The sequence below is a fragment of the Haemaphysalis longicornis genome, unplaced genomic scaffold, assembly GCF_048455015.1.
Source record: "Haemaphysalis longicornis isolate Haplotype H1 unplaced genomic scaffold, Haemaphysalis longicornis Haplotype H1 scaffold_647, whole genome shotgun sequence".
In the NCBI taxonomy this organism is placed as follows: domain Eukaryota; kingdom Metazoa; phylum Arthropoda; class Arachnida; order Ixodida; family Ixodidae; genus Haemaphysalis; species Haemaphysalis longicornis.
The window spans coordinates 1-101,000 of NW_027526416.1; the positions used below are offsets into that span (position 1 = coordinate 1).

At 49.0% G+C, this 101,000-nt stretch overlaps 2 protein-coding genes, 2 non-coding genes and 1 pseudogene across 6 annotated transcripts; 2 read left to right on the forward strand and 3 right to left on the reverse strand.

Moving 5' to 3' along the window:
* Positions 1 to 3,550: 3,550 nt before the first annotated feature.
* Positions 3,551 to 3,623, reverse strand: Trnaf-gaa (transfer RNA phenylalanine (anticodon GAA)). Its single transcript has one exon. It is a non-coding gene; the product is annotated as a tRNA-Phe (tRNA).
* Positions 3,624 to 4,133: 510 nt separating this feature from the next.
* On the reverse strand, positions 4,134 to 4,295 carry LOC144144189 (U1 spliceosomal RNA). The gene has a single exon (XR_013317189.1). It is a non-coding gene; the product is annotated as a U1 spliceosomal RNA (small nuclear RNA).
* A 6,782-nt stretch (positions 4,296 to 11,077) lies between these two features.
* LOC144144187 (aspartate--tRNA ligase, mitochondrial-like) lies at positions 11,078 to 73,253 on the reverse strand. Of its 2 annotated transcripts, none has more exons than XM_077675552.1 (18): positions 72,908 to 73,253; positions 70,587 to 70,786; positions 67,247 to 67,345; positions 64,769 to 64,867; positions 56,516 to 56,639; positions 54,593 to 54,639; positions 52,676 to 52,747; positions 52,034 to 52,138; positions 51,106 to 51,327; positions 46,440 to 46,556; positions 28,865 to 28,930; positions 25,530 to 25,685; positions 22,790 to 22,925; positions 21,043 to 21,122; positions 17,849 to 17,959; positions 16,850 to 16,925; positions 13,777 to 14,034; positions 11,078 to 11,388 (listed from the first exon to the last, which is right to left on the reverse strand). In XM_077675552.1, exons 1-17 carry the CDS (start codon positions 73,020 to 73,022, stop codon positions 13,811 to 13,813), a joined length of 2,049 nt encoding a protein of 682 aa, XP_077531678.1. In that variant the 5' UTR covers positions 73,023 to 73,253; the 3' UTR covers positions 11,078 to 11,388; positions 13,777 to 13,810. The 2 variants fall into 2 exon arrangements, with proteins under 2 accessions (XP_077531678.1, XP_077531677.1); XM_077675551.1 differs by having other exon boundaries at positions 11,078 to 11,391.
* A 417-nt stretch (positions 73,254 to 73,670) lies between these two features.
* LOC144144188 (THAP domain-containing protein 6-like) lies at positions 73,671 to 78,318 on the forward strand (annotated as a pseudogene). Its single transcript, XR_013317188.1, has 4 exons — positions 73,671 to 73,794; positions 73,891 to 74,086; positions 74,658 to 74,765; positions 75,448 to 78,318. The product of XR_013317188.1 is annotated as a THAP domain-containing protein 6-like (transcript).
* Positions 78,319 to 91,794: 13,476 nt separating this feature from the next.
* On the forward strand, positions 91,795 to 94,232 carry LOC144144186 (uncharacterized). Its single transcript, XM_077675550.1, has 3 exons — positions 91,795 to 92,162; positions 92,389 to 92,573; positions 93,311 to 94,232. Exons 1-3 carry the CDS (start codon positions 91,973 to 91,975, stop codon positions 93,641 to 93,643), a joined length of 708 nt encoding a protein of 235 aa, XP_077531676.1. The 5' UTR covers positions 91,795 to 91,972; the 3' UTR covers positions 93,644 to 94,232.
* Positions 94,233 to 101,000: the final 6,768 nt, after the last annotated feature.

The window sequence follows — 101,000 nt, forward strand, 5'->3', positions numbered from 1 at the left end:
TTTCCGAGGCATACGATGACGACAACTAGCATTATGGAAAAATTATGCACCCCTCCGTCTAACGACGACAATGGTTTAACGCGAAGCTTTCTCGTGATGGATTCTTTGGTTGGCCAATCCCACACTGCAAGTGGCCACTTTTCTAGAATATCTATAGCAACTCTAGGGTGTGCACTCCGTAGGCCTAACGTTTGGGTTTGGGGAGTACAGCGCGAATCGAATTACCTGGCATTCGCTTCGACCAAATTAAGGAGCAGTCGAATAGGCGTCGGCTTCATAAGGCCAGGGACGCCAGTTCGATACCGGCCACGGAAAGCGTTTTTAATTCATTCATTCATTCATTCATTCATTCATTCATTCATCATCGTCAGAGAAAGTTGGCTTTCCTGCAGGGCGTACTGGCGTACAACGCCAGGAGTGTCAGGACACTAAAGCTTCGCTTTAATGAACAATGAAACATAACTATGTGTCCGTCAATGCTGAACTGCGGCTTCACCATTCAAGTCTTGCGCGTGAGTACGTGAGCGAGCTCCTTGCCTACAGGCTCCTTGCCTAGAACTTAGAAGTGCGTATGGCGCCGCCGCCGTATGCCGCCGCTTTGCCCTGCGTTCGAGTTCGCTCGCTTGTTGGCAAGGGCGTCCGCAGAGAAGGAGGAGGAGGAATAACTTTATTTTACGCTGGTTAGGAAAGGGTGTAGTTTGCTTGAGGAGGGGAGGTGCCCCTATTCCAGGGCCCCTGTAACTCTGGCTGCACTCATGGCCCGTCGTACCAGCTGTCGCTGATCTTCCGGGTCCGAGCTGAGCAACGCAGCTTTCCACTGCTCAAGGGTTGGGTTGGGTATTCCGGGAATGCTTGGAATGTCGGGGCAGGCACACGTAATGTGTAAAGGGAGGCATACTGTGTTGTGCAAGAAGGGCATTTGTGCGAAGGGTAAATTGTAGGATACATGGCGTAGAGCCTTCCTAGGTGAGGGGAGGTGTTTATTTGTAGTTGACGCCAGAATGTCGCTTCTTCTCTCGTTAAGGATTTGTGCGGAGGAGGAAAGGCTTGTCGGGTGAGTCGCTGGTGCTGTAGAATTGTGTGGAGAATCTCGTGCAGTTTCGATTGGAGCTTCATCATGGCTATATTAAATAGGGTTGGAGAAAGTACGGCGCCTTGTGGCGTGCCTTTGTTCGGGGTTCTTATGGTTTCTGTGCGGAGATCTCCGATTCCTATTGTGGCCGTTCGGTTCGTCAGAAAGGATCGGATGAAGTTGTACGTTCGTACGCCACAGTTTGTTTCCATTAGATTTTCGAGGATAGTATTATGGGCTCCATTGTCAAAGGCTCCTTTCAGATGTAACGCCAAAATTGCCCTGACGCCGTGTGGAGAGGCCTGCTGGATAACTTCCTCCTTTAGTTGTAGCAGAATGTCTTGGGTTGATAGTTTCGGTCTGAAACCAAACATCGCTTCAGGAAAAAATTCGCGATCTTCCAAGTATGGCTGTAGACGGTTCAGAATTACGTGCTCGAGGAGTTTTCCGAGGCACGACGTGAGAGATATCGGTCTCAAGTTGTCTAGGGTAGGAGGCTTCGGGATGAGTACTATGTGGGCGTGTTTCCGCAGAACTTTTTGCAAGGGGGGGCATCCATTACCGGGGGGGGGGGGGGGTACGGTTGGATAGCACGAAAAATGCGCTACTAGTGGTTACAATAATTGCAAAAAGCGAATTAGAACCAGACTTGGAGAATATACATTGGATTTTATTACCGAACAAAAAAATAAAGTTAATAAAGAAAATGCGAAAATTTACTGTCACTTTGTAAAGCAGAGTGGTGAGTCTCGCTGCGTGAGGTTTCTCGACTCACGCCAACTGATCACCAGCACACAGCACAATACGTTCACATACGTACAACTGCACTCCGTCAGTCTTTCTTGAATAGCAGCTGCAGACGCATCGGGTTTTTCTGGGCAAATTGCGAGATGACATGTGTGATGAAGTCTGTTGAAATGGCTCACAGAATAATGATAGTACTGGACTCCCTGACTTTCAATGCACTACAGGCGTACAAGCGTTTTGAGGGGCTCATTTATAGGTTTTGTTTCGGGGCCTGGGTGGTGCCGACATTTCGAAATTTCGAAGGAAAGGGTGTACAAGGTGATGCGACGGCACGGGAGGATGTTGCACTCTTCCTTCTAAGTGTAGCGGTGAAGATTTTAGCTGCAAATTTGTCCGAAAATTGATGTTCTTGCGGCAAGACTGCATACATCTAGAGTTTAGGAGAAAAAAAAAAAACGTCCAAACCTTTCACAATTGTTCGCTATCTTCAATAGCCAGCACAGGCAGTCTGTTTTACTGCCTTCACATGACCGGCAACGTTAGTCAGTGGGGCTCTTCGATTTACAGTCTCGGACTCACCGCGGAGAGTCCGCGGGTAGTCCTAGAATTCCCCGAAGCCATAGGTATACATGGGAAAATCGAATGCCGGACTTCTTCTCGGGGAGTCCGTGGCGAGTCCGAAACTGTAAACCTAAGAGCCCCACTGACTAAAGTGCAATGTTTACCGCAGTCCTGAAGGGCGTTCCATACTAAGTGTGCTAATCATTTGAGTGGCGTGGATTGTTGGGCTAGTTGGTTCACGTACATAATTTAAAATACTTTGCGCTAAAGGACGGGACAAAGGAGAGAACGTCGGTGTCATTCTCTCCTCTCTTCCGCCCTTCAGGGTAAGGTATTTTAATTACGGGCCAAACAAGCTGTGCAGCTTTTTTGTAGTGCATACAAATATCCCAATCTCCAACGAGGGGGGGGGGGGGGGCAGTTCCCCCCCCTCCTTGGAGATTGGGATATTTTGGCATAGGCTGAATTCCGAAAAGGGCATGCATTTGCAACGCCAGGAACGCCTGTGCCCATGTATTCCATCTATTCCGCATATCCACTAAGATTGCATTGAAAACACCAGTGACATAACTAGAATAAATAAGATAACCTTTATTAGTGACGGGACTTCACCCGCGGCAAGAGGATGATCGTGTTTCAAAGACCTTCTATAAAAACCCACATAATCAAAAAAGGGAATCTAAAGTACCCTACAAAGAAACAAAAAAAACAAGTAATGGCAAGCTGGTGCAAAGAATGAAATCAATTGCGTGCAGGATAAGTATTCCCTGAAATAGGTACTAATCAAAAACATGAAAAGGCACAAATTCTAAATGCAAACTTTCGAAACACGGCAAATATTCGATCAATACAGTAAATAATAATCTACAACATATGATCTGCGCAATCGAAATAGCCCATACTTCTTTAAAACAAACAAACGCCAAGTCCGTTCATCAAAAAGAACTGGTATGTCTTACAACGGGATGTCATGGATCCGACAGCCGTTAGGCCTGACGGATGGGGTATGCGATGAACGTGCCACTCTGCCGACACTTATCAGATATACTTGCCACTCTGCAGATACTACTGGTTTTTGCGGACATTGTTTCTGGTCATATTTATGGGGCTATGAGAAGCAAAACAAGAGACGGTGGAGGACAAAGACAAAAAAAGAAAATAAAAGAAGCTTGCCGAAACCCGGGATCGAACCAGGGACCTTTAGATCTTCAGTCTAACGCTCTCCCAACTGAGCTATTTCGGCGGGGCGAGAGCGCAACGTTACATACCCTGCCGGGCGTCGCTCGTGAGTTGCGTAATTTGCACAGATAACGAAAGCATTCTTCCAGACGTTATAAGTCGCAGTCGCCTGAGCCTGCTCTGTAAAAGTTTTGCAGCGGGCTGTACGCCTAGGCTGTACGAGTGCGTACAAAGAGTCAGTGAGCTACGAGCCACGGTGTATTGCACGGGCGAGTGTTTGAAGTGACAATTATAATATTGTTATTATGACAATATAATTGCTACAATGACATATACTAAGTAAGACCAACATCAATAATTTAACTATGTGGCCATACCACATCACTTCAAAATGGAATCTGACAGGTGGGGATATGAAAAGGCATTTACCTAGTAGGCCCTTTCATAAACCTGAATTTCAACGAAGTTTCATCGGTACGGGTTCTCACGATTACCATCATACAGAGGGAAAGTATAGCAAATGCAATGGGACTCAATGTTCTGATCAATGTTCTGATTTTGGATTTCTTTAGGAAGGGGGATAGCGCGAACGCAGTCCCCCACTACCAAATTGCATGCCCCATCTGCCCCAGTTTGGGGTAGTGGCAGGGGTCAACGCGAGCGCAGTGCAATGCCCGCGCCTCGCCCTGGGAGCTCCGCCTCGAGGATCACGGATACTCCGGCACCAGGTAAGTATGCTCAGGCAACGTCGCGCTTCGCTACCCCACCCAGGGCAACATGGCGTGTGATACCGGGGGCTGAAGGCTAGCACATAAAAATATGGCTGCAATGTTGACAATGTCACAATAATTTTTACACTTGTATAAACCAATAAACTAATTACTAAATAACTTTTAGTCTGTCCTGCCGTTTGCCGTAATATGTGGGTGACCAAATTTAAAGAAGGTACAGGAAAATAAACGCAAGCAACCCTGGTTGACATTTCTGGGACACTTTGCAACTGAAGATGAGAGCACGTGGCGCCGCATCGCCCTCATAATGGCAGGAAAACCTGCTATTGTAACATTTCACAGCTGCAAGCTTATGTGCGTGTAACGTTTCGGACGCGGCTGACATCCACGCGTGTGAGCCAAATCTATTAGACGCAGGTGCACGTTTGTAGGCTTCCTTTGAGATAAAAATATGTTCCATGCTCAATAAGTTACCGCGACTGCTTTTAAAGGTAAACAGAAGTGCACAAAATGGACACCTACTATAGCAGAGAAAAGCTACTGACTGCGCCGTTGAAAATATTATGTATGCTAAAAACAGAGCCATCATGAGAGAAAAAAAACATTGGAACAACGCAAGAAAATAAAACCGATTTAAAGATGTGTGACAGGCGTGAAAAAACCTTAAATAGACCTCAATGAAGGTTACTACAATTACGGCAACCCCCGTGAAAGTCGAAAGAGCATTCCGAGCATAAAATCATAATTTATAGCTTCATTTTTGACTGGATTAGTAGATTCTAGCTGCAATCAACAGCTTCTGACTAGAAAAATTCTTAGTCTAGAGGATTATTTCCAGCTTACAGGTTTTTTTTCTCCCAGCTGGAGGGACAAACGCTAGCTGGAAGTAGTACCTGCCAGCTGGAACAACACCTCATTCCAGCTAGAAATGTCCTAGAAACTAAATTTGTAGCTAGAAATTCTGCCTATTTCTAGTTAGAAGAAATTGCTGGTTCAATATCCAGCCAGAAAAAAATATCATTTTCACCTGCGAAGCTTCGTCGGCCGGAAATCAAACCCAGGCTACAGGCAGGTAAGTACTAGTCAAGATCTACCACCGCATCACCAAATCTGGCATTTACTAACAGCATGCATCCCTCACACGCTGCCGAGTTTCTCTTCGGTGTGCTGCGCGCCACAAGAGTGCTCATTTTAAAATCTCCTGCGACCGTTTGGTCGAAATGTAAACTTTTCAGTTTGCGTTGCTATTTTCATATTTTAAAATATTTTTTATTCAGCCTACATTCATATTTAATTTGTGAGCGAGACTGTTTCCGCTTCATCTGAGTTGTTGGGTTCCATCGGTCCAGCAAGTGATCGGCAAAGCATTTGCGAGTGTTTATGAGACTTGCGCACGCTTTTTTTTTTTTAAATGCAGAGCATTTCAGTAACTCACGATGTCACCCGTGTTGACGTCCGTAGTCGTAGTCCGCACCGTCGTTGTCCACACCCCTTTCCCTACACTATATAAAAAAAAATACTATCCGGCGCCTGGTTTCAATCCCTCGACCCTGCGGGCGGAACGCAATGTACATGATGCTCTACCCACTGCGCCACAAAGCCGACACAGAATGGGAGGCTACGAACGCGCCTTATATCCTTGACCCATTCAAATTACTGCTGACGAGCGCTCTCTCGTCAGCAGTTGCCACAAGTGCAACAACATTAACGTAACGCAAACTACTTAACGTTGTGCGCCCCCGGAAATGCTCTGCATTTGATCGTGCCCCTCACGAGGGGGTGTTTCACTGCGTCGCCATGCGAACAGTTTGCCATTATATTTTCCGCCCTCTCCGGTCGGTGTCGCCACGGTTCAAACCACGGCAGGGGAGCTGCGCGGGCGTTCGTTGATTGGCGCGTGCGTTCCGGCGTGGTGGTTTGATTTTTTTTTTTTTACGCCCGCGTGTGCGATTGCACGCCGCCGCCGGCTTCTGCGACTCGTGCCGCACGGAGCAGTGGTAGGAGCCAGACGACTTTCGCCAATAAGGAGGCGCGCACTGTATGACTGGCGTTGACGATTACGCTTACCACCGCAGAAGATATTAGGGGCAAAGCCCCTTAGGGGCTCGGGCTATTGGTGTCTCATGTCGTCGTCGTAACTGTCGTCTAATTTAGTCACTGTACTAAAAAGAAACACCGGGACACTCATTTATGCCTCCCGCTAGAGAGCTTCATGCTTCAAAGACACCCGACTTTTACAGCAAAGCGCTGTATACCTCTACCCCGGAACGGTTTCATCTCCGTTGGCAAAAATACCAAGGCGCCAAGAATACACTTATACACTGCATGCTTCGCCCCTCCCCAAATTAGTGGAGATGACCCGGGATTTTAGTACACATTTTTTCCCATGGAGATAAAACGTTCCAGTGCGAGGCGGTGGAAAACTAGTATCCCGGTGTGCTCTTCTTGTTTCAGTCTGCCTTGCTTCTTTTGCTTACCTTGGCTGTCTGATTCTCCACTGTTCTTTTCATATTTCACCTTTAGCCTTCTAGTCTTCCTTAGCCGCTGCGTGTTCACGCTTTCCATATGTACCTGTCTCTAAACACTTTAAACTGTCCACCTGCATTGATTCATTGCTCTCAACCTCCCCTCAAAACATATTTTACTCCGAGCTTCTCAAACTTCCAACGACGCCCAGCCAATATCTCCCTGCACTGCTTCGTTAGTTGCTTAACCATGTGCCCCTAAGGTCACATGGCCTACAGTTCTCTAGTTCACTTCTCTGGTTAGATTGGGTCCTGAAATTAGGACGTCACTCTGCTAATTTATTTTTCACAAATACTACATTCACGGTTCATCCTCTCTCTCTCTCTCTCTCTCGCTCTGCTAGAGAACGGGTTGCTTCCACTGTCGAGCTTTGGGAGAGCGCCTTGGCGAGCACCAGCCTGGACGACCAGCTTCGGCTGGCTCAAAGGGCTGTCGATGCTGCCCGCGCTCAAGGCATCCTGGACTGAGGACGCCTCCTTCAAGCTTCAGTACAATCCCCCCTGTTGATTTAAATAAACGTTTATTCTCTCTCTCTCTCTCAAACTTGGTGGAACAAAAGTTGGTGTTGCTCCTGTGGCCCATACCACGAGGGGGATTGGCCAGGAATCGAGAGCTTCGAGGCGCACTGATGACCGCTTCCCAAAATTCACAAAACTGTGAACTGCAAATGTAAAATTGGATACAAAAAGACGTAACTCGCGCCATTAGGTGGAGAAATGAAAGCGCAGAAAACGGTTTGAATGATTAATTGATTTTGGGGTTTAAAGCGCCGAAGCTATGAGGCGCGCTGCAGTGGATGGCTCCGGATTAATTTTGACCTCCGGGGGATCTTTAACGTGCTTTGAAATCTCGACACGGGCGTTTTCGTTTTTCGCCGCCATCAGGAAAGCAGCCACCGCAACTGGGATCGATCCCACGTCCTTGGGCTCAGCAGAGGGAAGAAAGACGCAAACACGGTGTAGTAGAGAAGAAGCCGCTCGAAGTAATTTGGGCCACAAGACGAAGAAACAAATGCAAAGAGACATACGCAAATACGATATGCAGCCGTAAAGGAGTTGCTAATAAGTAACGCCAGGCTTTTGCCATCATTAAGTGCCTCAAGGGTTTTGTTTTTAGTTTCAACCGTTCCATACAAATTAGAATGGTACTGATCGTCTACAGTTGCACAATTCAAACTATTAATTGGCTTAGCTTTGCCAATTACGCATCTTTGCTCATATAAAAGGCCGTACATTTTTCGGTTGTGCACTCAGAAATTTTTATTGTCTGGGCAGAGTAGAAGTGTAAAAAGGGTAAAGTGATGACTCCTACTTAACACTTACCACATGGAAATATATGCTAGAACAACCATTGGTAATGCAACTGACGCGCTGATCAGCGTTCGCGAGCGAGGTATGTACCTCTGGAAGCAGAGTTTAGCCGATGACATCGCATTGGGCAATGGATGATCACCGCAGTCACGTGGTATCTCGCTTGTTTGCGAAATAGGCTTTAGATAGGTGTTTCACAATCTTGCAATTTAAATGTAATTTCTGTAACAACTGTGATGTTGTATATGTTTTCTTGGCATGTATTATTGTTTCACGTAATAATTAAATCCTTACTTGCAACAGGTCACCTTCCAGAACACAATTTATTTCAGACCAGAAGTAGCGACTAAAATTTTGTGCCTCACTGGACGAAACTGTCACAACGAAATGCGGGTCGAGAGGCCGTGACGGGCACAGTCAGCGTGGTACGCGTGCATTGTTATTTCAGTTCTTTTACGGTGATGTGTAAATGGTGAGGTGATACATGTGTCGGTGCTTTTCTCCTTACCTGCGCACAACTAAGTGATTATAAGGTCATCTAGGCTGTTCATTATTGAATGGGGTGGATTTTTGTCCCGCGTGAAAAAGGCGCTGTATACACTTTGTAACTTCGAGGTGCTTCTTCCCAAGCGTACATTTGTAGTTCCCGCAGCCCAATTTTTTCGATGGGCGCTTTCCTAAGCGGCGCGTATAACGTTTTACAGTGCACTTTTCGCCCACTTCATCAGCTTTCTTCCAGCATTTGTTTGCCCCTCGTGTAGCGTTTCAGGGAGCGGTTTGAAGTGCTCGCTGGAGCTACCTGAATCGCGCAGTGGTCTCCGTGGCTGTGTCAGCTCGCCTGTGGCTCACGAGGCGTGTTTTTGCTTGCAGAAAATGCCCCATGCGGTTGACGCTGATGCCCACGTAGACAATTAAGCTCTGACAAACAAAAACAGTGTACGCGCCACGTTTTAGTTCGCAGGACTGCTTCAAATGGCTAACACTTCATTTTAACTACGAATTTCAATGTAATGAAGTAAATTACGAGTTTTACCGACTTCGTTACACCGCGGTTCAACTGTATTGGTCAAATCTGCAGAGCGAATAGCCTCCAGAGCACTTCTGAGCCGGCACAAGTGTTGTTCAAATGAACTAGAGAAAACAACCTTGTCGTCTAAGTATACAAGACAAGCTGCCATTTCAGCCCATTTGATTGATTGATTGATTGATTGTGGGGTTTAACGCGCCGACGCAACGCAGGCGATGAGGCGCGCCGTAGTGGAGGGCTCCGGATTAATTTTGACCACCTGGGGATCTTTATCGTGCGCCGAAATCTCGTACACATGGGCGTTTTTGCTTTTCGCCTCCATCAGAAAAGCGGCCGCCGCGGCCGGGAATCGAACCCGCGACCTTGTGCTCAGCAGCGCAACGCCTTAGCCACTGAGCCACCGCGGCGGGTCCATTTCAGCCCAGCGAGGATGGTATTCATCATGCGCTGGAATGTAGCTGGCGCAGAGCATAGGCCGAAGGGGAGGATCGTGAATCCTGGAGGCCATCTGGTGTCACGAATTCCATCTTCTCGCGGTCACACTCGCCAAATTCAATCTGCCAATATATGGACTTCAAGCCCGGGGATAAGAAGGATTTGGCATCGCGCAACCGGTCCAACAAGTCATCAATCCTTTGAAACAGTTAAACATCGCGTTTCATCATACTGCTTAGTCGGCGGTAATCAACGCAGAAGCGAACCGCGTTGTCTTTTTCCCGGACAAGTACGACGGGCGAGGCCCACACGCTATTCGATGGCTGAATTATATATATACATCACTTGTGATACCGTCGCTGACAATGATGTGCAAAGCCGTGCCTTGCTGGTGTTCAATGTGTCTCTCTATGGCTCACTTTGAGCTAAACCTGACTGTTGATTTCTGCAAATCAGTAACTGCAACATTTGCTCGTAGAAAGTCCATACCAAGAAATAGGTCTTTCAAACATTTGGGCAGCCCAACGAAGGTGCTGATGTGTGTGAACCGCTTGATTTTAATCCATGCCATGCACCTACCCACAGGACTAACCAGGTGGCCTTCAGCAGGCCAGTCCAAAGTGTCGGTGTCTTCTTCAGTGCCAAGGCGAAAGTCCTACTTATTACAGAATGGTCTGCAGCAGCGTCGGTCAACTCAGTCATTTTGTGGCCATCGATTTGCCCAAACACGTCGCATGTTACATGTTGGGTGGTGCAGCTACCGGTCTCCATCTGGTCCCTTGCAGCATCTCACCGTTGTCATCGTCGCAGTGGAGGCTTTTCATAAATGTTGACACACACGGCCTCACCTCCTGCGGCCGCTGAGTTCAGTTTCTTCGGCTTACAGGGCTACGCGATTGACGGTTGGTGGAACTTGAGGTGAAGCGTGGACTCGAGGATCCGCGTTGCATGGGCGATGGTGGATGAGACTCTGGGAGTTGCGGTGCGAAGACATCGCAGCATTCGGCGAGGTAGTCGCCGATCTTTTCCAGGCGCTCCCCATTTCTTCGACATGTAGCATTTGTTGTGAATCCTCACAAGCTGACATGACAATAAAGGCATCCGCGGTAGACATGCCCTGCTCCTCCGCAATTTAAACACAGTGGAGTGTGGTCAAGCGTGCGCCACAGGTCACTTTTCCGGGGTTGTGTTTCCGCCGGACATGACAGGCTGCTAAGGGGCCTGGGGTTGAGTGGCGGATGATTCCACGCGCCGTGTGCCATCATCTGCTGCAAAAATACAACAAAAGAAAGTGTGGCTCCCTCGTGGCTCCGTGAGTGCACGTTCCTCGTGGCTCCATCCGAAGTACTTTATGGGGAATAGCAGAGGCAAAAATAATGGGTGTAGCAGGCAGGGAAACATATGGGCTTTGTACCTTCCAGAGGTCATGTTGGGGGCTCTTCTGATAAAAAGTTTTACCAGAGACAAAATTTCACCACTCTCTGCGCTCACGGTGCATGACACCAGGTAATTTTATTTACAAGCTTAGACGTTCAACTGAGTTGAAAATGGCCCCTACATTAGCTGTCCACTGCCCCAAAAGTAAAATGTAAACAAGCATTACAACCGAAATGATGTTCAGGCTTCCCAAGACTCTTGTTTTCCTTAATTGAGATATTCTTAGGAATGGGGCAAATACATCAGACTAGTGGGACAAGGCTTCCACTTGAAGGGCAGATTTTTTTGCCTCTCTGGTGTTCGGGAGAAAGGCTGTTCTGTCCTGCAACCTTTCCTTGAGCAGGCCAATCTTCCATTCAAGCTCTGCTGGAAATAAGAGAGAGAGAAGAAGTTGAGTTTGACAGTGATTTATGCAACATTGATGTAAAAACAATGATGAGACATGCAAAAAGGAAGAATACAAAAATATAAGACAATTTAATGATACAGCAGCCTTTGTATCAATGCTGGAGTATCAGATCACATACTTCATGTAATGTGCTCGCAAGCACTGAAGAACATATACAAAAAAATTAATGTTGATGTAATCTATTAGAGCAGGCATGTTGATGTAATCTATTAGAGCAGGCAGACATCAGGCTTTCACTGCCCAGTCATTAATTCTTGCTAAAAAAAAGCACTGCGTAAGTAGGCATCAAAATAGGCATGCAGCATATTGATCCCTGCTCAATTTTTGCAAAGATAGATGCACTGGCAGTTAAACAGCAGAACTAGAAATGTCTGCATTCAGGTAGTATGTTTTGGCTGTCCACCTCTCAAGACCAACATAAATGAAACCTTGATGTGTATAATAGTGTAGTTAAAACAGCACTTTTCTATAAACTCGCATTTGGGGAATTGCGCACTGGGTGTTTTATAATGCCACTATCATTCTGTCTTCACTCAAGGTCTCTTGGATTCCACAACTGCAGCTTGCATTCACCACGCAACGTGCTTCCACTTACACTGGTGCTACGTATTCCCACTTTAATCCCATAGCTTTCTACTTCGTGAATGTCTGGGCAAATATCAGTGCTAAAATAAATAAAGACATGGCCACAAAATTTAACAAAGTTTGAAGCCCCTTTCACCACATACAGTGATACTATTGGAGCCTTTTTGGAGCTACATTGGATGGGCATCACGCCATTATGTTTTTTTGGATCCATACAGCATCACTTTGCTTTGCTTTGGACTTGCATCGCGTTCCTTCGCACCACTTTAAACTCGTTGTTTTCAAACAATGCTGTGCTTATTGCCGCACAGAATCAATGTCCCACAAAGAGCGCGTTGGTGCAGGATAAGGGAAAATAAAACAGCACTAAAAATGATGAGAGTCAGCAATAGCAACACAGTACAGTGCTGTTATCCCTCCGTCTCGTCACTGCCTCTTGGGCTGTTTCACTCTGCCTCATCAGTACATCCCCTGTACAGATGGCGAATGAAAGCCACACAGTGCCATAAATTCCTATGGCAACCTGGGTACAGCTAACCGTGGGCTAGCCCCACAGACGCAAGTGACATTGATGCCCGCAGAGGTGCCTGCATACAGACGCAAAGACCCAGTTTAAGCAGACACCCAGCCTCCGTAGTGCGCTATCCCATGGTGCTCGCGACTGCATTGCACGTGGTCCATAAGCTCCCTCACATGCCATGCCGCTGTGATTGAAGCAGTTGTGTGTGTCACGAAAGCGCTGTAACCTTCAGCTTCTGGCCGCGAAGATCCCCACCCTCTCATCAGCCAGGCAACCCTGTCCTCATAACTGGACGGAGTCATGCTGGTGGAACGGCCTGTAACGATTTTCAACCTCTCCCAGAGTACCTACGTGGTTGTATTATGACTATTTCGGATGCCACAAAAAATTTCTGTAGAAGAAAACCTAGCAAATTTTCAGTGCCACCGCCAATTGGGGACAGTTAGATGTAGTTGGAGCAAGCATACTTGTAAGATTTGAAATCTTAGTAGAGGCGAGATTTATGCACGCTTGGTTTTCCCCGGTTCATGTGTAAGTGGCGTTTTAGTTGCGCAGCACACACTCATTACTTGGAAGTTCCCCAAACTGCTATATTCCCTCTTTTCACAATTTTAAAAGCTCAAACGATGAAAGGTGTGGTCTACAAACAGAGGTTGTGGAGCATAAAGTTTGTGACACAAGATGCACTTGGCATGGGAGGCGAGCATGCAATGATGGCACGTACTCAGGTTGCATAATCAGCATTTCATCTTGGAATGTGGGATGAGGCAAAGGGGGCCTCAAATGCAGTTAAAGCCTCCATTGCTTTCACCCTATCTTCTTGATTAAACCTCTTCACGCGTAAGCGCCTGGCCCCAGGGCGTGTGGAGTACTTTCCCATTGGAGACACTACTGCATTACAATCTCTTTACCCTACGCCAGAAGTGCAGTGGAAAACTCTCCTGTTCAGCCATCATAGCAAAGCCTACCTGTCAAACCTGCTTCAGTGACACTATTTTGTAGCCACAGACCCTTCCTGAGGGAAAATTAACCACGCGCAACCACAAATACAGGGAGGCACTATCGCCGATAATGTTCAGACAGGCCAGACCAAGCAAAGCGTGTAACCAGGTGAGTGCTTTTTGTTAGGCACTACTTAGGCAGTGCTTTTGTTAGGCAGTGCTGTCATAAATGCTAACAGTACAAGCAGGCCTAACCATCTGATGACATTACTGCAGCTACACCAGGCTGAACTAACCTGCATCACTAAGGCCACAGAGATCCACGTGGGATCACTTTTGCTGCTGCTGCTGCTGATCTTGCTGGGGTGGTGATGACCCCTCTTCCGCCTCCCCCTCCGCCTTAGGCAGAGGCAGGTGGTAGAGCCTCCTCTCGCGGTCCCCGATGGGCGCTGGTGCGCCGCCCAGCAGGTCGCGACCCTCGGCCGACTTGGGGAAGGCAATCACGTCCCGGATGCTCGGGGCCCCACAGGCTATGCACACCAACCGGTCCACGCCTGGAAGCAGCACCCAAGAAGAGGGGAACACAAGGCCACTACGATAAGAACGAGACTTGGGGGGAGTTCAAAAAGGGCGGAACTTGAGCGAACTTTCTATTTGAACGGCACCTGTGTATCGTGCTCAGTGGTTGATAGGCCTATGAGAGGTGTCTGTCCCTTGGTGTAGAGTGCGTGACAGAGATTAAGATGCAATCAGGCAATCCGGGTAGCTAAGCGCCAATGCTTGACGTGTTCAAGGCAGATAGCCAAAGGCAAGGTCCTGTACATGCAAGGACTGGCAATGAATAACTATGAGCGGGACATGACATTGTTCGAGAGCAACAAAGTGAGGTGCTGGAATGTTGCAGTTAGCACTGCATACTTTATTGTTAGCCTTTCGCTCGTTGCAAAGTGTACGGCGCTGGTCAGTGGCAGGTACATATGAGTTCCTCTTAAACATAAAATGATCACACATTTGTGTTGTTTACAGGCAATGCACTCAAAGGAGAAAAATTACAGGATAACCCACCAAAAATATAACATATGTATAAAGCTGTACTAATTTTACATAATATTACATGATAAAAGTGCTTTAAAAGCTGCCATTCTGCTTGTGGCCTCCTTCATGCCAACTTCATTACATCGCGTGTGATGACACACTGGCATCATCTATAAAACCAAACTTATATAAGGCGTCTAACCGCAGTCTAACTTACTTAAGCTGTGCATGAAAAAAACAATTGATACCAATTTAAAACTAAGAGGCAAACAAAAATTTAAAGACTGAAACACTTTCAAAGCCCCCTGCAAACCAGTACAATGTATCTGAGTTAGTTTATCAAATACTTTCAAAGCCCCCTGCAAACCAGTACAATGTCTCTGAGTTAGTTTATCAAGGCAACCACAGCTGGCATGCGTTGTTTCTTCTATTTATGGCCTTAACAAATAAAGGCTCAAAATTTTCATGAAATAAAGGGTTATGGGAGGTGAACTTCGCAGCACAGGCAAAAAATAGATTGATAAATTTTCTCAGTGTCCCTTATCACAGGTTTAGTGAAACCTTTGGGAGGAAGTGAAGTTTTTGTTCAGCCCTAACCGTTCGAAAAGCCGTGCCAACGCACCAGTGCTTAGCTTGCACGGGACGTGCGAAAAATTTTGTTGAGGTGAAAATTCATGGTGACGAAATCTCCCCAACACTTGTTCACTCCCAACACCGCAAAAGAGCAAGAAAAATACACCCGTATATTTTTGGCATCATTGACCACATAATGCAATCTTTAGAAAAAGGAGTGACGCACGTTTATTTGGGTAACAAAGGTACCAACGGTTATCAAACTGTTTCCTACTCATACGTGAAGAGTGTGTTACAGGGGAAAGAAATCCAATCGCAACCAAGCTGATTACTTGCAGATAGCTGCTAGGTCGTTGGAAGCCGCCCTCTTGCTTATGGCAGGAGAGTGCCTGTTATCTTATCCTCTGACTGGGCACGGCCGCATCTAGCTTATTTAGTGGATCTAGCAGCATCTGACCTTCAAACACAAGTGGACGCTGGCGCGCTTGCGATAAAGATAGGATAACGTCGGTTCAAGACCGAACAGGAAAACATTATTTTCACTTTTGACTTTGAACAACGGTAGAAGGAAAACTGCAATGACAACTGCTCGCAATGCATACACTGCGGTGCAGCGCCAGCAGCGCACATTCGTGTCATGATTTCAACTGGATAGGATTGGCTGTAGCACCGGCTTGGCAAACTGGGCCTGCGCCTCATGGAAAGATGGCCAGCCACATCGTTATCGCCACCAAGCAATGGTGTCCATCTGTGAGTGTTTATGGCATGGCGCATGGATGACAGAAAAGCTTCTTCCTCCATGCTATGGAAGAAGAACACAGTTAGAAGATGGCATAACGTCACGCAGCCAGCCATTGTAAACCCACCTCCGTGAACGCCGCTTACTCAGCTGTTTCCCTTTCCAGAGCCGCTGGAGCCAGCCCAGCCCATGACTCACAGTTGTTTGGCTGGACGTAGCTTTTAGCAGGCCTCCCCATATTCGTCTGCTCAGTGCTCTCTTCTACGTGCGTGTATGCATGCATGTGTATGTGCAATTAGCGATATATTTTACATAGTTCATAAAATAGGATAGAGAAGAAATGATTACTGGCCAATGTGGTTCAGGATTAGGCATTTTGTCTCAGAAACTAGCATGCACATTCAGCCGTAGCAATGTGTCAGCAGCGCGTGGCGGCCAATACACCCTACTGTGCGCTGTCACATGGCAGGGTCACGTGGCATAGTGATGTCCCAGCAGGATTTCATTTTACTGCTTATGACTAGGCTTCCCACTTCGGCGCCATGTCCGAACTTTTCTTCCTCCACAGTTTATGGATTGTGGTGTGGGTGCACGTTTTCAGTGAAACAAAGCGTTTTGGATATATAAAATGCTACAAACGGCTGGTGCTAAGCTTATTGCATCGTAAAATAAGTGTTCCAAGCCCAGCTCCACTGAGTGAAAATTTCGTTGAGGCGAAAACAAGCCTCACAATAGTTCGTTGTGGACTTTGTTACATGGACTTCTACGGGTAGGTGATGAGTAATTGGAAATATTTCAAGCAGAGTTCATTATGGTGGGGTTCGACAGTGCAACTATTCAGCTTCCTCCGACTTTGCAGCTGTCACTGCATACCGCCGTTTAAGTGATCCTGAGCAGTCGCACCATACATAACACGTAAAACTAAAGTTACGAGAGTTAGTTTTTTATGACAGCCCAAGACATTTTAGTAGGAGCCTTGCAAGAGGGCTATAAAAGCATGCTCATTAGGAGAGAAAACTGACCGAGAGCTATGCCTCCGTGTGGGGGTGCACCAGACTCGAGGGCTTCAAGCAGGTGACTCAGCTCTCCTAGGTCCTCCTGCATCACAAAGCAGCGATTAACACATTATTCATGTGTCTGCCCGTTACACCTCATGGTGACTAGATGTCAGCCCAGTGGCTAAAGCATAGAAACTTAGAAAGCAATGAGCTGTGAAAAGCACACATACACTTCTAGTGGGGTAAAGTGGTACCCACAGGGAGAGAAAAGTGAAAGCAAGCATCACTTGCAAGTCTGCGCCTAAGTGATGACAAGCAAACAGCATCGATCCCACACACACAAGCTGAAAGGCTGCCCTTTAATTTTTCCCCAACAGCAGAAACTGCACGAACAGAGAATTATTTGCCCTACCCCTAACAAACTTTATCTGTCTGCTCCCTCCCTATCCCGTCACTCCCTCCCCAGCGGTTCCAAATTTTCATGCCCTGCTCTCCCCTTTTGCTTTCCTTGGACATTTTTCTGTTCCTTCAACCTGCAGTTCTAAATTCTCATCCATTTGGTTACTCCATCTTTGCTCCAATTCCTTCCTTACACTTCTTACGCCACCACTCCAGCCACCTCTCTGTCACCTCTATGGCCCTGAAGTTCAGGCTCCCCACAAAGCCTCCATTAAAGTTGTGCCCTCATTGTCATGGTGGCGCAGTCGTATATCTGTGCAGTCTGTGGCAATACGCCCTACGGTTTCCTAATTCCCACACCAGCATACACAGGTTTCATCCTGTTGCCTGTGGCTCTCCACGTATGGTATGTCCGTGTACTCAGGCCCCCCACATGTGCTTCAAAGAGCGATGCGACGCCCTGCATGCTGCCACAGACACCTTCCCTTCCGATTTCCAGTTTCTCTGGCCTGTAGGCCTCCAGGGTTCATTTTAGTTTCCAATCTCTCTGCCTAAATCATTGCCTCTGCTGCCTTTACCTGCTTTTTAACCGTTGCGTGTCGGAGGAGGCTCTTCTTCCCTCACCTGCAGTATGTGGGTGAGCACGTGCCTTTGGGTGGGGGCATGGTGGATGCGTATGGAGCCCCCCGCCACCTCCCAGCCGTTGAGCACCAGGTCGTAGTGCTGACCCCGCACCTGCACAACATACGGAACACACTGCAACAACGTTCTTTCACCAACCCCTGGACAACCTCTTCAGTGCAACGTCTCAGGTCAGGTATGTTTGTGTGTTGCTGCCGCCGGCCGCGCCGCGCGCAGCATGCGGGTGGTTCTGCGGCAGCGTTCAGAGCGCCTGTGGCGTGCGCGGCGCGTTTTCGCGAGAAGAAAACGCTCCATGCCAAGAAGGCTACGATATTGTACGACAACGTTCTGAATGTGGCTTAGCTTGTCTTGGCTCCACATGTAGTCAAGATGCAGGCCTGATGTCAATGGCACTGCGATTTGCCCAACGAAACCGGAACTTGAACGCAGTTTTGATATTCGTTCACCCCGAATACTTCAAAATATGGGAAATATTAAATTCGAGTCGAAGCGAATTCGAATACTGTAATATTCGTTCGAATATTCGAAGCCCCCGAATATTCGCACAAGCCTACTACAGGCACTGTAGATGCCCCCCAAAAAATAAAAGGCTATCTAGATCCCATACACGCCTTATATAAAATATGTTTTGCCAGCACTGTAGCTGACACACACCCCTGCCACAATATATTTGTAAACTTTCACCACCACATGTGCCCCTTTACTTTGATGAAAATCCAACTAGGTGGTCAAAGCCCATACAGATTCCAAGGATCGAAAAGCCAAAAGGAAGTCTGCAGGGCCTCCTCGAGGCTACTTACCGTATTTACTCGCATAATTTGCGCACCCTTAAGCATTTTTCCAAGTTTAGAGAAAAAAAATTTTACTTGCATATTTTGCGCTCCCTGTCTCGCCCAAGAGAACCCATTGGCACGTGCGCACAAACAAGCACGCTTTGGACGGCGGCATGGCGCATGGGAGAGCAGTGATACACGATGCTGCGCGTCAATAGTCCCTTCATTCTTTTCTCACTTCTTCCCTTCTCCGTGTTTGGGTGCGCCTCCACTCCGGCTTTCCGTGATGGAGCGCAGGCGAGGAGGAACATCCAGGCATCCTACCCGGCTACATTCCCCTGCTCTGCCCTTCCCGACACATGCACACCCTTCCTCTCATCCTTTCCGCTGGGAGTCGGAACTGCTCGAGCGTGTGCCTTCCTCCTCCTTTCCTTTCTTTTGCACCGAGAGAACTCGCACACAACACACACAAAGGCAGACGCGGAGTCGGAAGCACTAATTTCTGCATCGGAGGTGTGAGAGGGCGTATCAGCCCTGCCGCGGTGTCGCCTTGCTGCCTCTTCTTTCCTGCATTCGTGCTGCGAGAGAATCCTCTGCCTCTTTCCTGCGTACGCACTGCGACGGAATCCTCCCTTTGTGTTCACGTTTTGCCGTCGCCGTCAGTAGCGATAGGCTACAGTAGCGATAGGCTACTAAAGTAGCGATAGGCTACAATAAGTATACGGCGAAATTCAAACTCAGTGTCATTGAGTTTGCAGAGAAAAAGGGAACCGTGCCGCCGCAAAGCACTTCAACGTGAACGAGAGCCACGTGCGGTATTGGAAGAAGCAGAAGAGTTCCCTCCAGAATACCAAACCTGGAAGGAGGGCGTTTCGGGGACCAAAGCAAGGAAAGTTTCCTGCCGTCGGAGAAGAGCTGTTGAAGTATGTTCGACAGATGAGGTCGTCCTGTCTTGCCGTGTCGTGCGAGATGCTACAATTTGAAGCACGGAAGATTGCGCAAGAGAAAGGGATCCCTGCTGCGGCATTCAAGGCGAGCAGAGGCTGGGTGACGTGCTTCATGAGATCCCACCAATTGTCTCTCAGACGGAGAACGACCCTTTGCCAGCGGTTACCGCAGGACTACGAGAAGAAAATTGTGTTGTTTCACCGCTTTGTGATTGGATTACGCCGAATGGGGAACTTCATGTCCAAGATTTGGAACGCTGACGAAATGCCACTGACGTTCGCCTAACACCACAGTGAGCGAGAAAGGCGTCTCGTCTGTGCCCATCAAGACCACTGGCTGTGAAAAACAACGCTGCACAGTGATGCTTGCCGTGACAGCGGATGGCCGCAAACTCCCGCCCTTCATCATCTTCAAGAGGAAGAGAGTGCCCAAAATGAAGCTGGTGGCCCGCATTCACATCCGTGCTCAAGAAAACGGGTGGATGAATGAGGAGCTGATGCAGGACTGGATCGACACTGTCTGGGGCAAGAGACCGGGGGCTTTGCTGCGACTGCCATCGCTGTTGGTGCTCGACAGCTTCAAAGAGCATCTTGTGGGGAGTGTGAAGGAGAAGTTGTGCGACATGCGGACCCACCTGGCCGTTATTCCGGGTGGCCTAACATCTGTCCTGCAGCCCTTGGATGTGTCGGTCAACAAACCCTTCAAGGACTACGTGCGCAAGATGTATGTCGAGTGGATGGCCAGCGGAGAGCACGGGCTCACTCCCACTGGGAGGATAAAGCGACCGCCACTGGAGACGGTCTGCGAGTGGATCGTGGCAGTGTGGGACATGGTCTCACCCAGCATCGTGGAGCACAGCTTCAAAAAGACGGGGCTGTCGAATGCACTCGACGGAACTGAGGACGATGCGCTTTGGGAGGGCAGTGATGGCGGCCGTGACGACGACTCGGAGTCGGATTTCTCGACGAGCGATTCCGACCAGACCCCAACTAGACTGGACTTTTGTAGGTACTTTTGACTGTGCACTTTCAACTACTTTTCTGTGTACTTTTGACTGTGTACGCGTTTAAATAAACGAATATCGTTCGCTTTTGCTATCATACTCGATTTTCTCCTATTTGTATGTCCGCGTTAGGACCGTTTACACATTATTTTGGACTTTTCGCAATATACCCACGTAATTTGCGCACCCCCTTTTTGAGGCCCTAAATTCGGGAAAAAAAGTGCGCAAATTACGCGAGTAAATACGGTATCTAATTTATAATGACTTGGACGCCCATGCGTTCTGTTCTGCTACCAGCAAGCCAATGGCTATCATCGACGCAATGAAACCGCAACACAAATCTTGGCATCACCCCTCCTATAAAATGTAAGTATACAACCACGGGCCCAGCCTGTTTCTGTTCCAAGGTGGGGCAGACTGAGGAACCGGCCAGCCAAACGGTCCCCACTCACCTTGAGGGGATCGGTGTGCAGGAGGTGGGCGTCGTCAGGGTGGGGTGCAGTGAATGGGTGGTGGCTGGACTTCACGGACCCTATGGGGATAATACAAACACCGGTGGCATAAGCCACAGGATGGCCACCACAAAATTTTGATTTCGTGGACTTTCGCATGCACCTGTTGCATCCAATCAGAAAGAAGGAGCCAAAGATCACAGACACACGCAGACTGTTCACTCACAGACATTAAAATGTCATCACTTAATGACCGCCCCAACTTGTACCTTTCGGACTTTATGCCAAAGGGCATACTATCGCAATTAAAAAAAAAAAAACTGCCCCGCTGTCTTATAAAAACTACTTCCCTGTTCTATTTGGCAAGGTGCGTCATAAAGTCGCCACAGACACAATCACACTGCGTGGAATGTTGCCTGACCACAGAGTAGTAAAAGTGAACTAGCCAACAAAAATGACATAACTCTGCAAGTAAACAGCATAAGGTGGCGAAAACGAGAATGTTGGCCCACTCTTTGAGCAGGTTGTAATGCACGGTAAAGTCCCTGATGGTGCCTTTCTTTGTGGCTTTAAAATAAGACACACGGCAGATTCTGCAAGAAAAAAAAAAAAGAAACTTAACCACAATACCACAGGGTCCATATCCAATATAAAAGGACAACAAAAAGATGGTAAGAGGAAACAAGAACTATTCTGCCGATATTGTGAAAACAAAGCCCGGGAACAAACCAAGCTTTCTTGCCGTGAGGAGCTAATGCCAGTTCTGAGTTACAGAACAGTATCCCATGGCTTATTGTGGATGCCATGGTGTTTATGGTTGCCAGGGACCAACCACACTGTGCTACCCCTTGTCCTCATGTTGGAATATTAAAAAAATTCATGTTTAACGCAGAAGAGCTTCAGTTGAAAAATTTTTATGAGCAATCCTGAAGACAATCGCATTTTCAAGAAAACTTTTTTTTCAAGAAAAAGAACAGAGGTTTCTGTATTCTTGTGGTAGTACCAAAGTAGTTGCGTGTGTTAGCCAGGAGTGCAACAAATAAGACGGTAACGATGATGAGCTCATCATCACTGTACGTGCTCACCTTCTCTTTCTAAACCTCCTGGGGTGTTAGCTTGAGTATAGCATGGGCGGTGGCTCAGTGGCTAAGGCGTTGCGCACGAGGTCGCGGGTTCGATTCCTGGCTGCGGCGGCCGCTTTTCTGATGGGGGTGAAACGCAAAAACGCCCGTGTGTACGAGATTTCGGCGCACATTAAAGATCCCCAGGTGGTCAAAATTAATCCAGAGCCCTCCACTACGGTGCACCTTATCGCCTGCGTTGCGTCGGCGCGTTAAACCCTACAATCAATCGACATGCATGGAAAGAAATCGCGCTATTTGCATGTTCTCATTCATATTTTCGTGTTCGCGTTTCATTTGCCGTGTGTTGTACATTGCCTCTTGTTACTAAAAGTTACCCATGCCCCAACTGTGTGCACTTCTTTTGTGCCTGCACTTGGCTGCACAGGTTTGGTGTCGCACAAAGTTCCCACCTTATAACCTTATAAGTTCCCACCCCAAAAGTTAGATAAATGGATGCGAGAGAGAGGGAGGCAAATGAATTTCACTGCATTCCACTGTCAAAACCTCTGCCCTAGTGCATGTCGTAGGCACAGTTAACATTAAACTGAAGCTCCTAATGTCCAGGTTGGTGGGTGCAGCCTACAAGCAGGCGTGGTACACGCGCGGAAGCCCTGGCCCCTCACCCTCCTCATCAAGGCAGAAGAGGGGGAAGTCGGTGACCCAGAGGAACCGGAAGTCATCGGGGCACAGCCTCTCGGCCAGGCCGCTTTCGCACAGCACCTCGTGCACTTCAGAGCGCAGACGGCCCAGCACTTGCCTCTGCGTGAGAGGGGGAAGGGGGGAGGCACAGGGCTCGCTCATCCACACTTAGAAAAAACAAAGAAATCTGCAAATACTGGGTAAAGCTCACTCTGCCATGCGTTATCAGTGATCTCTTTGACTGGACCTCCATTCACCAAATGGTGACAGGCTCCTAGCAGAGGAGGACTTGTACGAGAGACGTTCTACTTTAAGACTACTAGGAACAACGTGTACATGACCGCTCCCCATTCTTATGCAACCTCCGGTTGTTTTTTTTTTTTTTAATGTGTGGCAACGAACGAACCTCACACATTTGCCGATGGGGAAGACGGCAAGCACAGGTTATTGGACAACACAGTTTCATCCTAATATATACCAGAGGTAAATCTGTCGCTGCAACCGTGTGCTGCCAAGGGCACCACCATTGCACCTAACAACATTCCTCTGCTACTTGGCTTGGCCAGTCGCATGGCTTCTTTCCATTCCTAAAGCCAAAATCAACACAAAAGGATAACATTTTTTTCTTGTTCGTCTCGCATGAAGCTTGTAAGGAATCCATGACAAATAAATCTTTCGGTGCTCCATTTTTATATTACAAAACGACCTTACAATAATGCGGCTGTTTTAGGGGCGAAGCTCCTTAAGTCATGGGTCAGTCCATCCCTTGTGTCTCGTGGTACGTGACCGCCGCATGCTTTCGGAGATGTCGCAAAGTGGGCCGCGTTGCACGCGCAAGAACCGGCTGCAACCGGCAGCGCAAACTCGGCACCGGGAGCGCGAGCTTGTCTGTGTTCGCCTACGGAGGCGCGAGCGCACGTGCACTGCGAGGGGGAGATCACGCAAGAGATCACGCCACGAACGCAGGCAGTCGTTCTCGGAGATCGAACGAGACGCAAGGACCTTTGCTCGTTTCCTCTCGTCTTGTTCGGGCACAAGTTCGCCCTAAATAAAAGTTCTTTCTTTACCGTTGTGTCCCATCCTACGTGACAAATTGTGGTGGAGGTGCGGGGTAGTCCTCGATGGCGCGGGGTCTTTCACCAGGTCTGGGCCTGGGAGCATTGACTCCGAAAATAAAAGTTGATTTGTACAATATACGCACACAGTCTTACGTCTTTCTTAATGATGTAATGGGCGAACTTTCACGGGAGAGTTACGGTTACCGATGATCTCCCCCTCTCGAGCTTCGCCCCACTTACCATCATTCATTCCGTGGATATGGCGCGATTTTTTTTTTTTAATCATAGGCAACTTTCAAGTTTGTTGGTGAGCCATGCCAAGGAAAAGTGGAACATTCCTACCCTGTACATGAGGGCACTGAAAAATGGTGTTAATGTGGGCTTGTTGGTACATACTTGAAGTTTGATAACAGCGCTAAGACAGGACAAAGAGGTTAGCTTGTTCAAAGAACTTTGAAGGAGAGCCGCTCCGCACACCTTCTTGGATGATATCAGTCTTCCTATAGGAACTTGGATCACCAGGAGAGACAGTTTGCGCCCGATCCTGGGGTGATTAAAGGACACATGCCTCAATGACTCCCGATGATTTCCCGCGCATAGCGGCAAGAAGGGGCTGGTCGGAGGAGCAATTGCCGGCATACCACGCGGGGCTAGGTCCATCCATTAATAAACGTCATCACCACCACCACCAGGAAAGAGAGAAGGCCATACAAGACTCGGCGCTGTGGCTTGCTCGCTGAAGCGCACCTTACCTAGACACTAGCGCAACATTTTGCTTTAGTACATATTAAAATGAAACTCTATGTTGGACTACAAGCAGAGGGGAAAAGTGACAGTCCCAACAAAATACTATGTATTCAGTGCGAAACATCAAATTTGGCTGCTATGCCTAAGTGCTGGGTCTGCTGGTCTCACACTGGGAAGGGTACTAACAATGGCATACGGGGACTGGGCAAATACCATTTAAAACAGGCCTACAGCATGAGCCCGTAAAAGCAGTACCAGTGCAACTAGTCAGCCCACTGTCCTGGTCTTATCAGAAAAGATGAAAGGCATTTTTGACCACAGGCATTGCATTCAATTTCAGGTCACTTACAAAGCAGATGGGTACTGAAGGTGTGGGGTTAGCAGCAAGATACCCACCCACTCGTAAAGGAGCAGCAGCAGCAGCGAAAATGCATCACCGACCATGTGGTACGTTGGTTCTTCTGAGGACTTGTACACTCTGCTCACAATAAACTCAAAGCCAGCATTGGCGACACTTTACAGTACTTTGCGGCTTCAGTATAATACCAAACATTTTTGGAAAATGCTTGCGAGAAAAGGTTTCCAGAATGCACTGTGTTATCAAAGACATTTGGAAGTTCCATTGGAACCTGCATAAGGGCCGCTTCAAATTTTTGTTGTTTCCACTCCGTCCTGCCGAAACCTCGAGTGGCGGTAGTAGCTGGATGAACCAAGAAAACACCGCTCGGGCGGGTCTACATAAAGAGAATCTTTCAGTGCAACACAGCGCTGATAAAAACAAGAGTTTGCTAAAACAATATGAGCATCAAGACTCCCGCTCCCCACGCCCTCACATCGTTACGAATTCCGCAACTTGTCCTTCACAAATCTCAGTATAGGCACCTTAAAAGCCAATTTTCTTTGACAAGGTCTAACTCACCGCCGATTCAGTGGGGCCAGCGCATAGAAGGAGCGAGTCCCCAGGTTGAGCCTCCAGCATGGCCGACAGCTGTCTTTGCGCCTCGAAGGAGAGGAGCTTCTTGCCACCTGATGGCGACTCTTGTTGCGCAGACAGCGGTACCTCTGCCAGTACTCCCTGTGTAACGTTTCACCCTATTAGCATGGTACGTACTCTTTTATCCTTTATCGCAACTCCTTTATCGCAAGGCACTGCTGGAATTGGTAGCGAAAAAAGATGCAATGTGCATTTCAACTAGTCTGGGGACATATTTGTTCACTGGTGTAGCACGGGGTTAAACTGTCTATTATTCAGTTCTGAGTGAGAATGAGAATGAAATTGGAGCAATTTAGTGATCGGTTCAGGAAAACAATGTTCAGTGGAAGACTAGAAGATCTTAATTATGTCCCCGCTTGCATGAAAAAGGCAAAAAAAGAACTTTTGGGGCTATGCACATGCACTGCAATTGACTACTTGCTATGAGAGAGTGCAAGGCACGTTACTACGCAGAAGCTGCAAACGCTGCAGCCTGCTACTACACTGCAACTCCATGAAGGACACATTCAGCGTTTTCTTTTTATTTTCCCCAAGGTAAGAGACGAGGTGGCTTCACAAAACTGGAACTGGATTCATTTAGCAGCACCAGGTCAGCAAAAGGGCATCACATCCTAAACAGGACCTCCTACCGCCATTTCCCACTGTTGCCACCAACTGCACAAACGGGTGCTAATGCACCAAAGCTACACCTATGCAGCTCACCGTAATCAATTTCTTACATCACAATCAGTGACATCATCTGTAGTGCCTCTTCCTGTAATGTTTTGTGCTGTTTGCATACTTTTCTCATGACCAATCGGGAGGTCAGTCATCTAAGCAAGGGCAGCAAAAAAGTGGCGAGTGTCCACACGAGTGTCCACACGAGTGTCCACACGAGTGTCCACACGAGTGTCCACACGAGTGTCAAAAAACAGAGTGTCCGCCGACAATGTAAGCAGGCTAGATACTCTGTGGATCGAAGGAACGGTCAGAAGCAGCTCGCTAATTCGGTAAGTTTGTTGTACTTGCATGTGTCTTTGCCTCAACAAATTTTGCTGTTTGTTCATTCAGTAAGGCTGTCGTCGAAACTAAGGCGATGTGTCACTGTCAGCTCTTGCCACGTGAACTTCCGAGCCGAAAGTTCCCCCTATGAAAGGTTCAAGACATTGAGCGCACGCACCACACACTCCATAACCAGTTGATCCAACTACCACACCGTAATGCCGCATTTTAATATGTTCATGTTTCTCGATAGCCCAGTGCATGCCACTCTTGTTTCATCAGAGCTAACAAGTTTTGTGCTGCACATGGGCGTCTGGAATGGGGGGCAAGGGAGGGCAACTGCCCCTGCCCCTGCCCCCCCCCCCCCCCCCCCTCCCTGGAGATTCGAATATTTTTATGCACTACAAAAAAGCTGCACAGCTTGGTTGGCCCATAATTAAAATACCTTACCCTGAAGGGCGGAAGAGAGGAGAGAATGACACCGACGTTCTCTCCTTTGTCTCATCCTTTAGCGCAAAGTTTTTTAAAATTATTTATGTGAACCAACTAGCCCGCAATCCACGCTACTCGAATGATTAGCACACTCAGGTCCTGCATATCCATATGGAACGTACTCCACGACTGTGGTCAACATTGCACTTTAGACACTGACTGACATTGCCAGTCATGTGACGACCGTGAAACAAACTGCCTGTGCTGGCTATTGAAGATAGCGAACAATTGGGAAAGGTTTGACTTTTTTTGTGTTTTTCTTTATGCAGTCTTTATGCAGTCTTGCCGCAAGAACTTCAGTTTTCGGACAAATTTGCAGCTATATCTAGCAAAAAATCTTCACAGCTACACTTAGTACGGAGAGTGTAACATCCTCCCGTGCCGTCCCATCACCCTGTACACCCTTTCCTTCTAAATTGCAAAATGTCGGCACCACCCAAGCCCCGAAACAAAACCTATAAATCAGCCCCTCAAAATGCTTGTACGCCTGTACTGCATTGAATGTTGGGGAGGCCAGTATAGTATCTTTATTGTGTGAGCCATTTCAACAGACTTCATCACACGTCATCTCGGAATTTGCCCAGAAAAACCCGAGGCGTCTGCAGCTGCTATTCAAGTAAGATTGACAGAGTGCAGTTGCATGTATGTGAATGTATTGTGCTGTGTGCTGGTGATCAGTTTGCGCGAGTCGATAACCCTCACGCAGCGAGACTGACCACTCTTCTTTACAAAGTGACAGTAACTTTTCGCATTTTCTTTATTAACTTTATTTCTTTGTTCGGTAATAAAATTCAATTCGCTGTTTGTAATTTTTGTAACCACAAATAGCGCGCGTACCCCCCCCCCAATTGCTAATAGATGCCCACCCTTGGTCCTGCAGCATGTTTTAGATGCGACTGCATCTCATTCACTCGCCTTGTCTCTCCAAATGGCGTTGTTGTTGTCCGTCCACACCCCTCCCCCATTCTCCTCGCCGCACGAGCTGCGCTCTCCACCGCTCACCCCCTCTCCTCTCCGATAGCGAACACTCTCTCGCGAGGGGCATTGGATTGGATTCGATTGGGTTGGCTTGGCTTGGCTTGGATTGGATTAAAGTGGATTGTGTTGGATTCTGTTGCGTCATAGCCGCGCCACGTTGCATCATAGCCGCGGTCGTTCCAGCACCGGCGTTCCGATTTCGGGCACAAGCATAGACTTGATCTTCGCTGCAAATTGCACGGTGGTCCCGTTACTTCACCATCCACCACCCGTACACTTCAGCGACCACAAGGCCGTCATCGTTAACGTTACGCCGTGTGTTAAATAAAGAATACATCATACGTGTTCCTCACACGTTTCACGCAATTAGAGAATCAACCCAACGGAAACACCAAGTGAACCCCTGAGATGCGTCGCATCTCCACAGGGTTACCCTCGCGGGAAGGTGGGGTAATTTTTTAGTGCTAGAGTTATCTACACTGGCAACTACGGTGCCTCCCATAGTTTCCTGACATCTACCAAAAATTTGAAGAACAAAGGCAAATTTTTGTTTAGCACGAACCTGTAGCCACTTCAGCACCTATAGCCAGCCAAGCAAGTATTGTTAAAGGTTACCGTCAGGCTCCAACCAAGCACGTAACAACCGTTTCCCCCACAAGAGTGGCACGCACAGTGGGAAGACTAGCTCGGGCAGGAGGACAACTTAGATGTTTCCCCTTGCAAGGAACTAGGGTTGCGGTTCTTTGCATGGCTGCAGGGCGAGTGCAATGACGCTCACATATTGCCGGACAACACTGGTGTACACTGACCTGGAACTGGAGCTGCTGCCTCGCCAGCTTCTTGAACGCTTCCAGGTGCCGCCTCCGAAGCACACCCTGCAGTCGTTACCAAGTGTTGCAATAGAGAAACCCACCAGATGCCAGCCAGGGTGGCGAGTGTTGCCACTTTGCAGCTTTCACTTCACAGTTGTTCAGGGGACACGTTTCCCATTTTAGCTCACAGATAACACGAAGCAAAGAGCAAAGACAAGGTGTACTGTCAGGCGAGTTGGTAATTCATTTCAAAAATAGCTACAGTGAGAATATATACAAGCTCGTCCCGCCTTCTTTCTGTGTCCTTGTTTATATTCGCACTATTTTTAAAAAGAACAGAGACAGGGCCATAATACAATGTCTTTTAAAAAAGCTTAGTTTAGGGGGGATGCTGGTCTTCAGAATATTCTTGTTCTTTCTTACCCTATGCACTTGAGATTCACCTATTTAGTGCACTTTAACACACGAAGCACAAATATGCAGTCCGTTTCACCTATGTTGCCTAATTTCAGAGTCGGCAGCATTAGCAGAATTCCTTGGAAACTCTGGTTCTCTCTTTACCATCAAAACCTTGCTCCATATACTGGATAGAATCCAGTGTAGCATTAAACACTGGGAAAAAGACAAATGCAGTTAATATTTTGCTAACAGGCTAAACCGGCCACATAGCGTGTATCCTGAACAGAATGCCCCAGTGTTGGGCCAGGGTAGCAGCCCAATTTTTAATGCAGGGCCTCTTGTAACCAGCAAACGAACAGTGCCAAAAAATACCAATTTTGTACCATAGCGCATCCAGAATCTTAAAAAAAATTTTCACTTCTTCGCACTCACAGCCCAAAGAACTGAACAGTGAAAACCGTACAACGCACGAACGTCATCGTTTTCTCGGTAAAGTGCCCCCTCCTCATAGAGTTCTCGCTGTAACTGTATACCTGAAATTAAGCTCGCACTAACCGCTGCTTGTAGCTACGTGGGGAACATAATTTGGAGTAGCGGCTCTCAGAGCCTTCACCAGTGTAATTCTGTGGAATGTTAACAAAAACCTTCATGACCTGTAAAGAGCCACCCCTGCGAAGGGTGCACCACCTCACACGCACTGATATGGCAGTGAAGCAAAATTTCAACATGTGGCAATTAGGAATTTATGGTCAATTCCAACGGCAGATCCAAAGTGGTGGCCGAGTTCCACCGCAGAGCATGCTGCTCCCTCAAACAGCAGGCACTGCGAAACTGCCCTTGGAACCAGGGCGTCTAGCAAATTGCCTAATTCAATTTCCCCGACTTTTCCAGGTTTTCCATGCCCATTTTAGTTGAAATTCCCTGACCTATGCAACAAGCGCCATTTTGTAGGAATTTGTAGAAGCTTATAAAAAGCGTAGAGAAAACACATTCTATAGTAGGGAAAAAGACATTTGCTGCAACTGCCCTCATTCTCAAAATGCACTTTGATTAACTTCAGTTTGTTTGTTCAGTTTGAGGTTTGCTTCCCTCCATTTGAATACTATAGACACGATTATCCGCAAGGCAACGAAACAGGCCCTAGGCATACCTATTCATTCGTCAACCAACCGGTTGCAAGCCATGGGCTTACATAACACGGTCGATGAGTTGACAGAGGCCCATCTCTCTAGTCAGCGCGTCCGACTAAACCAAACGGCCCACGGACACGTAATACTCACCAAAATAGGATGGCGCATAGAGCCAATGCCTGCAACAACGCCCCTGACCGAGAAATGGAAAGAGGTCATACACACAAAGCCCCTTCCCCGTAACATGACCCCTGGGAAGGACGATGGCAGGAGGGAAGCAAGATCACTAACCGTTTCCAAGCAACTAGACGGACACCCAGGAGTCCTCTACACCGACGCCTCACTACAGAAAGGCAGAGACCGCGCGGCAGCAGTCGTGACTGACAGGGAGCGGCTTGCTACCAGCGCCGCAATTAAGACCAAAGACCCAACGACGGCGGAGGAAGTGGCCATAGCCCTAGCACTCGTTCAACCGGGGGCAGAGGTAGTGGTCACAGACTCCAAAAGAGCGTACGGCAACTACCGGAGGGGGACGATCTCCTCAGTGGCGGCTGCAATCATCTCCAAAAAACGAGCACCGGGGAGAGCCATAGAGCTCACGTGGGTGCCCGCCCACTCAAAGGTAGCCGGCAACACCATCGCCGACTACCACGCCCGAGCAATGACCCTCCGGGCAGGGCACGACACAGACACCCCAACCCCAGTGCTCACGTACAGAGATATAACGAGATCATATCGAGAAGAGCGGTGCACCCTCCCTGAGCCACACCGCACCCTGACGAGAAACCAGCAAACAATACTCAGGAGACTACAGGCAGGGTCGCTCACGCACCCCGTCCTGTTACATAGAATGTATCCCGAGAAAGCAGGGTGTCGAACCGGAACCGAACCGAACCGAAAACCGGAACCGAACCGGTATTTTTTCCGGAACTGAACCCGAACCCGAACCGTTATATTGTTATCGCGATGAACCCGAACCGGAACTGAACCGGAAAAAAAATAACGGTTACCGGCTCATGTCAAAATGGTTCGGCCACGCGCTGTTGACAATGAATGTGCTATCAATGCTATTTGTTTTTAAGTGCCTTCAACTGACACACACCTCGCTTACATATTTTTCTTCTCCACTCAGTCTTAGAAATATAAACGCTGCATCCATGAATCTTGACATAGGAACCAGTATTGCGCTGGTCGCGGATTGCACGGAAGAAAGAGAATTGGAAGGCTGTGCAAAAAAAAAAAAAATATCGCGTCACGGGATTTCATTTTCCTACAATCTCGTAAATCCTAAATGCTGCGGTGTGCTCATTTCATAACACGTTTCTAGAACGCGCGAGTTCTTGAAGCTTGCTTCCATCGGAATGAGAAAAGAAAAGGCTGTGGAGTTTGATAATGTTTGAGGGACAGAAAGAAATTTTATTTACAGTTGAAATGAGCGTTCATGAATTATATCTGCTCTTCGCTGCCCCAGCCACCGGTCAGAGTATATCGAGCTATGAAGTGTCAAGATTTACATGCCGTATGTTTTCGTACCGGAAACTCGATAAATGCGGGGAAAAAAATCGGGATACAAACCCTAGTCGCTCGCGGAGAAGCGAAGCTGCGCGTACTTTCGAATTTGACAAAGGATCTGCCGAGCTTCTGTTGCTTCCGTCGCCTGCCCAGCGTAGCCATGGGACTCAAGCGGGCGCGTGCGCTCAAACCAAAGCTCAGCCGACGCTGGAGTTAGCTCCCGTGACAGACAGCCCTGTCATCAGGCAGTCGTTGTTTGCCGCTTGCATTCGCTACAGGCTTTTATAAACGTTATGCACTACTAGTTTCGACTACTTTTCATTTGTTTTCATCGGTGTCCGTATTATACATGAATAAACGCGCCAGAGCGAATCGAATTCTATGTACGCTTGCCGTGACCCGTACACCTTTGGGGTGTGCACCCTCCTCTTTTTTTTTCTCTCTCACAAACACACCGTCTGTCTGTACTTATTTCGCGCTGGCTTTCCGACTCCCCGTGCCCGACACCGCTCGTCCCCGGGAATACGGCGCCTTGCAGTCCCGCCGCACTGGAGCCGAGGCAGAGAGAGGGTTGCCTACGGGCAGAAGCACAGGCGCTTGTAGCACTTGTAGCGCTGTGTGGATCTGCTTCCGTGCGCCGGCTCCGGTAGAGTCAGGCTGTCAACGAGTGTGTTGCCCCAACCCGAGGTTAGTCAAGGTGTTCCATTTTGGTTTTTTGAACGACGTTTTCTTCTTGAACTCCGCATTCACGCGTGCAAATGCTAAAATATGGTAGTTACTGCCTTTGTGAAATCGTTTAAAGTTATGCAACGGCTTTGTTTCGTAGTCTAGAGAAAGGCGGCAAATTGAATGCCTTCGTTTTTTGAAGGATTCTGTGTTCATTTCCATTTATAGGGAAGATTCATTTCGATATTTGAAGGTATGTGGCCATTGAGGAAGCAGCGTATAGTGGATGCCAGCCCTGTTTCGTTGTCTTTAATTGTGACATAATGGACCGCGATGTAAGTCCAAGTTGTTCAAGGGAACCGAAACTTCGATGAGCCTTCGATGGCTTACAACAGCTACCAATGAACTACTAGCAATTCAAGAGGCATAAAGGTTTATCATGATAATTTGGCTTCAGAGTGGTTGCTGTCATGCAGAATAGTCAGTTTAATTTTCCTTAGTCTTTCACGCCGTTGCAAAGGGAAGAAAGACCGCGGCCGTTCACTACATTTCTCGTCCAGTATAATTTTCGCGATTTCAAAGAAAAATTTAAATTCTCCTGTGTTAACGTTTTGGGGCCGATGAAAATTTGGGGCGTTTTGGTACCGCGGCACAGCTCCATGAGGTCGGTTATTACCCCATATAGGAGTTTATCCAGAATAGTTTTCGGAAAGCATTTGTAGCTATTGAGAGCCAGTACATGTTTCAAGTACAGAGCTTGCAAATAGGATCATAAATTTACCAGAATAATTTTCATATTACAGCACACAGCGGCATGGGCAGAAGAAGAAAAAACACAGCGAGGAAGTACTTCTCGTATGATGATGTAACCGAGATGTCAAAATGCGGTGTTGGAAGTTGTTCTGCGCAAATTAAGGGCAACCATGCTGCTAATCTCCAACGACACCTGCAGAGGTACCATTACGAGATCTACAGGAAGGTCGTTGCGGACTCCTCCATGGCCCCTACAGGTGCAGAAGCAAGCTCGGCAAAACGACCACGTTCATCTGGGCAACAGAAGCTCACTGCTATGCTACCAACTGGCACGGCTAGAGTGTCTATAAGTGATCAAATAATTGTTAGCGCTTGTGTAGAGCTGTGCACTGTGAATGGCAGACCGTTTGCGCTGATGGAAGACTCCGGTTTCCGAAAAATTCTTGATCCCCTGCTCGATGGTCTTAGCACAAAGACTGTCATAAACGCCGAAAACATTCGGACAAGAGTATCTCTTTTGGCCGATGAAATGCGCGAAGAAATCCGGCAGCAAGTGAAGGGAAGACTGATATCGCTTAAAGTTGATTGTGTCACCCGTATGGACAGATCAATGCTTGGTGTCAACCTGCAGTTCGTTTCCGATGGAAAAATTGTCCTCCGGACGCTCGCGATCAAAGAATTGAAGGAGGGGCACACAGCTGGCTATTTGCAGAGTATCCTGCTTGAGGTACTGACGGCGTACAATGTCGAGCTATGCCAAGTGTACAGCATCACTACAGACAACGGCACCAACCTAGTGAAGTCAGTCAAGTCGCTCATGGAAGATCAGCAGCAGCAGTCGGGAAGTGATGACGAAGGGGAGGTCACTGGGGATCAGAATCAGCAGCAGCAGTCGGGAAGTGATGACGAAGGGGAGGTCACTGGGGATCAGAATGCCGAGCTGCTGTTGACAAGTGATGACCCGTTCGACGACACGGGACCGTGGCCTGGTGTACTGAGGGGAGTGCGATGCGCAGCGCATACTTTGCAGCTAGCAGTTGACGACGCGATGAAGAAGGCCTCCGTCAAGGCCACTGTTGCGAAAGCAAGAGAAGTTTGCAAGAAACTTCGGTGCCCAAATGTAATGATGATGATAAAAAAACTAAACTTAAGGAAGCCCATCCTGAACTGCCCAACTCGCTGGCACTCCACCCATGATATGTTGGAACGTTTGCTCGAACTTCGGGGGTTTTGTGTGGAGATGTCTGCCACAAATCGTGACTTGTTCCTTTCCGGTGACGAATGGAGTAGAATAGAGGGCATTGTACGAGCTCTCCACCCGGCAAAGAAGACAACGCTCACCCTGCAGTCACAACAGTTGACAGTCGGTGATTTCTACGGCGCTTGGATGAAATGCGTTATAGACACAGGGAAAGTGGATTCCACATTTGCACGCTCTGTTGTTGATGCACTCAAGGCAAGGGAGACTTTGCTTCTTCAGAATGACGCGTTCAGGGCGGCGGTCTTTCTTGATCCCAGGTACAACATTCTGCTGTCTGAAGACGACAAGCAACAAGCTCGCGTTCACTTGAGCAACACGTGGGCTAGCATTGTACGCCTCAGCCGTGACGCCAACGACTGCCGAGAAAGTCCGACATCCTCTCTAGGCAGTGATGATGAACTAGACGCTCTTCTGAAGGAAAAGGAAAAGTCACAAGTGGCTGAAAATTACGAAAAAAGAAGAGCACTGAAGTCGATAGCGGCAGCATTGAGCGACTTCGAAAGAGAAAAGAGACTGAAGAAGGATGAAAACGTCCTTGCCTATTGGGAGACGCAACGACTGGAACGCCCCGAGCTTCATGAACTGGCTAAAGTTGTGCTGGCGTGCCCGGCAACTCAAGTGAGCGTAGAGAGGACTTTTTCTAGCTTAAAGTTCATACTTTTGCCTCAACGCGTTCACTTGTCAGAGAATACTCTTGACAATATTTTGCTGATCCGTGCTAACTGGGGAGAAAAAAAAGTAAAATAGCAACAGTTCTGCTTCTGCATTTTTGTTGATTGATGTAACAACAAAAAAATTGTTTGTCGTCGTTTTTTTTTTTTTGTCTGTGTTAGTGGGAGTGGTGCTATGCCTTAAATGTGCATTCAGGATGTTTTCTCCTATTTTTTTAAATGGCAGCTGAGTATAATGCTTCCAGATGCTTATTCGGCCGTGTTCTGTCCGCCGAGTCGTGCAGTGCAGCCTATTTGTGCCGTAGAGTGACGGGTTCGAGGTTTGTAGTCATCGTCACACAATTTCCTTGCTGTGTGAGTACTTTTTTCGAAAGTGCCAATTTTATATGGCTGCACAATAACAATGTTAAAATTTCCTATTGTTTGACGGTAAAGGTTTCTTAACACCAGTAGAGCCGTCACCACGGGATCTGTAGCAGCCCTCTTAAGCTACATCGTAACAATTGTGATGATCCACGACTGATGATGTTACACCTGACCCTGCGGGCCGTTTTGGTAACCAAGTTGAAACTGTATAATTATATGTAATTGTGGATATCTTTAAAGCTCGGTAGCACTGTAACGAACTTAATACCAAGTTTGGTTTTTACCAATATTGCGTTATTGTATAACTAATGTTTTGCCAGTCAGATGTACGTTGGCTATAACGGATTGAAAGGGATATTTCATTGCGATATGATCCTTTCGTGGTTAACGATTTGAGTGAATAAATACACAACTTCGTTTCGAACTTCCGTTTCTGTCGTAATCTTTCCAGGAGGCCGTTTGTTTTGTACCGTTTTCAGAGTGCCCTCCGGAATTTGGGATTTATTCTCCTGCGCATTCCGTGCGTTTCTAATTTTACGACTTTGCCTAAACTGCAAATTTGTTGCGCAGTAGAGAACAAAAGCGGGAAATGGAAAATTTCCCGGGTCGTCCTACGCTTTGTGGTATCCTTAACCTTTTTGTAGTTGCAGACTAGTGCTTAGTTTGATTGCTGCAGAAGCTGTTGAAGGGGCCATGAAAACAAAAACTAGCTGGAATTTAAAAGAAAACTGCTTTATACCAATAACAATGATACCAATGTTAACGCCACTTAAATACAATTATGTATTTATTTTTGAAAAAAGATCAACCAGTGGCAATTAATTTTTTTTGCGAGAAAATAACCTGCGTCATAAAGCAGCACCTCATAGTAACCACATGGTCACTGGAACAGAAGTGATTACCTTCTCCCGCATCCCTTTAGACGTCCAGGTAATATAGTGTGCGGTGTAGTTAGCTTTGTGCGAGTGGCGGCCGCTGACGAAAGCCAGCACCACGATGCATCCGGTTTTGTATAGGCACTTGGAAGCTAACATATTTGTGAGACAGCGAACTCTTCTTTTTTAACATTTATCCTATTACGTCCTTCTGGCGTTGCGTTCGGTGAAGTGTTTTTCATATTCCGTATCTTGTTTAATGAAAAGTTCTTTAAGGGTCTAATTTGAGTTACCGAAGGCTAGTTCAAATAAAGAAAGCTGTATTTTCTCCCCACGGTTCCTTCAATTGCTTACACGCCAAGGTGGCGGGATAGTTAGCGAGTTCTACTTGTAAGTGGGTTTTTAAGGAGGTCGCGGATTTTACAGCCACTGCGTTGGACCCAATTAGATGAAGTCCGAATGCGAAAACGTCGGTGAGGTAACCTTTGAGTGCACATAAAAAGACCATTCCTGGTAGAAATCTCTGAGCCTTCCACTACGATGTATCCCGTTTCGTATGTGCTGATTTCAGATGTTTTATTTGTAATTTATTTTGATGTTGCAATTTGTCATTTATAATTTCCGAACCGGTTCGCGAACCGGTTCAGCCCCCCGAACCGGTTCGCGAACCGGTTCGCGGATCAAATTAATCGAACCGGAACTGAACCGGAACAAAATAAATTTACCTGAACCTGAACCGTAACCGAACCCGTATTTTTTTCGGTTCGACACACTGCGAGAAAGAAGAGGACACGTGTCCATTCTGCAACAACAGCACTGGCACTCTTGCACACATAATCGCAGAGTGCACTAAACCCCAGGCACCCCTACCCCCCACCCCCCTCCCCAACCCCCCACCCCCACTCCACGAGCGATGGGAGACCTTGCTGGCCAGCCCCGCCCTGCAGACTCAACTTGTGCTAGCGGCCAGGGGCCAGGAGCTGCTGGCCACATACGGGTCCCGTGAACAGGGAACCGCCCCGTCCGGCACTTAAAGGTGCCACCGTCTTTTCGGGCTCCAATAAAGTCTACTACTACTACTACTCCCTCCAGTTACGGCTTGAGAGAATTTATTTCCTCTTGCAGAACAGAAGCTTCACGTTGTGCTTCAGCGAGCACCTTTTGCTTTTTTTTTTCTTGCTTCTTTTCTTGATTGTCCTGGCTCGATCTGCAACGTGACCCTAAGGCATGTCTAAGGCATGGTGATGCCTAAACCATATATCATATTCCTTTTTGATTATGTAATTCTGGCTCCTGATGTCATAAGAAAGAAGTGCTTTCAAGATTAGCTCCCAAAAAGCAGTGCCTTTTAAAATTCGCTGAAAAACAAGGCGCATTGTGCATGCAATTTGGGCACCATCTACATCATCCCTCTGCGCAAGTGCACCCAGCAGCCTAAGCCAGCTGCGAGCTGCATGAACTGCACGGCGAGTTTTTGCACGCGATTCGTGCGCGGTATTTTAACGGTCCCGTCGACGATTTCGTGCCTGCGGTGGCTCCTTTCCTGCACAAGCGAGTGCCTTTGTGCCTTGAGTAGCAATTCGAAGAGCGGTTAGAAGCGGTCATTGGAGGTACCGCAATATCCGCGGCCGGTGCCGCCTCCATGTTGCCGGCGCCTGCCGCATGGCACAACCCGTGCGGGTGGTTTCCGCGGTGGCATCAGTGGGCCTCTGACATGCGCAGCACGTTTTCGCTTGCAGAAGAACTAGAAAATGTTTCATGTGGTTCAAGCTTTCATCGCGCGCGAACGTGTTGCGTTCGGTAACTTCTTGGGGGCCTCCAACACTGGTTTCCCCTATTCTAAAACTGTGTGAGCAGGCCGCTAAGTGGTTTTCCCTGACTGGTACTACTAGATTGAAAAATTCCCTGACAATTTCCTGACTCTTCCCGGTGGCTCAAATTCCCTGACTTTTCCCTGTTTTCCTGATCGCTAGACACCCTGGGAACGCAACCACTCCTCCCGCAGGAGCAAATGCCAAAGCACGACAGGAACAGGAATTTCCTAGCAGCCTTTATGACGGGTGTTTCCAACAGCATCTGCTTCCTTGCAAGCATCGCCTTCTTTCCCAGACTCAGCTAAAGTCCTCCCATCAGCTTGCCGGCGAAGAGACTTTAGTCTCTATTAGGGATGGGCGAATATAGATTTTGAGGTTCGAAGCGAATTCGAAGCGAATAGTGATTTGGTCGAATAATTTCGAATCGAATAGTTCGAATAGTGCAGATTGCAAATCACAAAGACAAATGAGCAACTTGTGACCTGACTAATGTACACATTTTTTTCTAATAATTAGAACTCGCGTAGGCACAGCATTGTGTAAAACTATTACCAGTTGAACATTTATTGCGAAATCTTACACACAGCTTTCCTTTGCTGTATTCACAAGTTTTCATGAAGAAATTCCTGTTGCGCCACATGCTCTAGGTGCAGCAGTTTCCGCCGGCTGCTCATTCACAAGTTTAAGCGCCGCCTAGAAACTCGCAGAGTTAAGCGCCGCCTAGAAGTAAGGGGGCACAAGGGTCTTTGATCAAAAACTTTATTTTTGCAGTTATGATGATGAAAATTGGGGGGGGGGGGGCACATGTAGTTTCTCATTCTAATTGTAGATATCAAATTTGTTTTTGAGTAAAATGATTATGTTCAAATTTATTTGGATTTTTATATTCAATTTTTTGACAGCCTTTGTAAAAGAACTGCTGGAGGGATGCAGCTAAACAGGGAACCAGTAAACTGTGCACAAATCAAAGAGTGCAATAAGACTAACATTATCATTATATCTGGTCTGTAGCAGAAGTTACGACCACTTGAAGTTTGGGCCTGGAAGGCAAAACCGGTTTTTCTGGTTGCCATCTTTCAGGCCCAAACTTCAAATGGTCGTAACTTCTGCTACAGACCAGATAGAATGATAATGTTAGTCTTATTGCACTCTTTGATTTGTGCGCAGTTCACTGGTTCCCTGTTTAGCTGCATCCCTCCAGCAGTTTTTTTACAAAGGCTGTCATAAAATTGAATATAAAAATCCAAATAAATTTGAATATAATCATTTTACTCAAAAACAAGCTTGATATCTACAATCAGAATGAGAAACTACATGTGCCCCCCAATTTTCATCATCATAACTGCAAAAATAAACTTTTTTGGTTTAAGGCCAGTGAGCCCCCTTAAAAAAAGAAGTATTGTAGCCACTAGTATCCTCGGCCGTAGCCAAGCAAAGCGCAAGTGGCTGGCCGCCATTTTGAATAGGCTCGCTTAGTGCGGCTAGAGTGAACTAGAATCTAGTTCACTCTAGTGCGGCGTACTGCCGCGCTGTGCGAGCCTATTCAAAATGGCGGCATGCCTATTCAAAATGGCGGCCTGTACAAGTTTGCTGGCTTGGTGCCGCGATGTTCGGAGCGGTGTCGTTTCAGTGCCGCCTTTTTTTTTTTTTAACCTAAAGTGTGCTGGCGGCCGAGAGCTTCGTCGAACCTCTAGGCAAGGCAGCAACTCGGCAGTGCCGGCACTGATAATAGAAATGTCCGCGTCGGTGGGTCTTGAGCCAAGCCTGGGGTAACTCTCGGAAAGCTTGACCAAAAAGCTTGGCTTTCAGCTGCCTATTCGGGAGCATCGAATAATTCGAAAATATCGAATACCTGCATTCGGATCGAAGCGAATAACGAATAGAGAGCTATTCGATCGAATATTCGACAATACCGAATATTCGCCCATCCCTAGTCTCTATGGTGTCCAACGTCGCCCATGATAAAAGTTCCATCGGCCTTTTTACACGCAGGTGAGAAAAAAGAGAAAGGCCAAAGGCGGGTTTACACGCCATGTCCATGCAGTTGTCATTCGAGCTGGGCTCCTTGCCACTTGACTCTCAGTTTGAGTAGCTATTTGAGTCGCACTCAGTTTCCTTAATTAATTAAGTAGCAAGCATGAACACGATACGCCGTGCAGCATCTACTTTCCCCTTGTGGCTCTGGCCATTTAAGCAAATTTGCTGAGGCAGGCGCCATGACGGTTTGAAACGAGTGATGAAGCAGAAGCAGATGACAACGACAACATCACTAGAGAAGAGAAGGCACGTTTTAGACTGCTCCGCCGATTTCAGTGTGGCAACTTTTTTGCTTCACGGAGCGACCTTGGCTGCGACTAAGTGCTCGATCTGCCATTGAAAAGAATTCGGTTTTGGAAAGTGTTTGCTTCAAATGGGGCAAAAATGTTGCTCTGAAAATGTTCCGGATCTGCCACTGGAATTCACCAATAGTCAGGAAAACCCCATTCCATGCCAACAGAAAACTCGCGTGACTTGCAACGTCACCGCAGCTGCCAGGCAAGCCTAAACTCACTGCCCATTCTGTGCCAAAGGTGTTATCTCCTGCTACCCACTGGCTCCACATTGCATAAGTACATTGATGTGACTGTTATTTTCATCACCCTAATATGTCATAACTCCACCACCACCACATAATGGACAAAACTTCCATGGTTCGGACTTGAACAAAAAAAAAAGTTCCCGCGTCTTTGCAGCCGCCCCTTTCCATAGGGGCGATTTCCCGTACAAGCCGGGTGAACTTCCCAAGCATTGTAGTCCCACAGAAGGGCCGAGCCCCAGGCCGGGCAGTCGCTTGTACCTAATTTACCGGTAGGTGCCCGGAGCCACCAAAGGAGACGAATGCACATGGTGCTTTTTACAGCCACGGTGGACGCTGAACTTGTAACCGCCTGTGGCAGGACATGCCGCCAGACTCTTTCACCCCCGGCAATGGCGCTACGTGGCATGATGGCCGGGGGCCCCGCCAGACGGACAAGGGTCAGGGGCCCCTCGCAAGGGTAAAGGCAGCTTTCCAGGCGTGAAATCCCCTTTCAAGGGTCTGCACTCGACCAGGGACGCCTGTACCCATTAAAGAAACCGGTGGGTGCCCCGCGGTACCAGGATTCGAGTCCAGTACCTACCGCATATGAGGCGAGTGCTGTACCTCTGAGCCATCGCTCCCTTCCTCCCACCCACCCATTATCCCACTCACTCACAACAATGGCAAGACTGTGGTAAGTACACACACTGCCTGAACAACACAAATGCTCAGAATGCTGATGCAATAAAGTCGTAAAATTCAGTGGAATGATAATGATGCTGGTGTTTAAGGGCTACTTGGCCAAACAGTGCCAAGAGTAGTGCAGTGTGTGCAGGTTAGAGGCTCTTGTCTAAAAATTGGTGTATAGGGACAATGGTTAGTGATGAAAAGTGGATATAAAAACAGTTTGGGGCACATCAGTACATGAGGCCTGTTGAATCTCCCACCGGCTATGCGCCAGTCACCATCATAATCACCATCATCGTGTAGATTTTCCCGTGCCAGTAAAGTGATGAGCCCCGCTAAGGGCAACCATGGCCCAGGTCTCGATTGCGTCGTTCTTCCGCTACATTTTTTGGTGCCGTTAAACCCGGGAAGACGACCGCACACGACGAAGGAGACCATCGACGTCCCCTCCGGCTTGAGGTTCTCAGAAACCCTCTCCTTTGACTGTTGTTGACGCTGCTCAGCCCCGCCCTCAGCCGGAGGTCGGCATGGCTGGCCCTGACCGCCTAGTGACGACTGACCGAATGCGTGCGATTGATAAGCTGCGCCGGCAGCAGCGTATCCTTCGCGGCGCTGGTACCCGACTGCTCAAGGCAGCGACGGATCTTCTGGAAGCCGCCTCACCGCATCCGCATGAACTTCAAGCAGCCATTGATCTGCTCGAGAGAAATGACGCGGCACTGTACGAGACCGAAAAGAAAATAATCGAGCTTCTGGACCAAGATGAAGTTGAGCGAGATTATTTCGACGCCTTGGCGTATCGAGGAAGCATATGTAATGTCCTAAACCACCTGCGCTCGGCCTTGAACTCTCGGAAGGCGCCTGGCAGGAGAGTCCCTACCAACGGCACTGCAGGCAAGCCAAATTATCCTCGACCCTTGACCGTCGTGTACAACGGTGTTCGCCCAGCCACCCATGCAGACCATCCTTACTGCGGCTCAAACCCATCAACCTCGGAAGTGGTCCTGCCGAAGTCGCAAGCTTCAACATTCAACGGTGAGCAACGTGGGTGCAAGGGGTTTCTGTGCTGTGTTGAGACGACGGACCACAGCCACTCGAACTTTTCCGATATTGTCAACGTGGGAGCCAGCTCCGATGTAGCGTCGAGCGTCCCAATGGAGGAAGGGGGTGCGGAACACGAGGGTACGCCTGCTGCAGGCAACGACCACTCATCTGCTTCCGCCCAACCAGACGACAAAAAAGGCAAGGTAAATGACGTGAAAGAAAGCATAAAGCCACCACAGTACACCTTCGACTATATCTTCGTTACAGGCTTCATGAATCAGGAAGCCTTACCACTTCCTAAAATCCGGCTACCAGCCATCGTCATGTTAGAGCGGGACGCTGCTCCCAGGTTTGAGTCTGGTTCATTCTGCCTCCCTGAGGTTAGAAAGACTGAGCCACTATTGGTAACCATCTTGGGTCAATGTACCGAAACGCTGAAGCCTTGTCAAGAAGCGGCAGTAACGCATATTGAGCTGACACCTTGCACAAAAGCAAGTCCGCCAGAATCGGAAACAGAAATTACAGAAAAGCAAACCCCAGGGAAGCGCAAGACTGATTTGGAAACAACGCTCGACTAGCTGTACCACAGCTACTGCAGCAGCGAGAACCTCAGAATTGGCTGGCAACTCCGTCACTACAATTTGTATAACCATACGGGACTCGCAACATTTCATCGAGCTTGGAGCATAGTTCTGTGGTCGAAAGCATCAGCTTGGCGCCGCTCGGCTGTCGTGAAAGCGGCGAGGCGGCGGATCCACCGGTGGAAGCAGAAGAGGTGTCCGCATTTCAGGGCAGCTTTCAAAGGAATGACCTTATGAAAAGAAAGACACTAAACTATGATTGCGGAATAATTCTTTAACCCTACAAGGATTTTCTCGCGGGTGCAAGGGGAATAGGACGAATCGTGTCGACCTGATGAAATTCAGCGTCCTGTGGAGCAACCGAGCCATAGCCACCCGTTAATGCGCACCGAAAGAAGAAGCATTAGTTGTTCCCAGCTGCTGACCGCAACAGAAGAAGGCGTCGCCATACACAGCGACGGTCGGGGCAAGCTGCGAGATACGCTAAAAGTCGAGCAGTCTGTCACTTGCTTCGCCACCATTCAGCTTCGTTCGCCATACCAGGCAGCAGAGGCGTGGCGCCGCAGCGCAAACCTTGCAGTGCCGTGAGGCGCCAAAGATCAAGCCCTCCCTAATTGAAGACGGCATGCATCTGATACGCACGTTTAACTTGTGCCGCAGCTCAGAGGTGTCCCAGACATGGCAAAGCGGCGCCTCCATGCATACTGCAACGAGAAGCCCACCTGCCTGCTGCTCAAGAGTTTGGATGGACTGCGGGACTCACTGAGCGAGAATCATCACGAGGCGAACTCACTGAAGCAGCGCTACGAGAGACTGCATCGCAAGAACGTGCTTGAGACACAGCGCCAGCTGGTGAAGCTGTTGAACAGATAGAACATTCGGTGTGTGGTAAAGCGTTTATGCTTAAGGACGGATACGAATGTTGTGGGCCGGGAGGATGTTGAATCTCCCACTGGCTATGCGCCAGTCATCATCATAATCACCATCATCGTGTAGATTTTCCCGTGCCAGTAAAGTGATGAGCCCCGCTAAGGGCAGCCATGGCCCAGATCTCGATTGCGTCATTCTTCCGCTACAGGGCCTTCAAAACACGGTGCTTCGAGGTGAACGGTTTGCAAGTCAAAAAGGCGACACCCCTGAGCATCCCAAAGAAAGCCTTCACCACTGTCCTGATCACTGAGGAGCAGGCTGCGGTTACACACAGTATAAAATGTACTTTACAAAATCACTGCCTGCAAGCTGAGCTCACACTCTTGTGACATTAACTATTGCTTCATCCAATAGAAAGTGTGCTACGTGTTGTATGTGTTTTGAGTATAGGTCAGTGAAATGCCTGCATCATTCTGTTTCGAGTTCTATACATTCAATTAGCACAGGGGTTCTCAGGCATTTTGGTCCCAGGGAACCCTGCTAAGTTCCGTTAAGTGCCAAGGAACCCGCCCCCCCCCTTTTCCCGCCATTTTTCATTCCGTTCACGCTACATTCACGTAAAATAAATTCAAAAGGAAGCAAGCTTGCTTGCTATTGAATATAATGCAACTGAATGTCGACTTTACGCGAATGCGTACGCTAGCGGCACCTATCTCCAAACAGGAGAAATGCGCATGGCGGTAATACAAGGCCGAGATTCAAGAGCAATAGTTTAACCACGCCGCCCGTTTTCGGAGTCTGGCTGCTGGTGGGATGTATTGCGCAGCTTGTGCCGTTGTGTTATGCACTGAGATGTGCTGACTGACACTCGGGCAAGAGTAATGGAGGTTCCTTAGATTGATCGCACCTCGGGTTCGTCATCTAAGTTTCTTGGCTAATGCGGAACGAGGGGAAATTTATCAGTGGCTCGCGGAACCCCGAGGAGGGGCCTGCGGAACCCACTTTGAGAAACCATGAATTAGCACATGGAGTACACCACACAAATCTAACATAAATTGGACATGGTCGACCATATAAAAGAAGTCTGTGTGTGCCATATCTGTGCCCTATGTTAACCCTTCCACTGTCACTGACGTACCAGTACGTTTTTGTGTTTCCTCCCACGGTGTAACTGACGTACCGGTATGTTCTTTATTATGGGTTCGAAAATTCGCTCCAAAGCGTGCCAGGACCACTCGCGCCATTTGTCAAATCTTTCTAGAAGCTCGCATTTTCCACCCCGCGCTATGTTGGTACGTATATTGAAGAGTATAGAGCGATCACACCCACCCTTCTTTGCTGTGGGGCATGGTTGCTCCGCGTGCTCTACTTTCTCAGGTTGAGTGACCATGCGGCGCATGCGATTACGGGCGCAAGGGTTGTTCTGCCATCTGTCGCAGGTTTGTTGTTTTTTTTATCCTGTTCACAATTCTGCTACGGTGCGCCAAGTTAGGTATGCGCACCGTTGCCTTTTTAATACATGAAATGTGACCCGATTGTGGCTTTCGCTCACTCGCTGCATCCTCGCTTGCCACCGTCAGCAGCAAACGAGGCTATCACATCCATTCTGTGCCCACTTTCCATCTCTATCTGCCTTCTTGATTTCACAAAGCGCCATTTCTGTGCACTGTGCAGGCTGCTAGAAGTGCTCCCTCCATGCGCGCGGTTACTTTCAGATGACTGGCCGCGTGGGCCCTTCATCTGCAGACTTGAGAATCGGCTCTTCCTATTCCGAGTATGAGCCAAGCTCAGATTCGAATTTGGAGAGCTTCTCATCCGAGGAATGGCTGAGTTCCACAGCATCAGATTCTGATGACAAAACGATGGGGCTGTCGTCACAGAAGCGTGCACGGAAAACTGGAAATATGACGTGGAATAAAGGCGATTTCTCACCCCCACTCTTCCCTTTCGATGAACATGTTCCGGACGCAATCATAACCAAATAACTGGCTATGCTTGTTCCCTGATATTCCTGAAACCAAATCGACACTGGTTTCAGGAATACCACGGCCAGAAACACCCTACAGTGAAACAGTTAAACGACAAAGTGCAACCTCAGCGGATCTGTGTAGCTTTCCTGTTGTGCGTCTGCCTATAGTTGGTTTAACTGCATGGAGCTTGTTTTCTGTTTGCGTATCCCAATGCATCCGCCAAGTGCCCAGAAGTTTTCTTCTGAGGAGTGGTTTGATGTCTAAGTATGGTGCAGGCGTAATGTCTGCATTATCCTGAAGAGCTCCAGGAGCTGCTTCCCTGTCAGCAGCCACATTTCAGCAATGGCCAGGTACCCAGTAGCAAAAACACAGTGGCCACGGGCAGAAAACAAAAGGATGTGGTCAACTGCACTCACGGCTCCACGAGGTACCACGATGGCCAGCACTGAGCTCCCCTTCATCTGAGCCGGATCAGTTAGCGCGGCCGAGATCCCAAAGTGCGGCTCCCGAAACATCGCCGTCACATCTCGCAGCTGCAGGTACAAAACGCAGCCCAAATGACACACAATTACGACGCACGCTTCACGGTTTATGATGATAATAAAACGGCAACATAGTAATCAACCTATCGTTAATGTAACAAAAGAATTTGAAAAGAAACATCGCATCGAAGATAATTTTACTGTTAATCCCACTTGGTGATATAATTTTGGTGTAAGTTTCAGACTTCAAAGGTTGCACTAAAATGGGGAACAGTAACGAGGAAATGGTTATTTGTTTGCCGTAACAATCAACTGCCGCGCAATTTTTTTTTATTTTCCCCTTTACATTTTCACAATTTCTTAGAAGATTTTATTTTTTAGATTGATTCACTTAGCAAAAATTGATGCTCAAAGGAGCAGACATATAGGCAGTAACAGGTTTATAACGAAACCCTCCAAAAAATGAAATTTCGTTATCAGAAACCGTTCTTCTATCACGATTAATTTTCACCACAGCTTTATCCTTACGCTGTATACAACCTCCTCCGACTCCTTGCCACACTACACCTCTATTCCTCTAAAATAAAAATTAAAGGAAGAACCTAAGTGGATGAGTCAGCAAATTCTAAGCCATTAAAAACATGCAATGTTAGCAGAATGCACTTTCTGTAGCACCACTAATTGCCGCCTATGACACAAAAAGAAAGGGGGTGGGGGAGCAGTCAGAGCAAGTACCAAGTCAGACAATGTATTTATGCTTAAGGGGGGACACTGGTCTTGAGGACCAAAAATTTGCCAAAAAATCAATTTTCTGTATTAATTTTATTTGCAGTCTACAGGTCCCAAAGAATGTACCTGCAAAATATCATAGCTGTATCATAAGTATTCACAAAGCTGTCGCCCTTTGAGGTCGCCTAAATGACCATTTTTGCCTATGTTTGAAAAATTCATGCCCTGTTTTCTCAGAACCAATTTTTTTCCCACATGGTCAGCTGTCGGGTACAATATCTTGGGATGTACTGGTTCAATTAACATCATTTTTACTGCATTCGAAAGCTTATGAACTGCAAAGTGCAATAAAACCACAAAAGTACAGAATTTTGTTTTGCTGGCACAAGATTTTATGCAGTTAGTTTTACAAAAACATTGGCAATTGATGACCCGACATTTACGAATCTTACAGCGTTCGCAGATACCATGCTAAATTAACTGCAGTGGTATAGTTGCACTCCCTGGTCCTTCTAGAGCACAAAGGAATAAAAGCTATTTGAGTATTTCATAGGTACATAATAAAAAAATTGCCCGAAACGGAGTGACATAACATGTTCCACAACTGTAAACTTACACCCCATAGACGAAAACTAACTGCATATTTGTGCTCAGGATGTTGAAATACACTAAATGTGTAAATCTCAAGCACATAGGTTAAAAAATAACAAAAATGTCCTCAAGACCAGTGTCCCCCCTTAAAAAAAGAAAAAAGAAAAGAAATTCACGGTAGACTGTCAATCATATCACTGAACTCAAACCTCACACAACTGCCTTATTCCATTTCACACAACTCTTCCTGCTGAACACTCAGTTTCTCTCTTCACAACACACCCTCATTTACTTTCCGTGAGAGCTCCTTCTTATGCACCTGTCATGGATTCGTCATCACCTCTCCCTACACGACTTTCCGCTCCCTCAGTTCCTTTGCTGTAGGCCTCTTCACTAGTGCCCTCCTTCCCGAATATCTTGTCACGCTTTGCAGAAAGAGAAAATCACAGAGTCGTCGATGCGTGTTCTATACGTGATGAGCCATGCGTCCCGCATTTTTCTGTACATCTTGCCTCACACACATTGTGAGTTGGCCACAACAAGCTTTTCAGAATAACTGTCTTTTTGCATACGCCTGTGTTGTGTGTTGGTGTGTATCTCCGCAAAGATAGTGCAATAGACACTGAAGACCATGTTCGAGGGACAAAGACCTCCATGCAATGAGAGGCGACCGCAGGGATTGCGAGTTTTAATGGCAACTAATGTGAAGGGTGAAGAAGCTTCAGTGAGTCGCCGATTGATGATGCGTGGAGCAACGATGATGGTACAAAAGTTTTTACACCATGAATTATAATTACTCTATTCTAACTTGCACATTTGCCCTCGGAAAATGAAACTGAGAGTAGCATGCCCGGTAGAATCAAGTACTACCAGCTGAAAGTGCGCTAATGACTGCTTATCATTACCGGCACAGCAGATCAACCATAGTTGCGCATTTGCGCAAGCAAGGCATCCAACATTGAGTAGCTAGTGGCAACCAACACCAAAATAAAACATTTTATCTTTTTGCACGCAACGAGAAAACGATATTCCAGACTACAGATAGACACTGTCGCAGACAGCAAGCACCCCTGCTTTGCTCGAGCCTTAAAGGGGCACTGACACAAAACTTTTGCATCTTGTTTTTTTTGTTGCGATAAGTAGCTAGTGACCTACTTATAACCTGTAGAAACCTCATTTGCTTCAGCGTGCGATGGTTGTTTAATTAGAGGCATTTTCAATGCGGCCAGTCGCAGTTTCGGTTTCAGCGAGTGCCGCGAAACGATGGATTTTGTGGATTTTGTGTGAACAAAGCTGACCACGTGACCGTCGGAGGGATAACACAGAGCAGAGCCGCCGTAGCACTGTCGAATCCGCATCGACGGCAGTTTCTGCGAATGCCCCCACGTACTGATCTCGTGAGGCGCTTAATTAAAAAGCGACCGTGGATGTGACGCAGTCACTGCGAGTGCAAATGCTACCGCGGCTAAAGGACCACGCGCGACGCTCAAGACGGTGGGTGGCAAGACGCGTGCTGGGAGCAGCCGGCCGGTCTGCCTACAGGTCCGCCTACAGATGTGTTCGGCTTAGCACTGCGGCGGATATTCGAGTGCCGCTCGTAAGCAGTGCAGATGACAATTTTTAATGCAACCCGCCATCGCATCATTAACTCCTTTCTCATGTGAGCCACCATGGTCGGGACTTGGGGACAATTTCGTGCAGCGGTAACAAGCTATCACTCGAGCTACCTGCGCCGGCCTGGGCCACTTCGCGGCCGTGGCCGCCGCCTGCACAGCGACTGTGCGGCTAGCTCAGTAGGCTTTTCGTGCCTCCGGCGCGATTTCGCATCCAATGGTAATAAACAGTAATAGAAACAGAGTGCCTGGAATCGCTGTAGAACTTTGGTCGCGGCCAACTGCCCGATTAGCTGACGAAATCACGGCGCCTCCGCCCCTCCGCCGCCAACGATCGGGTCGTTCGTTCTCGAGAGCAGAAGCTCCGCCCTTTGGCCCTCCGATTGGAGCGGCGAGCCGGGAGAGCCGGCGAAAAACGCCGGCAGTGCGGAAGCGGCAAACACAAACTCGTGACGTGTTGGATGTTGTTTATTTACACAATATCCTCGGGATGTCGATTGCGCGTGGTCCTCTGCTGGCTGCTCGGTTGCGTTTCGCACACTTTAAAATTTATTTTAAATATGTTCTAGACGTTACAATATGTTCTAGGCTGTATTCGCCGCTGATATTTTACAGATGATGTATATGTGTTCCCACCAATCTATCTCCGAAGTTATCTCGCCATCAAAATTCTGTGTCAGTGCCCCTTTAATTTAGTAATTCTCCTTTGCCCTCCTCCCCCCCTCCTCGAAGCTGAAAAAGCTGCGAAAATAGTACCGTGCACTGTGCTCCCTTTCTGCAATTGCAAGCAAGAACTGCTCTTGACGGACTTTTACTGCGCATATTTTATTCTTGAATGTGAACATTTTCGACAGAACTCTGTCTGGTTGGGTTAAACTTGAGGAAGAGGCAAATACGCCAACCAAGGGCGTTTATTGAAAGTTTTCGTGATTTGAGTTTGAAGGTGCCGCTCCAATGCAAGCACATAGCACAGACAGCATGTTGTAATAAGAGCCGTCCGAGAACGTCAATAGATGAAGTCCTTGCACTTGCAAATGGCTCATACTGTGAAGAAAATTTTTTTCCTGTTGCTTTTGTTTCCGGTCGTGGTAATCTGGTGTGTGTTAGAATCGAGAGCATGTTAGGTTGAAGTAACTCCAGTACCAGTCACAACCCTACAGAAGCTGCAGGGAGCACGGAGTAATACATGTTTGCTTTGTAGAACCTCTGTACGAAAAATCATGGAATGCAAATGTTACCCACCAGAAGCAAAATGAACACACAAAGCCCCTCTTTCAAGCTCAAAACAGTGTGCGGTGAGATTACGAGATGGCGTATCATGAATAAGTTCGCTGAGTGGGCAAGTAGCTCCATTTGGAAGAAACGCAGCACTGCGCAACAACACGCTCCCAAATCTTCCGGAGCTCCTTGCTAATAATCCCCTGGTAAGGGGCTTCATCTCTCATCCTGCTCTGCGGAACCACTGACTAGCCAAAATCTCAATGCTAACTTCTAACTCGACTCTGCAGTAAAAGAAGAGGTGCTCCCTTGCAATGGAGGCAATATTGGCTGCACACGCATGTTTGACAGCACAACCCAAACAACCCAAACTCAACTGGCCTACACAAAAAAGTTACTGTAATCACAAGCAGTGGGCGAAATGAGGGTGCAAGCTCTGTCTCTCTCACCAGCATAGAGGAGAGCCGCAGGTCAGGCTTATCCGTGCCGTAATCCTCTAATGCCTGGGCATAGGTCATTCGTGGGAAGGGTGTCGCCAGGGCCTTTTCCTGCTGCTCCCTGCCATGGGTGGAGGCGGAAGAACCCCGAAGCTGCAGCCAGCTGGCACGCAGCAGGGCCTCGGTGAGCAGCATCACGTCGTCAGCACTGCAGAACGACAGCTCCACATCAACCTGCGGGCATCAGCAGCCTTATTTCCACCGTCTCCCCTCGCGTCTTCGGAAGCCACGACAATTCTGCCCTTCCTGGCAACTGGATTATATTTACTAACCCATGTAACATATCAACTCAAATACGCCAAACAAAATCTCGTTTCAAATGTCAGTAAATGAACGCACCACCATTCATCACAGAAAAGAAAAATTCCTCGCTGCAGTTAAGTTGGCTCACATGCTTTGAAGGTAATGCTTATCAAAGAATCCTTTATTAATACACCACATTTGTGTCTATTTTTCTTCGCATTTTGACATAAAGTGCTTTGACAGGCTGACTGGCGACACTTCACGCCACGTTCCCCAGAGAGTTCTCCATGGCTGAGGTGTAGTACCTGCCAAACTTGCGTGCCGTCATGTTTACCTGTCACGTGACAGGATGTCAGCACCGCATCCACTAGGCTAACGTTTGTTTCGCTGTTGGCAACGCACAGAGGTAGCGCGGTGGTAACATACTCAGCTCCTACTCTGAAAACCCAGGTTCAATCATCATACAAACTCAAATGTGTTTTTCTATTTACTGTTTACAGCGGCGGTGATTTTGTGTGGTGGAAAAAAGCAACAACAGAGCCAGTTTTTCGCACATATCAAGCCCTGAAGACTCTTTCCTTAAAAGTAAATGTGCCCCACCACAGACACAGGTGCATGGGACGGATTGTTCACTGACCTGCGTGAACTCGGGCTGCCGGTCGGGCCGTGCCCCCTCGTCCCGGTAGCACCGGGCCACCTGGAAGTACCGGTCCAGGCCTCCGACCATGAGCAGCTGCTTGAACTGTGCGCGGCCACCCAAAAAAGAACAACCAAGGTACAGATCTTACGCTGAAACTATCACAAATATCAACAAGCGTAAGCACAAAGGATCCACAATCGGGCAGCTTACACTGACTCCTCTCATCTGCACACAGTAGGCTCAGCCCATTAGCCAGACGACCACAGCCAAATGATTTCAATGTGCATTCCTTGTCTTGCAGTGGTACCACCCCCACTGAAACTGTTTTCTTGACGGCATTGTGATGACCACAAGTTTGTGATGACCACAGATAGACAGCACGAACTCGGCTGGCAAGAACTGAGTTCGCAAAAACTGTGCTGCCTGGGAACACCAAAATTTCTCAAGTTTTGGGGGTGTTATGCACCATGGCTACTCCTGGGCTATATGAGGTGCGCTGTAGTGGAGGGCTGCGGGTTAATGTATGTAGACCACCAGCTGAAGTCTCGACACACTGACGTCTTCGTTTTTACTCTCCACAACAAAAAGGATTGCTGCGGCCAAAGTTGAACTGTTCCAGTATACTGTGCAAGGTCTCACCTGTTGGGGGCTCTGCACAAGAGCGTAGAACTGGCCTGGAAGCCGTGTCGGCACTACATACTCCTGGGCTCCCTGGAGAAAACACGTGTGACAGCCGTTTGGGGGTTCAGCACTACACCATTACCACTGCCGACATTTATTTCACTTTGGACGTACAACATCTCAAAGAGGCACCAAAGGGAGTCTTTAGATTACCAGGATAAAGTCTCGAATGCTTATGGCCACCTTCCGAGTCATTTCAGCCAACTGGCACGCATTGTTTTTTTTCAATAAAAAAAAATTGCCGCAATATGCGTCGGTTTTGTTGCGCCACCATTCTCTCCACTTCAGTGATGCTCACCAGAGGATGCACTATTTTCCTTTCTTCTGCCGTTCACGTCAAATCTATTGTTTCTCTAGCCCAATTTGGACAAAACATAAAAAAAAAGATCATGGAGGTTTAGATTGAGAGGAAGCGCAAAGCAGACGTGGCCAACGAGAACTGAGGGGCTCAAATAGGGATGACTCTCCCGTTCATCACCCTCTGCTGAAAATATAGAGCCTACGATTCATTTTTAATGAGGGATTTGGGGAACACGGGTGGCCGGCGGCCCCATTTCATCAGCCTTAGTGTGTTATAGGCATGTACGAGCAGTTTCTCATTCAGCTAATTAACTAGGAAGTGTGAACAATAGCAAATTATAGACGTTTGTTTCGTGCACTCCTTCCACTGCATCCCTCTTTACAGAGTGGGAGGGCACCGAATTTTTTCTTTGCTTCTAAGCTCATTCACAGGTAAGCTAAGACTCTATACTTCTTCTAAACACTGAAACAAAGAATGAAATCAGTCAAATTGCACTCTGCAGTCCCAAATAAGCAAAGAACAAAATACCTTTGGTGTTGCTTTCAGTACCTCTTGCGACAGCACTTTCACGACACCACAAAATGGAGTAATGGTTATGTTACAATTTTCTGTGTTTGTTTCAATAAGTTTGCATTACAAATATGCAACAAAATTATTAACAGGGATAAACAGCAACAGAATTGTTAGCCATGGAGGTATGAATGAACAGGTTATTTCAATAAACAGATTTGCGAGTTTAAAATGGAACGCAAGAGCTGGGACCTTGTACTTTAACAGGCTCGGACTTATTTTAAAACATCAGCTTCCTATAGCAAGATTTTTCCTACCAGAATTTCTATCCTTTTTACACCAGACCCCAATGCCAATCTCGTTGCATGTAACTGAGCTGTGCCTGATAATAATATTCGCTACCTCTACTCAAACATTAATCGCAATCGGAGCCACTGCGGCACTTTGAGGCAGTATTGTAGAGAATGCCACTGCTGGTATCCAGTGGAACATTTGTCATGTAACCAACCCTTAACGATGCAGCACCGCTATTGCGGCAACTCTGCATGATACGATTGGACTTTAGGCGAATTGGCTATACTTTTCTGCTGCACTTTTGTAAAATCCATTCACCCTGCCGAAATTCATCACTTCATTTCAGTGCATCATATTAGGCCTGCTCCAGTGACAAACTTCGCCCCAATCACTACAGTGTGTCCACCACCTTGGTTAGATCACATTCACAATGTCAAGGAATAGTTTCGCCGAGAAGCCCAAATATGTCCTACAACTGCAACTGCCTCCTCCCAACTACAACTTGCAAATCTGTCACCTAAAGTGACCCACTAACAAACTGCATCACGGTTCACACTTATAGCTCTGCTCCATTGACTGCAATTCCTCCTACAGATGGAATGAATAAACAAGTGCAAATTTATTTTAAAAAATGAAGGCTGCTTGGCCTCGCTTAGCTTTTTTTCACAGCTGAACACAAAGATTGTTCAAAGTTTTTGACTCTGCGGATTAGTTCAGGAGCTTGCTAACATTAAAAGAAACAAAAAAAAAGGAGCAGCAGCACCACTTACTCCAGGCGTCCTTTTAAACAGAGTTGGTGTCTCCACCTCTACAAAACCTGCAAAAACAAAAGAACATACACGAGAAAGCTCCAAAAATGGTTCGTTATTAGGTTATATATTGTCACTGACCCGCCGCGGTGGCTCAGTGGCTAAGGCGTTGCGCTGCTGAGCACGAGGTCGCAGGTTCGATTCCCGGCCGCGGCGGCCGCTTTTCTGATGGAGGCGAAAAGCAAAAACGCCCGTGTGTACGAGATTTCGGCGCACGTTAAAGATCCCCAGGTGGTCAAAATTAATCCGGAGCCCTCCACTACGGCGAACCTCATCGCCTGCGTTGCGTCGGCGCGTTAAACCCTACAATCAATCAATCAAATCAATCAATCAAATATATATTGTCACTGTCATGAGAGCAGTCGCTGCTCGAAGAACTGCTTGCAAGCTGGCGAAAAGATTTTGCACTCATACTGGTGCCAACGGTGCCCAAGCATGCACGGCCATGAGCTTATTAAGATCACGGACCATGGGAATGGTTGCGAAAACTAACCGCTGTGACGTCTCGTTCCATGATGCCTGCTGTTGAGAGCCGCGCACTGCACAGGCGTGGCCAATCAGTATTGCATGCATGCCACTATCACTTGCTTCTTTGCGAATGCCACTTGCTTCAATAAATCAGTGCCAGGAGAACTTCGCCGGTTAGGGGGACACAGCCTTGCACCGCCCTAGCTCTGAAACTGATTTTCGGCTAGTTCAGTATATTTTGCAGAGATGTTAAAAAAAAAAAAGCTGTAAGCACGAGTTAAGGACTAGTACACCAGCCCTGCCTGTAGAGAAAGAGTTACCACCGATTATGCAAGCATGCTCTTTCCACAGAAGGTGTTTTAATCAGCATCCTAAAAAGGCCAGAGAGTTTCCTTTGGCACCAATTTATCAGAGTATCAGGCAACTACAGAAGACCAGGCGATAGTGGCACGGGTGCCATACTGATAGGCTGCGCCTGCGCTGTGCAAGGTCTTGACAGCAAGTGCCGCTCAACCAGACAGCGCACCGGTTAGTTTTGGCTACCCCTCCAATGGTACATAAACTTAAGTTCCTGGAGGACATGTGCATGTACAAGAATTGCAGATGGCTTGGATACCACTAGAGGCATTTCATGGCTAGAAAAAAAAAAAAAAAAAAAAAAACACACGGCCAGCCCCCGGTGACTTGACTGGAACGGGAAGTATGTGATCACAATGATACTCCAAGGACACTACTCACTGAGATACAACTACACCCTATCGCTTTAAAACAAGCAAAAAAAAAAAAAAAAAACTTTGGCATAGGCAGGTGCCAAGTGTGTGCATGTGGTCACTAGACTAGGGCAGACAACTTCCCAGGCATACTAGAAAGGTACTGGCCTTTGCTATTTCAGGTAATCCTTCCCCCCCCCCCCCCACCTCCCCCACCCTCACCTCTCGCCCAAGTAGACATTTGTCCAAAACAGACGACTGGGCGAGTTGGTACATTGTCTTGCTTGGTAACAGCGCAACTAAAACAGGACACAAAAGGAAGAAGGAACGGACACTGTGTCCGTTCCTTCTTCCTTTTGTGTCCTGTTTTATTTGCGCTGTTACCAAGCAAGACATTTGTCATGTGGTGTATATGGGCATGCTTCTGAAGCAGCCCCCACAGATACTTTTGGTGTTGCTGTTTTTCGTTGCAGTGAAATCTAGAAACCCTGACAAATCATTTTTTCCAACTACATACAATACCACTATCGACAGTGAAGCTGCTGTAAAAGGGAAGCTCTATTTACTATTTGAGGAAGTTGGGACCACTGTTTTAGAGCCGCAAGAGCCCATGTTTCAACGGTACAGCACATATAATCGCGGCTCCTGTTATAGCCGAGTCAGCGAAAGGAGACAGGAGGCAGGCAGCCAAAGTTGCACCTCCTACCACACTTGTCGGCCAGGAAGTTGCGCATGCGGAGCAGCATGTCTGAGCGGAAGCGCAGGTGGCGCTGCATCTCCGACGAGCGCAGGTCCAGGTAGCGATGCCGAAGCCGCAGGGGCTCCCGCTTCTGCAGGGTGGAGGGTGGGGGACAGACAACACACGTTTACTTCACTGATCTTAAAATAACTTCTTTCAATTTTCAAGTAAACTCAGTGAAACTTGTCAATCTTGCTGTTTCTTTCCCGCTGATTCCAAATATGCCATTATTTTTTCAGCTGGTCAATTAGTTCCCAAGATAATTGAGCTATTAGCCATTTTGGTGGAACAATAGACAAAACAGTGTTAGTCATAAGACTGCAAACTTTGTGTCTTCCAATCGAATGAACCCTGGTGAGTGCAATAATAAAAGCAGTTATTTTTTATGCACCACTTCGAACTAATATTACGCCTCCTTAAATTTTGGTGGCACCAGTGGCAAGCAACCATTCCAAACATCCATTTTAACACCAAACTGCTAGTTTTCTGGACAAGGTTTTTTCAAGAATACCTCTTGCGATAACCATCACTATTGTTGCATTTTCACGGAGGTGGACGCTATAAAAACGAAGAAGCTCCAGCGGACACAAGGTATGAAGATAAGGGTAAGGAAAGAGAAATCTTGATTTGTTGAAATGTGCCTAAATCTGTCAATACCAGCACTACCACCTTTGTTTTTTGCCTGTAGGCTCAGGATGTCATATCTTTTACAAAATAAAGAAACAATTTCTACACGAAAGAAAAAGAATTTAATTGCCTAATGTCCCAATTATTTGTCATGCTTCTACATTAATAAGTATTTGCACTATCAGCTCACTTTATTGTTTCTAAGTTTATGAAGTGCAAAAATGTGCAAACGCACACAGAGGAGGAGGAGGAGGAACAACTTTATTTAGTCAATAATCATTGACTTTGATTAATGATGGGCTTCTTCTTGACACCGTGAAGTGGCCAGAAGACCTTGCTTCGTGGCGACTTCTAAAGCCCAGTCCACGGCCTGAATTTGGGTCTCAGGCTTGGAGCTGGTCACCGCAGTCTCCCACTCTATTTGGTTAGAGAGATGCCATTCGGCTTTAGGTTGGAGCTCAGGGCATTCATATAAGATGTGGGCTAGGTCGGCTTTTTCGGCCTCACATATTCTGCACTTTGGGGTGTACAGACCTGGGTACATTAGGGCCAATTTATAAGGGTTTAGAAAGGTATGAGATTGGAGTTGCCTCCATGTCGTTTGCTGGATTTTCGTTAGGGAATAATGAGGCGCAGGGTAAACCAGTCTTTCATTTCTGAAGTGAGATGTAATTTCTTGAAAAGTAACCATACGCTCCTTAGACCCTCGCAGGCACGATTGGTCCACCGCCTGGTTGACGAGTTCGCAGGCAAAACTGTGGGCCGCTTCGTTCCCTGGATGGGACGAGTGCGCAGGAATCCAGATAATCTGGATCTGGCGAGGTTCGAAATGATTTCGTAATAGAATTTGAGATGCCGCTTCGTGAATTTTGTTTTTCGCAAAATTACGCACAGCCGTTTTGGAGTCGCTGAAGATAAATTTTGCTTTGGTACTAATAATTGCAACAGAAATTGCAGCCTCTTCCGCTTCTTCCGGCCGCCTGCCATAAACAGTGGCTGCGGTGATGCGCTTGAGTTTGTTGTCGATGGCTGCAACTGCAAAGGCATCCTGCACTTTGTATTCGGCTGCATCCACGTAGACTACCTCCTCGTGGTGTTGAAACAGTTTTTCGAGTGCTTTGGCTCTAGCGTTTCTTCTTTCCTTGTGATAAATAGGGTGCATATTTTTAGGAATAGAGTTAATAGTGAGGTGCTTAAATATATCTCGAGGGACCGGGTTCTCCCTTGTGTGTGTTCCTTCGTAAGATATACTTAGATCCTTTAAGATGTACTGTCCTGTCGGGGTCTTCGATAATCTTTCATATTGAGCGATTCTATGGGCCTCTATTAATTCTTCGAGGGTGTTGTGTAGGCCCATTTTCAAGAGTTTATCAGTCGGAGTACACCTCGGTAAGTGCAAAGCTGCTTTGTACGATTGCCTAATCAAACAGTTTACTTTCTCCTTCTCCGCCTTGTGTAAACTGAGGTATGGAAGGGAGTAGACAAAGCGACTCAGAACAAAGGCTTGAACTAGCCTCGTGAGGTCTATTTCTTTCATCCCCGTATGTTTGTTCGCTATGCGGCGAATTAGACGGTTCGTCTGATGCACACAAGCTGTCAGTTTACTGAGCGTGGCGGTGTTCTTGCCATTGCTTTGTAAGTACATCCCTAGTATTCTGATCGTTTGGACTTCGGGTTGTGGGCTAACGTACGGGATAGCAGAGGACCCCGGCTAGCTTTGCTAGAGAACGCTACGCGCCGTACACTAGCCCTGCGGAATCCGAAGACTCACGCACGGGTTCGGGTACTCACATGCGGTAGACAGGCTCCGGCAATCCAAAGTAAGGCTTTATTGCCTGGCAGATACAGTGCATACACCAGACAACACGACTATCGCTCGCGGGGAGACAGTGGCTCCTGTCGCTCGCTCAAGCCGCTGGGCTCAGACCTCGATATCCGTCATCACGGTCGCGGGAGCAAGGGAGGCATCCCGAGGCGACCGATCAGGGCAGAATCTCTCGGCAGAGTCCGTGGAGCCAACTGGGTTCACCGTCATCGGGGCATTCGGCGTAGGCACAGCCGAGCCAACCGACTCCGACCAAATCGCCCAGTCGAGTCCCCGCCGGAGCGCTCGTTCGTCCCGCAGGTCAGCTCGGAGGGGAGAGGAGATCTTCCCCAGGTCGGGGAGAGGGTGGCGCTAAGGAAGGTGACAAACTGGTCCTCCTCCCCTCGCGCCCTCGCGCACACGTTCGCGGCAAGCCGGTTCGGCGCGTCGCGCGGGGTCATGAAGAGGACACGACCTACGTGACGCGCCGGCTACCCAAAATGGCGGCTCCCAGCTCGCGGAAACATGTGCAGGCGAGGCGTAGGGGAACACGGGCCCCCACAATCCCCCCCTCCTCAAGACCGAGCCAACACCGCTTGGACAACCGCTGCCGAGCAAAAGTACAACACACCCCGAAATTAACAGCACTCGCCCCCGGTCAACAAAGGTCCGCAAAGTTCCTAACAGTTCTCCCATCTCGAAGCAGCCCCACACCACACGCACAGTCCACGACACACCTTCAGTCCAGAGCGCCTTGTAGTCACCGGAGGTGGGGCAGCCCAGGAACAGTAGGTCAAGGCAGCAGATGTAAACAGCAGGCGAGAGCGGCAGGTGTAAACCGCAGGCCGAGGCAGCAGGCGGGCCGACGTCTCATCAGACGGGAGGGGCCTCTAAGCCAGTCGTTCGTCCGGCAAGGCCACCAGCTTCCGCCGCAGAGACGGCCGCCATGGTTGTGAAGGCACAAGAAGAGCCAGTCGACACGGGGTCGTGGCCTCGACAGTGTGCAGGCCGGGCCCGCCAGGGACCAGCCCAGAAGAGCAGCTTTTGGAGTGCTCGTGTGCTGCCAGTGAAGCGCCCGTGGCAGGTGCCTTGGAGAGGCGCCAGGTGTGCCTGCTCAGGAGGCCGCATCTCGATCGTCGCTGGGCCGCGTCAAGCGGGCTGCGGCCTGGGGACGGGGCCTGGGCTGCCGGGGATGGTAGGCACCAGCAGCTTCCGGAACCGGCGGCGTGTGGTGTGGCTGCGGGCGACATGACCAGACCGGGGGCAAACGCCAGGGGGGACGTGCTGCAGAAACAAGTCGGGAGTAACAGCAAAACAACGCCCAACTTCCCTGCTGCTGCTTTCCGAGTGGGAAAGCGAAACAGTGTGCTCGGGCCAGGCTAGGGCCAAAAAGGGAACCCTAACGCTGGTGCAGCGGTTGGATAACCCGGAATTTCGTGTGCTCAGGGCAGAAGGCCGCCCCGGTATCACACACTACATTCGAGGTTATCAAGCGAAGTCACGGTGTGGCAGAACTTAAAATGTAAGCCTTTGGCCCCACTCGTGACCGTCCGCCCGCGAGTCGCGTAAAGAGCTCAAAAACCGCTCTTCGCCGACTGCGCGGGATAACCACCTTGAAGGGGTCAGAGGCCTCCTTTGATGGGATGTATATCAGCAGAAGTTCCCCTTAGGTTGAGCAGAAACGTAACCTACCAGAAAAAGAACAACCAGAAAACAAACAAAGCAAAACAATCAAACAAATAAACGCGCCTGCAGCAATACGAACTGCTTTGCGCTCGGCGCCGACAGCAATACCAGCTGTTAGCAGACGCCACGGCGGCCGCGCCGCCCCCCTCCTCAGACTTTCGGCTCTTCCTGGCCTGTCAATGATTCGGGTTCACAAATATTTACAACTTGGTGCCGACAGCAATACCAGCTGTTACCGGACACCCGGTGGCCGCGCCACCTCGCTCCATCTCAGAGCACGGCTCTTCCCTGAGCCCAACAAAAACAACAACGAAAAACAATATATCCCTATAATATACAGGCTATTTACAAAACGGATAGTTCTGCTCACCCTTAAGGAACTCTTCGCTGCTGAACGCCGTACCGGAATTGTAGGCAGGGGCTACTGCCGGCATGGGCGGTAAGGGGGGGTTGCCCGGGATTCGGCGCGGGGTGGCAGCCGTCCCTTCGGGGCTCCCTTTGTTACGCTGCGCGATGGGAGGGTGCGTGGGGCGCCGCGAGATGCGGTGAGCGCCCGCGCGAGCTCTCGGAAGCGCAAGGCGCGCTCGTCGAGCTACCGTCGCGGCGGCGGCTGCGCGGGTGGGAGACATGGCTTCCCTGCCCGCTCGCGCGGCCTCCGGAGTGCAAAGCGTCTCCGGCAGCGTTGCGTTTTTGCCGCGCGCGCGCGAGATATTCGGAGCGGAGCGCGCTTCCGATACCTCGGCCAGCTTTGCAAACGGGAGCAGGGCTGCATGAACGCCTTGCCTATACCCGCCGTTGGCAATGTCAATCACAATGCCTGTACGAGCCAGAAAATCACGGCCGAGAATTACAGGCACTGTGAGGCCCGGGAGATGTACGAATCTGTGGCGTCGCACTCGTTTCTCCCATCGGACCACCAACCTCGCCGAGCCGCCTGAGTTGGCTTTCCCGCTCGCTAGGTGGAAAGTGATGTCGCAAGCTCGCAATCGAATAGCTCTCCGATGCAAATGAGCGAGTACATCATCGCCGAACAGCGTAGCAGACGCTCCGCTGTCCAGCAACGCCGCAAACTTTCGACCAGCGATCGTAAGGGCGATGAAAGGCGCTAGTGCGTTGGGGCTTTTCACCCTGCACGCCATCGGGATTAGGGGCTCAGGCTCACCACCTAATGTAGCCATAGCCGTCGGCGACGAAGTGCTCACCGACGGCGGCTGGCGTTTCCCGAATTGCGCTGCCTTTCCGGCGCCGGGCAGGGAGCGGTGCACGCGCGGGCATAGTGGCCCGTTGCGCGGCACTTGTAGCAGACGATGCCGCGATGCGACTTCGCAGCCGGAGGCCGCTGTCCGCGCAACGCTGGCGGGTTCCCTTGGCTTGCCACACGGGCGTAGCGGTTGGGTTCCGAGTGCGCTACTGCTCCCTGACTCGCGCTGCGCGTTCGGTCCCCTCGAGCTTTCCACAAGGGCGTAGCTGTTGGGTTCCTCATGCGCGTTTTGTCCCCGGCCGTAGCCGTGCCGCGGCGTGCCTTGCTGGGCGTCAGAACGCGCCCGCATGGCGTACGAGTACGGGTCGAGCGCGCGCTCGGACACATCGCGCGGCTCTATTTCTGTGCTCTCCGCGTACGCTGCTGTTGCCGCGGCGCGCGGCATGGGCGGTGGGGACGCACCCTGCCATGCGCACCTTGGCTCCAGCGTGGCGTGGGCTGGGGGAGGCGGCCGATGGTTGCGAGCAGCTAGAATATCGGCTTGGATGCGTTTTGCTTCGCTGGCCAGTTCATTGAGGTTGGCAAACTGACTGCCTCGAAGGTACGCTGCAAAAGTTGGGTGGGCTTGTCTCGTCACCCTCTCAACCTTTTCCGCCTCAGACGCCATGGGCTTTGCAAGCAAACACAGCTCCTGCATTGCCCTGACGTATTCGAGCAGAGACTCATCTCGGTGTTGAGTTCTCATCTCTAGCTCGTTCAACATGCGGCGCTCGTAATCTGGGGGCAGGAATTCGCTACGAAAGAGCGCTTCAAATTCTCCCACCGTACGAGCGTCGCGCCCAACCAGCCGGTACCACCGTGCAGCCTGGGCGGTCAGCGATATAGGCAGAACACGTCCTATAATCACGCTGTCGTCCATACCCGACGCCTCCTGATAGCGGTGCAGCGCCTCGAGGTACTCCGTAGCACTCATGCGGTCAGAGTAACCGCCGTACTCGGGTATTCTGAGGCTACCGAGCGAGCTGTTAGGCCTGACGCTCGGTTGTGCGCGCACCGCGTTGATCAGGGCTTGTGCGAGATCGACTGCTGCCGAAGGCAGGGGTGGTTCCTCGCGAGACAACGCTGGCGTAAGGCAGGCGACGTGCGCCCTAGCCGTAACCGCTTGCGAGGTCTGCGTGGTGGGGTACGTTCGTGGCGCAAACACGCCGGCGAACGATGCGACCGCCGCACCGCTAGAGCCGTGAGGCTCGTACACGGCGGGGTCGGGTGCGCTAGAGCTGCGGCGCAGCTCCTCCTTTGCAAACATATCCGCTGGGCTGTTACGACCAAGGCCCGGAGGGCATGATCTCGTTGCAGCCCGTGGTGACGGCAGGTGGTCGCAAGAAGCGTTCCGCCCGCCGACACCGTGCGGCACGCCGGCAGGAGTGGGATGATAGCTCCCGTGACTCTCCCGCGCGGCGCTTTGGTTGCCTGCTAGGATAGCGCTGCCTGGGCCCCAGAGGGGCCTGGGCGTAGTGGTGGCGGCCGACAGGCGCGGGACTGGGTAATCATCCCTCGCGCTGTCGTAGTGCCTCACGCCGGCAGAAGTGGGATGGCTCCCGTAACTCTCCTGCGCGGCGCGTCGGTTATCGGGGAGATCGGCGCCGCCTCGACAAAGCTCTGGCGTAAGCACGGTGGCGGACAGCAGCGGGTCGACAGTGGCGTCCCGCAAGCCGTTACCACAAGCAATCTCGTCCGACAACCAGCCCTGAACTTCGGAATCAAGCAACGAGAAGCGGGGGTGCCGCCCTGTCATCGCAAAAAACCTTGGTTGGGCGCCAATGTGGGCTAACGTACGGGATAGCAGAGGACCCCGGCTAGCTTTGCTAGAGAACGCTACGCGCCGTACACTAGCCCTGCGGAATCCGAAGACTCACGCACGGGTTCGGGTACTCACATGCGGTAGACAGGCTCCGGCAATCCAAAGTAAGGCTTTATTGCCTGGCAGATACAGTGCATACACCAGACAACACGACTATCGCTCGCGGGGAGACAGTGGCTCCTGTCGCTCGCTCAAGCCGCTGGGCTCAGACCTCGATATCCGTCATCACGGTCGCGGGAGCAAGGGAGGCATCCCGAGGCGACCGATCAGGGCAGAATCTCTCGGCAGAGTCCGTGGAGCCAACTGGGTTCACCGTCATCGGGGCATTCGGCGTAGGCACAGCCGAGCCAACCGACTCCGACCAAATCGCCCAGTCGAGTCCCCGCCGGAGCGCTCGTTCGTCCCGCAGGTCAGCTCGGAGGGGAGAGGAGATCTTCCCCAGGTCGGGGAGAGGGTGGCGCTAAGGAAGGTGACAAACTGGTCCTCCTCCCCTCGCGCCCTCGCGCACACGTTCGCGGCAAGCCGGTTCGGCGCGTCGCGCGGGGTCATGAAGAGGACACGACCTACGTGACGCGCCGGCTACCCAAAATGGCGGCTCCCAGCTCGCGGAAACATGTGCAGGCGAGGCGTAGGGGAACACGGGCCCCCACAGGGTACTAGAAAAACAATTTGCAATTTTTGAAAAAAAAAAAAAAAAAAAAAAAGGCTGAAAGGGCTAGGGAAATAACTAGAGGATAGCAATTCTTTGAAACCACTGTCAGAAACGCGTCCCTCACTACTGCCGCAAGAGTCAGGCCCTGCCAACACGGTGTACGCCGATTGGTGCATTGTGCACAAGCCTCGCTCCCAAGTACTGAAATTGTCTAGAAGATGCCGCCTTTATCACAGCAGGTTCAAGTTTTTTCCTTGTCAAGCACAATGACACTCACTGCTGTGTTTCTTTAGTACACCTCAGCCACAAGCAATGCTCAAAATCATCCCGAATAGTGCGTCTTGACCACCCCTGCCGACATCTCACAACATAACAGGAGAGTACCATACCTGCTGGTACTCCCTGGGCAGGAAGGGGAGGTCCGACCGTGCTGGGTTGAGTGGCTGAAGTTCTTGGCACACCACTTCCACGCTGCCAGTGTCCATTTGCTGTTGGCATAAGAAAATGGGGCAAGGATTGATTTAATTGTAGGGTTTAACGCGCCGATGCAACGCAGGCGATGAGGCGCGCCGTAGTGGAAGGCTCCGGATTAATTTTGACCACCTGGGGATCTTTAACGTGCACCGAAATCTCGTACACACGGGAGTTTTTGCTTTTCGCCTCCATCAGAAAAGCGGCCGCCGCGGCCGGGAATCGAACCCGCGACCTCGTGCTCAGCAGCGCAAAAAATGGGGCAAGGAGGGAAGGCCATTCGTGTTACTAGAAGAAGGATCATCGAAATGTCTTGAGCACCGCACGGCTAAATTGCATAAAACAATTCCAAGGACTACAAAACTGTTTCCTCTGCCAATCCCCTTCTTCCCCCTGTAACAATATCTATGTGCAGATAGGAGCAGGGAGAGAAAGAAATGGCATGCCCTTTTTAGCTCTGGTTCCCCACCCACTGCATCTTGATTTTAAAAAAGTGAAACAAAAATGCACATGAAATCGGCCCCTGGATCCCCTACAACATCTGTCAAAAGCAAAAAAATGTGTGATGATAACTATACTTCGTAACGCGAAATTTGGGTGCAACGTGAACTGCAGTCTCCTGGGTCACGGTGCACAGCAGCATGCACTACTCAGCCGTTATCTTGCAACGCGTCGCTGCCGCTGAGCATGTTGTAAATCGTGTTTGAACCTCCCACACAAATGTAATGGAGTTCGGGTGAGCCATGTAACGGGGAGGACACCTAAGGAGTGATGTAAAGTCGGGATCGATATGAAGGTGATCGCGGGAGCATTGTTAAGCGGGCCTTTCAACCTACAGAGCGGCCATTTTCAGAACTTTGGAGATAATGGTAGCAGCACCTTCTTTCCCTTGTTGTCGCTTGCATGATACAACCCTGATACAACCTGTAACATGGCACAAGGCACTCTAACAAGGTACTTCCCCACCCGAGCAATCACCTTTCATTTCATTTTATTTTATTTCATTTATTTCATTTTATTTTATTACCTTAAAGGCCCTCTGTGGGATATTACATAAGGGGAGAAGCTACAAAAAAAAAGCATACAATAAATACATGGATCAGCTTGAAAAATGGCTTGTGACGCTCTGCATAAACTTTGATGGACAGGTGATTGCTACAATGTGGTGAGAGAGCTCATTCCTGTCTTTGGCTGCACGAAGAACAAAAACGATCCTGGTCAATCCCCCAAGTGGGTATGCGCCACAAACTGCGCAGGAGGCCGCCTGGTTCTTGCTGTGGTAGGAAACTAAACGTCCCCCTCGCAAGGGGCACGATCAAATGCAGAGCATTTCCGGGGGCGCACAACGTTAAGTAGTTTGCGTTACGTTAATGTTGTTGCACTTGTTGCTGTTGGTTGTTATATTGTAATTAAATGAGGAGACGTAATTACGTGGTCACGTGACATCATTTATTAGCAGGTGGGTATGACTATTGTGGCGCAGTGGGAAGAGCACCATGTACCTCGCGTTCCGCCCACAGGTAGTGAATGTGTTGTATCAGCAGCTTCTTGACGTAGTTTGAATGAGTCAAGGATATAAGGCGCGTTCGTAGCCCTCCATTCTGTGTCGGCTTTGTGGCGCAGTTGGTAGAGCACCATGTACCTTGCGCTCCGCCCGCAGGGTCGTGAGATCGAAACCACGCGCCGGTAGGTATTTCTTTTTATATAGTGTAGGGGGAGGGATGCGGACTACGATGGACAACTAGAACGGGTGACATCGTGAGTTAAAGAAATGCTCTGCATTTAAAATGAGGCAACAAGTAACGGTGCGGGAACGTTGACGGGCAACTTGAAAGATATGGTCAATGCGATAAGGTGTGCGAAATGGTGGGGAGATATAAAGTTCTATTGTACGTGGACTGTGAAAAAGTCTACGGAACACGCAAAGGGTAACAACGCAGCGGTGGGAAGACAGACGTGACAGGCCAATTTCTACTTTTAAAGGTGACACGCTAATGTTATAGGCATATGAGGAATGAATGAATCTAGTGGCACGGTTTCAAGTGATTCCGACTGTACGTGGATCACACAGCGCGTGCTGCGCTTCTGTGGCACAGCCTCGGCATAGTGCCGTCCCCCTCACACTTCTGCTATACTTTTATCCTTCACTTCAATTCGGGCTCATATTCGGTGGCCTCTTCGTTCTCTCGGTTATCTCGTAGTGCGTCATCGCTGGGGAGAGTCTCGCGCCGCCTTGGCATACCGCCCTCCCCCTCCCACTTTCTTTCTCCGTTTTCCTTCTGTCTTCAGCATCGCCTTTGTCCGCTGTAGCGGACAACAAACCACAGCAGCGGACACTTAATTGCTGTGCTCTAAAAAAGAGAAACTGAGGGAGAGGTGTTGCATTCCCCACTGACCGGGTTGCACTGATGCGCGGGCCTGGCAGCCACTTGTCCCGTCACCTGCACGACCGACTCCAGAGGCAGCGACTCCAGCTGTGTCCGCATGGCCTCGCTCTGCGTTCAGCGAAGGAGAGTGTGGTTGCGCTGTTTCCCATTCGAGCCTGAAGCAAGCTGGACATCTGAGTGTCTCCAGCACATCTCCCCAGATGTGGGAACAAGCAAAATAACCCACTGAAATAACCTGCACTGCCCCTCATAATCAAAAAACTGAACATTCAGGCCACTCAGGAACAGCACTCTATGAGCACTATATTTCTGAAGCATAGCTTGTCAGCCCTGTGACCGTTTTCGTCATTCAATCGACAGTGCAACGCGAAATCAAGCTCACTGATTGATTTATTGTGGGGTTTTAACACCCCGACGACGCTTCACCTGGGCTGTGAGGCACATTGTACTGGAAGGCTCCAGACTAATTTTGAACACCTGGATATCGCTAACATGCGCCAAAATCTCGACACACAAGCGTTTTCACTTCCCGCCTCCATTAGAAAAGCAGCCACCATGGCCAAAACTTTGTGTGTAAGGAATAAGAAGCCCGCATGCTTGATTCAGCTAACACTGTGCCGCCTACTACATAGAACTGGATCTCCTTGCAATAAGGGTATACTTGCAATGCCGTTTTGCCATTTGTGCTGCTAAGGAGAAGAGAAAGAGAGCCTAAGAAAAGAGAAAAATGAATCGCCTTAAGACTACTTATGCGCGGGAATACGGAAATATTTCGCGAGTGCCACTTAAGTAGATGCAGCAGGATTCATTACACACACACACTCACACGCGCGTTGCAGGCCTGTTGAGAAGTTACGAGACATTTCACTTGCTTTTAATCAAGCATTATTTCCCCACAATAAGCATTAGCATACCTGCCAACCTGGTGACATGGAAATTTGTAATAACTGCGGACTGGGGGAAGTGGGGGGCAGCACACTTTAATTTTTAAGTCTGATTGATCTCACGTTTTCAGAACCATACGTGGAAACCGCCAGTGTTGTAGAGTAATGAGCAGCAACTCCACTGGGCAGGGAAGCAAATTCTTACATGTACGATTTCAAGAACACTTGGTAGTAGTCTCGCGGCTTTGAGCCCGCTGTTGCAATGTGAAGGAACTACCGCGGTCATACCACGGGTCTTACAGCACAGGACGTGGCAGTCATACAAAGAGCGCCACAAACACGGAAGTCGTAACCGGCCCGTGAACAACACACTATAAGCAGACTTGCCTTAGATGCAGCGAGTTCTGGATATGGATGCGTAGCCCACCCCGAGAAGACAGAAATCGCTGCTTCGCAGTTGGTGATAACAATACTACGTATTGCTTTCTCGTGGCGGCGCAGGTACCACGGTGTCATTTAAAGATGGTCCAATTTTTTTCGAAAATTCGTAAAATTTCAGGCACGATTCGTAAAATCGTAAAATGTGGCAAAATTCATACATATTACGGATAATTCAGAAAAGTTGGCAGGTATGCATTAGCCATGGTTGGGGTGCACCTGTTCTTTCTGCGTGCCGTCCCTTGCATTTGTCACGCAATATCACATCAGCGGTGCGTGCTCTATAGTTCGTACCATAAGCTGCATGCAGCACTGCGGAGGCTAAATGGTTGTCAATAGAGCGCCCACTGAGGGGGCCTAAATCACCGCGAAGGAAAGCGAGAATAGGCGCCGGGCTCTTGCGGTTCCACCTGCCAAGAGGGGAGACTGAAAGGTCCTTTGAAAACCCCCTTCACGGTGAGTTAGGCGCCCTCAGTGGACGCTCTAGCTTCCACAGTGCTGCATGCAGCTTATGGTACGAACTATAGACTCACTTCTGCCACTGCAGGCAACATGGTGATTTGAATGTGAACATTTTAAACAGAACTCTCGCTGGTTGTGTTAAACTTGAGGACAGGGCAAATACACCAACCAAGGGCATTCATTAAAAAGTGGTCCCAAAGTTTCGGAGCCTCCTTGGCTCCTTCATCGGGGGTGATTGTGTTCGAGCACAAGCAGCAGTTATATACGATAGCTTCTTTTTTCTTTTACTCGTTTCTTGCCCTTGCATGTCACAGGCTGTGGGCATAAATGGCAAAAAATCACCCGGGCATCTAAGGAGCCGAGTAGACTCCCAAACGTTGGGATTGCTTTTTAATAAACGCCCTTGGTTGGTGTATTTGCCTCGTCCTCAACACACTGGCTTTGTGTTGCGATAACGCATTCAGCTCCTGCTCTCGGGATCTGGGCTTGACTCCCATACGAACTCCAATGTACGTAATTTTCTTTTCGAACTGAGTGACCTCATTGAAATCCTTGAATGCACTTTGGCACAAATTCCAACAATTTTGAAAGTGTTTTCAGTCTTTGTACCTGCTTCCTCCATTTTCTATGGCAGAAAACAACGATGCAGGTTTTTCGCACTATAGGCACTTGATGCTTTCGGATTAACAAATGAGCAGAGCAGTCCCTCATATTATGTTAATCGACCAGTTTAGGGGAAACCCCTGTGCCGCAGTAATTTTCTGCGAGGGGGAATTCGACATACACCTGAAATGCAGCTATACGGCTACGAAGAAGCTTTCCAAAGAACTTTGCACTTGGAGAAAAGTCCCGCCTCATCCCAGATAAGCTCACTGGATCAGGGCAAATCTTTCTTTATCTCCGAAGTTCCTCAGATTGCTGTGTAGCTTTCATTTGGGTGAAATTCCGTCCCCAGCAAGCCCGACAGTTCTGGTGCAATGCAGAACACCAATGAAACGTGTTGATACGCCCCACACTGCTCCTAAACCGACCTAAAACATACCAAACCATGCCTATTTACGAAAAGAATGTGCAAAATTGACCTAAGGGTGCATTTCATAGAAAAAAAATTAACTTGTCCTTAGGGAAAAAAACTAGTACTACTGGGGCTCTAGCCCACGTCAATGATGTTAAATCCTGTGATTCAACCCCTCGGCTACTGAAGGTGAACAGCAGAATCCCTTTAGCAATAGCCCAAAAGAATAAAAGAACTGTTCCAAGTGAACCAGTAGATGGCATTGCATAAGTACCACACCCACAATGCCACAGGGAAACAGAATGGGGCTTCATTTGTAGCTGCACAGCTGCATTTCACGTGAATGTCAAATTTTCCCGTCGCAGCCTCTATGATGCTTCTAATGGCACCTGGGAATAAATTACAGCACATCAGTGAGTGCTTCACTTATCCGACCGAGCCCGTGATTCAGCACACACGACAGGAATTCCTCCTACCCAGTATGCCCACTCGGGATGCATGTCCCCTAGTAAATCTCTAAGATGAAGCAGCATGTAAGAGCACTCCTCACCCCCTGGTCAGGCAACAGGACCTGGGTGATGCCATAAGCGTCCCTGAGCAACAGGAACCGGTCCATGCGCTTGAAGGCCAGCCAGCCACACAGCGTCACGGCCTGCCCCACGTGCCGAGGCCGCAGCTCCCCGCACGAGTGCGTGCGCCATGAGAAGGCGTTCCCCAGCTCAGCAACGCCCTTCTCCCCCTCTGGCGTCCCTGCAAGGCAACAGGAAGAACACAAAGTTCAAACGTCAAGTTTTGCCCGCTGCGGTAGCTCTGTGGCTAAGGTGTTGTGCTGCTGAGCCCAAGGATACGGCTGTTATCCCGGCCACGGTGGCTGCTTTTAGGATGGAGGCAAAAAGCAAAAGTACCCATGTGTTGAGATTTCGGCACAGTGTATTCCAGTGTGCATGCTCCGAGTGATAATACCTGTATAGCCTGTATTCACTGGCGAGGCACGCATGCAGGCAACCATGTGAGTGCGCCATCGCTGGTTACGTCGGGCTCCGCGGGATGGCGGTACTTGTCCATGCTAAGCGCATGATATGGGTTGGACATTCCAACCTCTAGCCCGCCAAACGCAAAGTAATGCCTCGACTCCAACAACAACTCTGTTGACACCACCGTTGAGAATCGGGTTGAAACGGAGCAGACGACGCACGGCGGTGTTATATTTTTCTTCGGCTTGCAGCCGCAGTGGCACAAGCCGCGCCATGTCCGTGGCGCTTCAGCCATGTTTGTGGCCAATTCAGTGTTGCCAAACTAAGAAAGTGACAGCTAAACGTTTTAATCAATACCGGCTATAAATATGACAAGATATTCCAAATAAATACTAGTTCCAAGTGAGCATCTGTCTCAATGTTTATCCTCGTGTAGTTGTGCAAGTCTCACTCGATTTTTCAATCATAATGCACCAACTTGCCCGGCAGCTTTGTTTAATGAGATTTCGGCGCATGTTAAATATCCTCAGGCGGTCAAGATTAATCCGGAGCCCTTCACTATGGTGCACCTCCCAGACCAGGTGTAGCTTCGGCTTGTTAAACCCCATATAATCAATCAAATCAAATTAAACATTGACGTTTGGGTTCTACGCATTAAAGCTACACTTGTGCCAATGGTGGGCACCATAGTGGAGGGGTGCAAATCAATTTAGACCACTGTAGAGTTCTTACACAGCCGTCAAACTGCCACAAACACAAATGTTTTTGCTTCTCCCCTCCATCAGACAAACCGCCACTGTGGTTAGGAAACTACCCCGTGAACTCGTGATTAGTTGGTGCAGCACTTGAGACATCATAGCGAACGCAGAGAAAGAAAGACCCATGTGATAGAGAAGCAGCATATCCAGAGAAAAACTCTCAGCAGGTCGACAATATGTGCTCAAAAGTACGTTTTGCATTACAAAAACAGGTTCAGGGAGAAGGAAGCAATAAAACAAAGGAAAAAGTCGAATTTGTATTCTCTTCTAATTACTAGAGGAATCTGCATCGTCATACGGTGACAGGACAAGAATTGATAGAAATTACCCACTGATGCATTGATCAAAATGTGGCACACCGCCCGAGGACTAACTGCGTTCTAGGCACTGGATACAAATGCTGTTGCAGTGAAGGGTGTGCATCCCAATGAAGTGAAGTGTCCTCTGTACAGGACAAAGGTGTTAATCTGTAGAGGCGTTAATCTAGATTAGAGATCTAGATTAATATTAATCTAAATTAGTGTTAATCTAGATGTACAGGTGTTTGTCAATCTTGCTACGGCTAGGACAGACGGTCGCTAAATGAAGTAAAATTGTTGTCGGGCGAATGCAACGTGACTCACGGGCTTTCCTCTCATCATATCCACAAATAAAACTCATGTCCGACTCCAGGCTAGTGTCACCGCGGGGCAAAGTGTTTATACTGCTATTTCCTTTGATAAAGGCGTTTAGGTAAGCCTTCCCCCTACTCCACAAGCAATCACTGCGGGAAATCGAAATAAAAGTGCCCTTGGTCCACACCTACACACAGCACATGCCCACGCGGAGATTATCTACGAAACAATAGAACGATGTATTGCTTAACAAATTGGAACTGTCGTATGGTGACAAGAATGACCACGGTCCTCATTCAGACACGGTGCAGTCGTGTACCTTTGGCCTCACAACACATAAGCACAAATTTCGTTCCTTTCACTAATGATACTAACAGCATTTCCACGCTTCTCTTCATTCTCATGGGCGAAGAACAGGCACCCTCAGCGAGTACAGAGTTATTCAATATGAACTCTGTCGAAGGTACACACCGACACGAAAGTAAGCACACATTGTACCCACTTACAAATAACACGGCCCCCTACCTGAAGATGATGCACAGTAAGCGCGCATTGTAGTGTATGCAACCGCCCTGCATACATTCTGACATTTTCTAAATGCCCCGAAAAGAAGCACCGACTCTCGCAGTGACTGCAGCATCGTCCGTTCACAGGGTATGACGGGCAATGTCAACCGCTCGCGGGCACACTCGCTACTCTCAAGGCTTTACACTCGACATCTTCGCAACATTAAGGAAATTAGTGCGTGCATTCTTAGAACTATAACCTGAGGTAGCAATTCGCTAGATCAAGAAGAGCGTAGTGCAGACGACCACCGCTCGAAGACGCCGAAACATGCCCAAAAACAACGCATGGAGGCCGCCATGTTTTGTTGTCGATGACAACCAGCGATGGTTTGGTTTCGAAACAAAAACGCTGCAATAACATTTTGCAATTGGCTAATATATTGTGCTTGTATTTATTTATTTTTACTATCTAAATATTTCTTCAAATGCAATACTGCAGCAATGTAAAACCGAAACCGAAACCAAGAATTGAAAAGGCAAAATCTAAGTGGTCTTTTTTTCTTGTTCTGCTGTCAAGCTTTCTGTTGAACTTCGATGTTGGTCTCATCGGGCCGCTTTCGCAGCTTCCTCCCCACAGTGGTACCGACGAGTGCCATTTCGAGCTGTTCTAACCACTGATCTCCACTAGGGTTGCTGGATGGCGCTTCGAGCTCTCCGGCGCGCGGCCGCCGGAAGTTCGAGCGCTCGTCCCGGAAGTCGGGCAAATTGCCGCCGTTCCTGGCCGTTCCAGCATAGCGCATGCTACGTATGGGCTGGTTTCGCGCGCATTCTGCCAAAAATGCCTGCTTGCTGCGCCGTCAACTGCACAAGCAGACCAGAAAAGTCGTCTGGGAAGACGTTCCACTTGTAGGTATTGCAATATTCTGTACGACGTGCGTGATACGCAGCGAAACGCAAATGTCATATAAGTTTCGTTTTTAAGCTGTGGCTCTTGTTACGCAGATTCCCTCGCTCTAAGCCCGATTTATACCAGCGTTGGGTGGCAAACTTAAGAAGGGACAAATGGACTCCATCCCCAGGCAGCAGGCTCTGCAGTGACCACTTCACTGACAACTGCTTTGACAGAACGGGGGCACGAACTCGGCTACAGCCTGACGCCGTGCCCACGTTGTTTTCTTTCCCGAAGCATCTGGAAAAGGTATAGTACATAGCTTGGCATTATGCTATAGCGGCCTTGAAAAAAAAGAATACTGTTCGATCATCGCCGTTCGCTCGTTTAGCGTTCGTATAATTTCCCCTGCAGCTGATGCTACGTTTTTTAGACACTGAAATCGCCTGAATGGGCGCTACCTTCTTTCGTAGTATATTTCCAGAGTCGCTTTAAAAATGACGCCCTACAAATTAGCTCGGAGCACAATAAAATCTACATGGAGCTGTGAAAAGCTGTGGTTGAGGAGGAATTGTTTTGCAAACTTACTCCGAAAACCATGTAATGTAAGCAATAAAACGTAATTGGAAAAAACATTTCCATTACGTTACAAAGCGCGAGGTCTTGAATTTTAAGTACCCAATTTTTTCTTTCAGTTTTTGAAATGCTTGTATCTGCATCTCAGTGGTGCTATAATAGCTGTCCAAGATGCTAGTGGTATAATTCCCAAACTGCTAGACTGTTATAATATGCTTGACGCCAGCATATTTTTTTTACTTACACCATTTTGCACTCGCAGTAATAACTAAGCATAACTGTGAATGAACCACGGCCGTTTCAGAGGACTGCTGAGAGGAAGCCACCTAAGCTGAGAACTGCCATCGTGGATGCGACCCCAGTGGAACAGCCAAACGACAGCACTCCAACGACGCAAGAGAACTCAGCCTATGCAAGTTGCCTTTTTCATATTACGCTGCCCCAGTGCAGCTGCTCGGTCGGTCCTCAGTTTAATGTGATTAGTCCAGTGTTAGTCAGGCCACATTCTTGCAATCTTGTGGTAACCAACACGATAGCTTTGTATACATTATGCACACCAAAGCTAGCATCCAATTTGAATCAAGTTAGCAGTCATGCTTCTCATCTACCCACAACTCTTAAACACTGCCTTGTATGTATATATAGAAGTGTGTATGAGCAAAATAATACAGCCAGGTTTTTTAATCTGAGAATAACTAATTTTTTGCTATTTGTAGTATATACACTGCGGTATAGAACGTCTCACCCATTTATATGGACATTAAATATGGCGGCAGGAATCAGTGAGACTCGCTATGCTTGCCCAGTGCCTTAAGCGTGCGGCTGAGCAGAACATTGCTTTTTTCATGGCTGCAGCACCAGTTTTACTAATCCAGGGAAAATAATAAAATTCCTGTCTGATGTGGCATTTTTCGAGTGCACCGGTAAATGAATGGTAATTTCTAAACTCCACTGTGCACTTGGTTGCTTAGTTTCTGCGTTAAACCACGTAAGCTACTAACAGATGCCTGCTTTACTAAGACTGTCATATGATGAGTGGTTTTCGTGAAATGTGTCTCTTTCAACAGCTTTAACTTTCAGTGTTTTGTTTTCAGGTCGGCGAGCACAACTATGCGGTCCTTGACACGCCAAAAACACTAAAGAGGAAACTGGATGCTTGCACAGATTCAGCAGCTACAGTGAAAAGAAAGCTGAAACTCAGCCTTGAACGAGAACGTCGATTAAGAAGGAAGGTCAACTCATTTAATGAAATAATTGATGACCTCAAGCACAAGCAGCTCTATTTCAGAAGATGCCTCGGCAATGCTTGAAAGGTGCTTCACGGGGATTTCCTTGGAAGTTACGAAACGTTTGCTCAAGCAAACATCCACTGAAGGCGACAAGTCGTCGGCTAAGCTAAGCCGAGACAAATATTCTCCTGCACTGCGTATGTACAGTTTTACTCGACAAAGGCATATAACTATGTCAGAGAGACATTTGAATGTGCCTTGCCACATCCATCAACTATAACTAAGTGGTATAGTTCCATTAACGGAGAACCTGGATTCACAGGCGAAGCAATGAACGCCATCCGAGCAAAAGCCAATGAGGCCAAGACGAATAATAAACAGCTTCTCTGCAACTTTGTTGTTGATGAAATGGCCATTAGAAAGCACCTTGAATAGGATGGCAAAAAATTTCGAGGCTACGTGGATATTGGCAATGAAATAGACGATGATAGTAATGCAGTGGCGTCTGAAGCCCTTGTTTTTATGCTCGTATCTCTGGACTCCCACTGGAAGGTACCGTGTGGCTATTTTTTGATCAATGGTCTTTCAGGAAAAGAGCGTGCGAACATTGTGAAGCTTTGTCTGACGAAGTTGCATGAGACAGGAGTGCACGTGACATCATTGACATGTGATGGCCTCCGTTGTAATTTTACAACGTTCAAAGACTTGGGGGCCTCCGTTGAAGAAGCATCAGCGATGTCAACATCATTCCCTCACCCTGTAACACAAGACAAGGTGTACTGCTTTTTAGATGCATGCCACATGGTAAAGTTAGTTAGAAATGCTCTTTCTGCTCTTGGATGCCTCAGGGACGCATCAGGCGCATCGGTGAGCTGGCACTACATTGTGCAGCTACAAGACCTTCAAGAAAAAGAAGGCCTGCATGCTGCAACAAAACTACGAGCTGCACACATTCAGTGGCAGAAACAAAAGATGAAAGTCAACCTTGCTGTCCAGACTTTAAGCGCTAGTGTGGCTGATGCCATAGATTTTTGTCGTGAAGACTTAGAACTCCCACAGTTCAAAAATTCAGAAGGAACTGTGAAATTTATTCGTATGTTTGATAAACTGTTTGATTTTCTGAATTCATGCAATCCAGTGGCCAAGGGTTTCAAAGCTCCGCTCCGACCTAGCAACAAGGGAACCTGGATGAACTTCTTCGAAGAAGCCAAGCAGTACATTAGGGGGCTCACTGACGGATCAGGTGTTCCCATTTTCAGGACGCCCAGAAAAACTCCATTTCTAGGATTTCTCGTGACCATTGAAAGTGTCATCGGTCTGGCATCCGCACTCCTCCTCTCGGACAATTCTCCGCTCAGTTACTTTCTTTCTTACTTACAAACTCTCACAAGATCACATCGAACTCTTCTTTGCCGCTGTGCGTTCTAAAGGGGGCTGGAGTAACAATCCCACAGTCTCTCAATTTGTGGCTGCATACAAGCGACTAGTCACACAGAACCAGGTGAAGGGTGGGCGAGGGAACTGTGAATCTCTTGACAAGATGAGCATACTGTACGTGAGCAGTCAGCTTTGCTCCAACGATGAGCTCGAACTAACTCAGTCACGAACTGCCGGAACATGGGATCTAATCTTCACGTTATTGCAATCATTTCATATGTGACAATAATTGTGTGACTTAAGTACTGCATGAAAATCTATGAACTCAACATTTGCAAGAAACTGCATTTCTTTTTTAATTTTCAACTACTATAAAATGCATTGAAACGGTCTTATCTATCGCAGTTCTTAGATTCTTCCAGTACAATAAACACGCAAAATTCATCTTTGTGCATGTATGCCTGTTTTTTTTTTTCCAGCGACGAGGCGGGAAGAATAATTAAAAATAACGTGCATGCACTATTGCCAACCATCTCCGGGCACTGCGTTGTCAGTAACAAGGACATGTGCACACACGTTCTGAGTAATTGTTGATTTTTTCGTACAATTGCAGGCCTCTCAATCCGAATGAAACAGTTCACAGTCATTTTCAGGTTTTTTTTTTGTCTGCACGTAGCAAACCTCAAATCGGTTCTTCTGTTTCAGGCTGCTCCCTCCGCGTTGATATCGAACTCGCTTGGCTAGTTGATTTTCGGATAATCCAAGTCCCTTCACGACTGTTCATTTATTGTAAGACGTGCATCTTAACACGAATCATATAGGCCACTCGCCAGCATAAATCCCGTTCGAGCTGCGTCGTCTCCTCTCAAATCAAGACCCAATGACATTTTCGTTCTCCTTCGCAATTAAATTCTGGTTCATATTAACGTCGCATGTTTCGATATAGCACAAGTTGCGATCTGAACGCGATGTTTATCGCCAAAATGCAGTAAAGTGAGAACAAAATGCCAAAACGCGCCAATGGGGATGCTTATCGGCGGTTGAAAAGCGTAGCAGACGCCCGACTTCCGTGTCGAGCCGTTGAACTTCCGGTGGCCGTGCGTGCGCCCGGCCGCGACAGCGGCGAAGCGCCATCCAGCAACCCTAGTGGAGATCAGTGGTTCTAGCCTCTTTCCCCATGGCGTACTTTTTCGGCATTCACATTCCCGCCCACCACGCGGGGCTGCATCGTCCTGCGCGTGAGTGCAGCTTCCTTGAATTTTTGTGTACATGAAGGGCGTTACACTGTTCGCCGTTTTGGGATTTTTGTCTTTCGACCAATTCTGCGCCATTATAGCCATTACAGTTGGGACGTCCTCAAAATCTGCATTTTTGTGGAAATGTTGGACGTTAGCTGGCTAGGGGGTACTCGGCAAAGAATGCTACACATTAAAAGTGATTCTTTTTTTGTTACTCCATGGTATTTTCTTCTCTACGGTGTTACGACCACGGCGCAAGCTGGCCTTGCATTCTACTACACGTTGCGCCCCACTCCGGAGGAAAAATATTAAAGCCGTTCCACTTAACGTGAAAGCTGCCAGAAGTACAGAGCAGTGATTCGCCATAAAGCTGTAGCGCCGTTATCCTCTCACTGCTCCCACCCAATGCAACTCAAATTTCCCGTCTCCGCAGTGCTCTAGCACCCCCTGCCTCAAACAGCGCCGGCAGGGTTCTGTTCTTTTAGATGCGAAGCATCTCATGCTCTGGGCTGTGTCAGAGTGCAGGACTAGTGGCTGTGTCTAAAACCTTTATTTAGTGACGCTAGCTGTGTCCCTCCCTCCCTTGTTGTCGTGGTTGTCCGCCGTCCGCACTCTACTGCGCATGCTGCGCGTCTCTTCAGCCCCGTCAGAGTTTGGCCTGACGTCAGCGCAGTCCACTATAAAAAGAAATAGGCGACGCCCGGCTTCGATCCCACGATTCTCTGGCCGCAACGGGAGGTACGTGGGGCTCTTCCCACTGTGCTACAAACCGAGACGGTGGCATGTGCTACGAACGCGCCTTATGTCCTTTACTCATTCAAACTACGTCAAGACGCTACTGATACAGCGAAGGCACGCGAAGCTGAACGTCAACGGAAACGACGAACTGAAAACTTTCGAGGAGGATGTTGAATTTCCCGTGGGAAAGCTGTGGCGGGAAGTGCCACGCGCCGCAGCTCAACCAGAGAAGAGGACGAAGAGGGCGGGCAGCGGGGAAGCGTGTGCACGCAATAAAGAAAGACGAGAACCAGGAGGTGTTCGATCAGGTAACGCGGGTGTCGGTCTCTTCGCTGTCTCTACATGGGGGTTCACACCACGTTCCCATTCGTGCTCCGATAAATGAAACAACATAACGGCAACACAATGGAACCTACACGGAACCCTCATGATGCTTCGCATCCTCCTCATGGTTCCTCACGGGAAGATGGTGTAATTTTTTTGTGCTTGCTTTTCCTCCCGCACGTGTCGGCCGGTTTTTTTTTTCGCCAAAAACCAACCCAACGAGCGTTACGAACTAAATGAACGCGGGTGCTGCCGGTTAATTACATATATTTTGCCTCAAATATGTACCTCCAGTTTTTTTTTTTTTTCGCGCTAAACAATGGGGAGATGTATGACAAGCGCCAGCAGTTCACGAGTTTCGAACGGTCATACCTATTTGAAACGCTTGTTTTTCGAAGCCTGTGTGGGACGTTTTACGACGGTGCGCAATGCTCTACTTGGGTCCATCATCGCTTGACATCGAGCATTGCAGCGAGCTACGACGACAAGGCGAGCACCTAAAGTGCTCTACAGTTAATAAACAACAACAACAAAAGAGTTGTCTTCCTTCCGCGAACAGCACGCGCTTTAGCAGAGCGGGCCCACCGGTTGGCATCGCTGGCGTCGCGTGCGGATGTTTAGAAGAGTGGCTGCCGAAGGCGGTTAACGAATGCTCGTCCTCACGTGGAGCCCACAGTTCCGAGCAGCGGAGCCCACGTTTATTAGGCCTACCTCTACGTTTCTCCCGCTGTCGCAACTCTCCAAGAGATCTCACTGGGACTAGAGAGAGAGAGAAATAAACTTTATTGCGATACGTAGCTAGGAGGGGGCGGTGACCGGTAGTTGCAGTTTGCCGGTGACCAAGGCAGCCCGTTCCGTCAGACTTTGTTGCATCTGCGGGTCGGAGCTAGCGCCGCCTCCCATTGCTCGGTGGTACGGATGAGTGGAAAGGGGTCGTTGTTGCATGCCCACGTGGTATGAATGATAGTGTCAAATTTCAAGCCACATGCGGGGCAGTTGGGGGACTGAGGGGCTAGAAGCCGCGGACACTGTCGCGTGACCCTCAGCAACGGCGAAGAGAACGGCCATGTGGATGCTCGGAAAAGAAGCTTGCTCAGCAGCCTTTGCAGCAAGTGCGGCCTGTTGTCGGACAACGGTGAATAGGCCTAATAAAAGAGGAACTACGCGACCACGTCATCAGAGCCATCGCAACGGGCTTGGACGATGAGTTCGAAGGTGAGACGAACAACTTACAGAACGGCTCCTATTTTACGATTATCTGTGGCCCTGGTAACATACCGCGCGTACGTGTTGTGAGGGATCGGCCGACTCTTATGGCTGCAAACCCTGGCTTAGTGGAAAAGTATATTTCAACACTGTAGCCGTGCAGAGTCCGCGCTGTTGATTTGAAGAAAGTTGGTAGCGCTCTGTATTTAACAGCAGTACGAGAAGTTGAGGAACTCCGTTTTAGTTGCATATTCAGGTGGGTACGCTGCACAATTTTCCTTGGAGCAATAGATCCACGCTTCCCGTGTTTACTGCATCTGATCTCTAAATCTTGTTCAAACGGATATGTTTGAGGACCCACTGCATGCAATCATCCCTGAGTTTGTGCAAGAGAAATTATGAATGGGTAGGTGCGTTGTCGCAGCCACATGGGAATTACGGGAATCGGAGAGTCGCCAGGGAACTTTTGAAGGCAGCTGTCATCGTCGTACGTAGTATGCGGTTCGGAACTCCGTGCTAGTGACTCCAAATCTGGTACGTAGTTTCCTGAAACTGACATGATGCAAGTGATATGGATATATGGGGTATCGTCCAGGGCAGCCAAAACGCTGTTGCATTGAAAGCACGTAAGGCGACTTAAGTGTGCCTTAAAAAATGATTTTCGTGTGTCGTAGGTGTACAGCAGCATAGTAAAGACAAAAATAGGTGTAGCATAGCTGCTAACCGCGCGTGCTTGGTTTCGGTCATGTTCTGTCACGACTTGTTTTCTTTCTTTCCGAGTTGAATGCACACCAAATTTTCGGGTCATCGGCGGCTCACAACGCAAGGTGTTTTGCTTCCTGGAGCACATAATGGAGTTTTATTTAAAAGAGCAGCATGACGGCTTCATATTTAGCGAGATAGCTCATGGCGGTGGCTGAAACTATAAAAGTTTTCTACCGAGACTATAAGTTTAAAGAACTGTGGAGGTGTTCAGTTTATGAACTAAATTTGATTTTCCACTTCTCCCCGAGAACTTTGACACACTGCTTATGTGGGAGCATAAACTAGCAGGTGCGCGCATGCTGCACTGGAATCTGTCGTTGCTACATACCAGGCTGGGGCTACTTGCGGGAAAAATAATTATTCGATGATGTTGATTTTACCAATGCAACATTCCCATACTCACCCGATGTCGCTCTTATCTTTCGTTATCAAGAACAAACCCAGCTGTTCCATGGCTTCTGACGAGGCGTTCGATGCTTGCGGTCACCGCACCGGAAATGACGAATCCAACAGTTCCGAAGTCGCCCGAACGACTTCTGCAACCGGAAATCTTACGGGGGCGGACAGCAGCCGCCGGCTCGTGTTCGCAGATCTTTACGCGAACGACGCCGATGGTTTGTTTTGTCGCCGGGTCTTGTCAGAACTGAGCCAGTTGTCTCCCTACGAGCGTGACGTCGCAGTGTTACTCGTACAGCGAGTTTTGTTCGAAGTTAAATACAGGGGCGTTCAGAACGAAGAGCATGGGCTGCAGTCGCCGCACACGACAATGCCATCCGGCAGAGGAAACTGGGAGCTTGATGCTGTCGCCCCAAATGGATGGACAGGGATGCCGAGCACGTGTCGCGCGGTCTCTGTGCTGAGGTTGGCGGCTCATGTCGGTTGTCGCGGATGGATCGAATGGCACGGTGAGTACTCTGCTGAGGGCCCATCTTATAGCGTGTGATGCTTTCGTGGGAGGTACTTCAAAGAATACAGGAATGGAGGGAGGGGGGAAAGGAATTGCTTTCAACTTTATTTACCCACAAAAAATGCGTTGCTTCTAGAAGTACGGCAATACGCCTTTTTGTGGGCCTAAACGTTTTTTGTGTGCACAACTTCTTTGGCAATAAAAATTTATAAAAACCCTCTCTTCTATTGAGCTCATTACGTTGAACTCCTCTTATTACGCCTTCGGGTGGGATGTGTCGAAGTCAGCCCATAACCCCTGGTTTATTTAGAAAGCTCCGCAGGCGCGACGCTCGCTGATATCCCGTATCCTTCCTTCTCATGTAAAGGGACATAACTCATCATTACCGTCTCCTCCGCAACATCGCACCGTCCTCCGACGGTGGCGGGCTTGGCTGAGGGCCAACAGGGACCACAGAGATCTGTGCAGCCAACAGGGACCACAGAGCGGCCCGTAGATCTTCGGGGGGGAGCAGCCCATCTAGACCACGAGTACGGAATATCAGGGGTAAGGGTTTGACGGAAAGAAATGTGGGAGACGAAGTGGCCCGTACACAGCGCCAATAGGTGTGCTGATTGTCCGGATAGCTAGCCACCGCATACCTGACAGTTCGGACGGCCTAGTGACTTCTGTATGGAGTGGAGAAAGAAGGAGATCACAGGGGAGGGACAACGTCTGCGCCTGTAGCGTGTCTTCGTGACATGAATTTAGACGGGCAGGGAGGTAGCATTCTTGCTGTCCGGAGGTTAACGAGAATGTCTGTGGCGCCTTTCATGATGCACCGCTCTATCCACTCTTGGATTGTATTCCTCAGGTCACGGCTGAGTAATGCCGGGAAATGAGCGTCGCGGTCCAGAGCGTGAGCTCGTTCATTACCCTTTTTGGTGGCTAGGGATCCATTCGAGGAAAACGTGTGCTTGCATGTATGTTGTCAGCAGACCCGTAGCCAGGAATTTTTTTCGAGGGGGAGGGGGGGGGGTGCCCACTCGCTCTAGGCCTTGACTATTTGAAGAAAGTACCCATTTTGAGTAATTAGTTTCCGTAAAAATAGCACTATGTAAATTATTTGAGTTTTTGAGTACTATTCTACTCTTTTATATCTTTAGTTTGGAAAGTAATCTACCAAATAGTACAATATTTTCATACGGACAATATGTCTCAACAAATTCCGCTAATAAAAATAAATCTACGTTACTGTGGGCCAAAAATAAAACGACGAATAGCCGAAATATTTTTGTACGTTTTTTTATTTCTGCACATAACCGGTTAAAACCACTGCGGCAAAAATAAAGTGGGTTGAGGTGGTGGAAGACGGGGACCGGTGTCCACTTCTTGGAGGTGGGGCGGTCGTCTTGAGGCCGGCTCTGCAAGAAGCGGCCAGGTCCTTCTATTGCGTACGATGGGCCGCTGTGCGATCGCGGATCGATGTTCGATCGCGGAGCAAACTCGACATAAGAAATGCTGATGCATTGTATATGCGTTCTATTACGCTCTCGCACTTATGTAAAATTGCACAAATCTAGAAAGCTTGCCTTCGGAAGCTTGTTGAAGTAGTTCATCAGTGTTGAAACTTGCAGCTTCTTTTTTGTGCTCATAATGACGAACGCAGAGAACGCCACACATAAGAGGGCAAACACGCCATATATTCCGTCCCAAACACGGGCTGAACTGCAGTGCGTCTTGGCCTCCACTGCAAAGGACCTCGGCCCTGTGTCGCACCATGTCGCAGATTTTGCTTGGTGGGGGCGGAGAGAGAGACAGAGAGAACAACATTGTTTAAGCTTAGGGATCAGGGGAAGGGGGATGGTGATTGCGATTGCCAGGGCCTGCACAGATGGGTGGTCACTGTTGTGAACCGGGGTCATCATCATCATCACCAGCCTATCTACGCCCACTGTAGGGCAAAGGCCTCTCCCATTATTCTCCAATTACCTTGGTCCTGTGCCAACTGTGACCAATTTATCCCCGCAAACTTCTTGAACTCATCTGCCCATCTAACTTTCTGCCGCCCCCTGCAACGCTTGCCTTTCTAGGGATCCCTAGACACTAGGATCCCTAGGGATCCCTTAATGACCAGCGGTTATCTTGCCTTCGCATTACATGCCCTGCCCACGTCCATTTCTTCTTCTTAATCTCTACTAATATGTCCTTAACACGTGTTTGTTCCCTGACCCACTCCGCTCTCTTCTTGTCCTTTAATGTTACACCTATCATTTTCCGCTCCATTGCCCGCTGAGTCGTTCTCAATTTAAGTTGAACCCTCTTAGTTAGCCTCCAAGTTTCTGCCCCGTAGGTGAGTACTGGTAAGATGCAGCTGTCATACACTTTCTTCTTCAGCGACAATGGTAGGCTGCTATTCATTATCTGAGAATGTCTGCCATATGCACTACACCCCATTCTGATCCTTCTAATTATCTCTGTCTCATGGTTGGGATCTGGGGTCACAACTTGTCCTAAGTAGATATATTCGCTTACCACTTCCACTGCCTCGCCACCTATCTCAAACCGCTGTGCTGTCCCGAGGTTATTGATCATTACTTTAGTTTTCTGCATATTAATTTTCAGGCCCACGATTCTACTCTGTTCGTCCAGTGCGGGAAGAATGCTTTGCAATTCGTCCCCCGAGTTACTTAGCAAGGCAACGTCATCAGCAAATCTGAGGTTACTGAGGTATTCTCCATTAACCGTTACTCCCACCTGTTCCCAATCCAACGTTCTGAATACTTCTTGTAAACATGCTGTGAATAACATTGGAGAGATTGTGCCTCCTTGTCTGACACCCTTCCTTATAGGTATTTTACTGCTCTCCTTATGAAGGATGATGGTAGCTGTGGACCCGCTGTAGATATCCTCTAGTATTCTTACATAATGCTCATCTACCCCCTGGTTCCGTAATGCCTGAATGACTGCTAGAGTTTCGACCGAGTCAAATGCTTTCTCATAATCTATGAAGGCTATATATAGGGGTTCAGTATACTCAACCCACTTCTCTATCACCTGATTGATCGTGTGAATATGGTCCATTGTTGAATAACCTTTACGGAACCCCGCTTGTTCTTTAGGTTGACTGAAATCTAAGGTTGCAGAAATTCTGTTAGCGATTACCTTGGTAAGTACCTTGTAGACGACTGACAATAAGCTGATCGGCCTGTAATTTTCCAAGTGCTTCATGTCGCCTTTCTTATGGATTAGGATGATGTTCGCGTTCTTCAAGCTTCCGGTACCATTGCGGTAGACATTGCGTATACAGGTTTGCCAGTTTTTCGAGTACAATTTCTCCGCCATCCTTCAAGAGGTCTGCTGTTATCTGATCCTCACCAGGTGCTTTGCCCCCTTTCATTTCTTTCAAAGCCTTCCTTACTTCTTCGGTCGTTACTGGTGGGATGTCTATCTCCTCTGAACTACTGTCTCGTTCGGCATTATCCTGGATGTCCCGGCTACTGTACAGATCCCTATAGAACTCCTCGGCCGCTGTGACTATTTTATCCCTATTTGTGATGGCATTGTCTTGCTTATCTTTAAGTCGATACATCTGATTTTTCCCCACGTCAAGACGCCTCTTCACTGCTTTCAGGCTACCTCCGTTCTTTACAGCGTATTCTATCCTCTCCATATTATACTTCCGTATGTCAGCTGTCTTACGCTTATTGATTAACTTCGAGAGCTCGGCTAGTTCTATTCTGTCAGCTGCGGTGGAGATTCTCATAGTTTGCCGTTTCCTGATTAGATCTTTCGTGTCCTATGAAAGTTTGCCAGTATCCTGTCTAGCCATAGTGCCCCCGACTTCTACTGCACACTCCGTGATAATGCGAGTAAGGTTGTCGCTGGCTTCCTGTGTCGTAAGCTCGGCTTCCTCGTTAAAGGAGCCATGAAGAGAAAATACAAGTTGGGCTTATTAGAAAGACTGCTTAGTCCCGATAACAATGACGCCAATATCATCGCAATCTTCGAACAAATAACGGAGGTATTAAGGAAAACGTGTGAAGCAGTGGCGACCCCCTAGCCAATTTCCCGCAACTTTTCTATGACGTCACGGAACCTTGTTTGTGCGGTTGGCGGCCGCCTAACTGACCTGTCGCGATGACACATGACTGGACGTCTGTAATGGGGCCTCTAGTTCCGTTTGACCGCATCACTTGAATGCTAACGTGCAGTTAACGCACTGAAAATTATGTTGTATTGTTGGCCCGTATGACGTCATCCTTGCTCATAACACGTCACTGTGGCGCAAAATTTGAAAGTTTTCAAATACTTCTTGCTTTTTTTTCGTTAAAAAACATCGTTTGTGGCTCTAATGGAGCTGAGTGAGATACTGAATCCTAGTTCTTTCAAATTACACGAAGTTGTATTTTCTCTTCATGGCTCCTTTAAGGGCGGAATATCGGTTCTGCAGCGCCATCCTGAATTCTTCTACTTTACGTCTTATTGTTAGCTCATTTATCGGCATCTTTCGTACTAGCTTGTTGCAGACCCTCCTCAAATCTAGCCTAATTCGAGGTCTTACCATACGGTGGTCACTACACCTTACCCTTCCGAGCACTTCCACATCCTGCACGACGCCAGGGTTATCGCATATTATGAAGTCTATTCCATTTTTATGCTCCCCATTCGGGCTCCTCCAGCTCCACTTCCGACTCTCCCGTTTACAGACGAAGGTATTCATTATGAGGTAGGTTATTCCGTTCTGCAAACTCAACTAGTAGGTCCCCCCTACTATTTCTACAGCCCAGACCATAGTTCCCAACTGCCTTGTCTCCAGCCTGATTCTTGCCTACTTTAGCATTGAAGTGCCCCATAACTACGGTATACTGTGTTTTTACTTTAGCCATTGCCGATTCCACATCTTCATAGAAGCTTTCCACTACTTGGTCGTCGTGGCTGGATGTGGGCGCGTAGCCCTGCACCACCTTGAGCTTGTACCTCTTATTCAGCCTAATTACAAGACCTGCTGCCCTTTCGTTAATGCAATAGTATTCTTCAATGTTGCCAGCTATGCTTTTATTGACTAGAAATCCCACTCCCAGTTCTCCTCTGTCCTATAGACCCCGGTAACATAGGACGTGTCCATTTTTCAGCACCGTAAATGTTTCGCCTGCCCTCCTAACTTCGCTAAGCCCTATTACATCCCATTTAATGACCTCTAATAACTCGAACAACACCTCTAGACTCGCTTCGCTAGATAAGGTTCGCGCTTTAAACGTTGCCAGGTTCAGATTCCATTGGCGGCCTGTCTGGGGTAGCATGGTGAACCGGGTGAACCGGGGTAGCATGGTCGAAATGGGCCGCGGTTGATGTCGTGCGGGAGCACTCATGAGGACCAAGTAGAGGGAGAAAGAAAACTTTATGTAAAAGTATTTACATTCTTGACCAGCGTGAACAGGCAGTGACGTAGTTCCGTCCACTTCCTCGCGCTGTTATTCGGAACGCACCAATCACAAAAATCCATGGCGCTCATACCCTCGCCCACACTTTCCCACAGAGAGGGCACGTTTCCCTCTCGCACACGTGAAGGTCGGGTTGACTCCGGTGAGGCAATCTGCCTAAGGTCGAAGCCCTTCGGACCACCGATGTTGAAGCGTCGGGAGGAAATCTGGGATCACATCTGGTATTCTGGCATGGGAGCCGCTGTGGCGGCAAAGTCGGTATCGCAGGCGCCCTACTCTGTTTATCGGGCGGCGGCTGTCGCGTGCGGCTTCCTGTGCTCTTTTCTGGTGCTCCGGGTTGCTTACGCGGCGTAGGACACGGGCACGGAAAGATATGCTCAGTTTTGCACGTGGTCATCTGCTGTAGACAAATTTCTTGACGCAGCGGGGTGCCGAAAGCCCTGCTGCTGAAGAACACCCCCCCTCCCCCTCCCCTCATAAAAATTTCGGGAAGGGGGGGGGGCCCTAGGGCTCCCCCTCTGGCCACGGGCCTGGTTGTCAGGCAAGTGTGGACAGGGGATGAAATGTCATTCGTGCCGAAGCTTCCTAGTGCTCCCTGGCTGTCCGTGCGGACTGCAATGTGATTCGTTTGATGCTGGTGAAGTACAGTGGCTTCCGCGATGGCATGAGACTGCAGCTGTGAGCGAGGGGACTTCCCTTCACAGGTGCGGCACTTGCTGATATCAAGTATTCTTTATTCTGCGCCGTAATATATTTTCGGCGAGCCTACCGGAACGACATCGAAAGACTTTTTCTAGAAAGCCATAAATATGTTTACTCTCTCCTCCTTTGCCCGTTTCAGTTTTCGCACTGCCAGATTCCAGCTTGAGGTGGGCGCTCGCTTCTGGCTGCCACCGACTTTGTCTTCTGTTGTCGGTGATGATGTCCTTCCGCGGACGCTTTTTTTGGAATGGCTGGGGACCGCTACAGATGTGGGCACGTAACACTCAAGACAACATTTCTCAATGACCTTAACGATATCCTAGTAAAAACCATAGCGGGTAATTCAAATTCAATAGAACGCTCAACTGCGTGCCTGACCCACGGTACGGAAAGCCCCGAGTTTTGTGCTGTTTCTAAAACAACGACGCATCGAAACACGAACAATGTTCAAGCGACCAGCGTGTTTGGAGGGCGATCCAACAGCATGGAGCCTCGACGTTACTTAATTCGGCTTGACAGCTCCTTGTGTGCCCTGGCGAACATTTACCACGGCTATTCTCAGGGCACGGCCGCTCGATGGACCTAGTTTCCATCGAGCGGCCGTGCTCAGGGAGTGTTCCACTGCCTTCTCTGTTTTAACGTCTCTTTCGTACGCGGCAGCTATTTTAGAGCACCGTATTCCTGACGCCGCGCCGTGTTTCAACCTTCAGGGCCCCCAATCTGCACAGCCTGGGAAGCGGACGCAGCGATGAACACGACAGCTTCACAGCTGCACCCACTGCTTCTAAGGAGTGGGTGAAAAGTTAATGGGTGTGTGGGCATGCAAGTAATTGAAGGTGAGTGCACAATGGTGGGCAGTGTTGATATGTACCTGGGTAATATGTAGAAAACATGGCACGGAAAAGGATGTTGTGAGGGCGTGTGTTGGATTGCACAAACATCTATTGTTGAGCAGAGTTAGTTGACAGTGGTGACCGCCATTTTTGCCGGCCACCCGGGAGATCAGTAAAGCTTGAACCTCCTTCTCTGGGCTGCGCAGGGCCTCCATCCGCTACTCAGACCGTCAGACGTGGTTATTTTTGGGTGAGGGTCCCTCAGGCATCTTCAGATTCAGATTCATCTTCAAGTGCTGAGGGGCACCGAGGAAGTGGGGGGTGATACAGTTGGGTGAAGGTTAGGTTAGGTGTACTTTGAAGGAATTGGGAAATCCTTGGTTGGTGTGTGTACGATGGCACGCCTGTTCTTGGTGAATGATGATTTGTGTATGTTTGCCTGAAACATTCATTTTTGCTCGGCTCCAGTAAACCTTTCACTAACTCACTCAGTCACTCGCTCGCTCGCTCGCTCGCTCGCTCACTCACTCACTCACTCACTCACTCACTCACTCACTCACTCACTCACTCACTCACTCACTCACTCACTCACTCAATAAATAAATAAACAAACAAATAAATAAATAAATAAATAAATAAATAAATAAATAAATTGCTATTTGTATGGGGTTTTCGGTATCTATAGGATTTGGCCCAGTGGTAGGCTTACGAGGTTACACTCGCTCGGATGGTGAATTCTCGAAACATCAAGTAGAGGGACGGTAGTGTTAAAACATCTATTTTACTCTTTAGGTGGTGAAAGAGCAGCCCCGTTGAGCGTCACCCTCAGTCCAGGACTCCAGTGGCGGACCCGTTGCTGGTTTTGCGAGTCAGTGCTGGACAGAGCAGCCTTCCAAGAGGGCAGGGTGGGGATGCGTATAGGGGTAAGCCAGTCTGGTGGTCGCGGGCACTCCCGTAGTGAATGGTAGAGGTTGGGAGTGGGGATACTGCCAGCCAGCAGCTGCTAGATTACTGGGTTGGAAACGAAAGGTGCTCCTGGTGCAAGTTGAGAAACGTGTGTGCTGCCGCCACGACGTGGCGTCGGCACGGGATAATCAGTGGTGGGAACGGAGGTAATGATTTTCCTTGTGTGCGGTGGTAGGCGAGCGTGACGAGAGGTAATTGGGGTGGGACAATGAAAGCTGATGTCTGTGAGGCACCCTAGATCTGTCCTTCCACTACTGACGCCCGGCAGGTCATTTGTGCGCGCTCATTACCAGGAAGGGAGGCATGACCAGAGGTCCAGATGATACAAATGAGAAAAGCGTGGATGGCCAAAGCATCAGGTAACGTTGTTTTTTAGGACAGAAAGCAGTCCGGAAGAATATGCATGGGGGGGCTTGGGAGCCTGTTGCAATAAGAGCTCAGGTATCGTCAGCTTCCGCGGGCCGTGCCGTGGGGATGTGGGTACGGGCCATGGCCGTTTCCTTGGCCACCCTGCTAGAGTTGGTGCGGAGAGAGCACGATTTGTGCGCATGGCCAGTAGCTAGCTGTAGTGACCACTGCCACTTTGGTGGTGCATCCGGCTGGGTAGTTGGCAGCACTGGTGTAGAGCACACGTGGGCGGGCTAGCGCATCGGTTCGGGAACGGCGCCTGCCCTGGTTGTGCTCCGCGTGCATGTTGTTAGAGGGCGGGGCAACTTGTAAGCGTGCACAAATGGTGAGGGCGAGAGCCATTTGGTCTGGTAGGTAGGTGTATATCGGCTTCTGCAATCGCGAATAGTTTTAGGGGCGAAGCTCCTTAAGTCATGGGTCTGTCCATCCCTTGTGTCTCGTGGTACGTGACCGCCGCATGCTTTCGGAGATGTCGCAAAGTGGGCCGCGTTGCTCGCGCAAGAACCGGCTGCAACCGGCAGCGCAAACTCGGAACCGGGAGCGCGAGCTTGTCTGTGTTCGCCAACGGAGGCGCGAGCGCACGTGCACTGCGAGGGGGAGATCACGCAAGAGATCACGCCACGAACGCAGACAGTCGTTCTCGGAGATCGAACGAGACGCAAGGACCTTGGCTCGTTTCCTCTCGTCTTGTTCGGGCACAAGTTCGCCCGAAATAAAAGTTCTTTCTTTACCGTTGTGTCCCATCCTACGTGACAAATTGTGGTGGAGGTGCGGGGTAGTCCTCGATGGCGCGGGGTCTTTCACCAGGTCTGGGCCTGGGAGCATTGACTCCGAAAATAAAAGTTGATTTGTACAATGTACGCACACAGTCTTACGTCTTTCTTAATGATGTAATGGCCGAACTTTCACGGGAGAGTTACGGTTACCGATGATCTCCCCCTCTTGAGCTTCGCCCCACTTATCATCATTCATTCCGTGGATATGGCGTGATTTTTTTAAAAGTGAACTTGGCTATTACAAGTCGATGCATATGCCTGACCCCACCGTATTTCGGAAGCGAAAGCGTGTGGCATGGAGCTGTGGCCCAACGCTAGATGGCTTACATTCTCCGCCACGGCGCGCAATGCAATTTCTTGTTCCTCGCCATACGCTAGATAAGGATTTATAGATAATGAAAGAAAAACAAAAAAATGGCTTCTCCTTCCGCGAACGCTCGCGCCGAAGCAGCGCGAGCTCATTGGACGGCTTCGCCGGCGTCGCGCCATGGCGCGTGCCCGGTGGAAAGAAAGTTCTAGTATAACCTCCTTGGAAGAGGCGCTGCTGAAGGTGACTCGCAAGGAACGCTCGCCCGCTTCTCAAGCGCGTCTCGCAGCACAGCACGCGAGGCAGACTATCGTACTGAACAGCGTAGCCCACGTTTCGTTCTTTCGTAGGCTTAGCTCTCCGTCTCTCCCGCTTTCTGGCGACTCTTCAAGGAGAAGCCGCGGACGCTGTCTCTAGACAATGGATTGTTACGCGCCTGCAGTGCACGAGAGGACGGCCTTGTGGACGGTGGATAAAGAGGCTAGGCTCATCAGCCTGTACAGCCAGTTCGCCCTGCTGTGGGACCACCGCCAAGAGGGCTACTACAAGAGGGAGCAACGCCAGCACGCCTTGCGAGCCATCGCCAGGGGATTGGACAACGAGTTCGAAGGTGGGAAGGGTAACTTGCCCAACCGCTTCCATTTTTATGTTTCTGTAGATGTAGCCCCGGCAACACACCGTGTATAAACCGCACTCGCATGGTCGCAATCCCTGGCGTAGTACAAAAATGCCACGTTATACCTATGTTGGCCACACACTGGATTTCATGTGTGCTCGGAGTATTTTTCTCTTTCTCCTCATGCCGAGGGTCATGAGCACATTTTTCTCGCCCGCAGTGCCCAGAGTGAAGGATAAAATCAAGAGCCTTCGCGACTACTTCGTGAAGGAGCTTAAGAAAGAAGAAGGAATGCGACAATCAGGATACGTGTCCCCCTGGACGCACTTCCGGTCCTGGGAATTCCTCCGTCCAGTAATCCGTGCCACCGAAGACGGGCCACAAGTCGTCGACCTGCCTCATCTTGTAAGTGTCGCTCCTTTCGCTGTTTCCGAAAAAGGTAGCAGTTGAAATGTGACTATACTGGCTGGTTTCGTCAGGGGCAGTACGTATGTTAAGAGTAAGACTGATTTATTGATTGATTGTGGGGTTTAACGCGCCAACGCAACGCAGGCGATGAGGCGCACCGTGGTGGAGGGCTCCGGATTAATTCTGACCACCTGGGGTTCTTTAACCTGCGCCGAAATCTCGAACACACGGGTGTTTTCGCTTTTGCCGCCATCAGAAAACCGGCTGCCGTGGCCGGAAATCAAACCCATGTCCTCGGACTCAGCAGCACAAACGCCATAGCAATTCAGAAACGGGGATAAACGTTGAAACATGGTGACGCTGGCCGTCTGGAGGACCTCTTCTCTGCGGAAGGGGGGGGGGGGGGGGGGGGGAGTGCCAGCCACACCTAACTTATCCCACTGTGGAGTTTCTGCCCACTGCGTTAGTAAACTCTCCCTTGATCGTGATATCGCGTTGGAAATTGCTTGAATTGCCTCCAATTGCTTGAATCAATAGCATTCATTACATATATAGTGCAACACGTTTGTTCTGCGCGAAAAAGTTAGCCAATGGTGTAAAAACCTGCACAAATTTTTTGTAAAATAATTACACTATTGGCGGAGCTGAAATTTATAAAATGTAGAAATATTTCGTATGTTGGATTTAGCAACCCACAATTCTCATACTCACAGACTGGCATTGTCGTCTTCCAGCCGACGCCGCCGCCTTGCGTCAAGAACGAGCCAAACTCGTCTATGGCTTTCGACGAGGTGTCTGAAGCGAGCGGTCATGGCATCAGAAGAGCACCAGCCAACAGCATCGACGTCATGAGAATGGTCCCTGAAAACGAAAGTCAGTCGGTGGTGGATGGCAGCAGCTGCTTCGTGGTCCCAGAACTTCACAAGACCGACGTTGACGCTCTGTTCTGCCTCCGCGTATTATCGGAACTGCGCCAGCTGTCGAGCTACAAACGTGACCTCACAAAAACACGCATAGAGCGAATGTTGTTTGAAGTTAAACACATGACCGAAGAGTGCAGAGAGTAGAGGACTCGGTGGACGAAAACGACAACGGAGAGTTTTTAGCATGACGGCTAGCGTAGGCAAACGCTACGGCCGTGGGTGCCGGGGCACGACTGGGCAGGTGCGAATTCGTTCCTCGGGGATGGTGGCCCATGCCTTGCCGAGCCTCCGCATTCGTTCCGGTGAGGGGCGACCTCCTCGCCCTCCCTGCGCGCGCATGCGCAGTTGGGACCCAGTAACCCACCGCCGTAGCGTTAGCGTAGGCTAGCCGCTATGTTAAAACTCTCTTCCGTAAGTGGGGAGTGAGAGAGAGATGATAAACCATCAGATGGTTGGGCAGGGAGGCGGGGCACATCTCTCGCTATCTCTGGGGTTAGGTTGGGCAAGGACGCTAGTCATCGTGGATATAATGACACGCTGAAGTATACAATTGAGGATCTGTGGCAGGCGCACAGGGTAGTTATTTGAAATAATACGAAAATGACGATAAAAGAGTTTAGGATTAAATGCAGCCTTGCTTACTCCTAAAAGCTTTGTTTCGGGGAATAAGACAATGTATTTCTTTCGGTGCGTGAATATAAGTTCTTTTGTACTTTTATATTTTTTTCGTGAATAAAATGTAATGACGTCAGTTAATTGGGTTAGACTATTACGTGTCTCCGCTCGCTGTGCCTTTCGGGAATCCATGACCACCTTCGTCGTACGGTACGGCTCGAAGACAACGCATTCGCTATGGTTGCCTGACGACGCCTTGTGTCCGCCAGCGTCACGTCAGCCATTTCTCTGCGAATCACTAAAGTTAGACAAGCTTACTTCTGCTGTGACGTGTCTTGTTCGCCTCAGCCGTTGTAGAGTATCTGTTTCCCGAAGCCGCTGGAGGGCTACAAGTTTTACGGCCATGTGCCAAGTCAGAAATACACATTGTAAGACGAAGCATGGTTGCTTCTCTGCTTTTTGCACAAGCACGCTAGTTTGGAAGAGGAGGGAAGCTTGGCGAGAGCACTCCCTCCGGCTCCAAGGTGACAAAGCCAGGATTACTGTCATTCGCGGACCCTAATTATGCCCAATGATGTATTTCGCGAATAAAAATCAAAAACTAAAATTAAGAAGTGCGTAGAGTGGCGGCATCATAATGGAATTCCTTTTTCTTCATAATGTTATGGCCACGCACTTGTGCCAGCTGGCTTGACATTCTGCGCCATCCCATACGGCCTCCAAAGAGGGCTGCACTGTACGAGTCCAGACGGCAGAACTCACGTGGACTTCCAGCAGCTCGCTGGTGAGACAGTGGAGGACAAACCCTGAGCATTTAGGCTCTGACCTCCATACTATCTGGATAAAGTTGACTCCAAATAGTCCGAAGCGCGACCTGCGGATAAGGACGAGCAGTGTGGATTGAGACAAGGTCAGGAGTCAGGACGCTGTTCAGACAATATGAAGCCAACCAGCCTGTCTCTGAGGTACAACATAAGGCAGCAGCCCTTGCCACCCGCACATTGGAGATCGACCCAGAGCTTCCTACCAAGGATGAGCACCTTGCCAATACGGCTCCGCCGCTTCCACCGACCCACTGCACCTGCTCTGCCCGTACTGCTAGGACTCCGCCATGCGCTGGAAAAATACTGAAAAAGAACGACCGCAGAAGATTGGCTCCTTCTTCCGCGAAGGGCACGTGCCGTAGCAGAGCGAAATCATCGGTTGGCCTCGATGGCGTCGCGTGCCGATGTGGCGAGGAACGCTTGTCTGTTTCTCACGGGGATCCCGCGTTTCGCTCTTTTCTAGGCTTATCTCTCCATCTCTCGCGCTCTTTTGCGACTCTAAGTACTCACGGTGAAGACAAGCCGCGCACGCTGTCGCGTTAACCTCAGAGACGATGAAGAGAACGCCTTTTTGGACACTCGATAAAGAATCTCGGCTCGAGGATTTGCAGTAAGGTCGGCCCGGACTACTGTCACGAGGCCTGCAACAGGAGGAACCAACGTGACCACGCCGTTGGAGCCGTCGCAACGAGCTTGGGCGACGCGTTCGAAGGTGAGATGAAAAGTGCGCAAAACAGCTTTTTTTTTTCTTTATTGCGCCACAGCGCATACTATTTTACGGTTATGTGTGGGTTTGCTTCCATGCCACGTGTATCGGTTGCGTGAGGGCCGAACTCTTTTGACGCAAACCGTGGATTTGTGGGGAAAAATATATTTTAGGTCTTCAACACTAGCCGTGTAGAGCCGCGCACTCGATTTGGGGAAGGCCGGTAGCGCCGTTTGTTTGAGCGCTGTGGGAAGAGTGCAGGACTCTTAAATGCAGAGCACTTTAGGGGTTCGCCTTGTCGTCGTAGCTCGCTCGCTGGACCCCATGAGAGCCTAGCTTTGTCAAATGGTGGGGGAGAGTTGGCGTTTCGTCGTAGCGGCGGTCGTCGCGGCGTAACCAAGAGGCTTCGAATACTAAGCGGTTTATATTGGCCGCGAGGCATGGACCCACCAGAGGCCGGCGCTGTGATCGTTTTGACGTCACTTGCACGATTACCGTTCCTATCTTGCTGCACAGTTTGCTGGCAGCGCGTGATACTTCGCTTAGGAAGCGCGTTCTAAAAGTATTTTTGCGTTAATTTCCGTATTTGAAGTTAATTCTCAGTGCGTCAAGCGCAGTTTGACGTCATGGAGATTTTATAACCGTATCAACTGTGGAACAGTCTCCGCAAACAACTTGATCGTGGTGGCGTATGACGTATGCGAGCGAAGCGTAAGCTGCGGCTCGTTTCCCAGATCAACAATGTAGACTACTATGATCGCCAAGCTCAGTTTCTAGATTTCCCTTGTTTGCAACAAATGTATAAAGCAGGAAATCGTGAAGCGTTTACTGCTCACAGAAACGCTCCGCACACACACCCGCCGCGCCTGCCCGCACGGCCGACGGAGCAGCTCGAACCGACGCAGGTCGCGGCGGCAACACCTTGTCGCCTCTTTAAAATCACACAAGTCGTCGAAAATAATTTCCAGATCGGTGAAAGTGGATGTTAGTGTGGTGAAAAATTGTGCTAGGTACTGTCATCGGCTGTGGTTTTCAAAGCGATGCTCAAATATCTGCCGCGATTTTTGCCGACCGGCCGCGGAGGTCGGTCGGCATTTGGATAGCATAAAATCACCGCCTCTTCTTCAAAAGAAACAATGAAATTGTTGTCTAAGCCACTGAAAAGCAAAGAAAAATGGAGCTACGACGTGCCGCAATAAAAGTTGGAACAATATGTACACAGGAAAAAAAAAATCGCATTCGGGGAGTACGAGGAGGAGGACAAACTTTATTTGATTGATTGTAACGAGCCAAAACGCAGACGATGAGGCGCGCCGTAGTGGAGGGCTCCGGATTAATTTTGACCACCTGGGGATCTTTATCGTGCACCGAAATCTCGTACACACGGGCGTTTTTGCTTTTCGCCTCCATCAGAAAAGCGGCCGCCGCGGCCGGGAACGACAAACTTTATTTATCCCATCCGTTGTGATTGCGGTCACTCTGGACCAGTGAGGGGTGCACCCAGGGAACTAAATTTTTCTCCCATGACTTTTGTTGCAAAGGTGTTGACGGTAATAAAAGCGCTACTATTCCTTCCTAACGGAGGTATCCTACCGAACCCGATGTCGTGGAGAGAAAAAAAACGCGAATATGAATATTCCGTAATTTATAACGATACGCCTATTAGATGTTCTACTTACACCTCCCACCATCCCATCCCTGCCCTCAGGAATTTCTTGTGTCAGCCTTCTCGCGAAGAGTTTCTTTTTCGGGGCGTGTTTACATGGATGCAACTAGCGTACTGGGCTATACAACTGGAAGCCCAAAAGTTTCTCGGCGGAGCGGGCACTTATTTACGTCCGCACTTTCGCTATACCCCAAGAAACGTGAATTTCATACTGTTACATGTATGCAGCATCCCATTCGGATCAAAGACCTATATGTAACTCCCATGTGGTCCCGTTAGTAGTTCTGAAGTCGCATGCAAGTACACTCACTTGGATGGAATACCCCGCGCGCAAACATCGCGCAACGTCTGATATATTTGCAGACAAAGCCCCCTCTTTTGTGGATTGAACAATATAAACTACGTTTTTTTTTCAAGCGAAACATGCTGATCTTGAGAAAGGTTTGCCCCGCAGGCAGGCTGTACAAGCGTTTCTCTCCTGGGCATCACTCCTGCGTCCTTTATATGCCTTCCTATACGCCAGCTCAACCGAATAAATCCTTCTTCATTCACATGCACTATGTGGCAGGATTACTTTACAATCTCTTACTTCGTTTTAAGCCTAAAAGGGGCGACTAATATGCTTAATCCGCGCTGCAAAAAGAAGAGTGGCCCCGAGCCAGCAGCGTACCGGCTTGCGGGGACCGACCCAGTGTTGCGCATATCTGCCCAAGGGGGCGCTGGGTGTCGCGGGCTCCGTGTCGCCCTCTGGGCGCTGTCCGGCGCCTATACTCGCTGTTGGGGCTGACGATGACGAGCTGTCTGAGTGCATTGAGCTGATCAATGACAGGGAGACCGCTAAACGACAGGCTGCAGAGAAAGAACGCGAGGAGAAAAAGCGAGAACAGGAGCGCGAGAAGAAACAGGAACGAGAACGGGAGCGACAGCATGAGCTGGAAATGAAACGTCTTGACATCGAGGCATCTCGATCTAGGCGTGAGAGTGACAGCAGCGCGCCAAGCGTGCAGTCTGCGGCGACTGAGCGACCTACGTTGCGAATGAGTGACCTATAATGCGACCCTACAAGGTAGGAGAAGACATCGGTCTTTTTTTGGTCAACTTCGAGCGTACGTGTGAGAGGGCCCAGTTTAGCCGAGACTCATGGCCGCAAAAGCTGCTTACGCTTTTGCCAGGTGAGGCATCCGACGTGATGGCCCGCTTGCCAAAGGAGGAGGCGGAGGACTACGAGAAAGTCAAGTCGAGCCTCCTGCGTAAGTACAGGCTGTCAGCAGAGGCGTTTCGCCAGAAGTTCCGTGAAGCCGAGAAAGCTAGGGCCGAGTCGTACTCGGAGTTCGCGTACAAGCTGAGTGCTAATATGGAAGAGTGGCTCAAAGAGGCAAAGGCTTTCGGAGAGCACGACAAGGTAGTTGAGTGCTTCGGTCTTGAGCAGTTTTACCGCTGTCTTCCAGAAAACCTGAGACTCTGGGTGCAAGATAGGCCAGGGGTAAATACTGTGGATCAGGCAGCTCAACTAGCCGACGAGTTCGTCGCACGTCGAGGTGCGCAGGGGCCGAAAGACGGCCGAAAAAAGTTCAGGCAGAGGCCTGATAAGTCAGGGCCGAAAGGCAGAGCTCCCCAGGAAGACGGTGGAGCAAGGGAAGTCGTTGTCGTGGGTAGAGAAACTGGCCACGATAACGAAAAGAAAGGAGCAGACGCTGAGGAGCAGCGCAGAAAGAAAGCTTTTGAAGCGCGCAGACAGGCTGCGTGTTACAACTGCGGCGAGACGGGACCTTTCGCTGCCAGTTGTAAGAAAGGAAAACTCGTCTTTCACGTACTAGATAAGCGTGAGGACAGCAGGCAGTTTCTAGAGCCGTACGTACGTGAGCTTGTCGTAAACGGTAAACCGTACCGAGTTCTTCGCGACTCCGCGGCGACGGTAGACATTGTCCACCCTTCGCACGTTGAACCGGATCAGCTGACGGGACAGTGTGTTTGGGTGAGGCAGGCCGTGGAAGCACGAAAACGTGCGTCTGCCAATTGCTAAGGTCAGCACCGGAGGTCCGTTTGGTGAACTTGTGACGCAGGCAGCAGTATCCCCTCAAGTTCTTCCAGAGTACAAGTGCCTATTCTCGAACAGGTCGGATCAGCTGTTAAGCGAAAAGGGGTACAATTTTGAGAAACTGCCGAGGAAAGAACCAGCTGGGCTCGCTGCGAAGAGCTCGAGTAACGTTAGTGTCGCCACCTCTGTGAGGAATGGCGAAACTCAGACAGAAAGCGATGATTGGGCATTTCCGGAGGCTCACGAAAGAGGGCAATGTAAGTCCACTGAGAGCGGAAATGTGCCTGTGTTAGCTTCGGAGCAGGGTTGCCACTGGTGGCGACTTTTCGCCAAATTGGCGACTTTGAGAGGCCCGTGGCGACCGAAAATCACAAATGGCGACATGGCGATTTTATGGCGAATTTCGGCTTGGGACTCTCGCTCCCCCACTTCTCTTTCTCCGTCCGTCCCGACGGCTCTGCCCAACGCCACCTAGAGGAAATTATTTCCAGTTTAAGTGGCGTTGCTCTGCCTAGTCGGTGTTGCTTTGACACGGCCGCAATACCTCTGCGCCTGATGCGGTCATGCGGTGTTCGAAAGTTTCAGTCGTCTCTGTTCAGTGTCTTATTTCGCCCGAGGCGTGGGCATGTCGAGGCGGCGGCGTGGGGGTTGGCATCGGGGGTCAGAAAGCGGGATCGTAATGTCGATCGTAATTCTGGACTTCCGAAGAAAGTCGCGGCCCAAAATCACGGGGACACTCTGGCTTGGCAGGCGGATAAAACGACATCGACTCCTCCGCCCGTACCATCGAACTGTCAACCTTGCGGCGCCGCCGGCACGCGCAACACCGCTGGCAAGGCTGAACGCAGCTCGGCACTCCCTGAGGCGAACAGAACGCTGTTTCAAGACGTACAACATTTCGTCTCCGAACAAAGCGCTAGCTCTCGTGTCCAATAAAGCCGGGATTCTCGGCCCGCAATGACGACACTGACAGTGGCGTAGCCAGGGGGGGGCTGACCGGGCTTCAGCCCCCCCCCCCCCCCCCCCCCCGAAATTTTTCCGGCCGTCGCCGGGCTGCCTGTATGCCTGGTACCTCGTCTGTGAACAAAGCTGCATATCCTTTGAAAGTGCCTCTAATAGAAGCATTCACGACTCAATGTCTGCCCTATGCAAGGGTATTTACACAAAACCACGGCCAGACTCGACTATTTTTCCGCGCTGCAGAAAGGGAGTCGAGTCCGGCCGTGACAAAATGAAGCGCCTGAAGGGTGCGAACCGCTGAGGGATGATTGCGGAGGGGGCAGCGCCGAAAGCCACGGCGCCTTCAGGTGAGCTCAGCGCACGGGACGACAAAGGCATGCGTTGTGTCCCTTTGTGCGAGACATGTGGCAACACAGAGAATAATAGGCCGGCTGAGTCGTTCTCAGCAGAGGAGATTGACTCGGCCAAGGAAGCAAGGAGTGGTCCGCACTAACTCGCGGCGAAAAAAACAAGAGGGACCTCCGGTCATTGATGGTTGAAGACGTATACGATGCAGGCCCGAAAGGGAACAGAGGATCTTTGTATGTTAAGCTGAACAACGTGCAAGCGGCGGTGGCTGACCACGGCCGCTCCATCTCCTAGAAAAGGGGAGATCAAGCGGCCGTGGGCACACATTCAAGACTCGTGCAAGG

Excerpts from the sequence above, each read along its gene's own strand:
- LOC144144187 (XM_077675552.1), bottom strand. The coding sequence starts at position 73,022 with ATGCTGCAGTCACTGCGAGAGTCGGTGCTTCTTTTCGGGGCATTTAGA. Across the intron at positions 70,787-72,907 it reads TTACTGTGCATCATCTTCAG|GGACGCCAGAGGGGGAGAAG; the intron begins GTAGGGGGCCGT and ends GTTGCCTTGCAG. Across the intron at positions 52,139-52,675 it reads TTGTGCAGAGCCCCCAACAG|TTCAAGCAGCTGCTCATGGT; the intron begins GTGAGACCTTGC and ends GGCCGCGCACAG.
- LOC144144186 (XM_077675550.1), top strand. The coding sequence starts at position 91,973 with ATGGATTGTTACGCGCCTGCAGTGCACGAGAGGACGGCCTTGTGGACG. Across the intron at positions 92,163-92,388 it reads ATTGGACAACGAGTTCGAAG|TGCCCAGAGTGAAGGATAAA; the intron begins GTGGGAAGGGTA and ends TCTCGCCCGCAG. Across the intron at positions 92,574-93,310 it reads TCGTCGACCTGCCTCATCTT|CCGACGCCGCCGCCTTGCGT; the intron begins GTAAGTGTCGCT and ends GTCGTCTTCCAG.